Source organism: Hippocampus zosterae, chromosome 1 (assembly GCF_025434085.1).
Source record: "Hippocampus zosterae strain Florida chromosome 1, ASM2543408v3, whole genome shotgun sequence".
NCBI lineage: Eukaryota > Metazoa > Chordata > Actinopteri > Syngnathiformes > Syngnathidae > Hippocampus > Hippocampus zosterae.
The window spans coordinates 17,590,527-17,712,422 of record NC_067451.1 but is presented as its reverse complement, the minus strand read 5'-3'; the positions used below and the strand labels follow the sequence as shown (position 1 = coordinate 17,712,422).

General features: G+C 42.3%; 8 protein-coding genes across 10 annotated transcripts; 6 read left to right on the top strand and 2 right to left on the bottom strand.

Moving 5' to 3' along the window:
* Positions 1-336: 336 nt before the first annotated feature.
* Positions 337-10,308, top strand: tdo2a (tryptophan 2,3-dioxygenase a). The gene is made up of 12 exons (XM_052064884.1): positions 337-468; positions 569-674; positions 764-854; positions 2,275-2,345; positions 3,338-3,465; positions 3,546-3,732; positions 5,253-5,360; positions 5,442-5,553; positions 5,644-5,701; positions 6,811-6,890; positions 7,125-7,215; positions 9,481-10,308. Exons 1-12 carry the CDS (start codon positions 434-436, stop codon positions 9,632-9,634), a joined length of 1,221 nt encoding a protein of 406 aa, XP_051920844.1. The 5' UTR covers positions 337-433; the 3' UTR covers positions 9,635-10,308.
* On the bottom strand, positions 10,301-23,883 carry LOC127600400 (cathepsin O-like). Of its 2 annotated transcripts, XM_052064901.1 has the most exons (8): positions 23,566-23,883; positions 22,411-22,516; positions 22,104-22,228; positions 16,108-16,275; positions 14,844-14,965; positions 13,878-14,041; positions 10,503-10,595; positions 10,301-10,369 (listed from the first exon to the last, which is right to left on the bottom strand). In XM_052064901.1, exons 1-8 carry the CDS (start codon positions 23,866-23,868, stop codon positions 10,335-10,337), a joined length of 1,116 nt encoding a protein of 371 aa, XP_051920861.1. In that variant the 5' UTR covers positions 23,869-23,883; the 3' UTR covers positions 10,301-10,334. The 2 variants fall into 2 exon arrangements, with proteins under 2 accessions (XP_051920861.1, XP_051920866.1); XM_052064906.1 differs by lacking the exon at positions 22,411-22,516 and having other exon boundaries at positions 23,604-23,881.
* A 1,564-nt stretch (positions 23,884-25,447) lies between these two features.
* asb5a (ankyrin repeat and SOCS box containing 5a) lies at positions 25,448-34,247 on the top strand. The gene is made up of 7 exons (XM_052064933.1): positions 25,448-25,805; positions 27,732-27,811; positions 29,005-29,112; positions 29,181-29,331; positions 31,410-31,544; positions 33,463-33,654; positions 33,730-34,247. Exons 1-7 carry the CDS (start codon positions 25,580-25,582, stop codon positions 33,855-33,857), a joined length of 1,020 nt encoding a protein of 339 aa, XP_051920893.1. The 5' UTR covers positions 25,448-25,579; the 3' UTR covers positions 33,858-34,247.
* A 1,005-nt stretch (positions 34,248-35,252) lies between these two features.
* spata4 (spermatogenesis associated 4) lies at positions 35,253-39,590 on the top strand. The gene is made up of 6 exons (XM_052065119.1): positions 35,253-35,962; positions 36,720-36,849; positions 37,057-37,175; positions 37,628-37,851; positions 37,922-37,999; positions 38,908-39,590. Exons 1-6 carry the CDS (start codon positions 35,886-35,888, stop codon positions 39,000-39,002), a joined length of 723 nt encoding a protein of 240 aa, XP_051921079.1. The 5' UTR covers positions 35,253-35,885; the 3' UTR covers positions 39,003-39,590.
* A 5,426-nt stretch (positions 39,591-45,016) lies between these two features.
* gpm6aa (glycoprotein M6Aa) lies at positions 45,017-66,057 on the top strand. Its single transcript, XM_052065038.1, has 7 exons — positions 45,017-45,311; positions 58,313-58,505; positions 59,521-59,677; positions 60,891-61,044; positions 61,214-61,290; positions 61,770-61,835; positions 63,338-66,057. Exons 1-7 carry the CDS (start codon positions 45,275-45,277, stop codon positions 63,488-63,490), a joined length of 837 nt encoding a protein of 278 aa, XP_051920998.1. The 5' UTR covers positions 45,017-45,274; the 3' UTR covers positions 63,491-66,057.
* A 1,059-nt stretch (positions 66,058-67,116) lies between these two features.
* Positions 67,117-74,281, top strand: lrit3a (info leucine-rich repeat, immunoglobulin-like and transmembrane domains 3a). The gene is made up of 4 exons (XM_052064743.1): positions 67,117-68,066; positions 69,063-69,529; positions 70,653-70,958; positions 71,947-74,281. The coding sequence occupies exons 1-4, from the start codon at positions 67,951-67,953 to the stop codon at positions 72,969-72,971; spliced, it is 1,914 nt and encodes a 637-aa protein (XP_051920703.1). The 5' UTR covers positions 67,117-67,950; the 3' UTR covers positions 72,972-74,281.
* Positions 74,282-75,872: 1,591 nt separating this feature from the next.
* egf (epidermal growth factor) lies at positions 75,873-91,079 on the top strand. Of its 2 annotated transcripts, XM_052064673.1 has the most exons (20): positions 75,878-76,462; positions 78,319-78,518; positions 78,939-79,120; positions 79,230-79,457; positions 79,535-79,737; positions 79,822-79,935; positions 80,456-80,578; positions 81,322-81,444; positions 82,484-82,609; positions 82,744-82,880; positions 83,090-83,238; positions 83,963-84,067; positions 84,170-84,387; positions 84,476-84,643; positions 85,302-85,430; positions 85,514-85,633; positions 85,870-86,008; positions 86,454-86,618; positions 90,018-90,120; positions 90,406-91,079. In XM_052064673.1, exons 1-20 carry the CDS (start codon positions 76,336-76,338, stop codon positions 90,754-90,756), a joined length of 3,210 nt encoding a protein of 1,069 aa, XP_051920633.1. In that variant the 5' UTR covers positions 75,878-76,335; the 3' UTR covers positions 90,757-91,079. The 2 variants fall into 2 exon arrangements, with proteins under 2 accessions (XP_051920644.1, XP_051920633.1); XM_052064684.1 differs by lacking the exons at positions 90,018-90,120; positions 90,406-91,079 and adding an exon at positions 86,757-87,212 and having other exon boundaries at positions 75,873-76,462.
* Positions 91,080-96,449: 5,370 nt separating this feature from the next.
* Positions 96,450-112,222, bottom strand: elovl6 (ELOVL fatty acid elongase 6). Its single transcript, XM_052065052.1, has 4 exons — positions 111,891-112,222; positions 101,292-101,423; positions 97,396-97,547; positions 96,450-97,151 (listed from the first exon to the last, which is right to left on the bottom strand). Exons 1-4 carry the CDS (start codon positions 111,971-111,973, stop codon positions 96,715-96,717), a joined length of 804 nt encoding a protein of 267 aa, XP_051921012.1. The 5' UTR covers positions 111,974-112,222; the 3' UTR covers positions 96,450-96,714.
* Positions 112,223-121,896: the final 9,674 nt, after the last annotated feature.

Here is a 121,896-nt window from a genome sequence, read left to right as displayed (position 1 = left end):
TTGCAGGCAATGCCAATATCCGAGTTTCTGGTGAGACAAGAATTTTCTCAGAATTTCAGAAAGTAAAAAAACGGTTTGATAAAAACAAGATACAACATAATAAAACAACATATATTGATGAGTCCACCTGTCACCAAGGAAACATTCAGCTTCTTGGAGTGCTCTTGTGTTTTGTTTTGTTTTTTCTTCTCATGATTTCTGCTATGATGGCATCCCGTGACTGCCCCTTAAAACCAGTCAAACAAAGTCCACAAATTCATGCTGGCGTTCAAGGTAAATAGAGCGGAGGCGTACCGGATGATGACGAGTGTCCTCGCCTCTGATTGGACGACGACGATCTTTAAAAACATGTAACACACACACAAAAGAAATTCAGTATATTTTGACGTTTCAAGAGTGTGTTGTTATTTGTTGTGACGGATTTGTACAAGTCATGAGCGGATGTCCGTATTTTGAGAGGAGACATTTGTACGTTTATTCTTTTTATTTATTTATTTCTTAATTCTTATTAATGGGAGTTGATTTGCATGTCATATTCGATCATTTCATTTATTCGGTTTGTTCCCAGGTTGTTTCAAAACCAATCTCTGGAGCATAAAGAAGAGCAAGATGCCTCTCAGTCAGGCATCAACAAGGCCAGTAAAGGAGGCATCATCTATGGAGACTACCTCAAGGTACACAAACACCACCTGTCACAATGCACTGTTTGGCACTTTTGAAAATCTCAAAGTAATTCAAGTATTTTGTTTTCCCCTCCTTGAAGCTGGATAAAATTGTGACGGCCCAGGTGCTGCAGAGCGAGCTGAAAGGCAACAAGATTCATGATGAGCACCTCTTCATCGTCACTCATCAAGGTGAATTACGTGCTAACTTTAAGGGAACTAAATGTCTGCAGCACTTTGTAGTAAGGTTAACTACCCTTAGGAAGGGTTTGTAGTTTGCTTATAGCACGGTTGGAAACACTTTAAGGCTATAATGGACCTTTTCACAGTTGTCAACTGTAAAGGAAACCTTGATTGTCCTAAAAATGTACAAAATACAAAGCCAGATAATAATTTTCATGACATCGTTCATTCAAATGTCATAAATAATTAATTATATTGGCCATTATTTAAAATGACACCAAAATCGAAAAAAAGACAGTGTCTTAAAATAAATTTGAAAAAATGCCACCGAATGCATAAAAAATGACATAATGACAGAATACAAATCATTCAACAAACAACTCTTTTAATAGATAAATAATACAAATAAAATTGAAAAAAATGATCAATTGTCATGTATCATGTATAAATAATAATAAAATACTAATAAAATAACAAAAAATGTGCATAAATAAACCAAAATGCCCTTAAAGAAAAGCTATTCAATATTATTACTTAAAACACATAAAAACACAGTTAAATGAATAAAATAAATGGATAAAAATGTCACAAAGTAAAAATTAAATATAATACATACCAATATGGCACTAGTTATTACTAATTGATTTCAATAAATTAAAATGCAATTAAAATGAAAATGCCATCAAAATGCAAATTCCAGGATTTAAAATAAATTCATTCAACATTTAAAAAGGTCATGAAATATTTTCATTGCTTCTGAAATAGATGACTTTCAGATTGTATGTTGTTGGTGTCAGGCCAAAACTTCCTCTGTCACAATTTAGTAAATTTTTTCACAAATCTATACTACTGGTCAGTCGACACAAATTATCAACCAATCTAAAGTGTTGGAATATGGCTTGCACTCTTTCACAATGAAATGTTAGTGACTGAAAAAATATGTCACTTTGGGGATCTTCTAAAAATTGAAGATTTTGGCGGTTACAAGGCCGCCGCCCGACACCAACGATAAAATTGTATTTCATAATGAATTACCACTTAAAGTAACTTTTGTTGGCAAGTCAAAGCAAAACCTCAACCCAACGAAAGCTCGTATCTTGTAAAACTGGTAAGTCGGGTCACTCGTATCTCAAGGCACCACTGTGTGTCCATCTTTGCGATGCTAAGTTTTTAACAAGTAACCACTCATCGTTGATGTGTGCCAAATTAACGGTTTAGACCAATCTGCGAAGCGCTATGATATTGTATGCAAAGTTGAAAGTTGCAGTACTGCTCTACTGTGCTGTATATTCATCCCTGAAGGAATAAGTCTTGTCCAAATTGAACTCACGATGATAGAATTGCCCCATAGCCATGTTTTGAAATTATTATAAAGCAACCATGTCTCAGTAAAATGTCCAAAGAAATCTGTTGTGTGTTTTCATTGCAGCGTATGAGCTGTGGTTTAAACAAATTCTCTTTGAGCTGGATTCAGTCCGCCAGATCTTCATTAATGGACATGTGAGTCACTTTTTTCTTTTTTTAACCCGCGAATGTTCATTCATCACACCACGCGTGATTAATATCAGTCAGTTTCTTGTTGCTGTTGTGTGAAAGTCGACGGGTTGAAATCCAATCCAAGCCGCAGCAAACAATTAACCTTGTTTGTCGTCAATTGATCCGTGGATTGTTTTCGCAATTAGTCAATGGGGATTTGGCTCTTGTGTGTTGGAAAGCGTTCCCAAATGTCACTTGCTGTTTGCAGCCATTCAGCTTTCAATCAAACGTATAAAAAAGTCCATGTTGAGGAATTGTTGAGGTGAACCTTGACTTGATCAATCCTTTGAGTGACAATCTTATTTATTTATGCTTGTGAATGTTTATTAGACGGGACATTCATCACACACAAAACATTTACTTTGGGGTTTAAATGCTGAGTCATCCGACTCTACCGTCATGCTCCAAACCTTACGCAATAATCAAAACGCAAAATGTTTCGCAATTTACACTGACCCATACGTCTTGTACATCTAGTTGGTACCGAGTCGACCAAGTATCTAGTTTGTCTTTGAAGGACCCTTGGAAATGTAAAAAAAAAGTTCCTGAGATGGATGCTACAAACCAAAATGGCAGATTTCATGCGTCTTTTCAGCCATGCATTTTTCAGACTATTTCGTGGGTCTACTCTTGATAGACACGCCTCCCAAAATACTGTTTATGCTGCTTAGTGAAAGTGGCTTCTGGGGCTGAATTTGTAAAAAGATTGTGAGGTGCTACTGAACTGGAAAATAATTAATTTGAAAATGAACGCTTCAAACAGCAATGGCACACTTCCTGTGCCATCTAAGGCGTGTTTTTTGATAGATATGTGTTGCTCCACTGATGTTAGATATGCCTACCAAATCTCATGCAGCTAGCTAAGTGAAACTGGCCTTGGGAGCTGAATTTCTAGCAGCTTTGAGTATGGGGGTAAGGGAGGGAATTAAAATTGAAAACATGTCTTCTCTGTGCAGGTACGAGATGAACGCAACATGCTCAAAGTCAACACTCGCATTCACAGAATCGTGATAATCTTCAGGCTGCTGGTGGAGCAGTTTGCCATCCTGGAGACAATGACAGCCTTGGACTTTTTTGATTTCAGGTTTGACAGTTGGCTTTGATGTTCTCTCTCTCAGCTGCCTGCACGGTGTGCTGACTTGATGTTGTTGATTTGGTGTGTAGGGAATATCTGTCTCCAGCTTCTGGCTTCCAAAGCCTTCAATTCCGACTCTTGGAGAACAAGATTGGAGTCCCCGATAACCTGAGGGTGCCATACAACAGGCAACATTACCGTGACATCTTCAAGGGTCGTGACGGCGAATTGCTGCTCGCCGCCGAGAAAGAGCCCACACTCTTGAAACTGGTCGAGGTAAAGGAAAAAAAACTCTTAATAGCGGTGTCAGTGAACACATGTTGCGAGGTTTATTATTAACACTGTACTGACTTTGGCTGGCTATTCATTTACTAGAATGGACATGCGTCATTAGACCGCAATCGATATGGCCGTGCCACTGATTGGTTGCAAAGTTGTAAGCGGTAATGGCCGTAGTCATCAAAGTATGGAGTATCATCATGACAAACTGTTTGACAATTTATTCACGGAGTGTGCTTGTTGATTGACAATTGAAGAGTCTTGCTGCCGAGGACACAGAACAACCTTTAGTATCTACCCAATAAATGGAGCCACTTGAAGTGGGTAAATGTAAATCATATATTTGGGATAAAGAGTAAGATGATTCAAAAGCTATGAAATACCTTTTAGCATTTCACGACAAAGGTACTCACTAAAATTGATGAAAACATACAGTACCTATGATTTTAAGTAACAAAACATTATCACTTAATAATTATTACTGAAAATTCACTGATATGAACAAAAATGACAAATGGGCTTTTAGTCACTATTGGCTCTTGCAGAGTCTTCTCATTCACCAACTCGTGACACAAAATCAAGAGAAAACTGAGGAATTGTTATTTTGCTTAAGGACACTATGACATGATCACAATTGGGTCAAGGATGTCACCCACAACCTTCAGGTTCGGAGTCGACCACTGTACGACTTGAGCTATGCAGTAATGATTATTTTTTCAGTAAAGATATGAATGTAAGATCTCAGGTAAAATTATTGAATTTATGTAAGTCAGTTTATTAAAGTGGCTGCAAATTCTTACCCTACTTTTATTGGGTCGATTCTATAGGTTGTTGTGTGTGTGTGTGTTTTTTTTTTTTACAGAGTACATCTATTGAGTTGATTCTATCGTTTCCTGTTTTCTTTTTAAATTGTTGGTTTGTTACTTTTTGGGTAACGTGTTACACATGTCAAATAAGTAGTGTGAGTATAAATTACCATTTATTTTATAATTTCTTTCCTGCCTAAAATAATCAGTTAATTTTACCAGACTTTCATGGGTCATGCTCCAATTTTTTTTCCAGCGTTATAGTGGTATCAGTGGTGGTCGTAGTGATAGTAATAGTAGTAGCAGTAGTCATCGTGCCAACCGTGGTAATCGTAATACCTGCAGTATTAGCAATAATATCAGAAGTAGTATGAGTGGTAGTAGCGGTTGTAGTTATGGTGCTTGTGGCAGTAGTGATAATCATAGTTGTGGTAGAGTAGTAGTCGTAGTCAATGGTGGCTGTGGAATTCTGAGCAGTACTGTAATAGTATTATTAGTAGGAGTGAAGGTAGCAGGTAGTGGCAACAGTAGTAGTGTTAGGAGTTACGATGGTGGTCGTAATAGTCGCAGTCATAGTGACAGTCATAGCAGAAGTAGTAGAGTACTAGTCGTAGTGGTGGTTTTTGTAGTACTTTCACATGACAGGGACTAACAATTAAAATATATATGACATTCTGGAAGTAACTTGCTAGTGACACACTTTTTTTAAAGGAGTGGCTGGAGAGAACCCCTGGCCTGGAAACAGATGGTTTCAACTTTTGGGAAAGTCTGGAGAGCAACATCTTTAATGGCCTTAATAAGGAAGCGCAAAACATTGAGGTAAGATAATAATAATCATCATCATTTTAAATGACATTTAAGGTAGATGCAAAGTCATGTTGCAATGTTTGTGGTCCGTAGAAAATGTCTGACTGTGAGGTGAAAGAGGAGATGATGGCTGAGTTGTTGAAGCAGAAGGAAGTGTTCACTTCCTTATTTGACATCAAGCGTCACGAGCATCTGCTCAGTAAAGGTCAGCGCGGTCTTTCTTGAATTTCTGTACAAGAGGTGCATTTGAATTGATCAAGGGTGTGGCTCACCAATGTTTCTTTGTCCCACCAAGGTGAGAGGCGGCTGTCTTACAAAGCTCTGCAAGGCGCTCTCATGATCTACTTCTACAGGTAGCGACACATACAGACTGCACCTTGAACTGTTAGTAGTGGTACTAGAGCGATTGTACTATTGTAATAGGCACTGCTAGCTCTGTAATTTGAGGAATTTGTTATCCTTTTTTGCTTATGTTAATTAATTATAACAGTTTACTTTTTAGCGATATTACTGTAGGAATGATTATGGGGGGGGGGGGGGGGGGGTACATGAGAATGAGTGCTTATATCAGACCCATGAGCAAGGCTCAAGCTCTGCGTGCATCCAGGTCTGCTGGGACTTGAGACACTGTTGAACCAAAGCATAGTTTAAGGAACTAAAAGGTTGCAGCAGACAACTGGTTAAAATAAAATAAAAAGAAAAGACATTAAATACATTTGAATACTTGAAAAAGACTGAGAAGCCAATAAGGTTTTAGCAAGTAATTTCTCTTAGTGCAGCTATGATCGCCGCCCTGGCTCTATCAGATGCCTTCCTCCGTTTCTAGAAAACAAGTTATAGTCCGATGTTCCTATGAACAATGTTGCTTACTGTGGGGAAAAGTGAAGCCACCGGCAAACCTTTAAGTTGCCACTCACTAAGCCCGCCTAAATTGAATACAGTGATTTCCCTGCAGTGTTTTCACATTATTTTTTTACTCCCTCTTTCTAATGTGTAAATGCCACTGTGTATTATTTTCCGAAATGAAGTGGGAACACTACGAATTGTTTGTTTCATGTCTTATAAAATATGTTTTTATTCATTCACATAACGGTATTTGTAATTGACATGTTGATACTGTATTATGTCTTCATGTTTTTACATCTGTTAATGTTCATCCTGTATTATGCATGGCAGTTGGTGGTCATTTTATTAGAAATGGTTGCAACGTACTACTGTTATAACGTGCTGGTTTGTTATGTCTCTCGAGGTACGTTGTTACAAGGTTCGACTGTAGTACAAGCAGCATCAGTAGTAGTACACAAAGTAGGATTTGGAGTAGTACCCGCTGTGTGTGTGTGTGTGTGTGTGTGTGTGTGTGTGTGTGTGTGTGTGTGTGTGTGTGTGTGTGTGTGCTGACAATGAGGCCTCACAGGCATTCAGCCCGTCGATAACTCCGCCTGTTGATGTCTGTTCAACTTAGGGAAGAGCCCAGGTTCCAGGTTCCATTCCAGCTGCTCACCTCCCTCATGGACATCGACATGCTCATGACAAAGTGGAGATGTGAGTATGGTGGATGCCCCCCATAGTGCACAGCGATGATGGAGCAGGATGATCAAGTGTTTGGCCCTAGGCCTCAACGCACTTACAGGGAAGTTTGGCCAGCTAAAAAGTTAGACAGAAGCCTTTGGAGAGTTGCTCCACTCCACTTCAATATCGTTTTTACTTAACCCTGCCTTGGCAGTTGTAAATCATTTATTGATGTCTCTTTTTTTTCTTTTTCTGTTGTCGTTGTAGACAATCACGTATGCATGGTGCACCGGATGATTGGCAGTAAGGCAGGCACGGGGGGCTCGTCCGGATACCACTACCTAAGATCCACTGTCAGGTATTGTCTATGTGTGTATGTCAAGCCCTGCCTTGTACAGAGAGATACACTACACAGCTCTATTTCATCTTGATGTAGCTTGCCCCAATACTTTATTCAATCTATCTGTCTACCTACCTATTGGAAAAAAGCCCAGTCGACTTTGTACCCGTGACAAGCAGTGTTGTCTTTAGCCTCATTTACACAAGTGAAAAGAGCTAGTAGTAGTTGGTAGTAGTAGTTAGAGTAGGAGTAGTCCCTCACGTTTGTCACGAGCCATCAAGGCTTTCTACGGATGAAATGGATGAAGTCTGGCAGTTTTGTCGAACATTTGTGGCTCTGCCAGAGCAGGCACAGTGCAACGCTCGGGCAAAGGGGTGCCATAAGCACATCAGAAATCTGCGCAGCTCTGGTTAAGCCCCTCCAGCATTTTATTTTAAATGTTAAATATTTCTTATTCATTTAATCGAGTTTAAATACATTTAGAAGTTCACAAGTAGCCATGCTTTTCCAATGAAGTCCCTGTTTCCATGTTTGCGTTGCATCAGTACTCTGTGTGGCTTTGTGAGGGGAGAGTATGGGGGCACGGGGCCCTTTTATTTACTTGCACTTCAGGTTAGAGATTCATCATTGCTCTGTGCTCAACTATTTTGTTGAATGCACTTTGGCCAACCTCTGTTGAAAGCAATTGGAAATTGAGCATGCCTTTGCTGTTTATCATCCTTTTCATTGAAAAAACTAGAACCTCTGCATAAAGAGTGAAGTAATGAAAATGGAGTTACCCCCCCCCCACACACACACACAGACACATTTTGTTCAAGCCCCCTCTAAGCCTCAGGAGAGAAAAAAAATCCTGCAGCAGCATCATACGAAGCTCCTCTTTCGCTCTCTCACTTTCTCTAATATATGTGACAAACAAATGTACCACAGCAGGCATAGCTAAATTAAACCTTTTTTTCGGCAGCAAGTGTGATATGGGGAAATACATATGCCATATATCTTTTATCCCACTACGGACCATCTCCAAGTTTTGATATGCCCTATTACGTACTTTAGTTGTATTGATCTCACCACCTGTCATGTTTGCCCACTCAGATTCCCCATGTTGTCTCGCCACCATTCCGTCCCCACGGTAGCCTGAAACTGTAAATGTGCCTTATAAATGCGCCATTCCCTACCATTGTTCCTTTTCATATTTCCTACCTACCTGTGTAGCAGGTCGTTATCATTCACCATGGCAGTACATTTGATATACAACCCGAAAAAGCTAAATAAGGCTATATTCACATTGCAGGGTGTGATGTCAGATTCATTTTTTTGTTGTTGTTGTTTTTTGTTTGTTAGTTTTTTATTAAATCCACTCTTTTTATGTACTCATTCACATGACAAAAAGAAATGCAACCTCTTATGTGAGCGTAAAATGTCCGTGAAGTGACATCCATGCGCACAAAGAATGACATCAAATGACATGCACAAAAAAAAAAAAATAATAAAGTCACATGGGGCAGTTTTTACAGAAGTAAATATGGTCCCGCATGTATGGGCTCATTTTCTCATTTCATATCACCAGAGTAGCAAGGCAGGAGGAGGTAGAAAGATTTTGGGGAGATGAGTCAAAGGTCCTCCTGGAGACATCGAGTAAAGATGACATCACACCATTGCTGCGTGTAATAAATGAAGCATCTACGTGACTGAATTAACACAAATGTCCATGTTATTCCTTGTTTCGAGTGGGATTAAATGAAAGTCAAATGTAAAGAACACCAACTGTTACTCAAAACAACTTTGTAGATTCACAGTCGTCAGTAGTCTCTCTCTCGAGAGCGCATACTAGGCTTTTGATGACATACAGCTTGGATGTGTATGGGTGAGAGTTCATACTGCAGACACATTTGCCTACATATCCGATTTAAGTCGACATACAAGGTTGGCTTTGAAAAAAATTGGGAATTGTACAATTCACACTGCTTGAAAAATAAAATTTGATATGTATGGCATCTGGGAAAAAAATGTCAGAATTGAGCTGTGGTGTCAATATCACCTAATTGACTCCACATCTTTTTTCACTATAGCTAGTTAATGCTAGTTATATGAACACTAACTACCAGGAGACTATATTACCAGTTGAACTATTTAATGGATGGCAAAAAGATTTCAGTACACAGCCATGGAGTATTTCCTAGCAGACCCCAACCCAAAATGATTCCTACTGCTAATCAACACTAACTGAGCTGCTTTGCATTTGTATGATCATTTACCTTGAACACATTTTTGTTTTCCTTCCAGTGACCGCTACAAGGTTTTTGTGGACTTGTTTAACCTGGCTACATTCCTGGTACCTCGCCACTGGGTGCCCAAGTTGAACCCCAATGTCCACACCTTCCTCTACACAGCCGAGTGCTGCGACAGCTCCTACTGCAGCAGCGAGGACTCCGACTAGCACAGAAAACAACAAGAAAACCATACAAACACACACACACACAAAGACTCTCGCTTTTTTTTCTCTTGTTTCTCTTTCCATACAATCACTGTGTTGACAGTTTTCCACTGTGCACCGATGACGAGACTCCTTCTCTCAACTGAAAGGTTCGCGAAGGACAATTTGGCCATCGCGTGAGGATGTAAATACGATTATTATTCAAGAGAATAATGGTGGTCAGCATTTCAAGCAATTTGCACAACGTGGAAATTAAGAAAATACAATGTGTATAAAATGTCAATATCATGCATGCTCACGAGACATAACATTAGGTCCACTTGCACCAATACGATCCAAGAATTCAAGCGGAGAATTCAGCATAGCTCACTTTTGAATCAATATGTCAAATATCAATTGTAACATACTTTCTAATTTCTTGGTTGCTTAATTTCGTGAGATGAGCGTCAACATCTTAGGAACAGCCCTCGGAATAAGGCACCACCGCAACCAAGCATACAGGTGTGCCTAATTTTGTGTCCGGTGAGAGGAAGTGTTAAATTTACATGCTTAATATATTATTTTTTATATAATCTTTGCATATGGAGCTGTACAATTTGGTCATTCATGTTTGTTGTTCATAGAGTTTGTATTATACGTGTTTATGCATACCTGAATAAAGCCAAGCACTGACGCCTTGGTAAAGTCATTTATTTGCATCATGTCAAACCAACACGGCTGCCACAGAATCCGCGATGCCTGGCAACACATGAGGCAGAGAATATTAATATCACCCGGCCTCGATGACATGTGCAGCACTCCCATCTTGAAAGTAGATGGAAATGTAAGAATCACCACAGGAAAAACAAAAACAGGAATATTTTATACTAACCGCAAAGATTGCTGCCGAGTTTGACATAAACGTAACCCTCGTTTCCCCAGTCGGTGCCCCAGGAATTTTGCACTATCCAGAAGGGAATTTCTCCTTTAAAAAAAAAAAAACACATGCAAACTGAAGTTACAAGGGGCAGAACTTGACCTCAGAGCATAACAGACTGGATGATGGTTTTGTGTAAATAAGTCACAATTCACTCAATACAACTGCTGTGAAAGTATTAAAAATGTTGCATTTTGACTTATTTGATGGTGTGTCTAGTGGAGAGGAGGAGTGGAGGGGTCATCTGTGCATGACTTTTAACGTTTGGGTAAATGTTTCGTTTTGATTTCATTTTCAATTTTGGATCATGTGTGGAAGACAGGGGGTGCACCACTTTGGTCAGTGTCAATCGTTTGGGAAACTCATCTGACCTGAAATGACAGATTCAGATTTTTGTTTAATTCATTTTTTCGGGTGTTTGTGTCATGTTCTGTCTTGATTGTGTTCCAGTTCCAGCTGGAGTGAAGGGTGTTCCCTCCAGCAGGGGCACCTGCCTCGTTTCTCCATTAAGCCTCGCCTTGTATTTAAGGACTCAGACTTCTGCCGCGCCATGACGGATCATTGACCTTGCTTACTAATGTGTTTCAAGTGTGATTTTTTTTCCCCCCAGACATCTCGATACCATTCATAGTAGCTCTCAATTTGGTCCCAATATCCTTGTTTGTAAGTATTTTTGTTATTCTTATATTGCCCTTTGTTTTTGTGTGATTGAACTTTGGGATATTTCATTTGTGTATTCTCTGTGTTCGATTGACCCTTGCCTTTGCAAGCGCTTTTGGTTGTAAGCATTCATTTTTCTGGCACTTTGTGATTTCTGTTTATACTTTGTCAGTGCGATTTTCTTTCAAAAATATATTTTAATCGGTATTTGTCTGAGCCTGTATTTTTGGAATCCCAATATATTATTTGGTTCGGTCAGAATTTAACAGTTTGTGGGTGTGAAAAGGTGTGATATTTTTGTCAGGAAGTTGATGGTAATACAGGAGTGTGGCTTCAGAATTTTCAGAAACACTGATCTGAAGGGGTTTGAGAAAGGCTGATGCGAAAATACACAAAAGGTTCTGTTATTTCTTTGAGGGTGTGTATGTGAGAAGTGGGTACACCACCTCTGCATGATGCCAAAGGCCATTTTATAGACTGGGGAAATAACCATTCTAAACTCAGTTTGCTGAAAGTAATCAAAAATCGCTTTTCCATCCTAATTTTAGTGTTTGTCCGTTGTAGAGGCTCTGCACCTTTCTATGCAATGTTGTCGGGGATGGACTGATCTAAAAGTATACAAACGACTGTAATTTTGTTTTTATTTTTTGCTTTCAGGGGAGAGAGGGTGCACCATCTTTATTGGGATGCTGAAGAGGGTTCGCTGCTTTAAAGGTTTAAGTGAGTCTGAACTTAAAGTATTTAAAAGGCTTGTGTACAGACAAAAGGGGCTCTCTTTCAGCATGTTAAATAGGGAGCATTGCTGCATTTCCCAAACTTTTAAAGCCACGTAACGCCTTTGACATTCCGAAAGTGTCAGCACATCCAATGTCCTTCTGAGCTCCCCCCAGAAAGTCCTTTTGTATACCAGCCATTTCCAAACTTTTAAAGCCACGCACCTCCTTCAACATCTTGACAGAGGCGACGCACACGCTATCCCCTCCCACCCCTCCACACACACACACATTAAAAAAGCATTTACCTTGGGACACATTTATTAAATAACCAAAAGGTTTTATTCTTCTGTTTATTTAGGTTGAGTGCATAGGAGAGGGCGCGCACCATCTGTTTTTATGTCAAAGGGAGCGCAAGATCTAGTGAAACGCCCACAAAAGTAAACACAAGCAATGCTTTTTGGATGCTGAAAGCTCATCCTTAAAGGTATCCACAGCCTTTTGACATCCCATAAGAGGTGCCCCCCCTCATCGACATGTCTTAAAAATTGCATACAAATCCTTATGAAACTTTCACATCAGTCTTTCTAAAACTTTTAAAATCACGCAATCCCTTCAATACCAACAGAAACCCTCTCTCATTAAAAACATTTAATGATACAAGTCTTACATGGAACATGGAACAGAATGGAAGTTTTTTTTTGTTTTTTTTAAACCAAGATCTCTGCAGAGTTAATTGTGTTTCTGACAGTAATAGTAGATAAATAAAAGGGAAACTAAAAAGGCAAGTCTATTGTTTATGCATTTTCAATGTGTTCTTTTGTAATTAATGGTCATATTTGGCCATGGGAGAATAATGGATATATAACAATTCTCTGGAAAGATCAGTCTAATTTTAGACTTTCTTGGTCTCTTTAGTTCAAGGGTTTTAAATTATTTTTTTGTTTGTTTGTTTTTAGGCTGCGGTACAAATACGGGACAAGTATGATTGAACTCAAAGGTGAGCTATTCTGGAAATGAAACACACACACAAAATCTCGGAAAAGCTGCAAAATACATTTGAAACATGATGGTTAATAAATAAACAAAAATACTTAAAATAAGTGCATTCCAAAATATGGTTGGTGCAGTGCATGTTCTGTCAGAGGTGGGACTTGAAAGTGCTGAAAGGGGACTCTGCAAGACTTTCCCAGCAGACCCTCACAGTTCATTTGGGTCTCGGGGTTAAGGTTCAGGTCACAGCTCAGATTCTGGTAGAATAGGCTGTTACTTTCACTCACACCTTTGCAGGTTTCACTGTCATTCCTGATGTAAGCATTAAAATCTCCCAGCCAAAGGAGAGAGTCCCCACCATCTCTGCGCCTTTCGAGAAGGGTGATACCAAAGCCCCAAGCTATGTGTCAGGTGAGGCTGACTATATCTGGTAAAAACTTCTCAAACACATGCCTGAGCTCCTTCTCTACCAGGTTACTTTCCACTTCCCTCAAACCAGCTTCTGTAGCCTGGGATTGGATTGCCAAGGCTCCTGCATTCAGGTTGCCATCCAGCTATGTATGCACCCAACCTCCTTGGTGGTGAGTGCATGGGAGAGGTCACCTACGTCCCCTGTCGGGTAAGGTGCAGGCTCGGCCATGGCTTTTACCATCGAGCCCAACCTCCATGTCTGGCTCCAGAGGGGGCCCCGGGTGGCATGCGTCCAGGTGACAGAAGACTATTTTCATATATCTTATTAATCAAAGGAGATCTATGAACTGTTCTTTGTCAGGTTCCTCACTTTTGACCAGTATGCCAGTATCCCTACCAGGGGCATAAAGCCAGAGACAACTTAGCTCCATGAATCATTTGGACCACAAACTCCTCCACCATGATGAGGCTTAGGGAGGTGTAATAAAATAAATGTTGTTGTAAAAAAAAAATGTTATTGCTGTTGAAAAAAAAATGCGACCGGCTGGCATACCCGTGGCATCATATCCCACCACCAGCACGGCGTGGTTGGGCCAGTGACTGGAGCAGTGGTGCTGGATGATTCCTCCCAAGTAGTCTTGCCAGCTGACAGCATCCACGACAGCAGACAGAGGACCCCTCTCCACCAGCTCTGCCTTCATTGCCTCCTCCTGACCACTAGGGGGGATGGAAGAGCAGAAACAACATTAGTCCTGCGCAAAGGAAGACTATACTCACAATGAAACACTTTTGTTTAATTTTCACATGTAGCAACTTTTAATGTTATACTAGTATAAAATATTCTCGTGTTGAATGGTAATGTTCAAAGAAATGTCAAAAGAAAAGAAGAAATGAAAGGGGGGGGGATTGTAATGGGAATTTGACATTGAACAATCTTAAAAATGTATCTTTTCACTAACTTTTTGTACCATTTTCTGTGCTGACCATGTTATCTGTAGATAGGCAAAGATGCTTGCTTATGCATCAGACTTCACCCTGTTTTCTATAAGTGTTGCTGTGGAAGGCAATGACTATCCTGTGTGGTCTGACTTTAACCGCTCCTAAGAAAAATGGTACAGTTAGTTTTAAGATATATTTTAACACTTAAATGTGAAATTCCCATTATATGTTCATAATAAAAACATTTTCATTGAAATAAATTCTGTATTTCTTACATCAATCATTCATTTTTTATACAAATAAAATCTGTATTATTTTCCCACCAAATATTTAGTTTTATTCAACAATAAATTACATTCCAACAACTAAACGTGTGTTGTTGTGAACCTGTGACTTGTTGAGAACAGTGTACTACTGAGTGGTCAATATCATGTGATGACAGAGCAAACGTTCCATGTCCTGGACCCTCCTCTGTCCTTGAACGTCACATGATTTACAGTATTTTTAAATAAAGATGTGTTCATTTTATTCGTTTATTGTCTACGCGCTGCAGAAAAAAATAATACTGTGTCATTATTACCTGAAGTCGAAGGTGGTGAAGTTTCTCAAGGCAACGCCCACTTTAGGATGGGAGAAGAAGTGACACATTCCATTCTTGGCCTTGTAGGGGTACTCAGACTGTGGCACCAGATTCATTCTGGTCTGCGCGGATGAGATCATGTTCAATGACGATTAATGATGTGCTCTCATGTTCAAAAACATACATGGTAGCTTAATGGAACAGTCTAAATTGTCCTTAGGTGTGATTGTGAGTGCAAATGGTTCTTTGTTTTTAGTGCAGATAGTGGATCGCAGACAGAAGGCACAGAGCAAGCTTGGTGCCTCTGTTTTGGAGGAGAAAGAGTTGAGGAAGCTTGCGCCGATTTTCTTTGAGGGGGCATGGTAGTCTCAGTGTATGGAAATGGTGGCTTCAAGGCAAACTCCGTGTTGACTAAACAAACATGGCTTTTTTTCTTTTTAGGTTCTGCTAATGGTAGACCAAGTACTACATTTTATATTGCTAAATGGAACTGGCTTTGAAGGCTACATTTTAGATTTTGTGTGACTAGCTAAATGCAGCGGCTCGGTGGTCCAGTGGTTAGTTCGACCTCACAGGGCAGAGGTGCAGGGTTCGATTGTCCAATGTATGCAGAGTATATATTATCCTGTACTGTAAGTATTGTCTAATGTGTATTATGTTGTGCATATTGAATGCTGTATGTATTGTCCAATGCATGTCGCGGCACGGAGGGCCTGTCCTCCGAGACAAGTTTCTCCTACTGGAGACCAAATAAAAGTCAAATTCAAATTCCGGCTCTGGCCTCCCTGTGTGGAGTTTGAATGTTTTCCCCATGCCTGCGTGGCTTTTCTCCGGGTTCTCCGGTTTCCTCTCACATTCCAGAAACATGCATGGCAAGTTAATGGAGCACTCTACATTGTCCCTAGGTGTGAGTGTGAGCGAGGATGGTTGTTCATCAATGTGTGCCCTGCGACTGGCTGACAACTGGTTCAGGGTGTCCCCCACCTACTGCCCGAAGATAACTGGGATAGGCTGCAGCACCCCCCGCAACCTGTGTGAGTATAAAGCAAATTGGAAAATGGATGGATGGATGGATGGATGGATGGATGGATAGCTAAAATGCATGACTTGCTATGAGAGTGCAGCATGGCTTCTTGGGACCTATTTGTGGATCCGCTGCTGATACAAATGCTTACAAAATTTCGTGTTGCTAACTAAAACAGTTTTCGGGGGGGTTATTAAATTTTATTTATTTATTTATGTGTTTGTTTTAAATTCAACGTACCCTCTGCAACCAAAGGAGAGCTTTGGTTGGGGAGCCTCCATTGCAGCCTCCATTTTGAAAGCAGCAGTCGATGACTTGCTGCACGCTCAGCTCCTCCAGCGGCATGCCTGCGATGGCCTTGGCCGCTTGCATGGCGCCTACCACACTAAATGCCCAGCAGCTCCCGCACTGCAAAAGATGAATGATTAAGAAAAGCTAAGGTTCAAGCCCCTGAAGGAGGTATTACTCCAAATCCTGTCCTGAATAACTGTCCTCGCCAGCAGAAATACATTTTTCTTATACCACCGCCATTCCAAAATTAGCTTCTTTGTGACTTTGTAAAGGAGAGCGGGACAAAGAGTTTATTTTAATTCATGAGGCTGGCCATGGTGCCACCCTGCCGGTCAAATAATTGCCCTAATTTATCCTTAAAAAGCAGTCTATTATCAGGCACACTGCTCCTATTAGATGGACACACAGTCATTTTGAAAGAATTCAAACACCATCGAGAACCTTTTTTTTACAGATGACTTTTTACATCTGACCCAACAGGGGTGGTTTTATGGTGCCACCTGCTGACTGAAAGTGTCTGATTGTAGCTATTAATGATAATAATCAGTGTGTTTTTATGGATTTGGCTCATGTAACAGGAGGATCAGGTGCATACACGTTCAACATCCAAAGTTGCTACAAAGGAAAGAGAAGTCGACCAACCTACCCACTTTCAAAAAGAAAACAAAAAGCTAATATATATATTAATTCATTCATTCATCTTCCTAACCGCTTGATCCTCACTAGGGTCGGGGTGGGTGCTGGAGCCTATCCCAGCTGTCTCCGGGCAGTAGGCGGGGGACACCCTGAATCGGTTGCCAGCCAATCGCAGGGCACACAGAGACGAACAACCATTCGCACTCACACTCACACCTAGGGACAATTTAGAGTGTTCAATCAGCCTGCCATGCATATTTTTTGGAATGTGGGAGGAAACCGGAGCACCCGGAGAAAACCCACGCTAACCACTGGACTACCGGGCCGCCATATATATATATATATATATATATATATAAAAATGAGCACATAACACCATCCAGTGTGGGTCCTTGGGCAAGATCCTTCACGCGAATGCCTACCTCATACAATGATGAGAGACAATAAAACGAATGACATGCCGGCTCAGACGTCGCCCGGCCAAACAAGGTCTGCGTCAGGTGCTGGGGAACCATAGCACCTTGATGAAAAATGGGCTACTGGAACAAAGCGGAGATGGGCGAGATACGATAACATGGCTCTGTTGGAATGCTACTACTCAAGCAACCCTAGTCAGAGGGGTTACATGCAGAGAATGTGGGCTAAATGGTTACTTCAAAACCCACAGTCACGGTTGACCACGAAACAACTAGTAACTCGGTGTTCCAACATCCACAAACGGCAACTGCTGTCACAACTCTTGATGAGGTATCAAGATTGATGAGGTACAACGCAGGTTCCATGGTGAAGGGCCCCAGGCTGCCAGATCAGAGGAGGAGGTCATACAAGAGATTGGGAGGCAAGCCCCGATGGATGCAGATGATGAGATTGGGTGGCCAGCCCCAATGAATGAAATGCTGAGCGAGGCATCAACTGACCTGAAAGCTAAGATCATGGCGAGAATGAAAGCTGGGCAACCTAGAAACCGATTACAACGGCTATGTGAAGTATCATCTGAAAGTCTCATAGAAAGTGTGAATGCAGCACTGAGGGCGATCCCTACCGTAACGATCACAGAAACCAATGAGCTGATATACGCTTCAGCATCAGTGATCCTGGAGACTCTGGGCTATACGAGCAACCATGGAAGCCATGAGATACATTACCCACCATGGGAAAGACGCTTGGAGGCTAAGATCAAGGCGGCCCGGAAAGATGTTAATTGACAGAGGCCCAGAGAGGTGTGATGAAAAGGCCGATACCCGAGAGGTACATCCAGATGAGCATACCTGAAGCACTCGAAACTGCCAAACAAAGGCTCCAAGCCTTGTCCAGTCGCCTAAAGCGGTACACGAAAGAGAATGAGGCCAGACGAATAAACAGGCTGTTCGCAACACAACCTGCGACAGTGTACGCTCAGTGGCAGGGTCCTAACAACAGAGCTGACCCACCAAGACTGGAAACTGAAAGGTATTGGAAAGGCATATGGGCGAAGGAGGTTGCACATAACAGCAGTGCACAATGTCTGGTGACCCTGAGAGAGGAACACAGCAACCTCCCTGAACAGAACCCGGTTACCATAACAGTGGCAGACATACAGGAAAGAGTCTCAGATATTAAGAACTGTACAGCACCAGGCCCGGACATGGTCCACACTTACTGGCTAAAGAAACTCACAGCACTCCATGAGCGCCTAGCAGTACAAATGAACCAGCTGCTGAGGGATGGGACTCACCCAGAATGGCTAACCGAAGGGCGAACGATCCTGATCATGAAGGATCCCTCGAAGGGTGCGGCCCCATCCAACTATCGGCCAATAACCTGTCTCTCCACAACATGGAAGCTAATGTCAGGCATCATTGCGGCTAAGATAAGTGGACACATGGATCAATACATGCACGAAGCACAGAAGGGCATTGGTAGAGATATCAGAGGAGCCAAACATCAGCTCCTGGTTGACAGAACAGTCGCACAAGACTGCAGGTCCCGAAGTACCAACCTGTGCACAGCTTGGATTGATTACAAGAAAGCCTATGACTCGATGCCACATACATGGATCACTGAATGCTTGGAGTTGTATAAGGTGAACAGGACCCTAAGAGCCTTCGTTGCGAACTCGATGAGGATGTGGAAAACCACACTTGAAGCCAATGGCAAGCCACTTACCCAAGTGTCCATCAAATGTGGCATATACCAAGGTGATGCACTCTCCCCACTGCTGTTCTGCATAGGACTGAACCCCCAAAGCCAAGTAATCACCAAGACAGGCTATGGATACCGCCTCAGAAATGGAGCTACAATCAGTCACCTCCTCTACAAGGATGACATAAAGCTGTATGCTAAGAGCGAAAGGGACATAGATTCCCTGATCCACACAACCAGGATCTACAGCAGCGACATCGGGATGTCATTCGGGCTTGAGAAATGTAGTCGGATGGTGACTAAGAGAGGAAGGGTAGTCCGCACTGAAGGGGTCTCACTCCCTGAAGGAACAATAGCAGACATTGAGGACAGCTAAAGTACCTTGGTATACCACAAGCCAATGGCAACCTCGAACTGGCAACAAGGAAAGCGGCTACGGCCAAATACCTCCAGCGAGTGAGGCAAGTCCTAAGAAGCCAGCTCAATGGCAAGAATAAGACCCGGGCAATAAACAACTATGCCCTGCCAGTGATCAGATACCCTGCAGGAATAATAAGGTGGCCAAAGGAAGAGATTCAGACCACGGATGTTAAGACCCGAAAGCTCCTAACCATGCATGGAGAGTGCCATCCCAAATCCAGCACCCTGAGACTGTACGCAAGCCGAAAGGATGGAGGCCGGGGACTAGTGAGTGTGAGAGCCACTGTCCAAGATGAAACATCCAAGCTCCATGAATACATCAAGGAGAAGGCTCCAACGGATGACGTACTCAGAGAATGTCTCAGACAATGGGGAACAGAAGATGAGGCGCTGGAAGAGGGACCATCATGGGAGGACAAGCCCCTACACGGGATGTACCACCGGACCATAACTGAAGTGGCTGATCTCAAGAAGTCCTATCAGTGGCTAGAGAGGGCTGGCCTGAAGGACAGCACAGAGGCACTCATCCTGGTTGCTCAGGAGCAGGCCTTGAGCACCAGAGCAATTGAGGCCCAGATATACCACACAAGACAAGACCCAAGGTGTAGGTTGTGCAAAGAGGCACCTGAGACGATCCAACACATAACTGCAGGGTGTAAGATGCTGGCAGGGAAAACCTACATGGAACGCCATAACCAGGTGGCTGGCATAGTCTACCGAAACATCTGTGCGGAGCAGGGCTGGAAACCCCAAGGTCAAAATGGGAAACACCTCCGAAGGTGGTGGAGAATGACAGAGCGAAGATCCTGTGGGACTTCCAGATCCAGACTGACAAGATGGTAATGGCGAACCAACCAGATATCGTGATCATAGATAAAGGGCAGAGGAAAGCCGTTGTAGTGGATGTAGCGGTCCCAAGTGATGGAAACATCAGGAAGAAGGAACATGAGAAACTCGAGAAATACCAAGGGCTCAGAGAGGAGCTGGAGAGAGCCTGGAAGGTAAAGGTGACAGTCGTGCCTGTGGTGGTCGGAGCACTCGGGGCAGTGACCCCCAAACTAGATGAGTGGTTGCAACAGATCCCTGGAACAACATCGGACATCTCAGTCCAAAAATGTGCAGTGCTGGGAACAGCAAGGATACTGCGCAGAACCCTCAAGCTTCCTGGCCTCTGGTAGAGGACCCGAGCTGAATGAGGGACGGACACCACCCGAGGGGTGAGATGAGGATTTACTTTATTTTATTTTATATATATATATTAAAAAAAAATCCTCATATATATATATATATATATATATATATAGTATATATATATATAGAAGAAAATGGCATGTTGAAATATTAGTTTAACATATAAAATATATTTTAAACTTTCAGAAATGTTGTTACAACTTTAAATAAAACAACATTTTTTTAAAAAGCAATACTTTATATTCAAATGCATTAATGCATAATTCAACATTTTATTCCATTAGTATAAAATTAAAATCAGTTAAGGTTAAACTTAAATTGCACGCAAGTCTTATTAATTACATTGAATTTCAATTACATTTAAATAAAATTACAAATAAAAATGAATAATAAAATAACTTGACTTTTCTATTCAAATGTAATCAAATAACAATTATATTAAATGAAAATAAATGACATGAAAATACATAACATAAATTACTTTAAAACAAATGAAACTTCCAAATACTTTGAAGATGAATCGAGAGATGACATTAGTGGTTCCTAAATAGTTGAAACAAAATGCCACATCAAAAAAAACAATTACTTGGCACTCCAAGAGCCGCAATGACCAATCTTAAAATACATTAGTGTGGTAGGGCAAGTCTTTATCAAAAACTGTAATACAATGGTGCCTTGAGACCAACTGAATTTGTTCCATGACTATGTTAGTAACTCAAAACACGTGAACCTCAAAGCATCTCTTCCCATTGAAGTGCAAGGAAATACCATTCAATCCAATAGCACTGATCCGTTCCAGCCTCCACCGAGAAAAATACAACTGAAATCACTCTAGAACAGGTGTCACCAACATTTTTGAGGGTGAGAGCAACTTCATGTGTACCGATTGTGTGAAGGGCTACCAAATTGATACACGTCTGAAATAACATATTTGTCCAAAATACCTTCAATAATATGAGGATGTGTTATTTTTAATACTTGATGATTTAAATTGTCAGACTTTGATCGTGTTTCGAAATGTCTCACAGTACTGCCAATGTTTGCATTTTTAAATCATAATTTCTACTAGCAAATCACAATGTCCAGGCACTGGCGGGCTACTCAAGTGGTCTTCACGGGCTACCTGGTGCCCGCGGGCACCATGTTGGTGACCACTGCTCTAGAATATTCTACCTAATAACATTGTTAATATCATATTAAAACAATAAAAAATTATCTTGTTTGAAATCCATTTACACTTAACAGTGAAATAAAACTCAACTGCGCTCAACAAACATAATCAACATGATTTTAATTATGTTAACGTCGCTATAACACTGTGCACAGTTAATTTACTTTAATTTATTTTCTGTGAAGACAGACGGTGGGAAACAATTCTTGGATTGGAGAGCATGTGACTAAGTGCACAATATCATCATATATTCACTGTCAAAATGTAAATATAAGGCTACATATATATTCAAAGCTGTTTCTTGTTTTTGAACTCTAAAACAACAATAACTGATTTAAATTTGTTTTTGGGCTTTTCTTTTTTTTTGGAGGGGCAGCAAACTACATCTCTCTGTGTTCCATTTTACCGCTTGCTGGTTCTGGACAGGTGCCACAACTGCTCGGTCCCTCCAGTCAAATTTGGCCGGCATCTCCTTGGTTTTGGATCCAAAAAATGGCGGAGCATGCTCTGGGATTGCTCGCAGGTACAAATCTACCGAGAACACAAAGAATTCAACGTCCTGCCCAGATGGAAAACATGTAAAGCAGCTAGAAATCAAGTCAAATTGTACTTAAACGACGGGAGATTATGTTGCCCTGATAGTAACACACACATTGTGGACTGACATGCAAGTTGCATCACATCAATGGAACAGTATTCCAAGTTTATCTTACCACGGAATTCCTCAGGTGAGAGGGAGGAGAACTGATTGATTCCGTACTTGGCAGACTGAGGTTGTGTAGAAAATGAGTTGAGGTACACATGACGCTCTGTAGCATTCTGGATCGTCCCAAAAACAAAAAATAACAACAACAAAAAAAACTTGAATAAAGACAACGTATGTGTCATGATTGAGTTTAGGGACCAACAGGTGGCACTGTAGGGCTCCCCCGGCAGTTGCACACCTGTTGGTCATTTGGTAATTAGTTGTATAAAAGGACTCCTGCCTGAACACTCAGTGTCAGGTAATTGTTGCTTCTCGCTACTGTCATGTGTGTTGCTGTTTGCTCTTGTTTTCTGTCATGTTTAGTTCATTGTTATGTTTTAGATTTCGTCATGGTTTTTGTTTGATACTTTGGACTTTGTGTGTTTTGGATTTAGTTTTGTTACTTTGGACTTTGTTTAGGATTTAGTTTTCTTGTTTTAAATAAAATTCTTCAGATACACCCTGCTCCTCTCTCCTGCCTGCTTTTTGGGGTCCACCACCACCTCGCGTGACAATATGTAAGGCTTATTTGTTCACTTTTGTGAAGTGCTTAGTTTTTCTAGGGTAGGAGGGCAGGGGGTTAAAATGTTTTTCTTCAAAAAATGAAGGAATATTTTGAGGGGGAAATGACTTCGGGATTTTATGAATGTCACTTTTCCTTTCCGACCCCCCCCCCCCCCCCCCCCCCACGCGCGCACACTTACACACGCACGCACTAAAAACGACATTATTCTTGGCTGCATATTATTGTAATTCTGTCAAGACATTACAACCTTATATCTCTAAATTGAACCTATAAAAATTAAGAATAATGTATCTATAATTTAGAATTAGTCAAGTGGTTATTGTCTTATTACTGATTCACTGTGCAAAGTGTGTCAACAACAGAAGTTATTGAATACTAGTGAATATTTATTGGATTCGTTGATGTGACACTGTATTTTTATACATACAAACACTGAAAGGTGGACTTTACATACCATTATACTTGAAACGTATATTTCTTACCATAAATATTGTAAGAAATTTTTATGATTTAAACCAAAAAGACGTTCTCTATTACCGGGGTTTTCGTGTACGTGCAGGGTGTGGTTTGTAATGACGTACGGTGCTCATTTCTCACCTGAAAGCAACGGTTGCAGCTCTCAAACTCTCCTTTACCTTTGTAGACGAGGTCGGAACGACCCCCAAATGGAGTAAAATCACCCGCCACGGAGTTCAAATGCTTCAGTTCCTCGTCCCAACTCGCGTTTTGGCAACACGATGGGGCGACGACGGCGAAAACTGTCGCCATGGCAACGGTGTACAAGTGGTACACATTCATTTTGGGCCCAGAAAACTTCGCGTGACGGTAATGAGACGCTTGGGACTTGCGGAAATGGGAACGTCGCGAAAGGTAAACTTGATAAGGAGAATGTAGTGGCATTCCTTCGAACAGACATCAGGGGGAGACATTGCTAAAGCAACACCCTTTTCGGAGATAAAAGTTAGTTTTCCATGACTGTATACTGTAGATGTAGATAAACAGTATTACAGATAATTGAGGGGGGCAGGTGGGTACAGGGGGCCAATAGCGGATTGCCGTTTTTGATCACTAAAACGTTACTTGTGGGTAGTTTGAAAAATGTACTAAAAAAATCTACTCAGAAGTCACTTTCTGTCAGGAACGTCTGCTCAGTCAAGTACGAGTGATAATTTGTTTAGGAAAGTATACAATGAGATTTTTTTTCTTTAAATAGGGATTTTTTCAAGAAAATGAAGTTTTAGATTTTCAAAAAAACGGGTATATTAAAAAAATAATACAATTGAGGAAAAAGCATTTTTAGTAGAGTATATTTTGAGGGAATAGTCAGATATGTTGTGTATTTTTTCATAATAGCTGTAATTTTGAGGAGAAATTTTCATCTTGTCAGGAACATTATGTAGAATGTCAACAACATGCATAATATTGAGAAGAGTTGCATTATTATTTTTTCTTAGAAATGTGTCCGCCATTAAATAGAAAATGTCAATTTTTGAGGGACAAAGTTATGTATGTTTGAAAACAAATAATCTGACATTTTGATGCAAAAATTTGGATATTTTTTCGGAGAGATTTTAGAAATTGATGTTTCCAAGGGAAAACGATTCCAGGAAAATAAATATCTATCTTTGAGAAACAAATGTCGTACAATGCTCAGCTGAGCCATGAAGAGTGAGAGTGGGCTTACTCAAAATATTGTCATTTTTATGGCATCAAAAACATCTGGGGAATTTATATCTTGATTTGATTACTTTTTCTAGATATCTGTATTTACAGAAATTGACCCCCCCCCCAAAAAAAATTTTTAGCATTTTGCTCAGTGAAATGATTGTAATGAAATTTTGTGACACTTTAACAAACAACTGAGTTAGTTACTGTGATCATGTCATCTCCTTTTTCATAGGGTGGATCCTAGTCGGTATCATCTCGGTTTACCAAAAAGAAAAAAAAAATTAGTGCAATAGTGGTCTGGATCCAAACAACCTCTTAATCTATCAATATCTATCTCGATCTCTCTTGAGAGAGAGATGTGGTTGTTTGTCTATGTGTGCCCTGCAATTGGCTGGCAACAAGTTCAGTGTGCCCTGCCTCCTGCCTAACTCTGCTCCCACCCTTCTGGGGATCAGTGGTTGAGATAATGGATGGCAGTGCTAGGGATAATTACTGGATCTTTTCTGACCCAATCGTGCGATACTACAGGTACACTATTGGGTCGGAAAATATAATTGTTGTTGTCGATCAAAATCAAACCCGAGTCCCGATACGAATAGTTGGGTTATGAAATCAATCAATTTTGTTTTAAATGGAGGATGGGGCATCTCTTACCCAATTGATGGTTTCATGACCCAATTTCTGACCCAACACTTTTAAGACAACACTCGAATTACAAAATTGACCCAACAGTTTGAAGTGTGTATAATTAGTGTTGTTGTATACATCATTTAATAATAGCACAGAAAATGTTATTCCCAATCCCCTGCTTTCACTCCCTCCCCAGAATAACACCGCTGTAGTCACACTCAGTCCCGGCAGCAGCTGCAGGGATTTTTTTCCATTCAGTTTTTTTCCGCCTCTCTCGGCGTGTCCCGCCTTCACCGCCACAGAAGCCGAGGAAATGTCCGACGCCGCACAGCAGCTGGCCGGGAGTCCCGCCACCGGTGACAACAAGCCTTTTGCGGTCCAATTGTCCAACGTCTACCTCAGCATCTTGGCGCTCTTCTGCTTCAAACTCTTCGTCAAGATCTCCCTCAACCTGCTCACCTACTTTTACATCGTCCGCGGCAACCGCAAGGAGGCGGCCAGGATCTCCGCCGAATTTTACGACTACGCTCAGCAACGCGGTGAGTTACAAACGGATACCTTGGAAACCTCTGAACCTCTGCGCATGGTGGCGACACGTCTCAATAACGCGGCCATCAAGCAGCTGTACTAACCAGACTAATTCTGTTTCATTTGCCATTCTCCTCATTTCATTATCTTCACATTTAGAAATGACGAGTGATCCCAAACTGTGCTCTAATCATCTTTATGTCAACTGCACATTCATTACTGGGGCAAGACACTCCAAGGCTGGCAGCTCCTTTTTTCTCATATATTAATAGAACACAGTCAGCTCACACTCACACACGCACACGCGTGCACACACGTGCGCATAAAAACACTCGTGCGTGCACACACTCACACTGGCCTAGTTTCCATACCCAGCCATGGCAGTGACGCCCCTCTCCCACTCGAAGGCAACACCACAACAACATTCTTCGAGAGACATGAGCACATTTTCAATAAAGACGTTATATATTTTTCAAGAAAAAAAGTTATATATGTATTGGGAAAACATTACATTATCAAGTAATCTATTTGGAGGGAGGAAAAGTGGTATATGACCAAAAAATAATATTTAAAAGGTCCTTTACTGTCAAGAATTTGTTTGCATATTTTCAAATTGAAAAGCAATATGTAGTGTAGCATGATGCAGCAAGACAAATATTTTTGTCTAAAATTTTTCATAAAAAATGGTATGGACCCGGTAGTCCAGTGGTTAGCACGTCGACTTCAGAGTACAGAGGTACCGCGTTCAATTCCAGCTCCGGCCTCCCTGTGTGGAGTTTGCATGTTCTCCCCGGGCCTGCGTGGGGTTTCTCCGGGTACTCTGGTTTCCTCCCACATTCCAAAAACATGCGTGGCAGGCTGATTGATCACTCAAAATTGTCCCTAGGTGTGAGTGAGGGTGTGCATGGTTGTTTGCCTCTGTGCGCCCTGCGATTGGCTGGCTACCATTTCGGGGTGTCCCCAGCCTACTGCCTGAAGACAGCTGTGATAGGCTCCAGCACCCCCACGACCCTAGTGAGGATCAAGCGGTACGGAAGATGAATGAATAAATTATTATTTTGAAGTTAGACTGTGAGATAATTTAAAAATATTATATTATATTAAAGTTATATAGAGAAATTTTCTATTTATTTCAAAACATTTTCCACCATTAATATGACCTATAAACAGTACAACTCTATTGAAGACATCTATTTTAGAGATGGGACGTAAAAATAACATGAGATAATGCCGTTGCTGTGTTAAGAATTCACATCCACACTATTGTTCAGTGGTAGCCAGCACACACTAGTCACCACTACCCGTGCCTATGATTAAAGTTTAGATGTTCTTGTAGTAGGCATTTCCTGACTGAAAGAAACACTTGTATTTTGAAGAGGAATAATTCTAAAATGTCCCAGAAAAAAAGTTATATGTTGTAAAGTAAAGGGAAAGAGAAGCAATTTTTAAAAAAAAGTTAAATTATTAAATACCAACAAAAATGATGACAAATGTGAAACAGGCAGCTCATCGATTCAATTTAAGGGTTGTATGAATGATGAATGTCCTTCTAAATGTTTTGTGCCACTCTCTGGAAACACGTTGGGTGTACCTAATAAAATGTCTCCTGAATGTACGCGGGCATGTTGACATTTATATCACTTATGCTTTGTTATTTTCCTATATAAAGGAAGCATAATTGCATATTGACTGTTCCAGCTGAGCGTAGTAAACACCTCAAATTGTGTACTAATGTGACACACTTCACCTTCGCAATTAACCTTGTTATCGTTTTTAGCACTATTACCTGTGCGATGTAGCGTAGCGCCATTAGCCGGTGTACCAAACAGCTCGTGTGTTGTAAAATATTCTCAGCAGGAACGTTCACGGTTGACGAATGAATCATCGAATGAACGGACCAACGATCTGATGAACAAATGCATCTTTGCCACCCACAGGATCCTGGACAGACCGCTCGCCGCTCCATGATGCTGCCAGTCAAGGTCGCCTCCTCGCCCTCAGAACCCTCATTGTGCAGGTAAAGAGGGATTTCATCTTTATTGACATTTATTTGTATGAACGACTACCTAAAAAGTACTAATACTCAAAAAGTATCTCAACTATGAAAGGCGTTTGGCATGGACCAAGGATACACACTTTCAATTGAGGAACTGAGAATTAAAGTGAGCTAATTCCATTTGTGTGACAGTTAGGAAATTGCTGTTTAGTTCCAGGTTTGAAATGAGTGGGCAGTCATGTTTTTGCACTACAAATTTTTCCTCATTTCCATTTCTGACATGACCACGCCTAAGAAATCTTCCATGAAAAAAACAAGACAAACCTTCCCAGAAATTGAGGTGAATACGTTGCTAGAATACTCAGAAGGTCCTGCACCATCTTGAGTGTCAGTGCATCTGCATGTTCGAATAAGTGAATGCTATTCATCATCGTTCATAATGTCACATGAACACTTTGAGACAGTAATTAATGCCTTTGTCACATCCCGGCACATTACTGCAATGCCCTTTACTTTGGAGTCAGCCAGTCCTCCATTAAGCGCCTTCAGCTGGTCCAGAATGCCGCTGCTCGCCTCTTGACTGGTACTCGTAAGAGGGAGCACATAACTCCTACTCTGGCATCCCTTCACTGGCTCCCCATACGTTTTACGAGTTATTTTCAAGATCCTCTTATTTGTTTTCAAATCGCTGAATAATCTCGCGCCACCTTACCTCTCTGAGCTCATCCGCCCCTGCACACCTGCCCGGCGCCTCAGGTCTGTGGACCTTGACTTTGTTAGAAGTACCAAGAACTAAACTGAGGCTCAGAGGGGATCGAGCCTTTTCTGTTGCTGGTCCCTCTCTTTGGAATGACCTCCCACTGAACATTCAGCAAGCCTCCTCGCTGCCCATCTTCAAAGCCCTCCTCAAAACTCACTTGTATTCTTTGGCATTCGACTCAGCATCACTTAGATTTGTTCTTGGTTTTACTGTTTGGTGCTTTCTACCGCCTTTATTACCGATTTGTCTTACTGTTTATTGTGCATGTTAAATTGCTCGATGTACAGCACTTTGTATGCAGCGATGGCTGTTTGAAAGTGCTCTATAAATACTGTTGACTTGACTAGACAGCTCTTTGGACTTTTACCTTTTTGTTTTAGTGGTTTGCCTTTTCGAATGTAAAATACGTGCTTTGATTCAAAGGGTGTGTGTGTGCGTGTTTGTGGTTGCTCAGGGTCATGATGTGAACAGCGTGACTATCGACCAGGTGACTCCTCTCCACGAAGCCTGCCTTGGAGACCATGCACCCTGCGCTAGAGCCCTCGTCGATGCCGGCGCTGACGTCGGTGACTTTTTCAAAAAATGCTCACATCTTCTTTTCCAGCGGTAACACCAACGGGTTGTTCGCAGGTCAACGCCTCGACGGTTGACGGCGCCACGCCACTATGGAACGCCTGCACAGTGGGCAGTGTAGCGTGCACCGAAGTTCTGCTGGAAAACGGCGCCAGAGCTCAGAGTCTGCCACACCAGCCATCCCCCATCCACGAGGCCACAAGCAAAGGTCAGTAGACTTTGCTCTGTATTTCGGAGGGAAAAAAAGGCCTCATAGTTTCCAAACACATGTACATTTTGAGAAAAAAGTAGTCTGTTTTAAAAATTGTGCTGTCACGCGATTAAAAAATGATGAGACTAATTAATTGTGATCTGTAATTAATTGATCTAATTAATCTATATTTTAATCTAATCTAAAAAGTGCTGAGAAAACCCCTATTTTCATTTTTAATTCATTACATTATTGAGGCAGATCAAAAGACAAAAAAAGTGGCATGATAAAGTCTTTCATTGTTTGTTTGTTTAAACAGACTTGAACAGATGCAGTACTAGCCATTCACTTACTGCTGTAGTTGAGACTAGTCCCAAATCCTGCCTGCAACCTTTAGTTTTGACCATCAGGGTGAATATCACCGTTTTGTTTGTTTTTGTAAATCTCCAAATCATTACAAAATAAAAATAGAACATCAGGTCCATAGAAAGTGCAAACATATCAAAAACAGTAAGAACATTTTGCTCAGCAATACAAGTACTAAACACTGAACATGCTTCGGATAATAGAAAATAAATAAGAGACCCTTAAATCACAGTGCTCTAAGGTAGCACTTCAGAAAAAACAATGTTCATCATGAGAAAATAAAGTGCTGAAATAAAAATCAACCACTTCTGGTAGGCTACTGAGGACACTGAGCAACTATGCTGACTTCATGCCTCTTACGCAGGGTACTCTCCTCGAGTTTAGTTTGGCGAAGAACTTTGCTTTAGCTCTCTATATTGCTAACGCTTTCGGTGCTAACGTTAGCTGCGGATGCACTCGGTTAGGTGCTTTGCATTAATGTGGGAGGCTAAACTTGAGCTGCTTTGGTGGTCAGAAAACTCCTTACAAATTAGGCACGACACTCTACCTTTATCAATTGTGTCGTCACAGCGTTTTTGAAAAGTAAATTTCCCATTCATTGTGCCGAGAACTTTCACGTGCTCCTCCATTTTCACTTCTCCTCTCCTCACCACTGCTTACTGCCCGCCCAACTCCAATGGGAGCCAATCAGCTGATGCTAAACAAGCCCAAACATAATGACAGCCAATCAATGTCCGCTTCAGGCTGTGACTGACAGTTGTTTACCCACCCTCAACTATTCAAACACAGGAAGCCACATAAAAAGGAATATTTGAAAAAGGCAACCAACCTACAGAAACAATAGTTAGGGATAAAACGTTAGATTAACACGATTAAAAAACATAATGCGCTAAATATTACTGTAATTAATTATTCGCAATTAACGTGATAAATTGACACCTCTATTTACAAATAAATATAATATAGTTCCAAGAAACAAAACTTTGTTTTCCAGTTTTAAAAAGTTGCATGTTTTTGAGGGGGAAACGTTTTTTTGAGATATTTTCTGAAAAAAAGTCAGATATTCTCTTGAATAGAAACTCGATATTTTTGATAGAAATACAGTAGGTTATTTTGGAGCCCCCCCCCCAAAAAAAAAAAATCTTGATTCCCCCTCAAAGAAAATTAAAGACAAATTTGTAAATTCTCCTCAAAAATAAATCATGTATTTTATAGAAATGTGTCCTATAGATAAATAGAAAAAAGTTCTGTTTTTAAGGGAAAAATAATTTTCGGGTTTTTTTTTAATTGCACATTTTGGATAAAAGAACACATTTTTGAGTGACAAAAAGTCATGTTCTTGAGAAGGTTTGAAGACCTTCCTGTGTAGATTTTGCATGTTCTCCCAGTGCCTGCGTGGGTTTTCTCTCGGTACTCCAGTTTCCTCTCACATTCCAAAAAAAATGCATAACCTGTTAATGGAACACTCAAAATTGTCCCGAGGTGTGATTGTGAGCGTGAATGGTTTTTCGTGTATGTGTGTCCTACTACTGGCTGGCAACCAGTTCAGGGTGTTCCACTGTACCCCATCTGCTGATATCCTTTTATGGAAAATCTTGATAATTTGTAGAAATGAACTAGTATATTTCAAGGAGGGGGCCAGGGTGGGGGGTGCTATTTTCAGAATAAAACAGTGATATATTTTAGAGAAAAAAATGTCATTTAAAATGCCCCATCTGCTCCCTGTCAAGGTCATTTTGGTTGTATGGAGGTTCTGCTGACGTGGGGTACGGACGTAGACATGGACATCCCTCACTTGGGCACGCCGCTCTACACCGCTTGTGTCTGCCAGGAGCTGGAATGTGCCAGGAAGCTCCTTCGGGAAGGTAGGTTTATTGCTGGGGAGACTTTTAGGATTTCCCAGCATTCTCGAAAGCAGCGTTGTTGTTTCTTTGTTTTATAATGATGCCATGATGTCGTTGCTTTTCTGTCTATGATTTCATGTTTGCTGTACCTGACTAAATGGTCCATCATTTTGGTTGGTCAGTTTGTCATTAGGGGACGAATTAAAGCCTGATTTCATAATTTCTCAGCATTCAATGAATGTATCATCATTGCACTTACATCTGTAATTTCAACGTGTCAGAAAAAGTTGCAAAATTATATATCCACACAGTGAATGAACTTATCTATTTCCGCTTTCTGATGCTGTCACGTTGTGCCCGAAGCGATGGAATAATTGGTTCATGCACAACAAAATAACTGAAAGTGGATCCCCGAAATAGCAGACACAGAAAAAGGTTTTGTCAGAGAACAAAAGGAGTCTTTAATACGAACACAAAATTACCCGACAGGGAGAATAACAAAAAGTGCTGGTCAAAATAAGGACCAGGGATAAAATAAAGAGAACAACAGAAAACGCTTGCGGAAAAAATAGCAAGGAGGGTCTGATTAGACAATTATATAAATTTAATTCGCAAGAGGAACAACGACGCGCAATAACAGCCACAAGGCTAAGAGGCAATGAATAATACAAATAGGAATTGGGAGAGAGAATTTTGGCACGGCGTGGAATACTCCGGCAGTGAGTAGACTGCCAGAGCGTCCAAATAAAGGCAGAGTAATCACTCACAAATGGGTGACAGGTGTGCAAGCGGCGGGCAGAAAGCCCGCCACCTGCTGGCAAACACGGGACGTGACAGATGCGCCAGTTTTCTTGAATGCGTCATTGTATTTTTACAATGCTATGACATCTTTCTTTTAATTCTGTGATTTTGCTTCTTTTCTTCGTGTCGACAAGGTTCAAAATGCAATCTATGAGCATTTCGTACCACTAACGCTTAGCATTTACGAGCCACATCTGGTCAGTGTGAACAGTGGTGGTGTTTAGATATCATCCAAGTGCAATTGTCTTGAGGCTGACACAAAATGATTTCCAAGACATTCTTAGAGGTTGAAAAATCTCAAATCCAGTGAGCGACAGCCGATCTGCGGTTTGCTATTCACAAATTCACCTATTTGTGGCGTGTTTTGTATGGAGCCTATTCCCGAAATCTCCACGTTTGGGCTGTTTCTGCAATACCATAAGACAAGATGGTGTCAAAGCTTTGGCTAGTAGGACAAAAGTAAGTTCTGTCACGGAAGTACAGTGCGACGAACGCTACTGTGAAAAGCAAAAATCTACAATTAACTCTGCCCTCCCCCTAAAATGTTAATCATTACCTAAATATGCCACAAGATGGCGGGGGCTAGATCTGGCCTGCCACGTATTTTTTTTGTGGCACACCAAAGCAAATGTCAACTTCCACAATGCTTGCTAAAGTCTGAACCAAAATTTCAAATTGTCATATGTAATGCATAATAAAATAATTTTCCGTTACCAAGCCCCTTATTACATTATCGTAAACAATGTGTGAATAAGCCATTATTCTCGACTTCTGATTTCAAAACCAGTTATCCAGCAATGTGTTGTGTGCTGTGTAGTAATATGTGGAGGTGATAAAACATTTATATGGCTTAAAAATTTCAGAATCATTCTTATGAAATCATAACGGCCCTCCAAGGGAAAATACAAATTGGCTCACGACAATAAATTTGACACCCATGTTATAGCGTCTTCAAATGTGAAGAAATCTGTAAACCATTTATTTTGCTGGGTAATGTAAGATAAACTTGAAATGTTAAATTGCTTTGGGTTCACAGGTAGAGGTATATTTAGTTCAAAGTACAGTATTACAATAGGCGTTTATAAGTGGTTTCTGTGGGGGTTAACCATACACAATGTAATTTGTGTTTCACTTTCAGGCGCTAACGTTCAAAAAGGCAAATCCCTGGACTCGCCTTTGCATGCAGCGGCAGAGAAAGACTGCACGACGATGGTGAAGCTGCTGCTTGACTTTGGCGCCGACATCAATGCCCGGGACAGTGAGTGTCGGCGACCAGTGGAGGTGGCCCCACCAAGCAGCTTGACAGAAGGCTTCTTGCTTCTCTATGAAGGTAAAGTTGTGCTTGTCTCTTTTATTACCGTAATTAAATGCCTTCCGTAATGTGTCTCTTTTCCCCTTCTTGTAGCTATGCCACGGCTGTTAAGTCAGCTGTGCCGCCAGTGCATCAGGACGTGCGTCGGACAAGACCGACTGCACCTCCTTTGTCATCTCCCCCTGCCGAGTCGAATCAGAAGTTTCCTGCAGTACCAGTGACAATGTCTGCCTGGCAAAAACAACTTTTTAACAGCTTGTATACAAGTAGTAGTCTCTGGAGTGCCTGCCCAACCCAAGTAAACCTTTTGTTAGCTGCCTTTTTGACAAAACATGCATGGGAGCGAGCCATTACAATCCTACATTATGAACGTTCACATGGATGACTGGTAGGTAAATGGATCGTCTTTGAAAAAACATTTATCAGAAGATGCACTTTTATTGTACTTTATTGTGTCTATTTCTGCATTGTAAACTGTTAAAAACACAATAGAATGCTATTTATGCATTGATCTATTTATTTCTTTTTATGCTATTTTCCCCAAAGACAAGCTTCGTACTCTCTGGAAGTAGCAGCGGTCAAGCCACTTTAAAAAAACAAAACAAAACAAAATGCTGGATGTGTCCTTGTTGGCAAATTATAGATCTGTTTTAAATGTTTCCTTCTTAACCAAGATTGTCGAGGAAATGGTTTTTATTTTTGAACTCAAACGGACTTTTTGATCAGTTCCATTCAGGGTTCCGACCTCGTCACAGTTCAAAAACAGCTTTTCTTAAAAGTCTTAAAAATAGTGGAGCTCAGAGTTCAAAGTAATCATGTTGAAGTTGGATGTAGTTGTTCTGTTGCATGTAAGATAAGATAAGATAAGATAAGATATCCTTTATTTGTCCCACAATGGGGAAATTTACAGCCTCCAGCAGCAAGAATGTATGTAGAAAGAAGAAGAGAAAAAAAACAACAACAAACATCTTTCAATTAAATACAATATGAACACAAATGGATAAATCGCAGTACTATTTACAATTTACCTTCACATCATTTAATTATTATTATTATTATTATGATTATTTTTTATTCATCAGCCTGACAGCAGTCGGTAGGAACGAGCGTCGGTATCTCTCCTTCTTGCAGCGCGGGTGTAACAGTCTCTGGCTGAAGGAGCTACCAAGTGCTGTCAGGGTGGGCTGGAGGGGGTGGGAGGGACTGGCCATCATAGCTTTTAGCTTAGTTAGCATCCTTCTGTTGCCCACCTCCTCCAGAGTGTCAATGGAGCAACCCAGGACAGAACTGGCCTTCCTGACCAGTCGCTCCAGTCTCTTTCTGTCCCGGGCCGAGATGCTGCCTGACCAGCAGACAATGCCATAATAGATGGCCGAGGCCACCACCGAGTTATAGAACGTCTTAAGGAGTGACCCCTGAACCCCAAAAGACCTCAGTTTCCTGAGTAGGAAGAGTCGGCTCTGTCCTTTCTGTCATTTCTGTAAATGGAATAAACCGCAAAAAAGAAGTGAAGTCAGCCCTCAATTTAAATGCTTTTAAATCCAGATTAAAAATCCCCCCCCCCCCCATACATTTAATTAAGGTTTTACCAACATTTTTTTTGGGGGGGGGTAATTAAAAACAAAAAAACTTTTTGCTCAACTTTATTTTGAACATGTTTTCAATGTGTTCTATTCATGTGTTTAAATCAGGGGTGTCCAAAGTCGGTCGTCAAGGGCCGCTGTCCGGCCTGTTTTCCAGCTCTCCAAGGGGCTGTAAAACAGGCCGTAAAGTGGCCAAACAGGCCCGTAGCTGGACATGCCTGGTTTAAATTATGCCATTATGGGTTCTAATGGCAATTTTGGAAGAGTCTTTTTTAGTCGCTGCGTCTTAGCTGTGTGATGCACATTGAGTTGTTTTGTGAATCAAGTGTGTTCTAAAAAGCTGCCTTGCATTGTAGTACTGTATTTTCAATGCGACCACCGTGGGGCAGCAAATCGCTACTGCAGTTTATGTCGTTCTTCCACCGGGAGACCACGAGAAAGAAACAGCTTTGCCATGGAGATACAGTACGTACTATCAACAAAGACTTGCAACGTCACACGAGCTAGTTTTAACTATAGCCAAAGCCACCCCCGTGTGACAAAGGGGGACGAAGACGACGAGTTGGAAACCAGGACAGCTCCAAACAAAACAGACAAACTCCATTTGTGCGGTATGTGTCTTCAGGCCAGGAAAGAGATTGAGAAAGTGGCTTGGGTGAAAAAACTATGACGGGACTGCCGAGGGACGTCACAAGATGGCTGCAAGGCCTCGAATTGACCGTCCAACCAATGAACGCACGCAGGTAATAAATCGTCAAATGGCATTTAAAAATAAATATACATGTTCATAGTATAAATGTCATTATTAGTAGTATCAGTAGTATTCATTCAAACAATTCTTACGAAAAACATCCTTTTTGTCCAGACATTTTGGTAAACCTGAGTTAACATTGTTGTGTCACTCATCATGTATTGTTATGACCAAAAGATGCAATAAAACTAACCACGTTTTAAATTCTTAAATCCTTTAATTGACAAAGTAATCAACAGATTAATTGGTTGTTAAAATAATTGTGAGTTGGTTATTAAAATGAGGGGAAATTTTTGGGAAAAAAAGTCAATTTTGTCAAAACGTGCTTGTAAACATAAGTTGACATTTTACATGTTCCATCCATCCATTATCCGAGGTGCATATCCTAACGATGGTTCACATAGACAAACAGCCATTGTACCCTGCATGGGTTTTCTCCATGTGCTCCGGTTTCCTCCCACATCATAAAAAGATGCATGGCAGGTTAATGGAACATTCTAAATTGTCCCCAGGTGTGAGTGGGAGCGTGGATGGTTATTCGTATATGTGTGCCCTGCGATTGGCTGGCAACCAGTTCAGGGTGTCCCCCGCCTACAGCCTTAAGAAGGCTGCTATGGGTTCCAACATGCACTGTGACCCTTGTGAGGAGAGGTGCATCAGAAAATGGATGGATGGATGGATTGAAGATCAAATCCATGAATCACTCTACCATTGTCAGGGTGTTAACACATACTCTATTTTCTCCCCAGGGACTTTTCCAGTGGCTACCATGTGGCTGAAATGTTTTCCCGTTATTATCCCAGGGATTTTGAAATGCATTCATATAGCAAGGGAGCGTCGTTCTCTGCCAAGCAGGACAACTGGAACAAGATACGCCGGGTAAAAGCAAGAACAATAGCTGGAAGTAACCAGATTATGGCATCATTTAATTGCAGTTACTTTCATAATGTGTTTAAATCTGTTTTCAGTTGACTGGTCCCTTTATGAAGGGAGACAATGCCATAAAGGTCCTTCTTATATCTGTGTGTGATGTCATCACTCTAATTTCAAATGTACCAATCAGAGCATCTTTTTCTATGCTGCCAGACACTGCAGAAGTTGCGTCTGCACCTGACTGAGAAGTTGGTCTACGGGACCATCCACTGTAAACCCGGAGCGGCTGAGTTGCTGGTGCAGCAGGTGTACTTTGTCCTGACCAAACACAGGTGACACTTAACACAAGGCCAAGGCCAAAAGATCCTAAAGTGATGCAAAGATAGCAGGATGTGCCAGATGCCAGTCCTGTAGATGGCGGCCTTGAGTACTATCAACATGTGGGTGCGAGCATCCACACACAACATGCTTTTTTTTCACCTTGTGCTTAAGTCTAAACTGTAATGACATTATGACAGCGTAGATCAAAATCTGACCTTAACGTGTCCCAAAGTATCATGAAGACATCAACCACTGTCTGATCCAAAAATGTTCACGCTAACAATCAAACATTTTTTAAGTGCAATTAAACAACAACCTGTACATTATTATTCAGAATTTACCAAAAGACACAGTATACAGTCCCATTCTTTTACCTTCTTGCTTTTTTCTGCTCTGCGCTCACTTCAAACTTATACAACCCATAAAAAATTTGGTTTTACATCATATAAAATCCTCTGTTCAGGCCTCGAACAGCTCAAAGCCCAGAGTTGGATTTCTCTGACCAGAAGTCCCAGCAGCTCCTCCCTTCGGTGGCTCGCTCCACTGCCACCTCGGCCGTGAAGAGCAACCTGAGAAAGAGTGAGATCATGGCCCTGCCTGACATCCTCACCAACGGGAGGAGGGCTGAGGCCATAATCGGCAAGCACCTGCAGGACAAGATTGCGGATAGGACGGCGACGGACTGCGGTGAGATTAGCGGGAAGCCATTTTGTGTTGAGTGAAGGCTTTCATGATGCAACATTTTCTTCATCAACAGGGCGTTCAAACCTGGTGAGGTCAAGACTCAAACAGACGACTGGGCAAAATCTGGGTCGAGATGAAAGGCACTCTCTTGGTGAGGCTGATTTAGTACACACTTGACACCATGACTAAAAAAGAAAAACATAATACAAAACATAACATAATTCAAATCATAAAGGTACAGCACTATACAATTCTATATTGTATAAATATTGCATATATAAAATAAAATGGGATTGAATGAAATAAATACAAAAAGAATACATAGAAAAATCGATGGATAAACATTCATTCATTCATTCATTCATCTTCCGAACCGCTTGATCCTCACTAGGGTCGCGGGGGGTGCTGGAGCCTATCCCAGCCGTCTCCGGGCAGTAGGCGGGGGACACCCTGAATCAGTTGCCAGCCAATCACAGGGCACACAGAGACAAACAACCATCCACGCTCACACTCACACCTAGGGACAATTTAGAGCGTTCAATCAGCCTGCCATGCATGTTTTTGGAATGTGGGAGGAAACCGGAGCACCCGGAGAAAACCCACGTAGGCCCGGGGAGAACATGCAAACTCCACACAGGGAGGCCGCAGCTGGACTCGAACCCGGTACCTCTGCACTGTGAAGCCGACGTGCTAACCACTGGACTACCGGGCCGCCGATGGATAAACAAATATTCCCAAATATTTTTTTTTCAGGCAATATGCAGCTCACATCTTCCGTCATGTCAAAAATGAAATAGATTCATTTCACTCAAACAATAATGAAAGTTCTCGTGAAATGTTGGTCGCTGGACGAACAATTACAATCATCCGACGGGTTGAGAGAACTGATTAATATTTTATGATAACAGACCTTTCAGCTCTGTTCTGAAGTTTTGAACTATGCTGCACACCGATCTAAAATTTGAGATGAAATTTTATTTGTGTGCGTTACAAAATATTTCCTAAATCCTGAGCATTTATATCTTGAAATCTGGCTCAACTACAACTTGTGTTTTCTAGAGATGTGCCTCCAATCACCACTAAGCGGCGCTGTTGTCTCGTACAAGACCATCAAAGTGAACCAGCCTGCCAGAAGACTTCCACAAAGCTGTTAAATCAAACGTGCCCGAACCAACCTCCACAAAAAAAGAAAAACAATTCAAGAGGTCAAAAGTGTCGTACATCAGCTGTGACATGCTCTTCTCCAAGTTTGCAGGACACTTTGCACCTTGCTGAAGTTAACCTGTTGCTGTTGGATTGGATTGTACCTGGTTAAGGCGGCATGTCATCGCCAAAATTTGCTCCTGTGAATTAGTGCAGATCCAAGTATGTGGCTCATGTAGAGTTTCTAAACACAAATATCCCCACTCATGCTGAATTTACTGAGTGGGGGTAAAAAAGTAAGCACCTGAAATAGGAGTGAATAGTGAGCCATCATTCGTATGATTTTTATTTATGTTTTGCTTTGACTTGCAAGTCTTTGTTTATTCTTATTGTTTATTCCCACTCTGTTTACGTTGACTGTCAAAGAAAACACAGAGTGACACATTTCTAACATCCATATAGCTAAACGTTCAGTCGGCCAGCATAATGCTAACATCGGCAATGATTACTCTTGATGTGGCTGTGTATAAACGCTTTAAGCAATGGATGCTTGAAGATGAACAGTGCAGTAACATGTAAAACAGTACTACCCACAGAAATAGACTGCACAGTACGGCTTTCCATATCCTCTGCGAAGAGGGGGGTTTGTCCTGTGTTGCGTGTTTAGTCAGCACCTGGAGCTGGCTTTGCTGTGTGTGTGTGGGGGGGGGGGTTGTGTTTTTTAGTCTCAATCCCTTGTGTGTGTTTTGGTACCACTGCTTTTCAGTTCGTGTAACAAGTTACAGTACGGTAATTCGTTTCACCACCTTAGTCATTGGGGTGGTTTAAGAATTTTGCCATAATAAGTTTTGGGGCATTCATTTCACCACTCACTCATTTGTGTTGCACTAAGGCACTGGAACTCGTGAGTTTTGACTCCAAAATTCGTCCTGTTGTGTCGTGCGTTCTCTTAAGTTATTTATTCCCCCCCCCCCCCCAACCCCACACACACGCGCGTTTTTAGAAAGCCCAAACCTTGACAGTGCACCACTATTTACTCCTCTCCCACTCCCGCACTGATGCGAGACCCTTCCTCTGTTAATATCATGGGAAAGTGTCGTAACTTTACACAAGACTTGTAAAAAGCCATTCGCCTGTCACTAATCACCGTTACCGCACTCATTATATGTACGTGAACGACTTGGCTTCATCATTCGCTGCAGACATGATGTCATGGTGTTTTGGTTACAATCACCACTAGATGGCAACATAGATCGGGATGGCTGAAGTCAATTACTGCAGTTTGGAAACAAAACAGCCACCCAATTCATCTATGACCCATGTTGTTCAGTGCACTCATTTCAGATTTACTCTCTTGTGTGAATTAATGCATTAGTCTTTGGGGGGTTTTCATCTAGAGTACAAGCGGGGAAAAAATTTGTAAGCACACATCAAAAATGAACTTGGGTCCATCTTTTTGAGCCCACATTAATAGCAATTTCAACCAGGCTTATCAATAGAAGTCAAGACCATACACTGAAATTAGTTATTTAAGCTATTGTGTTATTTGCCTTTAGTGTAATTACCCATGTTGACTTATTTTCCACTTAAAAGAATGCTACAATGCTGTGTAAAACATTGCCTGTACAGTAAGACAAGGAGTCTGTTCTGGCTGCGCAGTTAACTATTTTGACAAAAGTAGTCCTTTGTCACCTTTTCATGGCATCTATAAGCGATCTCAGTCCAGTCTAAACTTTTGGGGTGGTGGGAACACACACTCGCTCAGAGATCACAATAATTGCTATTTCCGTTATTTCCTATAACAACAAACTGATTTCCCAACTGAACTGATTCATTATCTTTGTCAAGGGCTGCTCTCCTGACTCAAGTATTTCACCAGTCCATGTCCGTCTATTCCTCTGGATTACTTGGCAGCGCAAAGCCTACGTCAACCTTTTATTGTATTTTCTTAGTAAAACACACTGAAAGACCCATATGCACACTGTCCTCTAGTTTTCCTATTTAAAAAAAATACAAGTTGAAAAGTTGACACCTACATTTACATCCGCGGATCTCCGCTAGCTCAAGCTGGGTTGCCATGGAGATGACACAGCATAACCCACACTGAAGACTGACGGTAATTAGCTTACTGTGAGCCACCTTTAAGCCAATGCCCATCGCGTACTATTCACTCAAGCATGTCGACGGGCTAAGGAGCGCTAATTGTTGTATGCCAGTCAATGGAACAGTCAGAAGGGGACTGAAATGCCCTCAGAAAAGATTCCGCCATCTGCTGAGTTTTCCTCCCTGCACTGAGGGATGGAGGATACTCAGTAGGTGGGGGTCTGTATACTGGTACTGTAAGAGTAAGCACCCCTCCTTCCGGTTCCACGACACACAAATCTCCCATCCTGATAACCAAAGCCATGTTATCCAGGAAGCATACATGAAAGGCATTTTTGGGTGTCACAATTTGGGCCAATAATGCCAATTCCATATCATAATTTAAGTACATTGTATCAATGTTTTTCACTCAATAATATCATACTCAGGCATTTACTATTTTACTTGAAGGAATGAACATTATTTCTTCAAGCAGTCAAATGAGTTATTCCAGAACAGAAAAAGGGTGATATGAGAGGCTTGAGAATTATTTATATCAGTCTATAAAGGTAAAGTGAATTTTAAAACACTCCTCAGTTCAAGTTTAAAAAAACAGTACAATATCATAAATGCACCAGAAATGAAATCATCTTCGTTAAACTGAAGATGTCTATGACAGGGGGAAGAAAGTAAACAGAAATAAAACAAGAAAATGTACAGTATGTCATCACTAAAATAGAGAATGAGAAAATTCCACGTGTCCATCACAAAATAAAATGAGAAAATGTTGCTGTCGATGATGTCAGAGGCAGAACGAAGAAAATATAACTGCATCATCACAGAATAACATTGAAAAAAAAGTAAAATCTGAAACGTGATGCAAAAAAAAATGTCGTCACTGTCAATCATCAAAGTAGGCCAACTGATGTTGCAAATGTCACAACTGTCCATTAGCAATGATTTTTTTTTGAAAATGTCTATCACAGAAATAAAAGAGATCAAATGTTTGTCCAAATCAGGATTCCTCAATCCTTACCTGCTGGTGAATTTGCACCACTACAGTATACATGAAGTGGAAATGGCATCTTTTGCATAATACTGCTGAGAAACAAACCAAAATCTTTCTCAACTGTGACACAAATTTAAAGTGAGCCCGCTTGACCTGTCTAATTAAGGAAATCCATCAAAGAGGTCCAGAATGAATGCATTATTTATTCATCTTGCAGTGTGTTACACTGACTATTTAAATATTGATTCAGCATTACTTCTGCACATTAATAAGTAAAGACAATCATTTCTAAATGGCACTAGCACACTTGACAACACAGTTAAGAGGAAAGCCCATATTTAAGATGATTAGGGGGTGAAATACTGTTCATTGTCATTTATCCAGTCAGCCAAACCCCGCCAATCTCTCCATCCATCCAGCTCACATCTATCTGTCCATCATCAGATGTTGCCAGAATACTTATCATGGAAATGAAACCAAAAAAGAGCAGACATGCTTTCGTACAAAACAGCTGCATTTTGTTGTGATTTTAAATCCCCTTGATGTTGTCCAATTTCAAAAAATACACCTCTAAAGTCACCACTCCCCCCAAAAAATCTATGGTTCTAACCATGCAAGACTTAAGTTGAATTTTATTCAGGTGTAATTTGCTTTTTCTTTGGCTGCGGTGAACTTTTTTTTTGTAAACTTGATGACTATGATTTCTGTATGTATTTTATAAGCTTAGGTCTAACTGTACAAGAGGTCCACTCACTAATTTTCATGGCCTGCATGCACGTCGAATGTGGTTGTCAGATACATAATACTGAAAAATAGGTTTTTGATAACTTGACAAAATATCAAAGCATCGGCGCATGACAGGCAAAGGATGCCCGGGCCTAGCAGCGGTCTTTCATGACCAAAAAATTGTTTTGTCGACAGCGGGGAGGGGGCCTGGCCTCCCCAATTTAGAACGATAAGTGTTACAACAGTCACAACACAGTGAGATAAAATGTCTTGACTCTGGTGAGCATTTTATAACTTCTATGATGAATCAAGTTCTCGTAAACACACAGTTGTTATCTGTGCATTATTGGACATCATAATCTGGAGATGAAGGCGGCCCGGTAGTCCAGTGGTTAGCACGTCGGCTTCACAGTGCAGAGGTACCGGGTTCGATTCCAGCTCCGGCCTCCCTGTGTGGAGTTTGCATGTTCTCCCTGGGCCTGGGTGGGTTTTCTCCGGGTGCTCCGGTTTCCTCCCACATTCCAAAAATATGCATGGCAGGCTGATTGAACACTCTAAATTGTCCCTAGGTGTGAGTGTGAGCGTGGATGGTTGTTCGTCTATGTGTGCCCTGCGATTGGCTGGCGACCGATTCAGGGTGTCCCCCGCCTACTGCCCGGTGACGGCTGGGATGGGCTCCAGCACCCCCCGCGACCCTCGTGAGGATCAAGCAGTACGGAAGATGAATGAATGAATCTGGAGATGAAGCTTAACCTTTCCTGACTTTCCGTGTTCCACGCCGCCATTCTGTGGTCCCAATGTCACTGATGAAGCTCACGACATGAGGCTAACCCCTAAAGAGCGTGCGGGTTGCGGTTTTTCCTTGCCTCATCAAAACATCCAGATTAGGTCGAGTTGGCCCGTTGATACGTTTTTGGGCTGAAACTGAAAATGCCCTTTCGGGCCATTTACCGCAGCTGACAAATTTTCCTGACATAGAAATTTGTAGTGCGCCAGCATCAGTGGTTAGGTGGTTCCCCGACACCGGCACCCCGTGGCCCTGGGTCACTGAGCCAGCGTTAATTTCAGTCCCTACAATGACATATGCCAAATTAGTGGTACAGATAGAAAGCATGTGCAGCAGGTTACGGTGATTAAGGATTGTAATGGAAATATGTTGACTGGTGCCAATAGTGCCCTGGATTGGTGGAAAGAAAATTCTAAGGAGTTGATGAATGAAGAAATAAGAGTGAAGGAAGTGTACAAGGGGCAATTGTGGTTGTGAGGAAGTAGCAGTGATTCGTAAAGGAGAACAAGTGTTGAGGCCAGCCATGTTGGATGTATTTGAGACAGTGGCATTGAACAGACAACAGGATGCAGCAATGGAGGTGGCGCGAATGAAGCTTTCCTCTCGCCGTGAATATGTTGGATAGCATTAGAAATTAGCTGATCAGAGAAACAACCATGGTGTTGGATGTTTTGGGGACAAGGAGAGAGCAGACTGAAATGGTTTGGATACATCCAGGGGCAAGATTGATAGTTGATTGATTTTAATTACAGAGCACATAGCATGAAACTAAAACATGCATGTTGCTGGACTGTGAGTGGAAGCCGAAATACCTGAAAAGACCCATGGTATTCCACACAGGGAGGCCATAAATTCCAACCCAGGACCTCAGAACTGCTAGGCAGATGTGTCAGCCACTACTTCATCATGCTTGCCTCATTTTTATCTTTCAACATTTAATTAAATGCACCATCTGTCACTATCAAAGAAAGCCCCAAATAATAAAAAGATAAACTAAAATCTGATTGAATCTTCCTGGTAATGATGAAAGAATGTAAAATGTTTTCCATCTTTCATCTCATCTTTCAGAGAATTGGGACAGGGAATCATGGGAATCATCACTGCCTGCACAACAGAATGTGTGCGACTAATACGATTAGGCAGAATCCTATTTGGAAATCAGATGCTTCCCTGTCCCACCTCTCTTTTTTTTGTAAGGGGTTGTTGCATGAATGCAGAAGAGCAAGTGGCTTTTTGGGGGGGTTGAACCATTTGTGTGTGCGTGTGTGTGTGTGTGTGTGTGTGTGTTATGGAGGGGGCGGGGGTATCCAGACGCTCGTCGCAGTCTTACCGTCGCGGATTTCACCTGTCTTGCCGAGCACTCGCCCACCCCCTTCCCCCACCACACATGCGCTTTTGAGACCACCCTTTGCTCCACGCAGCCCCCCCCCCCTCTCTAACTCCCCCCTCTCCGCCTCCTCCGCTAGGGACCAAGGAGGGCTTTTCAGCACTTGTTTAGGCAGCGTGCAATGGACAGCACCACAAAGACGGATGCTTGACAGAGAACTGACAGCCTTCCCAGGAACCGCCACCGCGACTCGGTCAGCATTTTGTGGACTAAACCATTTGGCGTAAACAAGTCGAAGACCCCGAAACACAGAGAGGCTTCTTATACACCGCTTTAAAACACAACAGATACGATGGAAGAAGACATGGATGAGGGGCAGACCCAGAAGGGTGAGTCGTGTCATCTTTACAAGCAATATGTCGACTTGTTGTTGTTGGAATTTACAGTCGAAGGAGGAGCAGCTGTTTGCTCACTTCTTTTGTGCGTTGAGTGGGAGCACTCGACTGGAGTGCTCACGTCTGCGTGTGTTGTGTTTGGGTCGTCGGAGGGGTGTGAGCCAAGGGGGTGGGGTAGGCTTTCGGGGGCTGCACTCAACTGCCTTTGTTTGTTTGATGAGGCTTCAATGTTATGTACGGCCAAGCCTCCACATTTTAAGCCATCAGAGTCCAACCAATGCCTATTCTGTATTGACTATATATCTTGAAATTAATTCATACCGTAACCAAGTGTTTAACTCATTTTGCTCATTTTACTCATTTTTCTCCCTCGAAATGAATTAAAATACCACCGAATCGTTCCACAAAAAACACTCCCCATTAAAAAAAAGCACTGTATCATGTTTTTTTAAAAAAATGAAACACGCAGCAAATGAATACATTCGTGTTATTGCACACACCGAGAGATTCATGTGCATGTAAGAGGCGTGGCCTCGTAAGTGACGTCGTATTGGCCAGGTTCGTGTGCGTATCATGTGGGCCTGAGTTGTAGCTGACAGCAGCCAAAGCCATTGGCAACTATGGCTCTCCTTGCCCACATGCAACGGTATCCTTTCACTTCAATCGAATGGCTGTGTCTCCAAAGTTTGCTTGTACCACACAAAGCAAAAAATTGGACTGAGTGACAGCTTGAATTTGAACAGCGGAAGAGTTGGGGCACCCGTTAGTTAAACAAAAGCCACTATATATTAATACTGCAAACTGCTGCATGAGTGATTCAAGACATGATTCCCACTTTTGGTTACATTTATAGGTTAATTATTTGCGGTTCTTAGAGGTTGCACCCCGCCAACAAAATTGGCTTTAGATGATAAACCCAACCAACTTTGTTTAGAATCTTTCATCTGTCTGGCGTATCTGCTTCTGAGTGGTCAACATCATTATCAAGAATTCGTCAAAGCCCTGCCATCTGCCCAAGGTATCTGCTTTAAAATGTCTGAGTTGCTCTTAAATTTCAGACATGGGTCCTTGAGACTTTTTCATGCTTCCTGTTATGATTGATACGTCAGCCCAATTTCGGGTCAATTGGTGAAACTGCTGTTGCGGGGCAAAATTTAAAAACAAAAAAAAAAGTCATGAAGTGCTACTGAGTGACTTTGGGGGTTTCACATCATCACATGAGACATCCAGGAGCACCATCTGCAAAGTTAGAAAAAAGCCTCTATTCACGTTTGACCAATCTACAAAAAACTGGGAGGTCAATCATAACAGTCCATATGAAAAAAGTCTCAAGGACCCCTACCTGTGATTGAGCAGGGTGTTACCCACTAATTATGTTTGAAGAAGCCATCTCTGCCTCATACTACTATTGAAATCCTACAAAGGAGTTTGCCCAAATCAGCCCCAATTGGAAATAGGTAACCTGTGTGATGTCTGAATTTTGAAATTTGATGATCATGGAATGAGGATGTGAATAACAAGGCATTGGCTGTGACTCCTTCAAGAATCCATGATGGAGTCCCCTTCCCACAAAGCCCATTTATTACTTGTGACAGCTCCTGTGGTACAAGCTGTACTCTTTGGGTATGTTTAGAACCTCCATTCACCTCCGAGATAGGATGGACAATATAAGATAAGATATCCTTTATTCGTCCCACACTGGGGAAATTTACAATGAACTGTTGCCATGGAGCTGACCACCAGTAGTCATTACCATAGTTGTCATCACCTCCTCACTCACAGCACGCCACCAGAAGGTGGAAAAGAAAAGCACAAAGAATACAAAAGAGAACGATCCAGAATGAGAAAGTCATCCATAAGCACCCAATATGGGGCGTCTTCTGGATTTTCTCAAACACTGCGATTGGCAAGGACCTCAACTTGGCTCTTTTGCTTGTCATGATTCTTAAGTGTACGCTGAGGCCTTGCACAGCTATTCAGCAAAGCTTTTGCCTCGAACACAAATGCTCATTGGAGCAAAAGAAGCATCCATGCAAGCTGCTCGTGCATTTCGACAAGTCACGTCCATTCTTTTTTCGGAGGGTGGGGGTGGGGGGGTCAACACATCTCTTTTCTTACAAATATTGCACTGGATCTGTAAAGCTGATGATTTCACGTTCACAAGCAGTGGTGGGAACTAATGAAGCGCAAATACTTGCAACTTTTCAGGTATCACGACATTACTGGGTCAACTGGCCAACGCCCTCTTCTACTGCGAGGTAACTACTAGTCATGGAAACAAGGAAGCAAACGAACAAATCAACGAATGAGCAAAACAACGGGGCATTAAGTACAGTGTAAGGAAGTTAAAGTAAGCTACAATCTTCAAACAAGTGTTTGGCCTTTCTGTTTCTGTATGAAAGCACAGCAATACCAAAATAAAAGCATTTAAAATAAACGCCGGAAGCTTATGTAATGATGAATTAATTAATTGACAAAGACGAACATGAAGAACATTTTCGGCATAATTATAGTTAGTTTCTTTGTTACAGCTGCCGCTGTTGTGAAAGCGCTATATAAATCTGCATGTATTGTATTGTATTGTATTGTATTATTTAGCTCTATAAATTCAAGATGTAGTTTAAGTTTATTTGTTTTAAGCGCTCCTATTTTGAATTTTTAATTATTTTTTATTTCGTTCAGAAAAACGTTTTTTTTTTCCAAATTGAGTTTTAGTTATTCCATTAGTTTTTATTTACTATGATCACCTTGTCGTGCACCACTGCGCTTACTAAAGAGCAAGCGGGACTGTAAATTCACTGACAAACAAACGAATGAGCGAATATGCGACTCAGAAAGAAACAATGGAGCGGACCTACTTTGGACCTACTCCCTCTGCGGACCTGAAATTGCATTTGGCATTTCAGACTTTCAAAGGCTTGCATTTCGATGAGTTACGACTTGGAGTGGATGAGTCACAAGCAGCAGGCGGACATTTTGCCCACTTCGCAGCCTAGCAAAGGTGTCGCTACTTTGCACCAGAACGCACAAAGTCGACACGAGCATCAAGTGAGCTGATTTGGATTCACTGATCACAGGACAGTGAGAATAATGTGAAAATAAGCGGAGGGAGGTTAGGACATTTTGTTTGAGTGTTATGAGTCTAATGGAAAAAGGGTGAATCGAACACCTGTTAGTGTCTGCCTCGCCAAGAATCTTCTCTGCAAGACGCCACTTGGCCTTCTGTTCATCAGTCATATTTAATTACACATCCTCCACCTTGCGATCCTGTCGAGCGCAGACTTCCACCAAGGCCGAATGATCCGAACAAGTTCAACATCAAACAAGTGGGCAAACCAAAGAATGGCCGCGCTATCTCTCAAATCGGGGACAGATGGCTTTAATTTCCACTTCAGCTTTAACACTTTTGTTTTTTGTTCCACTTCAGCCACTTTTTGAGTTTTCTCTAAGTTCATCAGCACCATGAGCATCCTTTACCGATTGGCCGGTAGATATCGTATGGATACAGTGTTCATTTTAACCTCAGTTACCAAATATGGTTTCTTTTGCTCTTAAAGGGCTTTGGGTGTCCAGCAAAATGGAGAAGAAGAAAAAAATAAAGCCATAAAACAATTAAGAGTAAAGAGATTTAATTGATTTGCTTTAACACACTTTATGTCCATTGGCTCTCAGCTTTGAGTAGCTGGAGTTGCGATAGTTGCGATGCTCTCAAGTTAGAAAGAAGTGGGGCGTCTTCCCTGTGCTTTCCTATAGTTAACGTTCAGCACCCCCACCCCCACCCCCTCAGGCGACTGTGTTTTTCAGCTACCACCTCCTCTTTCTCTTCCTCCTCGCATGTTTAATCAACCACTATGGTCGTCATGACGACAGCAGCGCCAAATCTGCGCCGGGGCCTTGAGAGCCATGACCCACTTAGCGTACGTCAACAAATTCAGTGGGACAATAAAGTGAGTGAGACGCATTAGCCGCATAGCGCAGCCCCCCTCGGGGCATAAAAGGCTTCGTTGCTTTTTTCTTTTTCTTTTCCTTTCCCTTCTCTCTCATCTTCTTGTCAGCGAGGTAGGAATCTCAGCGTGACTGCCGAGGAGTTTATTTAATAATGTGTTTTGTCGAGAGTTCACTCCAGGATCTACTGGTAAAGGCTAAACGTGAGGAATAGGAGTTCAATTCAGTGCATCACAATCGATGGCGAATGAATGACACTTAATTGAATGCAACCCCAGCCGAGCCTTTTCAGAGCGTGGCCTTACTCCCGCTTCCCCCCTTTGCAGTTGAAAACACGACGGGAGTGATCGATAACACCACGGACGGTTGCTTTGTTGTATTTCGTGTTTAAATTGTTGTTTCTCATGCTAGTTTGGTTCATGCCTGTTTGTTAGTACAGCAGGATGGCAGGTAGTACAGTGCACTCCGCTTAATAGAACATCATTGGGCCGAAGCGCTTCTGTTCTACTAAGCGGGGTTTCTATTAACCGGAGACACTTTATTAGGTACACCTTCAGACACGTCGACGACCAAGTTATGCACGCAGAAAAACCCCTGCTGACGAGTTAGAAGAGATATTTCGACTGTGGACGTCCATATCTTTAATCAAACAACAAAACAACAACTTTAATCAACTTCAGTCAAACATCTCAAATCACGAGAAAAATTTCGTTACTTTTGTCTGGAAACAGGAGTCCGTAATTTTGCGGTTGACTTCCCTCTCAATGCGCTGGATAAGAGGGAAGTCCTGGAAACCGCGGGCGTACCTTCTGAGAATCCGGCAATGCATCGTATCGTCTGAGTATGTCCTTCTTATCCGCAGGTGATAGCCCTCGTCTCTTGAATGAAGTTGAAGCCATTGTGACGTGTGTGTGTCTATGTGTGGAGTGACGCGTGCTACCTGTAACTGTATACGGCTAGAACTACCGCGTTTTCTCGCGATAGTGGTACAGTATCGCGATAGCTACACTTCGTCTCTCTCGTCTCTTGAATGAAGTTGAAGCCATTATGACGTGCGTGTGTCTATGTGTGGAGTGACGCGTGCTACCTGTTACTGTATACGGCTAGAACTACCGCGTTTTCTCGCGATAGTGGTACAGTATCGCGATAGCTACACTTCGAAAACCACTAGTTTACAATGTTCATTGCTTACGGTCTGTTCTATTAAGCGGAGATCTGTTCTACTAAGCGGAGTATCTTTATAGGAAATTGCATTAGGCAAATCCGTTCCGGAGCCTTTTGCTCTATTAAGCGGATTACTCTATTAACCGGTGTTCTATTAAGCGGAGTGCACTGTAATACCACTTGGTTGTTTGGTGGAATGCACATGCAAGAAAGGAGCACATGGGTATATTTGCTAAAAATATTAAACTGGGTGTTTTCTATCAGGCAAATACAAAAGTTTGGAATCACTTCCCAATGCTTATTTTTTCAAACGAAAAGCACTGTAGGTTATATGTAGATACACACACACACACACACACACACACACACATATATATATATATATATATATATATATATAAAAGATATAATATCTCACAAAAGTGAGTGCATGGGAAGACAAACGCTCGGCTCAAACGTCAACTAGTCAGTGTTCAGCTTGTATAAGGGTATAAAATGAATTGTCCCATGAAATAACTCAACACACAGCCATTAATGTTGAAACCTTGAGTAACAAAAGTAAGGTTACCACTTAGGGACGTGCTCACTTTTGTTGCCTGGCTTGGAAGAAGTGATAGATAGATTTGTTATTGCCTGACATCAGTTGCAAAACGAAAAATAAATAAATAAATAGGAGTGTTTCAACTTTGGTCACACTGTTATCGTGTTAATACATTTTTGTTGACATACAAAGTAAACTGCAGCAGTTGGCATTGGCTGAATTTGAAATATTTAATCACCAAAGCATGTAACAAGCATGTTTTGGTTTTGAAATTCACATACATTTGTTGAAAGTGTACATTTGTTGTTGTTGAAGTGTATATTACGGCCTCATTTATTTCTCTTCAAAATGTTCATTTTTGACCTCAATTGTATTCCTTCGAAGGATGCAATTTACTGCAATGCAATTTATTGGAGGATAACCTTAACACTCACAATACTGCTGATTAGATCAGTGTGCGTGTGCATGTGCGTGTGTGTGTGTGTGTGTGTGTGTGTGTGTCCCTTTTGCCTGTCAGGCATGACACTGACAGATGGAGGAGAAGTGGGAGATGGGAGGGGGTGGTGGGAGGGGGTCATCCTCTCTCTGTATCAGTGCAAAGCCGTCTGTTTGACTGTGTTTGGCGTTGTAACGGCGATGTAAAGGCCCGCCAAAAGTCATGACTATGTACGTACCTTGGTTTAAATTTCACAGTTCGGCTTGCATCATCCAGTATTTTGGGAAGACCAAAAGTTTCATTTCATTGTGAATATCTTGGTTATTCTACCTTTATCATGACTTTAACTCTTGTTTTTTTTCCCTACCTTGCCGTTTTCCTCGATAATAATCATTTTGCAACAGTTGCACGTTTTTAACCCAAACGTACCCATTCATTTCCAAGGAGAAGGTTTAGGGTTAGGGCTGAAGTTGCTGCCATTCAAAATTCAAAATGTTCAGCTCACTCTATTGGCCTTGCCATTCCATCTGAAATATTTCACCTGCACAAAATCTTTTCACACAATTCTAAATCCTTCACCCCAAAATTCCCCATTCACTTTGAATGGCGCATTCAACAATTTGCTCCCGTTCTGCATTTGAAATGTTCAGCTCATTCCAATAACCTTGTGACAACATTCCCACAACTCCCACATAACAACAACTCCACATTTTTCACCCACATATCGTCCGATTTTCTCAGCTCAGCTCAGAAAACTGAATCACCGATGGATATTGCACGTTCCACCATGACAATTCCACACAATTCCGCCCCATTATCATTCCATGTCATTCTATATCTGTTCACATTTTTATTTGTACATTTTCACCATTCTCATTCCAGTTTATTCTCTATTCTTCAATATCATTCAACGCCATTCCACATCATTCCATATTTTTCAATCTCATTCTAGATTATTCCACATGACATTATTTCCATTTTTTTTACCATAGTTAAAATTTTTTTGTTGCCCTTCTTTTTCTTTTTTTTTTTTAATCAAAAATAAAAACTCAGAGGCCTCTTTTATCCCTCGTGTACTTGGAAACAAGTCAGTCGGTCCTAAATTGTTCAAATCCTCCCTCGGACGATTTTCCTCCGTCTCAGACTCCTCATTATACTGAACTTCTTCTCCGTTCCTTCAGGTAACGTCGTTCTCAGCATCAATAATAAATGCAGAATATTCTGTGCCCACCAGCGCTGTCGAAAATGATAGATTCCAGATCTCGCGGCAGCCCCTTCACTCGCCGTTTTATGCCGCTGCATCTCCACAGCTGTCGAGCATCAGTAGATTGTTGAGGACGTAACAGCGCAACCATTGATTTTTTTACAGTTCTCTAGTGCAACAAGAAGCTTTAAACTCTAAGTGAGGTCATAAACTCATGACAGTGTGACATGAAGTCTTATTGGGCTTGTTCTGGCCCGTGCTAAAAGGTCATTCACTGACCGGTTTCTGTTGTTAAATTATAGTTGTGACCGTTTTGCTGCACCTGAAAACTTCAAGTTGCTTGATGTTATATCGTATTTCTTCTCAGAGTTTTATAGCAGACATACCTCATTTTGACGTCACTATAGCCCAGGGATGGTGTTAGTATCATGCAGTGGTGCCATTATTTAATTTGGACGCCGTACAGTGACATTTTTGAGACCTGTAATATTTCTTACATTAACTCAGCTGTTTTTGTTCTCATTTTTTTTCTTTTCCACCCTGAAAAAACGGTGTGTGTTGGATGTACTCAATTTTATTGAATCAAATGGATGCACAAGATAAAATCATCTGGATCAAGGTAATTGAAAATAGATGTAAACTCTAATTTGAAAAAATAGCTGGATCCAGTAGCTTTTATTTCGCGCATTCACTTGACGATATGAAATTGAGTACATTTAAATAATACCTTTTTCAGTGTATTTAGTCTTTTTTATAAACTTTCAATATATTATGTGAAATGATTGGTTTATTGATTTTGTAAATCATACAAAGTTTAAAATTACCGGTATTGGTCATTTAAATAAAACTGATAAATGTATATGCTAAGCAATTTTATAAACAGTTTTAACCATTTTATTTCGGCAAGCTAACAAACATACTTCACGAACTGACTGACTAACTGCCTATCCACCCAGCTACAGTATCCAACAGACAAATTGATTCACTAACTGCCAAGCTATTTAACACAGACCAACCCATCAGACAAACAGACTTCCAATGACGAAACTATGAGCTTGTGAGCTGACTGACCATTTAACAAACTGACTAAAAGAAGAATTGACCAGCAAACAACAAATCTTACTAATTGACTCATTAAATACATATCTGGCTTCTAACTAAAAGACTCATTTACTAACTAAGCAAATTAACCGACTGACTCTCTAATTGACTAGCCAACTAGTCAATTAACTGACAAGCTAACCAACTAATCGGATTTAAAAATTGGGAAACTGAATAACTAATGGTCTAATTGACTGACTGACTGACTAACTAACTCTAAATTAGCTAACTACCTACTGACCTAAATACCTAACTGGCTTCCGACTTAAATAACAGATTAATTGACAAGTGACAGGTTTATTAGCCTTCGAACTAACTAATAATGTTGGTCCTTTGCTTTCTCATTTTGCTCCGTGATTTAATCTTTTTTCCAGCACGTGATCATGAACATCCTATTCAGTGCGCAAGGGTTTTTGTTCTGCAATGAACATTGATGATGCAGGCCAGACTGTGACACAAGTCAACATCACCTCTGGTCATTTCCTCTCATTAATGATAGAAAGTGTTATTGATCAATTTGACATGAAATTGACTCGATATTTCGAACACGCGCTATATTGACATAGATGTGGCAATGCTCTCTGGATGTAAATTAGAATAGAAGCTGTAGTTCTTATGTTATTGCAAAGCAGAACGTTTTTCTTGGAGAAAAGAAAACCAAAAAAGGCTCACCCACCATAGTGCGGCCCGACAACTGGGCGCGTCAGTACAGTAGGCGTGCATGCAGATAATCCGGGCCAACCTGGAGCTGAGCCAGCAGCGGCTACTTCATATTCTCCTTCCACTCGCGGCAGAATTACGAGTGACGGGATGAGAAAAAAGAGGGGGAGTGGGATGAGGACAAAGACGACTTTATAAATAGAGACTCTGAGAGCAGGAATCCTTGACTGTCAATGAGGTAATCTTCCAAACAGCAAGAATCAGGACAACATTTGTATTCTGCACATTGAACCCGTTAGGGAAGCGGCCGGAGTCAATAGACGGGTTTGTTAATTCATTACAGCGCACTGATAATAAACCTCGAGAGCCGATAACGTCTTGCACAGTAAATCAAGCTGGCTGAAAAACAGCTGTGCCTATGTGACAATACTTCCTTCTAATGGCCAAAATGTAACCACTTGCTTTTTTTTTCATTCCAGAATTGAAAACAACAAATGAAAATAAAACAATCAAACAGCGGTGTATGTTTTAAATTGTTTGAAGCTCAAAGCAGAACGAGACAAATGTTATAGTTTTTTGACAGTAAAAGGAGCTTGAAAACAGTTTTGCAGTTGAAAACAATCATCACAGGTCTGAAGTCTTTCATGTATAATGCTGGGGAACACAATTTGGGTGGAGTTTGGTCTGACGTCTGTTTTAAACAATTTTTGGGTGCGGAATCAAATTCGTCAAGTTTTTCAGCTATCAGATCCCATCCCATCCAATTTTGAATCCGCTTATCCTCATGAGGGTCATGGATGTGTTGGAATCTATCCCAGCCGTCTTCGGCAGTAGACGGGGTGCACCTATAACTGCTTGCCAGCCAATCACAGAGCACACATAGACGAACAACCATTCGCTCTCACAATCACGTCTAGGGACAATTTGGAGTCCCAAATCAACCTGCCATGCATGTTTTGGGAATGTGGGAGGAAACCCTGGCAAAACTTGGAAACTCCATTCCAGGGCTGTAAATTTTTTGTGGATCAACAGCCAATGTGGCTGGTGACTTTCCAAAGTTGCCAACGAATCCGAATTTCCACCAGCCAATTGTTTTATTTTTGTTGTTGATGTTTTAACTACAGTATCTCCCTCACACTCTCTTTTTGTTTCTTGCACTGGATGCAACATAGACAACTTCATGAAAAGAAGTTCACATATGAGTATACACCGATGGGCTAACTTGCTGTGTGGACAGACAAACATACAGATTAGCAGCAGGTACACTGCGTGTTTGCGATGTGCCCATTGTGGGAATGCTGTGTTTATGATTGCTGATGACATCATGCTCGCTTTCAATAGAAAATGCTGTATAAACATATTCTAATGTTAGCTGGTTATTTGCATTTGACTTTACCCACCATTTTGTTGTTAGATGCATCAATATTGGCAATAAATGTATTTTGTTGTTTAAGTCACCCGATTATGACGCGTCGTTCAGCATATTGTAGGTGGTGTTCGGATGGTTCGGTTGGGGTTCGGGTGGTTCGGTCAGGGTTGGGGTACTGTACATTTTCTTTTAATTTTTTAAAAACGTTTGTCTTTAAAGGTTTATCTTGTCCTAAAATTTCATTTCTTGAACTCAATGCTTGAAATATGAAGTTCATGATATTACATCTACGTTTGAAAATTGACTTCATTCTATTTTTATACCGACAAAATATGTCTTTATCCTTGTAAAGATTGTGATTTATTGTCTCCAATTATTTGTTATTCCTGCGTTGCACAAATGAAATGTCCTGGTGTTTTATAAGGAATGGACAACAACAACAACAACATTGATGGGGATCCTCGTGGCCGAATAGCTGCCGGCCTGAAAGATGAAGAGAGTCGCCCTTTAGCACATCCCCCTTACGCCAATTAGCATTTGTATGAGGAGCCTGTCACCTTTCCGTGCAGCTGCATCCTTGTTGGCTGGTCCCTAGGAACCGCATCACAACTAACACGCAGATATCAACGGAGAGAATGACGTAAACACGCAAGGTCAAAATCTGCTTTTTGAGGATCCAAATGGCATCTTTTTCTCCACGCAGTGGATTGTGTTGTGACAGCCCGATCAAAGTACATTGCCCACGGCAACAAGAAGAGCGAGGATTTTTATTTTTTTTATTTTTTTTTTTATCCCACGCCTTTACTTGCTTGTCTCTCAGATCTCTCAGAGAGTACCCCCACCCACCGCCCACCCCACCCCACACACACACCCTCACCCCCGGGTTTTGCGGCTTCACACTCTTTTTACAGGATGTAAATGGGTGTGATCTTTCTTCCCCAAATGCTCAAAAGACCGCAAACGCTCAGCTTGGATGGATTCGCCATGTCAGACATCATCTCACTGGATAGGCTATTTATTTTTAATTTTTTCAGAACAATATGACAAACTCAATGAGTGAATACAGTATACACATGCTGATTCTTACAAATCTTCAACCAATTTTTGAGTCATTTGAGGCAGGCGAGGACGCCTGAATATCTAAAATATTATATTTTTTTGGTTTGTTTTAATCTGACTGTCTTCTTCTTCTTTTCCTTTCGGTTTTGTTTTAATCCGAGATTTTGTTTGCTCGAATAATTTATTTTGCAGATCTGATCAATGATGTCATTGACCGATTTGCAACTTGTGACATTACAACCGATCATTGATTTTGTATAAAATACAAAATATCTGCCAATCAGACCTGTGCCCGTGTTCAAAAGGTTAAGCGGAAGGCCAGCACTAATCCTTCTACTGTATTTCCTAATATGCTACCTTTCCATTTTGCTCATTTGTGTCTCATTAAAAAAAATAACAAATAAAAAAACAGTTGCCACATAGCTGGTGATAAGTCCAACAGCAATTAGCCCATTTTACCACGGTAATCTGTGGAGAGAAACTGTGCTGGAATGAAACTGAGTGCAATTTTGGAATCAGTATGCCTATTTTAGTTTTAATCAGCATAAAAATCTAATGCAGCAGATTTTGTTTTAATTAATTGCCAATATGAACAAAAAGTCTTTACTCCAGGCAAGGTAAATTTTGTAATTCGAAATTACACAAGACAAAATGGCAAAAATCCAGGTTAAGGAAAAACCCAAAACAAGAATCTATTGGAACAGGAGCGCCTATAAACATGAATGGGGCGTCTAGAAAATATCTCTTGAGCATAAACCGCGAGGAAGGTCGTTAATCCGACAGAGACTGGGCCTTTTGACAGTCCTTAAATACTTCACTAAGACTTGATTGGGAAAAAAAGACCTGTGTCTTGCACCGCTGAAGAGGTGCGCCCTTCCACTCTAGCTGGTGCTGCAAAACAAAACAAAGTCAGAGACAAAACATGACAGATTTGGGGGCGTGGGCACTAAGAACCGTACCATCAAGACTAACACGTTTCAGCAAACATTCCCCAGGTGCTATTGAAGGGCAGATTGAATTTGGGGCAAAGCAGTGCTCAACCACGTTTATAACCCGACCCCTCATGCTCCAGGAAAGCCTTGGCATACAAGAAACATGGGGTTAAAGGTCTGGGGTCGCAGTGTTAATCCCAAGCAGTGGTACGAAATGTCAAAACAAATTGAAGGCCCAATGCAGGTATGCGGGAGAAAAAATGAGGCTGGCTGTTGAATGGTTTGTGGCTTTAAATACTCTTGATAGTTGGAGGATACACTTGTCAGTACTCATAATATATCAGCCACAAACTGAACTGTGGCCTACTTTCCCCATCCACTCGATATATTTTTTTCTGCTCTGCATGGGTGCCCGCCGACAGAGTTTTAAATTTGGGAGATCGTAAATGGCCAAATCGTGTTTTACCGTCAGAGTGAAGCTGCAGCATCAACTGTTCTTGTAGTCCCCGTGGAGTGACCCCCCCCCCCCCCCCCCCACTCACTTTTGCATGTGTGTGTATGTGTGTGTGCATGTGTGTGTTTAGGGTGCCTAGAATGCTGTATCAAATGCCTGGGCGGGATCCCCTACCCGTCGCTCATTGCCACCATCTTGTTGTACGCCGGTGTGGCTCTGTTTTGCGGATGCGGCCACGAGGCTCTTTCTGGAACCGTCACCATCCTACAGAATTACTTTGAGGTGGTGCGCAGCCCCGTGGACGCATTGGATGTCTTCACCATGTGAGTAGAAAAAGCATCACCTTCAGAACCTATTAGTTAAAGGACAGGAAGGGCAACTGCCTTGCGCTCGGTAAATACAAACACAGTGCAGCCCTACCTCTGACTATCAAACGTCGAGGCGAGCGAGATGCTTTTGGGAGGGGCATCAACCTTACTAACTTGTTTCAAATGATATCACACAACTAGTGGCATTGAAAAAGCCTCACCCGGTTTTGGGGCTATCGCAACAAATAACAAATTAGTGCTTTGAATGTCTAAGTGACATAATTTATACTGTTCAAAGGGGTCTCAAACTATGGGCCTTGAGGTTTGCTTTCCTGCACATTTTAGATATTTTCCTCCTCCAACACACCTGATTCAAATGATCAGCTCATCAACAAGCTCTGCAGGAACCTGATTATGATTATGATCATTTTAATCAGATGCGTTGGAGGAGGGAAACATCGAAAAAAAAATGCATGAGTGCACACTTCAAGGCCTGGAGTTTGAGACCCCTGGTTCACAGTTTTCCTTTTGAACTTGTATGTCATCTTTGTCTCTTAAAAACTAGACACATTATCGATGTGACACTAGAAGTGTCAAAAAAAATAATGGGTTAATCGACAACTAATTGCTGCGATTCACTGGCAATCAGTTCAGGGTGTACCCCGCCTGATGCCTGAAGACAGTTGGCAATGGCTACTCCAATCCAAAATGGACAATTTCCTGTTCAATTTTGGGCATGGGTCATCTCATGAGAGACATGTCCACCCAATAACTTAATCGGTTAATCTGTGAAACAAGCAACAGGTGCTTTGTCGTATCTTGAAGGGTGAAGCTCCGTGATTCATAATGAAATTCAGTGTAAACAAAATCAAAAAGGATAGTGTGCTTTTCCTGGTGTCATGATTCAGTTTCTGTTAGTCTCCTGTAGGTGGCAGAGCTGTTGCAGTCTTTCCAACTGTGCGCCACTATTTAAGGACTTTCCTGCGAACCACTGACTGACGTATAATTTTTTAAATGTATCTATTTTCAGGATTGACATCATTAAGTATGTGATCTACGGCGTGGCTTCGGCCTTCTTCGTGTATGGCATCCTGCTGATGGTGGAGGGCTTCTTCACCAGCGGGGCCATCAAAGACCTCTACGGAGACTTCAAGATCACAACCTGTGGACGCTGTGTCAGTGCTTGGGTGAGTTTGGGTGTACAGCTTCAAAAGTGGATGTGGAAAATATGTAACATTGGCTAGTATAAAATTCGAAAATGTTCAAATCTTCAAATCTGTATGTTCAAATCTGACTTGATAACGTTGCTAACTGGATACAGAAAATGAGCAATAAATGAACAAAGTAACGCCACGTTGGTATTGAATGCGTTTCGCCTCATAATTACATTGCGGCCCAAATCATTCAATTACCAGGATGGGACAATAATGAAAAATGTCGTTTGGAGGAGCCGACACGTAATGAGATTATGTCAATTGTGAAATTAGATTGCCAATCTGCAGCGTTTTGCATGGGAGGAAGAGGAATTCACCAGGATTTGTGCTCATTGGCCAATAAGAATGGTTTTCTTTGTTTCATTTTGAATTGTTATAGTGCCTAGGTCATTTATTTCATTGCACTAAAGCTAAAATTTTTTTTTATAAACCTTATTGCGCAAATGCAATTTAGATCAATATAGCAGATACGTCATCCCATTTGGGAAATTAATCATTAAACTGTATTATGAACCAAATTTTTTCATCTGTCATTAATTTCATGTTTTTAGGGGGATTTTCGAGGATAAATCAAGAGCTTTTTTTTTGCGCCTGCTTCAAAATATCAGACATTTTCCACACCGTTGTCAAAGAAAAGCCATTACTTGGAGATTTCAAACGTTTTGTATGCTGTGATGTATTACTGTATGTTCTTTCAAAAAAGGTTGAGGAGAATGGGAATGAGGTCAAAGTCTAGTTCTTAACACGCAAGGCTTGCTGATACAGTATACAGTATATTTTCCAGTATTTCAGAACAAAAATTATTGTCTGATGCCAATGACCTTGCCCTATGCTGATAACTGCCACTTCGATTGTATTCTGAGATGTCCTGTAAACTATTTGTAGTTCACTCTTTTGCATTTTTTCAGCTTTGGAAGGTATCCTTACTTGCTTTGGAAAAACATGTTTTTTTTTAATGTGTGTTATATCTGGACTACCCTAAATTGCCACAAGACGATGCAAAAGCCCTGGCTAATAGCAAACTCGTTATTGGTATCAAGGAAGTATGCTCAAGTAATACATCTTGACCGTTCTGAGGGTTTACTGTATCAGGAGCCGTTCTTGACTTCTTTGACATTTTTTTTTTCGTACAAATATTCAGAAAATGCACATAGTGGTTTGGCATAAGGCTAATGTGTTGTTTCAGTTCATCATGCTGACATACATCTTCATGCTGGCCTGGCTGGGTGTGACGGCGTTTACCTCCCTGCCCGTCTTCATCTACTTCAACATCTGGAGCATTTGCCAAAATGCCACCGTGCTGGAGGGCACCACGCTTTGCCTGGACCCGCGCCAGTACGGTAGGGATGGCCAATCCCCCGTCAAAACGTTAAATGGCTCATTTAAGCTAAAGTCCTTGGGGATTTGAACCATGATTGTCGCATGCCATTAGCCACAAGGTGGTCAACCTCACATTATCTAATTGGAGCTGCGTTTGTAGTACAATAATGTACATCAATTACATTGCAGGTATCGTGGCTATTAGTGAAGCAAAGACGGTGTGTGCCGGATCTGAAAAGTTCTACAAGATGTGCGAATCCACTGAGGTGAGCTTGAATGATTGCCAGATGGAAAACTGTCAATAGGAAAACTCATACTTTACTACTCATACTTTAGGCGGGTGTGAGAAAAATCACCACCAAAAAGATGCTGAAAGGTAGCTGTAGATTCATAACTGTAAATGTATCTTGTCATGTTACACTGACGCTATTGTGCACCAAGAACAAGTGACATCCTATTTAGTATGACATCCTACTCTTCTGCACCAATTGGTTATTTATTTGATGCAAAAGCATATTTTCCCGAAGTATCCGTCATTTGCCCCTGAAACATCTCAGAAGAGCAATGGTGCCCTGTTTATGTCATCTCTATTAAAATGAAGACTTTCTTAGTCAAGCATGAACACAGAGGAACATGATTTCATTTTTCCGCCTCCTTTCTCGGCTTTGAACAAAAAGATTGCAAAGTGTGTTGACAAAAGAATCGACAGCTGTGACGTATGTTTTTTTTTTTTTTTTCGTGACAGCTGGACATGACATTCCACCTGTTCATCTGCGCCCTCGCCGGAGCAGGAGCCGCTGTCATCGCAATGGTGAGCTGCCACTTGAACACTGTGGATGCAAACTCAACCGACAATCCATTTTAGATTGCGTAGCGCTCACCATCACTAGGGTCGAGGGTAACCTGGAGCCAAGCCCAGCTGACTTTTAGTGAATTGCAGGGTCACTGCTCACTTTTTGGCAAGAAAAGCAAGGTACACCCTGGAGTGATTGTCGGCCAAATTCAGGGGACGTATAGACAAACATTTGACACCAATGGGATCATTTAGAGTCTAAAATTGAGACTCTTCAGTGACTCTAACATGCACGTTTTTGGAGTATGGGAGAAAGCTAAAGAAAACCCACACTGTCTGTCTGTCTGCCAGGCTAGCTAGTTTTTAAATGACTGTAACTAAGGGGCAATCCTTTTTGTTGTGGCTGGTGGGCAGTGTCGGGCAGCAGACAACCGTGAATCTGCGAGGAGGCGCAGTGAAACGGCGCCATTTGTTTGCTTCCTTTGCTTCTTTCGGAGGGGGCCTGGCATGTCTGGCGTTGTCTTGGAAACAGTGAGAAAAAAAGGAGAGGTGATGGTTTCAGCGCACACGCCTACAGTGATTTCCAAGGAGCTATTTTAACGGAAGGAGAACGTTTTGATGATGCCGCGTAAAATATTAGGAATCCAATTTCCCAGATCGGAGATTAGTGAAATTGGGATTGGACTGGAAATCATTGTCAATGTACTGTATAATCAAGACGTCGGAAGGCGATCAATGTTAATTAAATGTGGAGTCTGTTTGCTCAGGTGTCAAGCAAAAACAGTTCACCAAATGTGGAAATAGTGTGCATGTAAATAGACTGTCAGTCACTGCGGTTCAATAATTCACTTCGTGCTGCGTTGCTGTGGAAATAAGTCCCAAGAATACAGCCGGCATGATGCTTCCCTCTGCTGGATGTTTGGGGAACCTCGCTATCAAACTTTCAACAAGCATCATGTGCATTTTAGGTTTCTCTATGTAGAGCTTTCAAAATGCGTCATCAAAGTTTTTTTTAAAAACATTTTTATTGTATTATGTGTTAATATTTTGGTTTAAGAATGCGAAATATTTTTTTAATATCATTACTCAAAAAATTTAATAAATAGATGACTGCAGCCGTACAATAAAGTCAGATTTGAACATGTGAATTTCAAAAAGGAACATTATCCTCGTATTTTTATGCTTTTTTTTCTGGTCCACACACACTCAAAGAAGTGCCCTCTTTACGTGCGTGGGTGACTACAGCATTCACGATGGAAAGATTAAACAAACAAACAAACAAAAAATAATAATAAAAATCATAAATTAAAGTAAGATACAATTCCCAAATTAATGTTTGATCGCCTTTCTTTTCTACAGCCGCACAGTAATCCAAAAATCAACGTGTGTTTTTTTTTCAATTTTAGCTTTATTTCATTAGTCATGGATTATTGGTATGTGTGTACCTGCATTAGACTACTACGGGGACGAAATAGACATCCTGAAATCATGGGTGTTCTCTTTCTACCATTTCCCTCCAGATCCACTACTTGATGGTGCTGTCGGCCAACTGGGCCTATGTGAAGGACGCGTGCCGGATGCAGAAGTACGAGGATATCAAGTCTAAGGAGGAGCAGGAGCTTCACGACATCCACTCCACCCGCTCCAAGGAACGGCTCAACGCTTATACATAAAAAGCCGAGCTCGGGCACTCCCAAGGTGGATGCGGGGGAGGGGCTTCCTCGCCACGACCACCAATGTCACTGGTGCATCACATGACAATGTGGTTTGGGCGAGGGTCCACCTCAGCCGCAAACAGCATTTCAGCTAACAAAAAAGAAGCCCCCTTACCTCTCTCGTGGATGGTGTTTGTTGTCATTCTGGCAGTTGTTGAAATATGAGAACAGTCGTTTAGTGTCGATTAGTAGGTGTCGTGTCGTTTGTAGAATCACGAATAGTACAAGGAGTGGATTTTTTTTAATGTTTTAAGCTTTTGCTTGTGAAATAATTATTTTGCTGAGCCTTTTTTCCCTCCTCTTAACCCTCCTGTTATGATTGCTCACCGGTCAGTGTGACCCACTGCATATTTAATATATGTATAATAAATTTAAAACTGTTTGAAAATATTGAAAGAAAATAACAATACTGTTTGGATTGTTTGGCACACCCAAAATGTTCATGGGTCATTGTTACCCACTATATGTTTAGTCATTTAAAACAAAATATGTTCAAAAAGAGAAGAAAATAAAAATAAGGCTAGCAAAATAAGAGTAAAACTTTTTGATCAACATTTTTATCTATACATATTTTTTTGTTTTGAACAGGTCAGTGTGACCCGCAATTTCTTCAATTTAAAAATATGAAAACAACAGATAGGGGGTGATACTCTTTGTTTTAATCTTTCTGATATATTTTGAAACACCATGTTTGTTCAAGGGTCAATGTGACCCATTGCTTGTTTGAATATTATTTTTCTTTAAAAAACAAATAAAAAATAAGTCAGGCCAGCAAAATATTTTTTTTATTTAATTTGGGGATTTTTTTTGCGTTTCTTTCAAAAGAAATGTACACAAAATTTTAAATGTTAAAATCGGTCAATCTGACTCGCAATATCACAGGAGGTTTAAGATATTTCTTGTTGAGTTTTAGGTTGACACGTAATTTATTATTGATTCACGAGGAGGTCAACAGGGGCTTCAAAAAAGGTTCTTAAGCACATTTATCATCTCATGTGTGATATCGATGTACTGTATGTGAACGACTGATGTATTCCGGGGAAAAAAATAAAAAATAAAACACACAATAAAATGTTTGCCAGGGATTAAAATCACTAATCACAATACAATAGCGACTTTATATTTTAAGAAAAAAATAGCGACACAACAATGAATACCAAAATCGATCAATGACTCGCTAGGTGTGCCAAGCCTGTTGAACAGGGAAATTATTTTTGGACTGATACACATGTATTAATGGGATTAAAATTGCGAGAAGGGATCATATATGAATCTCTGAACTGTGAATGATTCCACTGTCACTAAAGCACATGCTCTCATAAGTCACTCTTTATGATTATGACTGATAATGTTGTTTGAATAAATGTAGTTGGGTTTTTTTTTCTCTGCAGACTCTAAACTGTATATAGTGATATATCAAAGCATTCCAATGTGTGGTTAAGCGCTACAACTAGAGTTATGGAGAGATAAGAACGTTGGTCCACTTAGAGGAGACATATTGTGCAGTGTGGTCACAATTTTAGACAGTTAGTTCCCAGGTGTCTTCAGAAAAGGTTGCTGACATTTTTGGGTTAAAATATCCTCGAAGCATTATTACACAATTTTCTACTTGGTATCGCTTGATTTTCGGTCATGGACGGAAAAAATTGCGAGGGCGTAATCATGTAAATTAGCCGTACTGTTCCGTAATCTGGCAAAATTACGAACGGTTTACGTGCGTTATAATTTTCTCCGCAAACAGAATTTAACTATTGATTAATTTCACACTTGATGAGTGTACAGGTACTCCAGAGACCAAACTATGTGTACACAAAAAAAATGAAAGGTCATTTTTCCATAATATGTCTTCTTTAAGAAAACACTGATTGTCGGAGAAGATGTCTGACAGCTGATTGGTTGTTGGGGAGGAAAAATCCAAGACTGTATTGTCAGTGTTTCATTCGCTTATACGAGTATTTTCTGTGCTCTCAATTGGAAAATTGTACTGTTAGTAAAGACTGTGACTCTAGATGTTATTTGTGGCATGGACATGCATTCATATACAGTAGTCGGGTTGACTTTAAAAGTTACTTTTATCTCACGTTGTTATTTATCTTTTATTTTATTTTATTTTTGGTTTACATTTTGACACTTTTTGCCTGTCTTGCTGGACCAGCCCTTTTGTTTCAACGTGCAGTACTAAAACCTTCCATATAATGATGCTTCATGCAACTGATGTAGAGACGTAGTCGTTTGAGTTGTGATTTAGTTTGTGATGAGGAAACGTCCTAAAGCTTAATACGTGTACTGACATTGCTTACTATGTAATGAGCCCGCTCTTTCTCTTTCTCTTATCGGCTTTCTCCTTGTATTTGTCTTTTTGTACTTTCACTACCGATGCTTCGTAGCCAGCTTTTCATGAAAATAAGGGCCGGGGGGGAGATGAATTTGTTTGGTATACATCCATGTGCCAACAGCTCGAAATGGCTTATTTGACCTGTATGATCAAATTTGCTCGCATAAATAAAATTCACTTGTGTACTTGAGGTGATGACGTTGGTTGATGGATGGCCCTTTTAAAATGAGTAACTCCTTTGTGAACCACTGGATCTCGCTATTGCTTCCTTTACGGTGCAAATGTAAGGTTTTAAACACAATAACCACAACAGTACAACTGAAGTATTACAATGTTGTTTTGTGCGTGTGTGTGTGTGTGTGTGTTTGTGAGAATGCTCAAAATGATCAACAAATTTAACGCCAAGCTCCATCCATATAAATTCGTACAGGCAAAACTTTTTAACCATTTAGTGTCGTTCATCTGTCTCGGATACGTGCTTCCAGTTGGGGCTCATTCGGGCAAATTCCCTCATGAGATTCATAAAGTATGAGCCCTGGAAAACTAAACTGTCTTACTTCCTATTCAATTCCAGCCATGCATCCTTGACACTTTTTAATGCATCCAGTTACATTACACATGTCGAGCCAACTTGCAATCTGTTGCCAGTCATAACTTTTGTACGCACATGACACATGGACAAGATTCACACTTTGGTTGTTTATCAAGTCCCGTCATATTTTAAAGCAGCTGTATTTATAGAAAAACGGAAAGATTATATCTTAGATATTCTAAGAAAGATGGATTTTTAATATACCCGTGAGAAGGTAACATAACAAGGCAGGGTTATGCACCCACAAAAATCAAAACACAATTACAACACTAAACTTGGAATGCAAAAAAAAAAAAAAAAACTGAATTTTTTCGTTTGTTTTTTAATCAGAACCTGTGCCTATGCTACCTTTTGGGGTAGAGCCTTAACTCTGGGACCTAAACTTGTCTGTGCCTGATTTAAAGCCATTTATTTAAAAGTTGTTTTCAATACGTAAAACAATACACAAAAACATCTAGCTCTCTATCTATCTATCTATCTATCTATCTATCTATCTATCTATCTATCTATCTATCTATCTATCTATCTATCTATCTATCTATCTATCTATCTATCTATCTATCTATCTATCTATCTATCTATCTATCTATCTATCTATCTATCTATCTATCTATCTATCTATCTATCTATCTATCTATCTATCTATCTATCTATCTATCTATCTATCTATGTAGTTAGTTATTTTCAATCATTCTCCATGCCTCCTCTTTGACCTAACCACAAACCTGAACTACCCTAAACATATCCCTAACCCAACTCTTTATAACTTACTTATGAATATATGTGTATATATTTACCTAACATTACCGGTACTTTTGACTCATTCACTAACATATACTTATGTGGAGCTGATTCGATATTTATAAATGTTAATGTGTGTATAATTTCCTGTATAACAATTTGATTGGTGTGAAATCTCTTCAGACATACCTCCCTCCATAAGATATTTTACCTGTTATACTTACTTGGATAAGAAAAAAAAGTGCAACTTTAAAGGTGTCGTCGTTGGATCATTTTGGCCATTTAGAGTATTGATTTGTATGAGCCCCGGGTCTTCCTTAACTCTGAATTATAAAGTAGGTGTGTTTATTATAACATGGTGCCACACATCTTACATGTACAAAGTATAAAAAATGTTTTAAAAAAGACTGGAGGGGGATCTGCAAAGGCCTGGTGGCTATCACATTAGGGGAACCCTTTCTGGAAGTGGCTGATTAACGATTACAGGGCCTGCTGCCGAGTTTGCGTGACCCTTACAACTCCACGAAATCCTCAGCTAATCTCGGCAAGGCTGGGGGGAGTGCGATTAGCATCTCACAGGTGACCTGACCAATAAGTCCATCGCCAGGCTGTCGATGCTTATGGACTTTGAAAGCGCTTTTCTATCTTGTCTGTTTGCTTTTTGGAAGGAATCCTTGGAACTTATAATGAATCCCGAGGTATTTTTTCCCGATCCGTCCTCCAAGTGACTGGGGTCCTGTCGTTGAAATCATGTATCAAATCTTCAGGACGTTGGTGTTGATCTGCTGCTTTCACACGGTTCGTCCCTTCTGTCCGGCCCAGTGCACTTGTGTTTTCCATGGACGGAGCGATGGATCGGGAACCAGGTAATATTACTTCTCTTCAAAATTTCATATTCTCACAAGTTTGTCAACAAGAAACTTGAGCACAAATGAAAGGAAATCCTAATAAACAACCCAAAACATGGTTTTATCTTTCATGATGATCATAATATTACCACGGGCTAATCATCCTCCAGATGATAAAACAGTAACAGTTCATGGCCTGAGGGGTGCTTGTACTTGCGTGTCATTCGGTTGGTCTTGCTTTACCATTTCAATGGTGCTTGGAAGTAAAAACACTTTGCTAGGCGTACATCTGTAAACATTTTCAGGTATCTGGACTTCAAATGAGTAATTATTTTTCTGATGACTGTTTACTGTTACTCACTAAATTTCCAAACTCATTTCTGTACTTTGTAATCCTTTGTCAAAATTACTTTTTTCAAACTCTGTGGCTCATGACATTACGTAAAAACAAAACAAACCCAAAAAAAAGACATAAGAAGAGTAAGTAAAGTCAACCCCATGGTGAGAGCTTAATTGACTGAGATCTCAGGTTCTTATAAGGCGGAAACAACCCCATTAATGAAGGTGTCAATAGATTCAGTGTCTAGTGCCAGTTCAAACACCACACACTTATGGTGTTATGCTACTCATGTGGAAAAACAACAGATACAAGGCATATATTCTGTTGTTATTACTGGCTCATATGAAATGTTTTTTTTTTCCACATTAGCCAAGGTATGCTTTGCTAGCATAATCTTAATTTACCGTAAATATACAGTATCACAATTTTTGCTCCTCATTGTGTCAAGTTCACAAAACCTGGTTTGTATGTAATGGACAGTAATTTTGTACTTGAGTACATTCCAGAGTCCGCACTTTTTTAGTGTACCGTTAAGAACAAGCAGCACATCTACATGAACAGTACTTCTACACTTATTAGTCTTCTTCATACCAGTCTCTGTACTAGTACAGAGGGTGAGTACTTTTCCCACCTCCAGGTTTCAACCACATACACATTTAAATGTCTATTCACAGGTCTGTGCTCTGCAATGACCCCGACATGTCCGACATCCCCGTCAATGTCCCTGTGGACACCGTCAAGCTCCGGGTGGAAAAGACCGCCATCCGCCGAGTGCCGACAGAAGCGTTTTACTACCTGACAGAGCTCCGTTACCTGTGGATCACATACAACTCTATCACCTCGGTGGACACAGGGAGTTTCTACAACCTCAAAGTGCTCCACGAGCTGAGGCTGGATGGTAACGTGATCTCTGTTTTCCCATGGGAGTCCCTCAAGGAGATGCCCTTGTTGAGGACCTTGGACCTGCACAACAACAGGATCACCAGCATTCCCGCTGAGGCCATTCCCTACCTGCAAAAGCTTACGTACTTGGATATGTCCAGCAACAAATTAGCAACCCTGCCCTCGGACCTCATGGATATTTGGCCACCGTTTAACGGCGAGCCACTCACATCAAATGTTTCCCAAAAGGTGGTGCTGGGTGAGTACCAAGGATTGTGTCACAATCAGGACAGGTCAGTCTTAATTACATGAGCCAGTTGGTTCCATCAGACTGTGACAAAGATAGACAAATGGGTTCTAATTACCCAAACCTACAAGCGCCAAGGCATGATCAATTTAGCAAATTCTAATTAAGTGACTGCTCAGTTCAAGCTCATTGTCTCCAGTTAAATGATCCCTATCATTAAGTGAAGAAGTGGTGTGCATAATTTCTTTGTAATCCCACTCAGATTCATCCTCATGAATGAATAACATCTATAGTGTCCCCAAGATTTGATTGTCTACATACATTTTTATCAATATCATAGATGCCAAGACAATTGTTGTCTATAGCTTGTAATAAGTGAAGGCATAACGTTATCCATCCCCATGTTGCTCGATTCCAGAGCATGAAATGGGTGTTTGCTGTAATACACTACATTCAAAGGAGTGTTCCATGACATAGGCAGGAAAGATCATCTTTCTAACAGGCAATAGTGGCTCATTCGTTGTTACGGAGTCAAATGTTCTGTAACAATGGCATCATTAATGCTGATAGATCAAACTGCTACTTTTCACTTCATTTTAACACGGAAATGCTGTAATCTATTGATGCGGCTGGTGATTGGCTTCACACCAAATAAAGGCCAGGGCCAGATTAGATGCACTTGACACTGTTCGGACAGCTAATCTGTTTAAAAGGATTTGATATGCACTGGGTACATGTTTTCTTATTGTGTGCAACAGGCTCTTGCACAGGAGCATACTGTTGATACACGACCCTTGAACTCTAATTTTATGAGGCTACAGCAGTGATTGCAAACCATTATCAGGAGAGATCATTCGATGTGCTATGGGAAATCAGTTTCAAGTAATCTGGTCAGAAAATTATTTATTTACTGGAAAAAATATATATTGCCTCTTCTATCTATTTCTGCCATCAAATTATTTATTTATTTATTTATTGGTGATGTGTCTTCAGATTTTGTGAAATATCCCAGAAGAAAATGACAAAACAGACAAAATGTCAAACAACTTCCCAATCACATGAAAATTATCCTGGTGCTTTTGTCTGAATTTCTGATGTACACGGAAAACCTGATTCTCCTGATTCATATTTCCAGGACTCCAAGACAACCCCTGGTTTTGTGACTGTAAGATATCCAAGTTGATCGAGATATCCAAAATGGCAGTAACACCCGTTGTTCTGATGGACCTGTTCCTGACCTGCAGTGCACCCGAGAACCTCAATGGCGTCCTCTTTCAGCGCGCCGAGCTTGACAATTGTGTCAAGCCCTCGGTCATGACGTCTGCGACAAAGATCACGTCCCCACTCGGTAGTAATGTTCTTCTGCGATGTGACGCAACAGGGTACCCAACACCAAGCCTATACTGGTCTCGGTCTGATGGATCACTAGTTAACAACACAGGTATGAAGCTACATTTAGTTTTTGAAAATATTATGTATGGTGACTGTTTGAGTTGTGACTCATCCAGGGTTTAGTGCACCTTTTGATCAAAGCCAGCTGGGATAGGTCGCTTTCTATTACAGATTCTAGAATGGCCTGGCCTCGCTCAGGCTCTCAAGAGGGAAAGCAAGAAACAACCTCCAAGGCATAAAACTCAGTACATTAAAAACAAACAAACATTTATTATGTTTTATAACAACACATAACCATATTTACAATTTCATATGTAGCTGCGGGTGAAACAAACTGAAGCTTGCGGTCAAAATTTTCTTGAGCAGCGCACACACCACCGTTTCCATTCTTTTGAATGGGTCCTTTCAAGTGAATGAGATTGAGTCACATTTTTCAACCTTCATGTTCCTTGACTAACATTGTGCAATATACTACGGCCCTAAAGACCAAAGTGTGAATATAATAAATTGAAAGACGGGGCTCATTCTCATTCACTTGAATGGGCCCATTGTGCCGCTTGCAAACATTTTTACTACAACCTTCCCTATTTCATACTTTGGTATATTTGAAATTGCAAATATGGTAAAGTATTGTTGTAATGCCCTGTATCAGTGGACTGGATATACTGCATTTTTATGACTTGGTTTTTATGACTTGGTGGCGGCTGGCTCAAATGGCTACAGCCAGTCAGATGACAGCCACCTTGGCCTGCGTTCTCAAACCAGGTTGGAAGAGGTTGTGAGGGATGGTTCCATTGTGGCCACACGGAATAAAAAAAGTGTCACGAAAAAGCAACCACACAGGGAGGAACCAGGCTTTTTTGGGGTGGAACTTTGGAAAAGGGGTTGTAGGCTTCAGCTTCCCTCAACAGGACAAGCGGTATACAAAATTGGTGGAAGGATAGATGTTCAGGTGGTTTATTCCTGATAGATTTTGAAAACAAATCAACAAAAGGTGTCTAGGTCTTCATATTGACAGTACTTGTTTGTCTCTACAGTACAGGAGTCACCAGGGGATGGCATCCGATGGTCCATCATGAGTGTACATGGGATCCTGCACAAAGATGCTGGGGACTACAGCTGCAGAGCCAAGAATGACGCTGGTGCAGCAGAAGCCACCATATCCCTTTCAGTGGCCGGCACTATGAGCACCACCATCTCTCCGGTGATGCCCAATGTTGGGACGGGACCAACAGGCTCAGGCTGGACATACAGTCCTGCAGGAGATGTAACCATCTTCACCTCAACCGTTCCCATGGTCCAGACAACTGCAGTGGCCCTCTCAGTGAAGCCAAAGACATCTTCAAGTATCCAAAGGGGTTCGCTTCAGCCCGCAAAGATCCAGCAAGGTGGTGGCGGGCGGAAGTTTGTGTCGGATGAGAAAAGTAAGAAAAGTGAGTCGTCAAAGCTGGTCAAAGACTTGGAGATTGTGGATGAAACATCTGACAGTGCGGTTTTGGTCTGGAAGGCAGAGGGGTTACCCAAGAACTCTCCCCTCACCGTTGTTTATTCCCCTTATGGAGAAGATGGTGAAGATGACTACAAAAGAACAGTGGAGACTACTGCAGGCAGTGGCAAAATTCTGCTGGAGGAACTCTCACCTGGTTTAAGATACTCGGTTTGCCTCGTGGCCAAGGGTAGTGCTGCCGCAAAGGACCCTTGCATTGACTTTTACACGCTGGACATTTTTGAGGAGGGAGGGCAGAACCAGCTTTTCATCATCATCAGCGGTATTGCCTGCGCCTTGGCGCTGCCGCTCATCGGCCTGCTGCTCTACAAGATCCTCACCCTGTACTACAAGGCGAGCGAAGCGGCTCCGGATGAAGAGGAGCTGGAGAAGGAGAGCTATGTCAAATTCGAGACCATCAACATGAAGCAAAGGACCATGAACCCTCACCCGACAGAGCTATGGGCAAGGAGGCCCACTCACGAGTCGGAAAGACTGCTGCTCTGCTCTCGCTCAAGTATCGATTCCCAGATGACCTACAAGAGTGATAGTTCACGGTCCGAGTATCTCTGCTGATACCAGTACACATGTATTTAAATGCTTATGATAAACCATTGAAAGAAAACATCAACATGGAGAGGATAAAACACATACACTTTAAGATTTAAGACACTTTAAGATTTAGCAGTGGTGGGCCGTACATTTGTGACCTGGGCCTTCAGTGGGGATACATCCAACTAAATCCAGCTCTTAATACAACCATGAATGCATTGCAATTAGTCACCATCAATACCACACAAAAATGCAATTGTGCCACATAAATCATCTGCAGAATCAATAAATATCTCATATACAGTAGATGATAGAAAAATGTGATCAAACTCATTGCACACCAGAGATTCTTATATTTTACCAGCACAACTGACTGTGAAGTTCCTCGGCAGATTAGATTGACATAGCAATGCAGGGAGGCTCAAATCTTATTAGACAACATTTTGAATGTAAACATACTGGAAGCAGTGCAACCAATAGAACCCTACAAAATGAAGAGGAAAAGGATTCACTGCTGCAATTTGGAAACCACCCTTTAATGCTCCCACAGGTTTGTTCCTATGCTTGACTCAGATAGGTATGCATTCCCTTATCCATCTTGTAGCCTTATATCTGTTTAGAATTTTCAGACAGTGTCGCAACAAGCCAAGAACTTTGGTGAACTGGCGTATAATACCAAGCAAAGTGTGTTTTTCTTTGTGATATTCAATGCCAAAATTAGGCACTAGATCTGAATATCATATGCGAGACTAGTCAAGTCATTTATTCGTAGGTATTTCTTGTTACCCACAACGTCCAAGGATGCCTTACCTGACTAATGTTTATAAAATGTGACTCATATGAAAGGTTGCCACTTTTTGTCTTTATGTATATATTTGTTTTCAAGACTATTACGGTATGTACATTTGTTTTAATAAAATGAAATGCATCTGAAATGTTGTCAAATAATTCAAGTAAGAAGACAAAGTAACCTATGATGAGATTAAAGGGTAGAAGATTAGTGAAATTCACTGGAACGGTACGGCGAAACTAGCGTCTTTTGAAAAAAAAAAAGTAATTGGAGGTCACGTGTGTTTGCTGAAGAAAACAACTCACAGTAGAATGCAGGACTAGTATGTTGAGAAAAAAAAAAATTGAGGAAAAATATTTTCAGGAAAAAAGTGCTCCCACAACGTTTGAAACCCCCTGAGCTACGGAGTATAAAGATCGGGATTCTGGTAACAATGAAAAAGGGTTGTTTGACATGAACAGTGTGGCTTTAGCCTTTCCAGAATGGTGAAGAAGACTGCAGTAATGGCTAAGAGAGCTGAAAAGCGAGACGGAGCTAACATATTACCGCGTTCATTGTTCGTCATCTATAATGGGAGGAGGAAGAAGAATTGTGAGAAAAGGTCATTGCCTGTGCCTCTGCTGGACTAAAGGACTAATTGAGCTGCGTAAATCTTCCAGTGCCGCTCTACGAAGTTACTGGTGACTCGGGAGCTGACAATGACATGCAGTCACAACGGCGATGAATAGAGGGTTTGCTCCCTGACATTTGCTGCTTGTTCCCCAAACAATAAACAGGATAATGCGCTGAGCCCATGCCGTTCTCTCGAAATTACTCATTCCGGGTAGGGAGCGATGAACCTCGGGGACTATTTGACACGCTGGTGTCAGAAAAACAGACTATTGTCTGTGGTAGTAGGAAGTGCATGTCATGTCGGAATTGTTGGAGTTTACCAAACTTGGATTTTTGACCCTGGTGGTTCACACGGTTGTCTCACAGTTCTGACGTTCAAGGGCTCAAATCTCAGGCTCGGGCTCTCCTGTGTGGAATTTGCACGGGTTTTCTGTGCGTGCTCTGGCTTCCTGGCACACTCCCCAAAAATCGTCGGGTCATTGAGCTCTCCAAATTGTCAATAGGTGTGAATGTGATTGTCTGGTGACTAGCCCAGCATTTTGGGGCGATGTTCTCAGCCAAAGTCAACTGGAACAGGCTCGAGCACACCCGCAACACAAATGGGGTTAAAACGAATGGAGGAAGTCTCAGTTATCATCTGGTTACCAGGCCAGGGTGTAATCTGCTTCGCTCTCCTAACAGTCAGCGAGGATTCACTTCATTTTATCCTTGAACCAGGAATAGAAATCCATTCATCCGTCATTTTTCTTCCACTTTTCTGGCGTCCAGGTTGCAGGCGTCACCGACATAAGCAGAGAAGCCCAGAGTTCCCTCTCCCCAGCCACTTCCAGGTGATTCCCGAGAAACAATTTTGCCAGCATGTGTCTTGGGTCTTCCCCGGGGTTGCCTCCCATTGGGTCAAGGCTGGAACACCGGTGGAGCATCCAAGAGGCATACTAAATGGATAATCCGGCCGCCTCACCTGCGGCTGGACTCTGAGTCCCTCTGGAGAACTGAGCTTTACACCCGAAAAGAGTGTTTCCCAAACAGTTCTCCACTTTCCTTTAACTGGTCACCTAATAATTAAATTCTGTATTTATGATAAATGCTCTGTGTTTATCTGTTTACAGTGATGGACAGAAAAAAATGAATACCCTTCCACTAAATGGCAAACACCACAACTAACATGCCCAGAGTTGAAATGAAGTAATTTTTATGAGTGAAACATGGATGAATGGGGTCTGGATGGATAGATTATATATTCACACTTCTTTCCGAAAATAAATAAATTAATAACAATAAGAGCTAGGTTCGGGTCCAGCTAACCTGAGACCCTAATGAGGAAAAACAATACAGAAAAAAATGGAGGATGGAATGGAGATACATTGGGTTCATTAACTCATTCAGTACCAGACAATTCTAGACCCTTATTTATTTATGTATTTGTTTGTTTGTTTGTTTGTTTGTTTATTACGAATATACACCTTTGTTGAGATTTCTGAGGACAAACGCGATAGGAGATGGATTCATTGATGGAATTTGACCCTAAAAACCAAACTGATTTGTCATTTAACTCTCCCAGACAATCAGGAATCTACATGGAGAAGGGAAACATCTCCTAGGGGGGAGGTGTGAGGCCAAATTGTTATTGTGTGGGACTTCTCTACCGGGCCCAACCTCATTGCTGGCATTTTCCACATTCTGCCCGGGACACTGACTTATAGGAGGTTTCGTTCTAGCGCTGGGCTTGCATGTGCAAAATTTACCAAGGGGGTGTCAGGAATTTCAATCTTTGCTTCCAGACTGGCAGCATGGGGGCCAACGCGGGGCATGTGCAGGACACGCACGCTATTTTCTAGCATCTTTATTTCGAAACTTGAGAACTCCTCATTTGTGAGCCTCTCACCACCGGGTGACATGCAAACGGTTCGAATGTCGCTTGGCTCGGGGAAATTCTACAAGGCTGGTGTTTGTTGCGGGAATGCCTGAGGCAGAGTGAACGGGATTATGTTGGCTGCGACACTCACGGCAACGCTGATCTATCTCACGGTGCAAAATAGTGGCACCTTGGCTTTGGGCACGGCATGCTGGGACGAGAGGTTGACGCGGGTGGGCAAGAACGGCAGTTGCGTTGGTGAGTTTGTTTCACCATCAAATGTCTTGGATTTTAAAAAACAGCATTGATAGTCCATCAGCTTGGCATGCTAAGACATGTTTTGTTTTAAATGTTTACTCTTTGGACACTTCATTAAGGACACTTGCATTATCAAATGCTGTAGCTCTCAAACTGAGGTCGAGGGACCCCCGTCGCTTGGTGGTCTACAAAAATAATTTGCAACAAATTTTGTTGTAGTATTTTAAAGATTGTACCTCCATAGTGCCAATCAAACATATTAACATATTAAACCAATTAATTGTCACTACCTTAGGTTCGGGCCAATTAAAAGCTTGGGTACAATGGGGATATTTTACATTAATATGACAAATCCCTACACGAATGGAGAAGAAAAGGCATATTTTTGAGAATTATAGTCCTATTTTTTGGAGAATACATGCACATCGTTTTGTTTTGTTTTGTTTTGTTTTGTTTTTTTGGTGTGTGGGGGGGGGGGGGGGGTCGTCCTGATTTCCTAATCCGGGTGTATGTATTCTGCAACTACCAAAGCCTGAATATCATGACATTACCTCATGACTTTATTCTCGTAATTTTCCTCAAAAAAATAATGATTTGTGATATTGTTGAAGTTCCATACTGCACTGTAGTACATTACATACTGCCAGCCTCAATGCCCACAGGCCAGAGGCTGAGCCGTGTTACATTTCCTGAGTACACGAGTAGCCAGAGTGTGAAACAGTTAAACTTGCCATCCGTTGTCTCATGTTTCCATATGAAACATAACAACAACACAAATACGAATGCATGTATTATTCCACCCTTAACATTAATATATTGTCCAACCTTAAGTGCCAATAGAGGGTGGTCCTTGATTTAGGACAGTACTAGCATGTTTTTTTTTTGTTTTTTGTTTTTACCAATTTCCACTTGATTCTTTTATATTTCTGGCATCGGCTGAGGATCCGCTGTTTAAAAGTTTGTCCACCAGATTGCGCTTCTTTTTACCCCATCCAAAGCATGCAGCAAAATGTCAAGCCTTAACTGTTTTCTACAAAAGTGCCTCATGACTGAAATTATACTGTAACTGTCTTGCTATTGATGTAGAATAACCGCCTACACAGTACATTCCCACTATTTGAGTCAGTATGGAATGTAATCAGTTACTTGATAGACAGGGTACTGACATACAAGGTTTTGCCATTATGAAAGTTGTGCACCGGTCTAGTGTGTGCTGCAGTGTAAAAATATGTGTTCATGTGGTACAATAAGACATGCTTTTTCCACCGTATTTACGGTTTTACAATTGATTGCTTTACTGTCTTTATCAACGACAAGAGCTTTTTCCGCCAATTATAACTTTGACTACAGTACATTCCAATCTTCCATACAATTTTGTTTTGAGTCGCTATTGCAGAAACGGAACTCCATCTTAACACAAAGTGCTCTCAGAGTGTTGAATGAACACACTCACATGCACATGCATGACTTGACTTGACTTGACACTCTACAAATTCAAGAATAATGTTGACTGCCCCATGAACCTCCATTTCATTATGTTGTTTGTCAGCCATGGCTCACTGTTTTTCTTCATTCCGTAGAGTCCAGGCAGTATCCATGGTTGCACGTAGGGATATTACCATGATAGAACAACAGAGCAAACACAGCATAGGTCAATGTCTGCCACCATTGAGGTGACCTCGATAACTCTTTTCGCGACACTTTGCTGGAATATAGATGAAGTCTTATTTGCCACAGTCATCATTCAGTATGTCAGGACAGCTATCATTCGGTGCTAAATCACAAGGCTTTATTCACAATCCGGCTAGAACATTCAACCCACTGCAGCCTTGATGAAAACAATACCTTGTGCGAAGCTTTGCAGCCCTTCCTGATCTTCGGCCATGGTAAAGCCATACACAGGATGGACCTGGACGGGAAGAACCAAAGACGGCTGATTGCTGGGGTGGCATCTTCCATTCTGCTTGATTTCCATTTCAGTGAGGAACAAATCTACTGGGTGGACAAGCGCACAGGAATCATCTACAAGTCATCTGCGAGAGGCTTGCACAGACAGGTATACAGCTATTGATTAGCGGAGTGTCTTGGATCAATCCAGTCATTCCATTTAAACAAGGTACACGTATACTCAATGATGGGACTGAATTTGAGCAGTTTTCCCTCCTTCCGTTCACAGTCAGTAAAGACCCACTTGTTGGCCATGTGGAAAATATTATTCGGAGGGATTATCCTGTGGTGTGGGTCATGTTAAGACTGATTTTTCAAATTGTGTAAGGTTCCATCGGTTTTGAGAATCATTTAAGATGTTAATTATTGGTATCTGTGTACAGTACCCAGCTTTGAAGAAATTCTGACTTTATTGTCCAAGAGCTCACCTTGGATGTTGCTGCCAAGCAGTCAGCAATTTTGACAATGATCAGCGACACAGTTGGAAGAAGCTGATTTGGTTTGTCTTTGGATTACCTTTCTTGTGCAGAAACTGTACTCATCTGACAAACACATTTCGGGCCTCACCGTGGACTGGATTCGGAATGGCGTATACTGGACCAGCAGGGAAAAGGGCAGAATCAAAAGGATGGATACAAACGGGAAAAGCGAAAGGACTCTTGTGAGGCACTTGACTCAGCCAAACTCGATTGTGATTGACCCTACTAAACGGTAACACCAGTTAACTTTTATGACACAAACACATGATACATGCATACAGATTTTAGGGTTGTGCCACTCTTAAATGAGCAAGTCAACAAACAAATACTATATTTTACAGGTTTTTGTTTTGGCTGTCGGGTGGAATAAACCCAAGCATCCATAGGTGTGACGTGACTGGACAAGCAAAAATGACACTGATTGAAACCTCGCAGCAGTTGAAGGCACTGTCCGTCGACCACAGAGACAGAAGACTATTCTGGGTACAATTTGGTCTGCAAGGAGAAAGCTCGATCGCCTCCACAGACTACAATGGCAAAGCTCTACACATCATAGATCAGCCCCTTCAGTAAACACACCGCGGTTATTTCCAATAGCTTTCCTTTTTTTATTTGTCTGCGTCACACTTCTCTCTTGTTTGCTCAGGTCTGATTTGCTGGGAATAGCCCTTTTCCACAAGCACATATATTACACAGATGCCGCGTCTCGAGCAATAAAACGAATCAACAAGTACACAGGCGGCGAGGATCTGGAAGTCAACTTAAAACAAATGGCAAAGGTCCCAGTTGATATTAAAGTGGTTCATACTGACAAGCAGCCAATGGCCGACTCACCATCGCCGCTTCCAGGTTTTTAACATAACCTACTGTATATATATTTTTTTTAATCGTTGAAGCCATTCTCTTATATTAATGCTAACTTTAATCAATCAGGATGTGATGAACAGAGTGGCACCTGCGTCAATGTGTGCTCAGGTAAAACTGAGCAAGGGGTTTGCGAGTGCAGTGAAGGCTTTGCTCTCAGTAAGCAAGGCTTCTACTGTGAAGGTAAGGTTTTTAATTCAAGATGCCACACCAAAGATTATTCGACATATTTAAACCTCGCATATGAATAGTCAGGTGTTGGCGTGCCTACGCACCCAACCAAGAACATTATCTGTGAGCTGCCTAGTTCCCAAATTGCATTTGTGAGTGAATTCTTTGCTTCTCAATTGATTTGATGTAACAGTTTGGCTAATTTCATGTACATTGCGTAAATCCCCCCCACACCGATTTTCAACACTCATGATTTGGCAGCTAGGCTGTGCTAAGTAGATCATGCCGGTATTTGCTGATGTATTTTCTGCAATCACATGCACGGATCCGCAACATTGTTGACAAGTGTAACAAATTGCTACCACCTGAGTGGTGATACAGTCAATGCTTTTACTTGCTTATGGGCACTCTTTTTTTCAATGCCTAAGTTCTACCCTTGGTTAACAAAGTAGCAAAAGCTGTCCTGGTCATTTAGCCTCAGAGTAGATGGGTCGGTTTTCAGTTAATATTAAAAGACTGCTGTGTACCTTAGATGTGAATGAATGTGCCCACTGGAACCATGGCTGCTCTCTCGGCTGTGAGAACATCCCAGGCTCTTATTTCTGCACCTGCCCCAACGGATATGCCCTTCTACCGGATAAAAAAACATGCAGAGGTATAGTGTTGGGACACATTTTGGCTTGTTTACAGTATGTATGGCTTGTTTGTGAGTTAAAGTCAGACTTGTTTTGGTCTGTGTCATTTAGCTCACAGCCACATTTCTTGCTGAGGTGACATTTGCCCTGCAGACACATCCTTAACCCCACTGAGTCAATAAAAACGCCGGACTACCCTCTTAAATGGGAGCAACCCTTTGCTTGTTAGCTTATTTGAGACAAAACACTGACTGTGCACATATAAAAAAATATGAGAAACTGAGCACATTTGGGAGTGTCAGTAATTTAATGTGGTGCATTAAGAGCTGTTACTTCTCTCCTAATCATAAATGATGATGTTTAGCAGAGACAAAAACACTGAACAACAATGAATTACACCTGTAATGGGGGTCCAAATTTGACCAGTGGCTTTGTCAATTCTCAGCTGTTTAGCAGATGACCTTTATCATGTTAACAAGTCAAAAGACCACTGTGGATATGAAAGCAACGACTGAATTACTCTTATGTTTATTCTGTCCGCGTCCAGTGCGAGCTACGATTACATCCTTGACTGATTCCCACCACACTTTTACCTATTTCTATAGAATTACAACATGACTTCACAAAGGGATTTTCAGTAAGAGCAGTAAGAGCTTGCGGCTCGTTAGAGCAAAAGATACCTGGCTGTAGAAAAAAAAACCATGTATGCCTTATGAAATGTATCATTTCTGTATTTGTGAATGTGTTCATTTCCTCTCATCAGAGATCATGACCTGTGAAGGCAATGCCACTGAGTGTGGTCATGGTTGCCTAGCAACAGATGAAGGTCCCGTGTGTGTTTGCCCAAAGGGTTCTGTATTAAAAGAAGATGGACAGGCTTGTACAGGTACCAATTCATTCTATGTCATGAATCAGTACAAAATAAATGAAATCAAAACAATACATAAATAATTTTTTTAAAAATCTTTTGATGAGAAAGAATGGTGAACTAAAATGTTTGCCATTTTGTATTATTATTGTGCAAGGGGTACACTTGTTAGGGTCAGATTTAAGTCTGAGGTAGGTTGAGGATTTGTGATTGGGTTTGGGATACGGTAGTTATGGTTAGGCTGAGGTTTCTGGTTAAGGATTGGTTCAGTCATCAGTGTAATTTTTTTCAGTCACTCAGTTTTTTAAAGTCATCAATCTATCTATTCATCCATCCATTTTCTAATTTGCTTATCCTCACAATGGACGCAGGCGTGCTGGAGCCTATTCCAGCAGTTTTGAGGCAATAGGCAGGGGAAACACTGAACTGGTTGCCTGCCGATCGCAGGTTTAAAAATACATAAATCAATCACGCAATTCTTAGTTTAGGAGACATTGCCCCGCATAGCACCGAGAGAACCTCAAGTATTACAGGCATTGTCATGAAGAGGAGTGATCCATACATTCCTGAGAGGCGAGCCGTGTTGCATGCTAAGTGTCCGGTGGATCCCTCCTTGTTTTAGGACAATTATTTATTTATTTATTTTTCCTGAGAAGGAGGAGGAGAAGAAGAAGAAGCTTTATTTGTCATGTACACATACGTACACAAAATGTTTCCTCAGAGTTTGACCCATGACAATAGTGGAGACAACAAACACACTGTTAGTGGCATACACCAGAGCAGGGGGCACTTAAGTGCCCGCAGAGCAGTTCAGTGTGTCTGTGTTGTGGTCAAGGACACCACAGTTGTGTGACCAAGGACTGTCTGGAGTGGATGTGTTGCCAAGGTGACACGCGATGGCCTTCACCACTTGGCCATGGCTGCCCTTTTGCAGTTGTTTACATGAATCAATGCAACAAGAGGAAATAAATATTAAAACAATAATGACATACTGTAGGCTGCACCTTCCCTGTACTTGTAATAGTGACTGGCAGGACTATTATTTTTACTGTTGCAGGATGCTCCTCCGCAGACAAAGGGGGCTGCAGTCAGCTGTGCGTCCCTATCTCTCCCACTAGGTGGCGATGTGATTGCCTGCCGGGCTATCAACTCCACCGAGATGGCACGCGGTGCATTGCCTCTGGTGAGTCACACAGTTATTGTGAAGCAGTTAATTAAAACGTCTTATCTATGCGTGCTCATTTAAGCTTGGACATTTAATTATTTGAGGGGTTTATTTATATATTTTTTGGTTTTGGTTTGGTTGTTTTGTTTTAGGACCACCGCCATATCTGCTTGTCGCCAGTCTGGTGGCTGTGCAGAGAATAAATAGTGATGGCACTGAGGGCCAAATCCTTGTGCATGAACCCAGAGGAGCAATTGAATCTTTGGACTATGACCCAGTGTCAAACCATGTAAGAAAAGAACCCCTGCATTAGAAATACTGTACAGATATTGTGATTGAATGGCACAGGGTACACGGGTCCTGTTTAGGTGTAGGCAAGTCCTGACATCTATGGATAGATCTCGTAACTGAATGCTATCAATTTTTTATGTGTTTTATATTTGGCTGCAGTAAAGTGAGGTAAGTGTACTAAATGTGGTCTTTCATCAAATCATCAAGGTGTACTTTGCCAGTACATCCCAGAAAACCATTGAACGGGTCCATATGAACGGCGGATCAAAACGACGAGTCATTACCAATGGTCCAGACTCGAATCATGGTCTGGCTGTCGATTGGATACATCGCAAGATTTACTGGACTGTGACAAGGTGCGTGGATGGACAATTTTAAAATTAGATGAAGCAACCGGGCAGCACGATGGTCGATTGATTAGAACGTCCGCCTAAACGGTGCAGAGGTGCAGGGTTCGATTTCGGCTCTGGCCTTCCTGTGCCTTCGTGTGTTGCCTGTGTGGGTTTTCTCTGGGTATTCCGGTTTCTTCCCACATTCCAAAAAACATTCGTTGCAGGTTAATGGAACACTCTAAATTGTCCCTAGGTGTGATTGTGAGCGTGGATGGTTGTTCGTCTCTCTATGCCCTGTGATTGGCTGACAACCAGTTCAGGGTGTACACCGCCTGCCTACTGTCCAAAAACAGCTGGGATCAGCTCCAGCACCCATGCGACCCTTGTGAGGATAAGCAGATTAGGAAGTGGATGCAGATAAAGCGAGCTCCAAAAAAAGTTTCCATTCAATTGCATGGGCAAGTATTTTTAAACCGTCGACCAGTACAGTACTTATACTCGTGGTTCAGTATTAGTGCCATCGAAATTATAACATCTTTTAAATTTCTTTGCAACAAGAGAAATTGTTTACAAATAAGAATTCTTCTTTTGCAATTTTGAGGATCCGTTTGTGGTATATAGACAGTTTAAACAACTACATGAATACATGTGATTCAACACATTTGTCAGTTTTATGGAGTCCCCAGTTATTGCACTTGTAAAGGATCGGGAATTATTCAAGTAAAGGATTTAAATGTGACACTTCCAGACAGTCAAGATTGGTCAGCAGTACCTTGAATGGACTCAACGTGACAACTGTAGTGAGCAGTGGACTCGACAAGCCAACATCCATCACAGTTCATCCTCTGGAAAAGTCAGTTTGATAACAAACTGAATTGCTAAATTCTTAAATGGAAACAATGAATCTCTATGTAAGATGTCACATATTCTAAATGTGTTTTTTTTTTTTTTGGAGGAAGTTGTTCTGGGTGGATATCGGACATCAACCGACAGTGGAAAGTTGCTCTTTATATGGGATGGACCGCAAAGTGATCGCAAGCACAAACCTGGTGTCGCCTGGGGGTCTGACGGTCGACTTTGCCGAGGGTCGTCTGTTCTGGTGTGACGAGAGCAGGGTCGAGACCTGCGCATTGGACGGTTCTAAACGTCGGATCCTGCTAGAGAACCAAGTAGGTGAGGTTATGAATTGGCCAAAGTCTTTTTATTAAACCTGTGACTAAAGATTGACGGTTACCCGTATCACTGACCTTCCTTGTCCCAGGCTGGCCCTTTGACCTGGCTGTGTTTGAGGACAGGCTGTGGATAGTGGACAGGGAGCACCGGCAGCTGATGAGCGTGCACAAGCGGACTGGGAGGGAACTGCAACGTCTCCTTGTCGACCTGGTCCAACCCGCGTCCGTTGTGGTGGTGCATCCACTTGCTAAACCTGGTGCAGCAAGTACACATCTATTGGGCAGGGTTAGGGGTGGCGTTTCCATTTCCAGTGGCAAATGTCCACTGTTAAATTTGGAAGTTCCTTCTAAATCCCATTGAGATTTTTTTGGAACTTCCAACTTCCACGTTATGGAGTATCGATTTTGGAAGTCCAACTTCTTGTGTATAATGGCTGCTAATATCTAGGAACTCACGAGGGTGCACCGGCCCAAAATTAAGAGAGCCAAGATGCCCCAGGAACAATTCTGTTTTCGTTACGTTTTGATCCAAGGATTTCGACGTAGTTAGAACCCCTTCTCATTTGGGTTGTAGCTGGAATTAGGGGTTAGTTTAGGGTTTGGGTTTGTGTTTGGATTCCAATTTGATAGTTGGAGAAGAGGTTGGGATTGGAGTAAGGAATTGGAGAAGAGTAGGAAATTAGTTATAGGAGTTAGAAATTGGATTCGGGGGTGGGTTCTGGGTTAAGCCTAGGGTTTGGGGTGAGTTGAATGTTAGGGTTGCAGGGTTTGGGTTACAGATTGTATTAGATGGGTTATAAGTGGAATTAGGCGTTGGCTTGGATTACAGGTTGTTCAGGTTTAGTGCTAGTAGGGTTGGAGTTAGAGACAAGGTCTGTAGTTTAAGTGTGACTGTTTGATTCTCAATTTTCACAGGGTTAGGGTTAGACAACAAGTCCACAGACAAAACACTCAATGATGAAAGTACACCGCACACACCCTTGAACAGAGACGCTGTGGACTCGGAAGTGGAAACGAGGACCTTCACAGACAAGATGGTGTCTGGTAACAAGAGCAAAGACGACAAATAATGGAACACTGTTCCTTTTATTTGTTAGACTCAATAATGTAAATGATGTGTCCCACAGACAAGCACGAGTGCTATTCAGCAGGACCATGCGGTCCCAACGCCAAGTGTCTCCTGAATGCCGGCAGTCCAACCTGCTCTTGTCTCGAAGGTTTCGCCGGTGACGGACACTTGTGTGTGGGTGGGTGTATTATATCATTCTAGCAAAAGAGCAAAATGTTGGAGTTGAACCCCTTCACCGGGACAAATGTGAGATTTGAAAGACCCACAATCCCACACTTGACTGTGAAAAAAACTCAGACGGCTTAAACACGAAGCATGCCAGGCTGGTTCCCACGGCAACAGGCAGATATGCCAAGGTGTGTTCAGTTTCATTCCATGTCATCATACCATGCTTTTGATTTTTTTTTCTTTTAGATATACGTAAAACACCTCCATCCATGACATCCAGCCACCCTGGAAACTTTGTGGAAAGTTGCCCCTCAACCCATGAATCATACTGCTTGTACCAGGGCATTTGCTTCTACTTCCCTGAGGTGGAGTCCTACGCCTGCAAGTAATTTGCCTTTTTTGTCTTGTTTACTTGATATCTATTGGAACGGATCCAAAATCTCCATCGTATTGAAAGGCCCATGGTTATAATGAATCTTTTCAACCAGTAGGGGTCACTATTGTTCCATGAAACCCGCAGCTGCATTATAAAGCCATTGAAATCCATGTTGCAGGAACTATGGAGACACTGGATAATCACAGTTATAAATATACAAACACATCCGTAGTGATTAGATGCATATAAAAAAAGCCACACAAGACAACATGTTCAAAATATGTTTCTTATAGGCAAAGGCTGTGTTTGTTATCTTTGGTCTCAACATGGCCAAAAACTCACCAATGTTTGCATGTATCATGTCCTGGTTTAAATGTAGGTAATTGTTGCGGATCCCCAACAGCACTCTTAAGATTCATGAAGTAATTGGTTGTTCAATGTTCTTTTGTTACAGCTGTATTGCGGGCTACATGGGCGAGCGGTGTCAGTTCAGCGACTTGGAATGGTGGGAGCTTCAGCAAGCCGAGGAGGAGAGGCGCAGGAACGTAGTAGTCGCTTCCTGCATGGTGCTCCTGATTTGCCTGCTCTCCATCGCTGCCTGTGTCACCTACTGCTACAGGTGTGTGTGTGTGTGTGTGTGTGTGTGTGTGTGTGTGTGGGTGTGTGTGTGTGTGGGTGTGTGTTGGGGGAGAGGGGGCATTTCAAAAGGTCCTTTTTAGGTTAAGGTCAACATCTATTGCTTGTCTTGTTTTTTTAGGAAATGAATTATACAGACAACAGCAACAGTTTCAAATGATTTAACCAGTTTGACGTCCTGCCAAAAGTGCGCAGCCAGCTACAATATCCGCGAGCCAGAGCCCTGTGTTTGTCTATAAAATATGGCGAGACATCCTTTCCCGTCCCTTTCCTACTGCACTAGGGTTTTTTGTTGGAACTCAGAACACTTCCGTACTGTATTAAATGTTCTGCAGTGAAAAAATCATAGTCCTGAACTTAATCTTTTTATCTCGGGATGCACAAAAAAAATCAAATACAATTTGTGTTTCGTTGTCTGTTTATGTCAACCGACTCATACATTTTACTTTGTCTGCAGCTCTAAACAGTGAAACATGTTCTGGTCTCGGCATGTCTCGAGACTGGTATGTTTTGTTTTTTTTATACAGACTTCAAACAATCAGGATTTTTGCAACCAATTACCGATCATCAAGCTAAATCCATCCATCCATCATTTTCCGAACCGCTTAATCCTCATTAGGGTCGCGGGGGGTGCTGGAGCCTATCCCAGCTGTCTTCGGGCAGTAGGCGGGGCACACCCTGAATCAGTTGCCAGCCAATCACAGGGCACACAGAGACTATCAACCATTCGCACTCACACTCACACCTAGGGACAATTTAGAACGTCCAAACAGCCTGCCATGCATGTTTTGGGAATGTGGGAAGAATCCGGAGCACCCGGAGAAAACCCACGCAGGCCCGGGGAGAACATGCAAACTCCACACAGGGAGGCCGGAGCTGGAATCGAACCCGGTACCTCTGCACCGTGAAGACGACGTGCTAACCACTGGACTACCGGGCCGCCCATCAAGCTAAATAAAATAAAATAAATTTTAAAAAGTCATAGATCTTATCACAAGATGGTGCAAATATCTGTTTAAATAAGTTGTTTATTTTAAAGAGTTCGATTCTGGGCTTTGGCCATCCTGTGTGGGGTTTGCATGTTCTCGCCACGCCTGCATGGTATGTTAATGGAACACTCATAATTGTCCGTATGTGTGACTGTGAGCGCGAATGGTTATTTGACTATTTCCAAGCAAAAATAAACACAAATACAGCAAACACAGTCGAGACAGCCATTCCGCCTGATGAAGTGGCATGGAGATTGATTCTGTTTGTGCTGTCAATGCCACTGATACCTCTAAGATCGATTCTTAAACATAAACTTTGACGAGTTTCATACTTCCGTCATTTGAGGCACAGCATTTGCAGTTTCGTGCCAAAAAGAAAAGCGGGCCTCGATTTAGCACTGGCCATTGACTGAATATGAGGTCACAGGTGCTCAGGGCTCAAGCGATGACCAATCACGGCAAACACTAACCCACTAACAGTCAGCTGAGATAGGCTCCAGCCCACGCTCAACCTTAATGAGGAAAGGTGCAATAGAAAATAGGTAGCTGGATGGATTCGGGACAAATTTATAACTAATAACTGATTTCAGCTGTGTTCAACTTTAGAGGTTTCATTTTACATAAATTATGAATAAACACATTGTAGAAACATAGTATTTATCATTATTGCACAAGCAGTGCTGTGTTATTATCACTATGCATCCCTCATGTGGGACTGCTCCAGTGTTGAAAGAAAACACGTGGATACACTCTCTAAAAATCGGGCACGAATGAGCCGTGTGATGGGAGCGTCTCCGGGCAGGGGGCCACATGTGGCAGCATGTTGCAGCAGTGCGTAGCTGAGTGACGACACAGCTGGAACATCCGCTCTCTTTTATTTCCGCCCGACCTGTTACTATGTACAGGAGCTGAGTTGTTTTGCTGTTGTTTTGCCAGCTTACTGGCGAGGCTGTCTGCTTTCGTCATGCACTCTTGACTGGCCCCCACCTCACACTCGCGTCCTTGCATTTACCTTGGTCACAGTGTCGCCCCCCCCCCCCCCCGTACCCGTCTGTGGAAGTGGCACGCCTTCAATTACATGCTTGGTTTAGCTTGTTCGACAGCAATTATGCATCAAAATAGACCATTTCGCTGCGACAAAATGGAGCCGCTGAGGTATGACCCTGCATGCCAGCCAATAGCTCGGCCTCAAATTGCATTCTGCACTTGACTGCAACTGCACTTGGGCACTCTTTTTGAGTTTGGTGCTTCGGTGTCTTTGCTATATGGGGGGGGGGGGGGGGGGGGCGAGAGAAAAGCCCATTGGTGCATTATATGAGCCACCGAAGAACACCCAGGTTTTAAAACTGACAAACTTAAACGCACTATCAAATTCAGAGAGAATACACAAGCAAAGGATTTACTTACTAAATCTCTGGGAATCTACACCACTACATGTGTTGTATCAAAAACTCTGCTTTATCACGGTGAGAAGACGTTAGTCGTGTTTGGTCTTGGCAGAGGTCTCTCTTTATCTCTAAAGGAACACTTTTCGCTTCAGCTCTTTCACAGGATTACATTCGCAAGCTTGTTGATTTTCCTGACTAAGTATATAATCCAGAGGTGGCAGTAAAACAGATATTGTAAGTGCAAATCATAATCCTCCTGTCTTCCCAGGTTTAAGTGAGTCATATGTCAAATCATAGAATCTTCTTGCGTTACAACGTACTGTATATTCGTACACGAGCCACTTTGCACTTACTTGATTAGAAAAATGTAAACAGGTAATTACATCACGTCAGGTTTCAAGCATACCAAGTCGTTAAATAGAGTTGTCCAGGTAGGCGTGTCAAAAAATTGGCAGTATAAATCTGCCTCAAGTCAAGTCATGTGACTTAAATCCCCCACCTCAGGTTTAACTGGACTGCAAACGCAATCTCTGTCACTTGGGATCTGTGCAGTCCTTGACCATTCATTCATCTTCCGAGCCGCTTGATCCTCACGAGGGTCGCGGGGGGTGCTGGAGCCTATCCCAGCTGTCTTCGGGCAGTAGGCGGGGGACACCCTGAATCGGTTGCCAGCCAATCGCAGGGCACACAGAAACGAACAACCATCCGCACTCACACTCACACCAGGGACAATTTAGAGCGTCCAATCAGACTGCCATGCATGTTTTTGGAATGTGGGAGGAAACCGGAGCAGCCGGAGAAAACCCACGCAGGCCCGGGGAGAACATGCAAACTCCACACAGGGAGGCCGGAGCTGGAATCGAACCCGGTACCTCTGCACTGTGAAGCCGACGTGCTAACCACTGGACTACCGGGCCTGTACCATACACATTAATTTATTATGTAGTGACATGATTTAAGAAGCGTCCCGAATTGTAAAACACCCCTATATCTTCATCTGTGAAGAACTCGAGGACTCTTCCGCAAGAAGCCCTTGGCGGATAACGTGACCAAGACTAGTGTGACAGATGAGGACGTGTTAGAGACCAACAAAGACGGCGTATGTCAGGTGAGCAAATTACCACGCTATGCTAGCACTGGGGTCAATCACACCGGCATTGTCACTGGTGCACTGCGTTTTTCCATAATTGAGTACGGTACTTTTCTTTTCAAAGGCAGTTTTTGGATACAGCTCTTTGTAGGCCTCTCCACTCTGGAGACCAGATCTGGTTCCACATGGGCACTCTAGTAATCATATTAACCCACCTATTTGCAGGGTCTATAGCTCCCAGTTCACATTTTTTTTCTCTCTCTCTTAGACACTCTGTTAATTGATCACTTTTTGACTGTGCAGGTCTCCACAGTCATGAACAATGACACAAAAGGAAGCACCCTCCCAGCACCAGGTTGTCCCCGGAGGGCTGTATGCCCATCCTGCTCATCAGAGACAGGTACTGCAAGCGACTGTGAGTGTGAATGCCCAGCTGGGTGCCGGAATACATTTGCTTTGCCTTCCGTCAGGAGACAACCAGCTCGAAGAGATGTGGTCCAAACGGAATCAGGCGTACGAGTGTTCCCTGGTGTCCGCTGTTGCCATGGAAACCAACCGGCAATCCTTCCACAGCTCAAGTCAGTCGCCAGACTCCATCCTACAGGTGCAACACCCAAGTGTAAAGTCAGCTGCTTCCTGCGCAGTTTAAATTAGTCTTGCGTTACCTGCTCCTTACACTAGGGGTCAACAACCTACTAGATTTGGTACAGTGGCGTTTACGTCGAATCAGTGGTTCATTGAAGCAAGTAATTTCCCTATTTGGGATATCTCAACCAACATTGCAGTATTTGATATTTTTGGATTGCCAGGCCAGTTCTCCTGATTAACTAATGGCTAAAATCCACAATTTATTGTGACCCTATGAGACAGTAGTCTTTGGATAGGCAGCAATGTACGCTATCAACATGTAGCAGTAACGCAAAACTGTGACATGAAACTTGTTTATACTTCCACTAATAAAACTATAATCACAACTTCTGGCTATTGAATCAAGATTTCTTTATTTGTACTTGTAATATTTTTGGTCTCATATTGTGATGGTGGGTGGGGGGTATTTGCAGGAAAAAAAAAACCCTCAAGGGTCACATGGATATTGATTTTCCTGGAAAGCTCACACTTATCTCTCTATATTGGCCTCCATTAGAGCTAACAGATAGAGAGCTTGGGTCGCAGTCCATGGAGCAAGAGTCAATTTATCTTGAATTACACCTCCATTTGGGCAACGGGGGGCAATGGAGTCTTTGACACAGGGAGTTACAAAGCGTTCACGGGGCACTTGAGTAAGTATTGGGACATCCCAGGGTTCCCAGAAAACAAAGTGTACCCATATAGCTGGAACGAAGCACAGACATGTCCAAAACGGCGTGTTCAGATGATAGCTGGGCGATATAATGATATATATTGCAAAAATGGAGAGAAATGTTTATATGCCACTTGGCTTTTCTTTCCACTATCTCACTATCTCACTATCTCTAACTCCACCTCCCCTCGATCGCCACCCAAGACAGCGTTGCTCCGCTGATGTCGTGTAATGAACTTTCAAGCCAGCAACGGGACACTTCGTAGACCTCGATGGCCATAGTTAGCATGATAGAACTCGCCTTCTCTCTAATTAGCGCTCTAGTTAGCATAAGGTTTTTAGCGTGATACCAACTAAAGCATTTGAGGAAACGTTCGTTTATTTGAATGTCCGTCGAGCCATAAGCAATTTACTCTGAGCAGCTAATCGGATGCATCTTCCACGGAACTAGCTACAGTATCTACACACATAGACAGTGAGGTCCCTCTTGGCCAATCCGAGGCCAGGATGATGCTCGGTAAGCCAATGGCTGAGAAGCTATGAGTATGTTGCGTTCAGGAAACTCGTAGCTGTATAAACCAGTGTGGTGCTTGCTGTTGCCGTTTCCAAACGAAGAAGAAGAGGTCGCTGTTGGATTCGACTTCGTTGTAGTGAATCTGTTCGCGAGGCTAGAGCAGAAAAAATTATTTCGTACAACGCAACTGGGTTTTTGTGTGTGTGTGTGTGGGGGGGGGGGGGGGGGCAGGAGAATGGGAATGGTGTTAATGTATGAAGATTTCTTCACATTCGGGGGTATTTTCGCCCATGTAGGTATCGTTCTCGAGGAGTTTCACTGCACAGTTTAATGAAAAGTAGTCGAGTGAATATTTACTTCGAATTAGAGTGTGCAACCACAATTTTCCACTTGATTTCACATTTTCCTCAAAACAAAAGATTTAAGCGGCTGTATGTAGTGAAATATTTTGCTAACCCCAGACTATTCAAACTGTTGCAGTTTCCTAAAACGAAACAGATTCAACCACTTGTTTATTGATTCAGACTGATCAGTAACTGTTGCATTTCAGAATTGGAGGACATTTTAAATCCCATCCATCGAATTTTAAAGAATCCATATACAAAACACTAAAACATGCCATTTCTGAGAAAATGTACTTGTCCTGAGAACAAATCTAAAAAACATTAAGATGCTTGAAATGCTAAAAATAGTTTTAAAATACCATATGTCTGGAATACCACCTAAAATTCAATTTTTCTCTTGCCTCCCCAACTGACCAACTTGAATCTCAACTAAAACTGTTTAACTACAGTATTTTTTTATTTCATATTTTTAGATATCATTTGCTTCATTTCTGTCGTGTGTAACATTGGGAACATTTGTTTTAGTAAACACAAGATTTCAAACAAGAATTATTATTCATGGAACGTGTGTCCCACAACATGCACACTACCATGTTACCATAAACTTTTTTAGCATGGTAGAAGAAGAGGAAAACATGGAATCATATGATACACTGGACGTGACATTGTCAAACATTTTTCTAATAGAATGGAAAGAGCAAAGGTATGTCCTCTCTTGTAGTTTTCACATTTTTCTAAAATAGCAACCTTAATATGCAGAATAAGACGTAAAAAATGTAATTACTTTTTTACATAAGTATGAGAAAGCTAACATTCGTGCAAATTTGTAACCCTAACTCTAAGATGAACAAACCAAGCTTTTGATAGTGTGTTACCTCTTACTGATGAATGTGCAGCAGAAAATCCAAGAAGTCAGGGTTTATTATTCGAGAATGTTGAAGCGAAAATGTCCTCCAATTCTAAAATGACCCTACTGTTGCACTTGGCCACATTGTTCGTTATAGTTTTTCGAAAGAAGCAAAACTGATTTGGAGCATCAGATTTGCACATTCCTAAAAAGAAAATATTGAATCAGTTTTATATTTTAAAATATTTCATTCTTATTAGAATGATGACAATGTAATTGGAGCATTGGAGCAGCCACAGTTTTTTTCTTCACAAAACTAATGGCCCAAACTGCAGTGGAGGTTACGGTACTTTCTTTTCCTGCCAGATGGGACAGGCTTTGCCCACCTCGCTCCCGACTCCATTCCAGCCAAGATGACAGCTGATGAGGTCTTTGGCAAGAATTAGCGAGCCACTCAAAGGCTTTAAGTCTTGAACCTCCGGGTCATACAGCGGCTCTGCTGCGGGGACAAAGTTACACTCCTTTTTACAAGGATTTAGGCTGATTTAAAAATCACAATAGTTGCGGATATGGGGGGTCCTCATGCGTAAATACACGAGCCAGAATCCAAACCTGGAAGATGTGCGGGGACCTTTGCCTCCTAAGGGAAAGCTCAGGAGTTTTAAAGCATTATCATTACAAATCTAAAAAAGTAAATTTTGCTTCTCTTTCCAATAAGGCGGCAAAAATTATTAATTGCCTGGAGAAGATTCTAATGTCAAGTGAATGGTGACAGTGTAGGTAAGGGTGTGTAGGTAAAGGTAGTTACACTACCTTTAAAGTACGCTTTAAAGTATGGTGGCCGACTGGGTGAAAAAAAAAAGCCCTGGCAGTGTGAGAATGCTGGCCTGTATGTCACAGATTCACAACATGTAAAAATCACAATGACTACCGGTATCTTACTCCTTTTTGGGAGTGGCAACGAACAGCTTGAAGTAAGCATTTGGAACCTCATTTGAAGAATTGTTCACTGTCTACCAACCTGCAGTCTGTTGTGAAATTTTCTGCCAGACTCTACCGATTGTTACTCAAATTTATGCGCACAACTCAGAACAAAAACAAAAAATGGCTCAATAATTGTATCAAAAACATCAGAAATAGAGTGACTCATTAGTAAATTCTCTAAGATGCTGCTGGAAAGCGCCAAAGTCCAGAAAATAGTAATTTACTCTGTGGAAGTAAATTGAAGCATAGATCTCTGATAGAGTATACAACATTTCAGGGTTAACCATTATTATTTTAAGCTAATGGCCTTGTCAAACTACACGATTTCTTCTGTCTCAGGACGGCCGCACGATCAGACTACCAAATAAATATCGTTCTGTGTCTTGGAAGAGGCGGGATGTCACACGACAAATCCGTTACTTACCAGACAGTGCCCAGTTGTTACGTGCTTCCGTCGAGATTCAGTCCGTCGGAGAAGCGGGACAAGCCGTTGGAGTCATGTCAAATGACAAAGGAATTATGTGCATGAACATTCATTCATTCATTCATTCATCTTCCGTACCGCTTGATCCTCACTAGGGTTGCGGGGGCTGCTGGAGCCCATCCCAGCCGTCTCCGGGCAGTAGGCGGGGGACACCCTGAATCGGTTGCCAGCCAATCGCAGGGCACACATAGACGAACAACCATCCACGCTCACACTCACACCTAGGGACAATTTAGAGTGTTCAATCAGCCTGCCATGCATATTTTTGGAATGTGGGAGGAAACCGGAGCACCCGGAGAAAACCCACGCAGGCCCGGGGAGAACATGCAAACTCCACACAGGGAGGCCGGAGCTGGAATCGAACCCGGTACCTCTGTGCATGAACATTTATTTTTAATTTTTTGGGGGAGTATGGGAACATTCCTGAATGCTGAAGAGAGAGGGTGGTATGAACTTTCTATTCTGCAAAAAGAACTTGAGGTCACAGATTTGTTTAATGGCACCATGTTTGCTAATCAGCTACTCACTTCTACAGTTAGCAAATGTAGCATGAGTTGAAATGCTTCGTATACATTCCAAAACGATCCCTTTTGCTCAAGTCACTTTTTATACTGTCCACCACATCAAGATTGTGCACGCCACGTCCGGTCTCTCGCCTTAAGATGGGTGACACTGGCTTCCTCTTGGTCAATGCCAAACAATCTATTGAAGAACAAAGAAGGATATGTCACACCGTCTGACAAGACGAACAAAAATTCTGACATGCCAGACTATTGTCACCGTGCAGAGCATCCTGTATTGACTCGGGATGGCTTGATCTGATCATGCGATCGGAAATGGTGGTCATTATGTGAGATTCAGGTGATCTGGTATTAGGTGAAAAATGTCACATTTTATGGCTCGACCATCACGTTACTGAGAAATCAGTGAAAGATAAAAGTGGCTTGCATTCTTGCTGTGGTAAAAACTTGTGAAAAGAAGAGCTGTATAGCCCCACAAGTGCTAATCATGCTTAGCAATTGTGACACTTGTGGTATTTGTATTAGTCTTTAAAATTCACATTTCATGAGAGCATGTCTTTCAGCTCTGTTCAACACTTTATGAACTGAGATGAATTTTGCTTTCATAATTGTGGTCAAAATACTTACACACGAGAGCCTCACTTAGGCAAAGACTCATCATGTTTAAGTGGATGTTCAAAAGGAACCCAGAAAAAAAAGATCAAAAATAATGCGCACAAAATAAAATGCAATAAAATATAAATGACAAGAACAACGTGATAATCCTTTGTTTTATTAAAGCAAATCATCCTGTTAAGGTTGTCATTTTTTAGACAGTAACTTTCACATTGGGAAAGTCAATACAATTAAAAGTGCATTTTACCACTGGAACTCGAGAGGGAGCCATATTCATTTGGGATTTAAACCGTCGAGAATTCAAACTTCACACGCAATAGTTTTGATGAATAGCTGTGAACACAAACAAAGAGACTAAAAGAGGCGATATTTGGCATATTTTTTTTCAACATCAATACAGTGTGCAAAAGCACATAAGCACCAGACACCGTCAATAACACATTAGTCAAATGTCAACGCAGTAGATAACTTGTGCATGATTGTTCGCCTCCCTTTTGTTAAACAAAAACACTTTCCCAACAAACCAGTCAGATAATTCAAATCTTGAATCACTGGAGTGTGAAGATGACATACTAACAACTAGTCCACGATAGTGCCGCAGAAATCTTTTTCTTTTTACTTCTACATAAGAAGCATTGAACATTTCAGAGGTACTGGAATGGCGATTTTGTGTCCTGATGCCTCCATTTTTCAATGAGTAAATGACTAAACTCAGACCTGAGAAAACGTGTCAAATGCTTGAGAAAAAGGTGAAAAGTAACTTTTATTTGTATTGACATAAGAACAAAACAACACACACGCACAGAGATGAGACAAAAACAACCCTGCATATGTAGCACTTTAAAAAGTCAAGTAAACACATGTTTGTGGCCATTTTTTATCATGTGGTTTGGGAGTACTAAAAGAGGAACTTTATTTCATTAAACTTCATCTTGGAATGGCTTCATCATGGTGGTCCACCTATCATCCCGCCATCAGTTCTCATTTTATTCCATTTCTTTTTCTACTCAGTCTTTTTCACAGCAGCGGTCGTTTTGGTCTTGCCCATGTAGGCCCCCCAAAAGAACTGCACAAAGAGCACAAAGTAGCTGAGGTACATGAGCGATGACCAAACAATGTTATGCATGTGCGACGGGCACTCATGGCCTCGCTGCATCCACGAGTACACCAGGTAGTTGACCACGCAGCCCATCAGCATCTGGGTGATCTGCGTCAGCGTGATGAACATGGCAAAGTTGCGTGACACTTTGAAGCCGGCCGCCCGCAGCGCGTAGTAAGAGTACATGACGGCATGCACCAGGTAGTTCATGGTCATGAACCAGCCCCCGCCGGCTACCATGTCCTTGTACGAATACCAAGAGTACAGCAGCACGGTGATGTGGTGATACCAGTGCAAGAAAATCAGCTTCTGCTTCCTTAGCACGATGAACAGCGTGTCACCTGTGTACAGACAAAAGTTGTCACGGTCATATTGGCATCCTACACACGCACAAAAATTTTATTTATATACTTAAACTGGCTCCAGGGCGGAGTTTGGAGGAACTGTATCGATAAATTCTCTTAATGGTCTTGGGAGAAATAACAATTTAATTTTATATTGATTTAGGCTTTATTCACACCTTCCACATCAAGATCGTAACTTGAGGTTCCAGTGTAAATAAATACAAGAAAAGATTTGACTTACCCAGTTCCGGTGCTTTGCTTAGCACAAATGCGTATGCCCAGAACTTGCTGACGGGACCGTTGTAAAAGCTCTGGTCACAAACCGACTGTTTTAGCCCTTTGGACATGAGGATATACGTCATGTAACTTCCAGTGCGGACAGCGCCAAATATACTGTGTGGAAAAGAAACAATAACAACGGCGTGAATCGTGACGTGGAACACAAAGAGTTTGTGTTTGCTGAAAGATATTCATTGTTGCAAGGCATGACATAACACTGGATTGCTGTAACTGTTCCTTCAGTCTACAACATCTCGCCCGCCGTGGAGCATGAAAGGCCCAAATCAACACCAAGGTGTGATGATTCAGATTTGTTTTGCGTGGAGTCACGTATTCCGGAAATGAAACGGAATGAAAATGCCTCATCTGAACACCTGCATTGGAATAAAAAGCTAAAATCCAAATTAAATTTTATTCACATTCACGACGGTGGTAGATTCCTTTTGCAGAACTGCCAATCTATTGAAATTCACTTCCAGAACTACCAGTCTGAATTTCCATATTTTTTTCGATTATTGCAGTATATGACGTAACCAGATAAAAGGGATTTGTGTTGCTGATGCTGTAGCGAAACACTCGTCTGACAGATTTTTTTTGTATTTATTTTTACCTCGATATATCGAGTGCAATTTCTATTGATCACGTGTCTATTGTGATACATAATATTGAATTATAGCACAGTCCCACCTCAAAGGGTATGACATTTTAATGGACGGCATGGCTCAGTGGTAGAGTTAGAAATGCGCTATACAAGTGACAGCCTATTTACAGCCAATTTTAACTAATCCGTCCCCCAAATGCTACCCGAGACATTGCGAGTGGCCTTGAGTTGAAGCTGACATAGATAAGAGGCTGTTTGCTCCTTTGCGCTCTCTTGTTGCCACTTTGTGAGACGCCAGACCCGACCTGGGTCCTGAACATCCATTTTTGTCCTCCATTTCCATTTAAAGAGTATTCTTCGTTTTTGTTTTCTTTTTTTTTCCTGAGTTCCAAGCGCCCCCGTCTCAGCTGGCCATCATGAAACGCAAAAGGCCAACAGCCTGATCAACATCCAACTGTCTGCCAGGCACGATCAAACTTGTTGATACGCATGTACTTCAAGAACACGCTCACCAGCGTACCTCCAAACATTGCCGCAGCCACACAGTAAATCGCTCCACCATAACGAGGCGGCCCAAACGTCCCGTGTGGACCGTTATACCACGGTTTGCTCTCTCTTTTTATTTTTCAACTCATTGTGTATGTGTGTGTGTTAGAATGAGTTATCAAACTATAACCTTCACAACTGAACACAAAACTCTCCAAAAACAGCATCCTTCTAATTCAGGATCAATTTTTTGCCTATTTAGCCTTTTAAAATTACCGGTACACAAAAAATATATGTGGTGCTCTGAGAGGAGTTTAAGTTTATTGCGGATGTCAAATTTAAGATCCCATCCATCCATCTTCTACCGCTTATCCGGGGCCGGGTCGCGGGGGCAACAGCTTTAGCAGGGAAGCCCAGACTTTCCTCTCCGTAGCTACTTCTTCCAGCTCTCCCCGGGGGATCCCGAGGCGTTCCCAGGCCAGCTGGGTGACAGTCTCTCCAGCATGTCCTGGGTCTTACTCCGGGTCTCCTCTCGGTGGGACATGCCCGGAACACCTCACCAGGGAGGCGTTCAGGAGGCATCCGAATCAGATGCCCAAGCCACCTCATCTGGCTCCGCTCGATGTGGAGGAGAAGCGGCTCGACTCGGAGCCCCTCCAGGATGACCGAGCTTCTCACCTTATCTCTAAGGGAGAGCCCGGACACCCTGCGGAGAAAACTCATTTCGGCCGCTTGTATCCGGGATCTCGTTTTTTCGGTCACAACCCATACCTCGTGACCATAGATGAGTGTTGGAACGTAGATCAACCGGTAAATTGAGAGCTTCGCCCTTTGGCTCAGCTCCTTCTTCACCACGACAGACCGATACAACGCCTGTCGATCTCTCGCTCCCTCCTGCCCTCACTCGTGAACAAGACCCCAAGATGCTCCTCCACTTGGGGCAAGATCTCCCCCCGAACCCGGAGGGGGCACTTCACCCTTTTCCGACTGCGGACCATGGTTTCAGATTTGGAGGTGCTGATTTTCATCCCAACCGCTTCACACTCTGCTGCGAAACGCTCCAGTCAGAGTTGGAGAGCTCTGTTTGAAGGAGCCAACAGCACCACATCATCTGCAAAAAGCAGGGATGCAATACTGAGGCCACCAAAACGGACCCCCTCAACGCGTCGGCTGCGCCTAGAGATTCTGTCCATAAAGGTTATGAACAGAATCGGTGACAAAGGGCAGCCTTGGCGGAGTCCTACCCTCACTGGAAACGATTCCGACTTACTGCCGGCAATGCGAACCAAACTCGGACATCGGTGGTATAGTGACCGAACAGCCCGTATCAGGGGGTTCGGTACCCCATACCCACGAAGCACCCCCCACAGAACTCCCCGAGGGACACGGTCAAACGCCTTCTCCAAGTCCACAAAACACGTGTAGACTGGTTGGGCGAATTCCCACATACCCTCGAGAACCCTGCTAAAGGTGTAGAGCTGGTCCACTGTTCCACGGCCGGGACGAAAACCACACTGCTCCTCCTCAATCTGAGGCTCGACTTCCAGAGGCACTCTCCCCGTTGACCACGCGATGTTGCAGAGGCATGTCAACCAGGACAGCCCCACAACATCCAGAACCTTGAGGAACTCCGGGCGGATCTCATCCACCCCTGGGGCCTTGCCACCGATGAAGGCGTGTTGGTGGAGTTGAGGAGGTCTTCGAAGTACTCTGCCCACCGGTTCACAACGTCCCGAGTCGAAGTCAGCAGCGCCCCATCCCCACTGTACACAGTGTTAGTGGTGCACTGCTTCCCCCTCCTGAGACGTCGGATGGTGGACCAGAATTTCCTTGAAGCCGTCCGGAAGTCGGCTTCCATGGCCTCACCGAACTCTTCCCACGCTCGGGTTTTTGCCTCGGCGACCACCAAAGCTGCGTTCCGCTTGGCCAGTCGATACCCGTCAGCTGTCTCTGGAATCCCACAGGCCATAAAGGCTCGATAGGACTCCTTCTTCAGCTTGACGGCATCCCTTACTGCTGGTGTACCAGCGAGTACGAGGGTTGCCGCCACGACAGGCACCAACCACCTTACGGCCACAACTCAGATTGGCCGCCTCAACAATAGAGGCACAGAACATGGTCCACTCGGGCTCAATGTCCCCCGCCTCACCCGGAACATGGGAGAAGCTCTGTCGGAGGTGGGAGTTGAAACTCCTTCTGACAGGGGATTCCGCAAGACGCTCCCAACAAACCCTCACAATAGGTTTGGGTCTGCCAGGGGCCCCGGTGACCAGCGTCCGGGCAAGGGAAACTGAGTACCATGGATTTTATTTTTCATAAGGGGCTTTGTGGGCCGTGCTTTGTCTGGTCCATCACCTAGGACCTGTGTGCCATGGGTGACCCTGCCAGGGGCATAAAGCCCCAGACAACTTAGCTCCTAGGATCATTGGGACACACAAACCCCTCCACCACGGTAAGGTGACGGCTCACGGAGAGGGAATTTAAGATCCCATTATATTAAATATATAATACATGATTGAACCGTGATTGAACCAACTTCCATTGCGCACTCTATTTTCATATTGAGCTCTTCCATTTGGTTGGAAAAAAATGAAATGAGGTCTTTGTGTCAGTAATTTATTTTAATCATAAAAAATTCAGTAATAATGTTTTTGAATTGAAATGTATCCCTCTGAAGTGTCATCAAATGGAATCGCGTGGTGGTAAGATATTCCTGGAAACCTCTACCATTTAAAAACAGTTTACAAATGTCACTCATTTCTTTACCTCACCTGAAAACGGCGAGTGTGAGGGACCAGAGGACCAGAGGCTTCCTCAGCTCAAACTTTTCCCGTTGCTTCATGACATGACGGCCGCCAAGGATGCAGGCGGCGTAGAGGGCGGAGAAAAGGAAGGACTTCTTCCTAAATAAGGCAAACAACGACATAAATGCACATAACATTCCATTCAACAACATACAGTACTTTTGCAAATGCGGGTGCATTTCAACAAACTAGAATATCATTGAAAAGTTCACTTTTTCCAGTAGTGACGGGCCAGGCTGTTCTGGAACCTGTAATGGAATAGCACCTTAAGTGCTGCATCCTTTGGAACTTCCCACCAGTACAAGCCACCCCATGAGCATAGGCACCACCAATGTAACTCCTGCGCTTTGTCATGCAGTCAAATGGTCATTGTTTTACACTCGATTGCATCCCCACGGTCTTTCTTTTGTCATCATCAGTATTTCTGATGTGTACATACAGGTAGTGTAGATTGTGTATCTGCATGCTTAGCGGGAAATCAAAGTGCTTGCATCATCACCATATTGTTTATAAACAAAACTGGAGTGACAACCACTAACATGCTACGCGGCTGAGGTGTAGTAAGCACTTAGCTCAAACTGACCCCAGATGCTTATCGACGGTGCCGCTTTGGCTCAAATGCCTCGAAGCTGCAGCCTTCTGTGTTCAAGATAACTAAGCGGGTGTTAGGACTGCTACACTGAACGCTAACGGAAATGAAGGGCGAGCTACTGAAAAGAAGCACCAAACAGCAAAGAATAAATAAAGAACATATTCGTGGAAATGCAGGCGTGGAAGAGATGCGTGAACTGTCAATCAGATAACGCAAGAACGTAGCAGCATTCACGTGGCAGCAACGCCTAGACTGGACTGCAGGATGACATCATCGTTTCTCAATGCTACCCGGCGCGGTAGCGGGGTGGGGCTCCAGCAACATTTTTGTACTCTCCTTTCAAAGCAGATACAGCGGCACCTCAGCTCGTTATATTTTGCATTCGGCAACGAGATTATGATCACAGAAATATTCTAACAAACTGTTTAATGTACATAGTGGTCTGGGAGGGAGGGAGGAAGCAAGGAAGAAAGGAATGACAAAAAGGATGAACCAAATGGAGGAACCAAATGTATGACAGGAAACAAGGCGGGACGGAAGGAAAGGGGGAAAGTGGAAAAGGGGGAGGGAAGAAGGAAGGAAATAAGGAAAAGAATGGGGAGAAAGGAAAAAAAAGGTGGTCTGAAAGGAAGAAAGGTAGGTCCAGCATGAAAGGTGAAGTTAAGTGAAAATATTTCTTTTCAATATGTGATGCCACTAGTCTAAACATGGCGTCTTCTGCATTAATGTTACATTTAAGGAATATGAATCAATCAGCAAAATCCACCTGTTATTAATTCTTCTCACCACATGCTGTCAAATGAAAATGACATTCCGATGCCCAAGGGCTCAGCTTGTGGATTTCAAGACTAAACTCAGAAAACAGGCGAGCAGGTAGTGGTTATGACCTGAGCCCTTCGGCCGGGAGTCACCATTAAACATTATTTTACTTTTTTTTTAAAACTCATTCCAAAAAAAACAAATTGTAATCTGAATGCCCCGTTCAGACTCGTGAGTGCGCACACATCATATTGTAAAGAAAAATTTTGACTTGACTTTCCTTTTAAGTAAGGCAGTGGAAGCTTAACTGCCTCATGCTCTCGCCATAAACTAACACGGTGCATCTCAACCTCTGGCTAGCATGACCACTATAACTGGTCTTTTGACTGCATAATAACTGACTGTTACTAAAACACTTGTCTGCATCGTTTTTTTTCTCTCAAAAGACGACCAAGTATTGCGCTTTCATAAAAGAAAATGTTGAAATAGTTGTCGAGAATTTTACACTTACAATCGTTCTATATGTCAAAGGTCATTTAACCCATTTGCATGATGTCCTCTGATTGTCTACATTGTGTACTAAACCATGACCTAAAAACCAGTGGACATCGCAAACTGTCATTTGGGGCATACCGTTAAACTCCAACTGCACATGTGATGATTTAATTGACACTTTAGCGCTGTGAATTAACATGTCGGTACATTTGATGAAATAAGTTTCTTTCATTAGTCAAGTTCATGAGAAACAACTCGGCCCTTACAATTTTGATACATCGTTTCTACTTTGGATCCCCCCAGGGTGTAAAACTGCACAAGGGGAACGGATGGCGTCCTCATGCATTCAAGACATGTGGCAACATTATGACGTGGTACTTTTTTAGATATGAGACAGACTTAAATGTCTAGCAATAGGCAAAAGACACTAGCAATAGGCAAAAGACAGGAGGCAGAGTTCGAGGTGGCCGAGTTAAAGATGCTGAGATTCTCCTTAGGAGTGACAAGGAAAGGACCAAGAAATGAGGTCATCAGAGGGACAACTCAGACAGGAAAGTTTGGAGAAAAGTTAGAGAGGCCAGACTGAGATAGTTGGGACCTGTACAGAGGCGGGACAGTGGATACATTGGTAGGAGAATGTTAGAGATGGAGCTACCAGGTAGGAGACAGAGAGGAAGGCCAAAAAGGAGATTCATGAATGCCGCGAGGAAAGACATGCAGGTAGTTGGAGTCAGAGTAGAGGATGCAGAGAACAGGGAAAGATGGAAATTAATGACTCGCTGTGGAAACCCCTGGAAAAGGGACAAGCCGAAAGAAGAAGAAGAAGTCGTGGGGGTCTATAAATGGAGGTCCCCAAACATTATATCACAAAGTCTGAATGGTTGGACAGGATGAAAACACAGAGCTCCACAACAGCATTGCATATTTTGAGAGAACACTGTTGGAAGAGAATAATCAGGTTCTTTATCATACTTAATACTAAACAAAAGTGTTTTAAAACAGTGCAGCCATGTTGGCACCAGTGTGGTACAATCGATGTTTATTTTGGCTATGCCCAAAGGCGGTGTCCTTCTCGGGAAAATGCGGCTACTCTTGTTCGAGAGATTCTGGGCTGTCATGTTTTCGTGTGAGATATTGTATCCCCACATAGACTGATTTGTTTCAATTATCAACCAAATTAAAGTGTTATATCTTGAGAGAAAATCTCACGCTGTTCGACACTTTGTCTGAGGAATCCTCTAACTCCACCTCCTCATCCCGCCGCAGGAGCCCTGTGGCATTTTATCGCCTCGAGATCAAATGGTGCAACAAGAACACCTCACTTGACAAGAATGAGTGAGTATAGGCCAAATTCATTGGAGCATGTTAAAAAGTGATGTCATTCTTCCCTGCAGACATAGGCCTGTCAGCCACAAAGGTTGGTGTGCAGATTAATTTCTGCCTTTGAGGCAGCCAAGTCGGATCTTTGAAACACAGCTTCAAAAGACGCCGTAACCACGGTCATGAGCTTTGCTTAACTAATAAAGTCTTGTCTCTTGCGAAAGGGCTCACCGCGACCGCACACGATGGAAATGGGTGTGGCTTGCTGTGGCGACATGCCCATAACATTTTAATCAATGAATAGCGTAATTCACATTCGTTTTGCTAATTTTATTTGCAAATGAACGAGATTTGTGGGAGTGTTGTGTTGAGGTGCAACAGAACGTGACAGCAATATAAAAGGATAATACCAGCTTTAATAATGCTCTTTTTGGGGGGCGCGGGGGGGATTTCCTAAAAAGTAGTGGTGCTGAAGATAGGAGGATGACTGTACTCCAGACAGCAACACTAATTTTAAACGATAGATTCTGTACTCAAACCCCCTCTGCCTACTTGCTCGGGTTCTTCACCCGAGATGTGCAACAGATTCCTTCAGTTTTTCATTGATAAGGTCTCTACAGCTAGGACTCCGGTCTCAAATACCGCATCTGACCCTCTGTCCATGTTCCATGTTCAGCTGTACTAAATTCTTTTGATACGGTGTCCTTGGCGCTTTTGGAGGATGTAGTTCGCCAGACGAAGCCATCCGGCTCCCCTTGCAGCTCTCTTCCCCCACGCTTCTTTCAGGAGGTTCTCCCGAGTGTTGGTGCATCGGTCTTGGATATCATCAACAACTTTCTTCTGGTGTAGTTCCCCAACAGTTTAAACATGCTGTGGTCCAACCCTTGATCAAGAAACCTGGTCTTGATCCAGATGTGCTGTCAAGTTACAGGCCCATTTCCAAACTGCCTTTCATTTCCAAAATTCTGGAAAAAGTGGTGCATATGCAGTTGAAACTTTTCTTGGATGAACATAACATCTTGGAGGTCTTCCAGTCAGGTTTCAAGACGATGCATAGCACGGAGTCAGCCGTGTTACGCGTTTCTAATGACATGCTCCTGTCAAATGACTCTGGAGACCACGTGTGTCTGGTTTTATTGGACTTAACTGCAGCATTTGATACAGTGGATCACAGTATTCTGCTGACTCGTTTGCAGCACTTGGTGGGCATTGGCGGCAGTGCTCTTGAGTGGTTTAGGTCCTATCTAGCTGAACAGGACCTTTTGTGTCAGCCTTGGCTGCTCTGAGTCGCGCACTGCTCCCCTGTCATGTGGTGTTCCACAGGGCTCAATTCTGGGGCCTTTGCTGTTCTCGCTGTATCTGCTCCCATTGGGTTCCATCTTAAGGAAACATGGTTTCCACTGCTATGCAGATGACTGCCAGATCTATGTCCCACTGAGCAAGAAAGACGCCTTCTCATTAAGGCCACTCCTATCCTGTCTGGAAGAAATCAAAACCTGGATGGCACAAAATTTCTTGAAATTCAACGAAAAGAAGACACAGGTGACATTGTTTGGTCCCAGTGGCCCTTGTACATTCCATCCTGTAGACTTGGGCCCCCTGTCTCCTTATCTGAAATCAACGGTCTCAAACTTGGGCCTTAAACTGGACAGTGATTTCAAACTCGATCGGCAAATTGGTGCTGTTGTTAAATCAAGCTTCTTTCACCTTAGACAGCTGGCCAAAATAAAACCTCTCCTCTCACATGAACACTTTGAGACAGTAATTCATGCCTTTGTCACATCCCGGCTGGATTACTGCAATGCCTTGTACTTTGGAGTCAGCCAGTCCTCCATTAAGCGCCTTCAGCTGGTCCAGAATGTCGCTGCTCGCCTCTTGACTGGTACTCGTAAGAGGGAGCATATAACTCCTACTCTGGCATCCCTTCACTGGCTCCCCATTCATTTTAGGAGTTATTTTCAAGATCCTCCTCTTTGTTTTCAAATCTCTGAATAATCTCGCGCCACCTTACCTCTCTGAGCTCATCCGCCCCTACACACCTGCCCGGCGCCTCGGGTCTGTGGACCAGTCTTTGTTAGAAGTACCAAGAACTAAACTGAGGCTCAGAGGGGATCGAGCCTTTTCTGTTGCTGGTCCCTCTCTCTGGAATGACCTCCCACTGAACATTCGGCAAGCCTCCTCGCTGCCCATCTTTAAAGCCCTCCTCAAAACTCACTTGTATTCTTTGGCGTTCGACTCAGCATGACTTAGATTTGTTCTTGATTTTACTGCTTGGTGCTTTCCACCGCCTTTATCACCGATTCGTCTTACTGTTTATTGTGTATGTTAAATCGCTCCATGTACAGCACTTTGTATGCAGCGATGGCTGTTCGAAAGTGCTCTATAAATACTGTTGACTTGACTATGCCTAACTCGAATGCCTAGCCAAATAACAGCGATTTTGTGAAATGTTTGACACATTTCTGTGAATTTCTACTCATCACGTCATATAGGGGGGTGAGAGACAGACAGAGAGAGAGAGAGACTTGGAGCATTAGCAATGTAACAAACAGCGGCATAAGCAAGACTGGATAACACTTAGGCATCTACGCAAGTACGTGCTGATGTGCAAGTTGGAATATCGTGCCAAACCCAGGAATGCCGTCAACCCTTTCCCTAGCTTTGCATGGATTTGTTGGCTAACCTGCTGTGAATCTTGGATCCGCGTTAGCCGGAAAGGAGATTTCAGCGGTTATACAATCCTGAGTTTGCAGTCTGGGAATGAGTCTGCAGTGTTTTTGACAGACACTGTGTGCTTACAATGATAACATGAATGTAGACACATGCGAGACGATTTTGTCATGTGGTATTGAGCAGAGGGCGATACAGTGTCAATAATAGAGAGGCATGATGAAGAGACCAAAAGGTGGCAGGCATGAGAGCAGGAAGCATGTGCATGTAATCCAATTAGCAAAGCACCCACGGCCCTGATTACATCACACAATTAAAAGAGCAAAATAACCTGACCAACCCGGACACCACAAAAAAGGTCAAACACTTCAGAATCCTGACAGAACTCAAACTTACTTAGCTGTACATCAAGCAAGTATGAGAAAGAATTCCACCAACAAAGCGTCAACAAATGTGACTAGCAACCGGTTAGGGGTGTACCCCACCTACGACCCGGAGACGGTTGGGATCGGCTCCAGTGTGCCCGCCACCCTCGTGAGGATAAGCGGCATCAGATAATGGATTCTTTTTTCCAAGATGGCACCCGAGTAGATGATTGATTCTCTCCTCTTTCATCTCAAGCTGCTTCAAACAACAAAGCGTGTGATGGAAAAGTGGTTAGAACTGCATGACTGTCCGTGTCTTATGTTATGTGTTGTGTTTATTATTTTACTTTATGTTAACCGTTTTGTTAAGCGCTTTGTTACAGCTGCCGCTGTTGTGAAAGCGCTATATAAATCAGCAGGTAAATTTCCCCAGTGTGGGACGAATAAAGGATATCTTATCTTATCTTATGTATTGTATTGTATTGTATTGTATTGTATGGAAACTTCAACAATTTGTGTCCGCACTTCCCCAAACCTTTATTGAATGTTGTTAAAAGGTAAATGACCCTGGCCCAGCTTTTTCGGAACATGGGTCAGCCATAAATTTCGATCTTACTGATCATTTGCTAACAACAATACAGTGATCAGTTTGAACAGTACACGTCTCGTCTTTGTAATGTTTTCAATAAAATATTGGTTGAACATCATTTGCAAATCATACTTTGTTTTTATGTTTAACACAACAGCCACTCCAAAATGAACCTTCGAGGGAACATTTATCCTCATCCTGCGGTTTGTCATTATCATTTAATTATGGGATGGATGTCTTTCATGTTTTCATCAGTTCAAATTTGTTGCACCTGCATCCTGGAACGTGACAAGACTTTTTATTCAATGTTGTGATTGCTTTTGTGCCCTCTAAACAAGGTTGGGTTGAGTGTGTCAAAATAAGAAATGCAAGACAACATTCCCACGGACCTACATTCCTGTGACAGAGCAAATGGCTGACACTTGGATAACTGGAGCAATAAAGAAGGTAAGACTTCATTTTTGGGAACTTGACGTCATTGCATCATTGATTGAGAGTACATTTCAAAGCGCTTGATACTATCGCTATGCATTAGAATAGAAACCGGAAGACAGCATGCGTTCATAGCTCAAATGGTGTATGCCTACAGTCCACTGCTTTTGAGGAGTGGTCACCACCCACGGGAACCAGGTAGCTCCCAGGGGCCAGATGAATAATCTGCGGGTTTGTTCTTAAAATAGCTCACTCATGAAAGGCTGTCAATTTTGTAGTAGTGATAATATTTTAAAATAAACATAATAATAATAAAGAACTTAATAATTTGCTGTAAATAAATAAATAAACAAAGTCGCACCAAGACAAAACATTCTTCAACATCAATGTGAGCCATTACCTGTATAACTTTGTGTTGCTGGAACGAGGTGGAAGGAATTATGGTCAAAACAGCAGTCAATTTCAGCATAAAACCTGGCTCACATTTAGCAATGTGTAGACTTTTCAAAGCCATTGTAAGTGCTGCCGAATTAGTTGAGCCCAGAGTCAGAGTATATATGATCTCAAAGCTTCATTAAACAGTAAAAAGTTAGACTTATTTTGACTATTGGTGGCAGGACTTTATCACCAAGCCACAAAAGTCGCATGAATTAATGCAGTGGATCCGAGCAAGCGGTGCATGCAGCGGAAATATTACCATTGTGAAAGTCCATAATTTGTCACCTTGAACACCTAATACACTAGTATGAACACTAGGCTGGGAGGGGGGAAAAAAAATCAAGACTTTTAAATTGATCACAAAAATTGGTTGACACCAAAGGTTTGCATTGAAACCATCTATAATTTGTTGATGACACACCGTTCATCAGCACCAATTGTCTGACTTCAATGGAGCAAAAAAAATAATAATAATAATGTTTTATGCTTTGACTGCAAAGCAGAGCCAGCAGAGCTTGCAGACAGGAACACAGTAATAACGCGTAAGCATTCCATGATGCTTGTAGACTATCCACTGGAGTGTATTTCAAATGATGCGTGTGCGAGTACCTGTTCCCTTTAAGTACACCTCAGCTTTAGTCCTTTTAATAGCAGTAGTAACATACTTACTAGTAGCACTAGCATTGAACAAGACGGAGTCTTATCAAAGCAGTTCTCATCACTACCTTATGGGAGCAAAGTGTCTTCCACTAAATTGTTGTGGCCATTTAAACTTGTGTCAGAGCAAGTTAAAACTTCTTCAACTAACCTAACTTAAGAGAATTTGCTCGAAAGTGTGTCTCTTGTGAACACAATGAAAAACAGTGATCAAGTGCGAGTGTAAATTGACACGAGTATTGTGGGAAATGTGTACCAAAAATTCATAGAGTAGACGAAAGTGTTTGTTGAGGCAGAATGTTTTTTTTTCCCCCAAATAAGTCATCATGTCTACGGTCAGTGAAACATCGCAGCAGCCTAAAAAGCCATGAGAGGCACTTGACCCCGCAACAGAGCGTGACAGCAGTACTGGTTAATATGAAAATGTTGTTTACTTTTAAGTGAGTAGAGTATGAATAATATACATAAACTCTGGTAAACTTGAAAAAAGAAGTCAACTGAGCGATGTTGGCGGAGGTGCTGGTAGGGGGTGATGACCAAAGTATTCGATAGGATAGTCGATTCCCAAAAGACTCATTTGTGACAGCCCTAAAGAAAGCCAAACGGGCCGACTCATCAAATACTGTCATGTGCTTCTCATGTGCTCCCCCACAAAGGATTGATGTGATGTGAAATAAAAAAAGCGGGAGACACACTCCAGGCATCATTCCGAAAAAACTGGCCCACAAACTGACTGAGACGGCCGGCAGCCCAGCCTGCGGTCATCGAGGTTGAAGCAGTCGTGAGTGATCAACGTCATGTTAATGGCTGCAGCAGCACACTCTCATTCACGGTTATAACCCTCTGGAATGATATTAGCAGATGGTTTTCCTGTCTATGATTGTCAATGTTGGATTACAGTACATTTGGGAGACATCTTAAGCCCTTGCATCCTTTGCTAGTGTTAGCCTGGAAGATGACTATGCAAAAATTCTGCTTTTAAAGGGGAGCTATGGAAAAATGACCGACCGTAAATTCGAAAGTAGAATACGCTCTTGAATAGAACAACCACCCTCCCATGCCACCAAATGGCCTTTCAAAAGCAGTTCTATCTCTGTACACATGTACGGTATTATGCACCCTTCCAATTTGTTCGAATCCATGCTCAGAAATGTACTGCAACTGTTATCCGCAAAGCAATATGACAGATATGACAGACCTTATCAAGATGAGGTCATGTATATGTGTACATTGAACTGAATTAGAGCCTGTGGCTTGCTAAATTGCATTTTCTTGATACTTTTTTGGGGTACTGCCTCATGTCCTTCCCCTTTGTAAATGAAACATCTTTGAGAGGAGCCTTGATCAACAATCTACAATGCTCTTTGATAATTATTTGTGACTGGTCGCGCCGGTTAGACCATGGAGATAAGGTTTCAGGGGATCTTGTTATTCATGCTGATGCACATGTATTGTTGCTACCCTGCCTCCTTTCCCCTCCAGCTTAAGTAAGAACCTCGCACTTTCCCTTGAACGACCACGTGGGTGACATCTACTACGAGTGAAGGCTGCACAGCAGATCTGCGATCTGATTGGCCGCTGCTCTGTCAGCAGACATCAGTAGAGGCGTCTGATTGGTGCTTCCGTAGTGCAAGGGGATGGCAGGCTCTTGTGCTGCTGACCCTTGCGGCCTCATACATTCATTTGCACTGAAAATGTGATATAATGTACTTCATGTCGATGGCAAATCCATGCAGTGAACATTGAAGAAGTCAACTACAGCCACAGCAGAAGACTGTGAGGTAATACATCCTGTGGCTCTTCTATGTATTTTGCGGCAGGAAATGCACAAATGAAAATAAATATATAATAAAATAAAAAGATACATTTGAGGCTTAAAAGAAAACGTTGGGACACACAAGTGAATGGACCCCACAATAAAAATATCCGGAGGCATTTCGATTGGGCTTCACAACACCGACAGGCTATAGAATGCGCTGCGTTTAAACCAGTTTGGTCGCTTTCATCCACCCCACATTAAGCTAAGCTTGGTATGGCCGGGGACAAGATGACCTTAACAGTATCATCATGGTGCCCGATGTGTGGAGGGGGAGAAGGACGATGGATGCGTGTCTGTGTGGAGGGGGCGAGGGGGAGCGCTGGGGGGTAAATCACAGAAGAATCAAGGGCATCACACGGCGGGTTCGGACGTGAGGCGTACGGGGCGTTGCGGTGCTAGATTGGAAGCGTATAGGTAAACGTGTGCTTACCAGTTCTCCTGCATCCATCGGATGGCCTCCTCCTCGTTAAACTGCCGTTCGAACTCGTACTCTTGGAGGGCTAACACCGACATACTGGCGGCGGCGGCGGCGAGTTCAGCGGTGTGAGAGAGATGGTTGTAGAAATCAGAGGACGAAGAAGAGAAGCTCTGCTTTATTCGCAGCCCGCCACTCACATCGCCCTAGCCGCCGTCAAGACGTCTCGGTCGCGCGAGTGCTGCTGTTGAGGTCGTGAGTCGTGATTAAATGACTGGAAGTGAACGCAGCCTCTTCTTCCTTTACCCGCCAGCCGGCCTCCTCAGCATAGCCACGCCCTCCGCCTGTTGAATTGATGGTATCCCGTGGGTCCTAAAGCCGACCGCCATTTATGTGCTGCTGGAAACGGATGCATTTCAATTTCCGAATCTACTATATGAAACTGCGAAAGAGACACAACCGAATGAAACACTGCTTGTGGTCTTCTACCAGTTTTCTGAAACTGGTTTGCGTTCGCCTCAGTCAGTTGTGGGTGTCTTTAAGTGGATGTTTAGCGAAAATAGTTTGCTCTGTGGCTGCAGGTAGGCTGTCTCACTCTTCCCACACAAGGATGCATGATTTACCCAAAACCTAGAAAGAAAACGCATGTTGAAGGTAAACCCTGTTTTTAATCAAGTATTAATTAAATAAATACAGCAGCATTTATTTAAAAATGAATAATGAATTCATTTTGTGTCCATTTATTTTAAGGTGGGTGCGATCACACATCCACCCCCTTCGGAAAGTGGAAAGTATCCCATGCCTGAGGTAAATTGTATTGGATTGCATCGTGATATGATTGTAAATTGGGTGACGACACGGATGCATGCCACAGTTCAGACTTTGTTCTGCAGAGCAGACCCCACCTCTTGCCTAAATTCAGCTGGGATACGCTTAAAAATAGTCTGACTCAACACAAAAAGTCTGTTCAATTGGCAAGTGTTCATGATGTCAATTTCACCAAATGACATCACTTTTTTCCCGTCAGTAATGTGACTATAATCTGTATTATCCATCCATTTCCCCATCCACTTTATACTCACAATGGTCGCAGAGAGTGCTAGAGCCTATCCCAGCTGTTTTTGGGCAGTAGGCAGGGAACACCAGTGCCAGCCAATCGCAGGGCACACAAAGACATCCAACCACCCGTGCTCACACTCACACCTTGGTACAATTTTGAGTGTTCCATTCACCTGCCTGCACGTTTTTTGAATGTGGGAGGAAACCGGAGTACCCAGAGAAAACCCACGCAGGCACGGGTAGAACATGCAAACTCTTCACAGGAAGGCCGCAGCTGGGACTGAACCCACAACCTCTGCGCTGTTGTCATCGTTCTGTTTGTGACCAACAGGCGGCACTGTAGGGCTCGGCCTGCAGCTGCACACCTGTTGGTCGTTGACTCATTACTGGTGTAAAAGGACTCCCTCCACGACCACTCGGTGTGGGGTCATTGTTTGTTTCTGTTAGGTTTTTTTGGTGGGTTTTTTTTGCTTCAGTCATGACTTTGGTATGTTACTTTGGATTGTTTTTGTTTTCATGACTTTGTTTGTTTTTTGGATTTAGTTTCCTCAATATTTTAATACAATTTGTCGAGTTCACCCTGCTCCTCCTTCCTGCCTGCTTTTGGGGTCCTCCACCACCACGTTCCACGCATCGTGACAACTGTGAGGTCCACGTGCGAAGCACTCGTCCACCGGGCCATCCGAATCTGTATTACTCAATGTTTAAAAAAGGTAGTAAAGGTAAACAAATTAGGTAATATGGTTGTACAACTTTGCAGGTTTTTATAGCTGGGTTGTGGCTATGTTCGAAATTAAGATATCCTTTATTTTCCCCGCAATGGGGAAATTTACTGTCAGAGTTCAGAAAGGAAACCACAAGGTAGGGAGAGGGAACCAATCACATTAAAACCAAGGGCTCCACACTACCTTTTTTTTACTTGGAGTACAGTAACCCCCCAACCTGAAATTTTCGGGGTGCAAGTAGAAATTTGAGAGACGCACTTTGTAAATTGACTTGTGAATAACATTTTTATATACCCACTGATTTTCACTGTATTACTGTCTGATAAATGGGCTCAAGTGAGGAGCAGAAGTTTGTCAGTAACAAAAATTATTCAAGACTTAAACAGGAATGAGAGTGGCTAGTGATGAAAAAAAAATCTGCCGGAGACCCCCTGCGAGCTCCAGGTGGCAAAGCCCCCGGAAGCAAATGGGTTTTAGAGATTTTAAAGTCTTAAAATCATTAATTTTATCAACAAAATTTTACAATTTTTCTTGAAATACCATTCCTTATTTGCTTACCAAATTGGCACTTTATACTAAACATGCTAAAGATGAAGTGTATTCAATGTACACACTACTTTAAGCTTTCCCCCAAAAAAATCCCCAGATTGTTCCCTATTCTTTGAAGTGAAAATTTGACATCGGCTTTGTGCAATTTTGCTTACGCATTCCTGGTGAGCACCAACATTTAACTTCAAATTTGCTGCTCAAAACTAAAAAAGGAAACCCATTCCCTGCCATAGTTAAGAAAGTCCCAATCTGTTTACTATGTATAGGTTATGAATGCATTTTCCATATAGAATGACATCATCACACACTGTACACAGAGCATTACCAGCGACATCGAGCTTTTTTCACGAAATCTGACACAAGCACAGACAATGGTACCTCTTTACTGGTTCCTACTGGGGACACCGTCAGCTTTCTATCCAACCAGTCCCATCGAAACTTGTTTTTCAGATCCGCATTTATCTGACGCACTTTAGCTTCGTCACGAGTCTCGATGATATTCGGCATTTTGTTTAATACAGACCACATAGACGAATAATTTCAATACACTGCAAAACCATTCTGGATTCGCGAGGAATGGGTTTAGGAAGGCGAACACGGATTGGTTGTGATTCTGCATTTGCCGTTATAGCGACCAATCACAACAAGTAAGACATTGGTTTTTGCCCATATACGAAGTCATGACAAACTAACGCTTCGCGAGAATAAAAGGATTTGAAATGGATGCTTGCAAACTTTATTTGTAAACATTACGAGTCCCGAGTCTGCCGAAGACAAGTAAGTCCGGCAGCCCAGAACTAACACCAGATCCCCCCCCCCTCCCCCCGACCGCTAAAAAAATTATACTGTTCACACAAGTAGATAAAAATTCATTTGCACTTTCTCAAATTTTATTGCCAAAATGCCACTGTTTAGGGACAGTCTGGAGCCCTGGATTAAGCCCTATTAAATTTCCGATCTTCCAGTAGTATTTGCCTTTAAACAGGGGTGTTTAGAATTAATATATCCGCAGATACTGGAATGACATCCCACTGAACATTCGCCAAGCCTCCTTGCTGCCCATCTTTAAAGCCCTGCTCAAAACTCACTTGTATTCTTTGGCGTTCGACTCAGCATGACTTAGATTTGTTCTTGATTTTACTGTTTGGTGCTTTCTACCGCCTTTATTACCGATTCGTCTTACTGTTTATTGTGTATGTTAAATCACTCCATGTACAGCACTTTGTATGCAGCGATGGCTGTTTCAAAGTGCTCTAATAAATACTGTTGACTTGACTTGACTATATTCAGAGGTGCATGGGATAAGTACTCTCATGCTATGCACTAAAGTACTTTGTAGAAGTGCACCACTATTTTGCAGTTCAGTTCTGGGTTTAGGCATATGAACCATTCTATATACCGTAGAAACCAATTAAATATACAGTATATTAAAAAAAACAAGTCGAGGGAATACCAAAATACATTAAAACATCCATCCATCCATCCATTTTCCGAAGCGCTTGATCCTCACTAGGGTCGCGGGGGGTGCTGGAGCCTATCCCAGCTGCCTTCGGGCAGTAGGTGGGGGACACCCTGAATCGGTTGCCAGCCAATCGCAGGGCACACAGAGACGAACAACCAAACACGTTCACATTTGCACCTAGGGCCAATTTAGAGCGTTCAATCAGCCATGATTTTTTTTGGAATGTGGGAGGAAACCGGAGTACCCAGAGAAAACACACGCAGGCCCGGGCAGAACATGCAAACTCCACACAGGGAGGCCGGAGCTGGAATTGAACCCGGTACCTCTGCACTGTGAAGTCGACGTACTAACCACTGGATACCAGGCCGACAACATCTATATATATATTGCGCGTCGTCCCGCACGCGGTCTGTCCTTTCGTCTGTTCCTTTTCAAAACGTACCTACTTCACCGCGCCGCTGCGCGCCGCCACTGCTCCGCTCAGGCAGTGGCTCACTACGATCGCGCGGGCATCTTAGCGAAAAAATGTTGTCTACCCACAAGCATTGCAATAAAATTGTTAGTTATTTAGTAGAGCTAAACATCTCTTTATTTTCGCGATAAGCAATGAAGATGAACAAAAAGTTGAACCAAGCAACAACACTTTTGTGGGCCGAAGGCCCACCTTACCAGCCTTCCGCAGGAATTAGCTGATGAGCCGCCCGGAGGGCGGCGAACCACCACCTTACCAGCCTTCCGCAGGAACTAGCTGATGAGCCGCCCGGAGGGCGGCGAACCAGCTAGTGTACTCTATTTATAGAGTACAGTAATCCCTCGCTATTTCGCGGTTCATTTATCGCGGCTTCAGTGCATTGCGGATTTTTTCAAACATATTTATAATTTATTTATTTTTTTTAAATACATGGAGTACAGTTCTGTATATATTGCTCTATGTGACTCGCTGTTGTTATGCAGCTTCTCGCGGACCATTTGCGTACTTTTTGCAGACTTAAAAAAATATACATGTATCTATTAATATTTTTACCTGTATATGTTCATTGTTCGCTACTTTGCGGATTTTCGTGTATCGCGGGTAGTTTTGCTCTCTATTAACCGCGATAAATGAGGGATTACTGGATAGAAAATATGACGACTGCATTCTTTATCCCAAACCAGTACTATCCAAACAGAGTTGACATGTGTCATTTCTTTGACAAAAGCAGCAAAGGATTTGTTTCTGTCACAGACTGTGTTTGAGCTCCTGTGGGCCCGCCCAACGTCTGTGTGGAATTCTGTTTTCTTGGTATGGGAATGTGACTGAAAAAGTCACACATACTTTAACACACCGTCTACCTATTGATACACAAATTGTATTCCCTTCACTACCCCAGCTCATTTACAGCCTGAAGAGATAGCTTGTCAACAAATTACAGTGCAAACAGTAAAAGTGAAATATGAATTGTACCCAGTCTTTTGCGATCTTCCACATACAGGGTGTAACTTTAAAGTTAGAAAAAGTGTCATCAAAACTTAAGTGGCAGTTTACAACAGAATATACCTAACAAAGTACACTGTTTTATTGACAACATGACAAAGCAATTTGACTGTCTTATACACAGTGAGACAAAGAATTGTCATTAGGATGGTACTAGCATGTTCAATGATGCACTTTTTTTTTCAAGAGCTGTACAATTGTACATTAACTCAGAAGGACAAGGAGTGGACAGATGAACTGAACCATTTTTTCAACCGGTTCGACCAGATGTCTGTGCCTCCACCCAACCACCAGCAACCCCTGCAGCTGTACCCACTCTCACTGTGGACTCCCCCCCCACCCTCCTCTAACGACCAGCTTCCAACAACCCACTCTGTCTCCTGGTTCCTGCCTGTCCGTCACAACAGAGCAGGTGAGGAACCTACTGAGGAAGATCGATTTGAGGAATGCAGCAGGTCCGGACAAGATCAGTTCCCGGCTCTTCAGGACCTGCTAAGACCAGCTGTGTGACATTGTCCAGCACATGTTCAACCTGAGCCTGAAGCTGGGCAGAGTTCCACAGCTGTGGAAAACTTTGTGCCTGGTCCCACTGAACAAGAACCCTCACCTGAAGGAGCTCAACAGCTACAGACCAGTGGCGCTGACGTCTCACCTGATGAAGACGCTGGAGAGACTCGTCCTCGCCTACCTGCGACCGCTGGTGAGCTCATCACTGGACCCGCTCCAGTTTGCCTACAAGCCCGGCATTGGTTTGGAGGACGCCATCATCTTCCTCCTCCACTCGGCCCTGTTACACCTGGAGAATGCTGGTAGTACTGTGAGGATCTTTTTTTTTTACTTCTCCAGTGCCTTCAACACCATCCATCCCAACGTACTGCAGGACAAGCTGTGGCACGCCGGAATGGACCTACACCTCACATCATGAATTACAGATTACCTCACAAACCAGCCGCAGTATGTGAGGGCATAAAGCTGTGAGTCGGACCGTCTTCTCTGCAGCGCTAGGGTGCCGCAGGTGGACTCTCCTGGCTCCATTTCTGTTCACCCTCTACACCTCGGACTTCAGATACATCACTCCAACCTGCCACCTTTAGAAGTTCTCTGACGACTCTTCGATTGTAGGCCTCATTACAGAGGGAGACGATCGGGTGAACAAGGGACTGATGAAGGACTTCGTGGACTGGTGCCACCAGAATCTCCTCCAGATCAACCCAGGGAAAACTAAAGAGTTGGTGGTGAATTTCTGCAGGAAACACTCCTCACCTGCACTGATGAACATCCAAGGTACAGACATAGGAGGGTGACCTCCTACAAGTACCTGGGTGTTCTTCTCAACAATAAACTTGACTAGTCTACCAACACGGACACCCTGATCAGGAAGGGATAGAGCCGCCTCTTCCTACTCAGGAAACTGATGTCTTTTGGGGTTCAGGGGTCACAACTTAAGACCTTCTACAACTCGGTGGTGGATTTGGCCATCCATTATGGCATTGTCTGTTGGTCAGGCAGCATCTCGGCCCGGGACAGAAAGAGACTGGAGCGACTGGTTGGGAGGGCCAGTTCTGTCCTGGGCTGCTCCCTGGACACTCTGGAGGAGGTGGGCAACAGGAAGCTAAGCTAAAAGCTATAATGGAAGTCCCTCCCACCCCCTCCAGCCTGCCCTGGCAGCAATGGGTAGCTCCTTCAGCCAGAGACTGTTACACCCGCGCTGCAAGAAGGAGAGATACCGTCGCTCGTTCCTGCCGACTGCTGTCAGGCTGCTGAATAAACATGCGTGAAAACCTGTAACCATTGTAAATAGCACAGCCCCAATTTTGCTGCTGTACACTGCAAATTTACCCAGTGTGGGACAAATAAAGGTTATCTTATCTTACAAAGCATTTTCAGAACCATGAAATGTTTCCATTTGTATGAATTGTTTTGTATATTTACATACTCTTACAAATGTCAAATCTGATCTAATCACAATAATAATGATAGTAATAATAATAATGAGGGGCGGCATGGTAGTCCAGTGGTTAGCACGTCGACTTCACAGTGCAGCGGTACCGGGTTCAATTCCAGCTCCGGCCTCCCAGTGTGGAGCTTGCATGTTCTCCACAGTGGGTTTTCTCCGGGTACTCCGGTTTCCTCTCACATTCCAAAGACATGCATGGCAGGCTGATTGCACACTCAAAAAAATTGTCCCTAGGTGTGAGTGTGTGCGCGGATGGTTGTTTGTCTCTGTGTGCCCTGCGATTGGCTGGCAACCAGTTCAGGGTGTCCCCCGCCTACTGCCCAAAGACAGCGGGGATAAGCTCCAGCACCCCCCGCAACCCTAGTGAGGATAAAAGCGTCTCAGAAAATGAATGAATGATAATGAAGATTATAAATCCAACCCACTCATTGATGGACGCGCCGTGCCACACAAATCACCGATGAACATCTAGGGCATGGACATAGAGAGGGTGACCTCCTACAAGTACCTAGGTGTTCTTCTGAACAACAAACTGGACTGGACTACAAACACGGACACCCTGATCAGGAAGGGACAGAGCCGCCTCTTCCTACTCAGGAAACTGAGGTGTTTTGGGGTTCAGCGGTCGCTCCTTAAGACTTTCTATAACTCGGTGGTGGCCTCGGCCATCCATTATGGCATTGTCTGCTGGTCAGGCAGCATCTTAGCCCGGGACAGAAAGAGACTGGAGCGACTGGTCAGGAAGGCCAGTTCTGTCCTGGGTTGCCCCCTTGACACTATGGAGGAGGTGGGCAACAGAAGGATGCTAACTAAGCTAAAAGCTATGATGGCCAGTCCCTCCCACTCCCTCCAGCCCGCCCTGACAGCACTTGGTAACTCCTTCAGCCAGAGACTGTTACACCCGCGCTGCAAGAAGGAGAGATACCGACGCTCGTTCCTACCGACTGCTGTCAGGCTGCTGAATAAAAATAACAATAATAATAATAATTAAATGATGTGAAAGACAATTGTAAATAGCACTGCACTTAATTGAACGGTGTTTGTTGTTTTTTTTTCTTCTTTCTTCTTTCTACCTACATTCTTGCTGCTGGAGGCTGTAAATTTCCGCAGTGTGGGACAAATAAAGGATATCTTATCTTATCTTAAAGTACATGAAATTAACAACATCACAGAGAAATGGTCAAACTCCATCCTCTAGATACGTGCTATGTATGAGAGCCACACAACCAAGCATTCAGCAGAAGTACTGGAAGGGGCTGTGTCAGAGTGGAAAATTATCAAGTTAAATCTGCTCATTCCTGTCATTTCCGTGTATTTTTTAAAGGTTGCCTTGTCTTTAAGACTAGGATGTTTTTCTATTCATTTTTATTGAATAAAAATGTTTTCAATGTCTTGGCATTCAGGCGATAAAGGCCATATCTCGGTGAGCAGTGTGGATTTACAAGTGGTTGCGCCTCACAGTGAATGTTGTTTTTTCATCATTGTTCCTTCAGGGTCGCAAACAGTTCCAAAATGTTACCAACATGTTTAATGGTCTCAAACAGTTTCCCTTGTCGCAAAGAATTTTTGAACATGTTCAAAATGTAACAAAAAAAAACTGTTTGCAACCATTAAAACTGTTAAGGAATGAATGGTGAACGCTTTTGCAACTGTTTGCAGAATTGAATGAACACAGCGAAAAAAAAAACTATCAAAAAACACAAACACAAACCTACAAAACGTGTACCATACAGATCTACACTGTAGGAAATTATGCATAATTCAGATTTTTTGTGAAATCAGATCTTTCTACACCCTATGACACTGATTATTGTCAGTACTGTATCTCTTTCACCTTCCCTTGGAGAGCGCATATTGGGCTTTTGATGACATATAGGTTGGATGTGTTTGACTGAGCATTCATACTCCAGACATATCGCATACATGTTAGATTTTTATCCACTTTTGAAATAGGCCCAGGTTGGATTATTTTAAAAAGTTCTGTTTAGGTGTAAAGAAATGTCCTAATGAACAGGAAAAGACATGAACCAGAAGAAAACCATCCATAACATGAAACAAAACCAAACACAAATCTTAACAAACGCACAGATCATGAAAATGAACACCCTTCTCAAGGGACGGATCCCAGACATCCCAAAGTCAAACCATTGAATAAAAATTGTCAAAGGTAGGGAAGCAGATGGGGCCCAAAGGTGCAAACATGGTTCATCTATTTAGGCTAGTCTCATGGGCATCCCGGATGTTAGATGTGAGGTGCCTAACTGGGACAGTGAAACCACAAAAATGTGTAATCGTCTCATTGCATTATTACTTGACCAAAACAAATGAATGGATTACTAGTTTTGAAATCAGTTAAGTCAATTTTCATAGTTTGTCAATTGTTGTTCAAGTTAGTGTAAACAGTGTAACACAATTATTTAAAAACATATCTCAACGTTATTTATTACAGCTGAAAATTTGACTTTTGGGTACAGATTTTAGCCAGGTCATGCAAGTTGACACATGTTTTTCTTTAGGGGGTCCACATAAAATGCCCCCCGGGCCTTGAGAAATCTGCGCCTTGGTACGCCATCCAAAGTGATGTGTGCTGAGCACCATCATGCTGCCATCTAGTGTCCACAATACGTCCTTCAGCCCCATTGACATAGCCCCCCAAATATCCTTTGTCTCCCAACCGCCAAACAAATTGGATTCATAATGTATGGTTTACATTACAACGCAACTTATCGCATCTGTGCCATGTCCGATCTTGTGTGTAATATGTGCCAATAAGGCCCAGGTGACAATATTGTTTT

Excerpts from the sequence above, each read along its gene's own strand:
- tdo2a (XM_052064884.1), top strand. The coding sequence starts at position 434 with ATGAGCGGATGTCCGTATTTTGAGAGGAGACATTT. Across the intron at positions 675-763 it reads TCTATGGAGACTACCTCAAG|CTGGATAAAATTGTGACGGC; the intron begins GTACACAAACAC and ends CCCTCCTTGAAG. Across the intron at positions 5,702-6,810 it reads CTCATGATCTACTTCTACAG|GGAAGAGCCCAGGTTCCAGG; the intron begins GTAGCGACACAT and ends TGTTCAACTTAG.
- LOC127600400 (XM_052064901.1), bottom strand. The coding sequence starts at position 23,868 with ATGCCACTACATTCTCCTTATCAAGTTTACCTTTCGCGACGTTCCCAT. Across the intron at positions 22,517-23,565 it reads GCTGCAACCGTTGCTTTCAG|AATGCTACAGAGCGTCATGT; the intron begins GTGAGAAATGAG and ends GGGACGATCCAG. Across the intron at positions 16,276-22,103 it reads CTGTCCAGAACCAGCAAGCG|TGCGGGAGCTGCTGGGCATT; the intron begins GTAAAATGGAAC and ends CATCTTTTGCAG.
- asb5a (XM_052064933.1), top strand. The coding sequence starts at position 25,580 with ATGTCCGACGCCGCACAGCAGCTGGCCGGGAGTCCCGCCACCGGTGAC. Across the intron at positions 25,806-27,731 it reads CGACTACGCTCAGCAACGCG|GATCCTGGACAGACCGCTCG; the intron begins GTGAGTTACAAA and ends TGCCACCCACAG. Across the intron at positions 27,812-29,004 it reads TCAGAACCCTCATTGTGCAG|GGTCATGATGTGAACAGCGT; the intron begins GTAAAGAGGGAT and ends GTGGTTGCTCAG.
- spata4 (XM_052065119.1), top strand. The coding sequence starts at position 35,886 with ATGACGGGACTGCCGAGGGACGTCACAAGATGGCTGCAAGGCCTCGAA. Across the intron at positions 37,176-37,627 it reads TTTGTCCTGACCAAACACAG|GCCTCGAACAGCTCAAAGCC; the intron begins GTGACACTTAAC and ends TCCTCTGTTCAG. Across the intron at positions 38,000-38,907 it reads AGATGAAAGGCACTCTCTTG|AGATGTGCCTCCAATCACCA; the intron begins GTGAGGCTGATT and ends TGTGTTTTCTAG.
- gpm6aa (XM_052065038.1), top strand. The coding sequence starts at position 45,275 with ATGGAAGAAGACATGGATGAGGGGCAGACCCAGAAGG. Across the intron at positions 58,506-59,520 it reads GCATTGGATGTCTTCACCAT|GATTGACATCATTAAGTATG; the intron begins GTGAGTAGAAAA and ends ATCTATTTTCAG. Across the intron at positions 59,678-60,890 it reads GACGCTGTGTCAGTGCTTGG|TTCATCATGCTGACATACAT; the intron begins GTGAGTTTGGGT and ends GTGTTGTTTCAG.
- lrit3a (XM_052064743.1), top strand. The coding sequence starts at position 67,951 with ATGTATCAAATCTTCAGGACGTTGGTGTTGATCTGCTGCTTTCACACG. Across the intron at positions 69,530-70,652 it reads TTCCCAAAAGGTGGTGCTGG|GACTCCAAGACAACCCCTGG; the intron begins GTGAGTACCAAG and ends TCATATTTCCAG. Across the intron at positions 70,959-71,946 it reads ATCACTAGTTAACAACACAG|TACAGGAGTCACCAGGGGAT; the intron begins GTATGAAGCTAC and ends TTGTCTCTACAG.
- egf (XM_052064673.1), top strand. The coding sequence starts at position 76,336 with ATGTTGGCTGCGACACTCACGGCAACGCTGATCTATCTCACGGTGCAA. Across the intron at positions 82,610-82,743 it reads CACGCGGTGCATTGCCTCTG|GACCACCGCCATATCTGCTT; the intron begins GTGAGTCACACA and ends GTTTTGTTTTAG. Across the intron at positions 83,239-83,962 it reads ATTTACTGGACTGTGACAAG|ACAGTCAAGATTGGTCAGCA; the intron begins GTGCGTGGATGG and ends TGACACTTCCAG.
- elovl6 (XM_052065052.1), bottom strand. The coding sequence starts at position 111,973 with ATGTCGGTGTTAGCCCTCCAAGAGTACGAGTTCGAACGGCAGTTTAAC. Across the intron at positions 101,424-111,890 it reads CGATGGATGCAGGAGAACTG|GAAGAAGTCCTTCCTTTTCT; the intron begins GTAAGCACACGT and ends TGCCTTATTTAG. Across the intron at positions 97,548-101,291 it reads CTCACACTCGCCGTTTTCAG|TATATTTGGCGCTGTCCGCA; the intron begins GTGAGGTAAAGA and ends TTTTCCACACAG.